The 111,237-nt window shown below is 38.9% G+C and overlaps 4 protein-coding genes and 2 pseudogenes across 11 annotated transcripts; 4 read left to right on the top strand and 2 right to left on the bottom strand.

The window, feature by feature from the left end:
• The first annotated feature begins 224 nt into the window (after positions 1–224).
• On the top strand, positions 225–17,856 carry LOC105048515 (protein CASP-like). Of its 2 annotated transcripts, none has more exons than XM_073260791.1 (19): positions 225–499; positions 3,954–4,064; positions 4,221–4,399; positions 4,669–4,818; positions 6,819–6,907; positions 7,060–7,169; positions 7,307–7,401; positions 8,729–8,781; positions 9,055–9,220; positions 10,131–10,223; positions 11,111–11,239; positions 11,479–11,598; positions 11,839–11,919; positions 13,575–13,679; positions 13,768–13,911; positions 13,998–14,099; positions 14,992–15,071; positions 17,434–17,528; positions 17,631–17,856. In XM_073260791.1, the coding sequence occupies exons 1-19, from the start codon at positions 418–420 to the stop codon at positions 17,735–17,737; spliced, it is 2,091 nt and encodes a 696-aa protein (XP_073116892.1). In that variant the 5' UTR covers positions 225–417; the 3' UTR covers positions 17,738–17,856. The 2 variants fall into 2 exon arrangements, with proteins under 2 accessions (XP_073116892.1, XP_010926138.1); XM_010927836.4 differs by having other exon boundaries at positions 17,624–17,856.
• A 5,920-nt stretch (positions 17,857–23,776) lies between these two features.
• LOC105048513 (uncharacterized) lies at positions 23,777–31,883 on the top strand. The gene is made up of 7 exons (XM_010927834.2): positions 23,777–24,029; positions 27,945–28,103; positions 28,253–28,319; positions 28,400–28,480; positions 28,622–28,740; positions 30,623–30,702; positions 30,841–31,883. Exons 1-7 carry the CDS (start codon positions 23,803–23,805, stop codon positions 31,602–31,604), a joined length of 1,497 nt encoding a protein of 498 aa, XP_010926136.1. The 5' UTR covers positions 23,777–23,802; the 3' UTR covers positions 31,605–31,883.
• A 9,624-nt stretch (positions 31,884–41,507) lies between these two features.
• On the bottom strand, positions 41,508–60,666 carry LOC105048512 (ubiquitin receptor RAD23d). Of its 2 annotated transcripts, none has more exons than XM_010927832.3 (12): positions 60,485–60,666; positions 57,625–57,786; positions 55,568–55,621; positions 51,702–51,784; positions 51,488–51,550; positions 50,845–51,016; positions 47,109–47,276; positions 46,955–47,023; positions 46,830–46,877; positions 46,642–46,751; positions 46,471–46,549; positions 41,508–41,898 (listed from the first exon to the last, which is right to left on the bottom strand). In XM_010927832.3, the coding sequence occupies exons 1-12, from the start codon at positions 60,548–60,550 to the stop codon at positions 41,782–41,784; spliced, it is 1,191 nt and encodes a 396-aa protein (XP_010926134.1). In that variant the 5' UTR covers positions 60,551–60,666; the 3' UTR covers positions 41,508–41,781. The 2 variants fall into 2 exon arrangements, with proteins under 2 accessions (XP_010926134.1, XP_010926135.1); XM_010927833.3 differs by having other exon boundaries at positions 46,955–47,020; positions 60,485–60,664.
• Positions 60,667–64,189: 3,523 nt separating this feature from the next.
• On the top strand, positions 64,190–70,512 carry LOC105048510 (large ribosomal subunit protein uL15c). 6 transcript variants are annotated; one of them, XM_073260191.1, is made up of 5 exons: positions 64,190–64,439; positions 64,508–64,868; positions 66,383–66,534; positions 67,858–67,996; positions 69,870–70,156. In XM_073260191.1, the coding sequence occupies exons 1-4, from the start codon at positions 64,362–64,364 to the stop codon at positions 67,981–67,983; spliced, it is 717 nt and encodes a 238-aa protein (XP_073116292.1). In that variant the 5' UTR covers positions 64,190–64,361; the 3' UTR covers positions 67,984–67,996; positions 69,870–70,156. The 6 variants fall into 6 exon arrangements, with proteins under 6 accessions (XP_073116292.1, XP_010926129.1, XP_073116294.1 ...); XM_010927827.3 differs by having other exon boundaries at positions 69,817–70,156; XM_073260193.1 differs by having other exon boundaries at positions 64,191–64,439; positions 67,913–67,996.
• Positions 70,513–86,815: 16,303 nt separating this feature from the next.
• On the bottom strand, positions 86,816–88,650 carry LOC105048509 (zinc finger protein CONSTANS-LIKE 16-like; annotated as a pseudogene).
• A 63-nt stretch (positions 88,651–88,713) lies between these two features.
• Positions 88,714–110,320, top strand: LOC140859360 (uncharacterized; annotated as a pseudogene).
• The last annotated feature ends 917 nt before the right edge of the window (positions 110,321–111,237 follow it).

The raw sequence follows: 111,237 nt of genomic DNA, 5'->3' as shown, positions 1-111,237 counted from the left end.
TATTTTTAAAGATGTCATATTATTTGATGATTTTTTTTTTGACGTTGTCTAAGTGAAAAATGAGGATGACGTAGTGATGATAAAATATCATTCAAAATGATATTTTATTATTTTTATGTCAATCTTCTAAATAAGCTGAAAATTTGATTATTTATGTAAATATATATATTTTTTTTACATTGATTAGGAAAAGGACTCGATCCGGTGGCACGTCTGGCATCAAGACTGCTCTGCTTATCGGGGCGCGATCTTGGGCGAAACCATTCCTCCGCGGAAAAAAAAAAACAAAGAAAATAAAACGGAATAATCTTCCCTTCTTCTCCCGTTATAACGGTCTCGGCCAACCAACAAAGCTAATCAAAGGAAAGAAGCGAGAGAGCGGGAAAGCGAGTCGCAGATCGCATTCTTGCCCCATCCATGGAGGCGAACCAGCCGGGATCCGAGAGAGACAAAGGGAGCTTGCCGTCCCCCATCGCCGTCGTCTGTAGCTTCTGGAGAGGTATTTCTATCGCCTTCCCTCCTTCGATCTCGTTCTTTCTCGTTATTTGTTTTCTCGGATCTTTAGCGGCGATGTGTTGCTGAGAGGGCCTTCTTGGAATCGAAGGAGAGTCGGAATGTGGGACGATTTCAATTAGAACTGTAAATTTCGCTAATTAAACGCATTTATTGCGAGGCAGGGTATGGAATGAATCTAACTTCGAGATAGGATTCAGGACAATTCTCCTGGTTCGTTTCTTGGCCCTTGAATTGGGGTGTCGGAGTCTTTTGAGGTCTTGTAATTGTCAGGGTTCTGGATCTTGTTTTTAGGAGGAAAACTATCAGGGATTACCTATTAGACAACCGAAGTTATGTACTCCCTTAGTTTGAGTATAAACTTGAAATCTTTCTTGGATCCGGGTGATTGTAATTGTATTTTACTGATGCAACGATGGGCTCTGTTGAACGGCCTTGTTGTGATCCAATGATCGCCACTGCTGAGGTTTATCTCATGGCTACAGCCAGTGCAGCACTACAATTTTGTTTCAAGAGCTACAAAGTCCTGTCGCACAATTTGAAGTAGAAGAGACTGAAAAGTGTATTGAAAATTTGTTTGTGCTTTGTGCTTTCATGGAAACTTTTTTATCTTTATCTTTCTTCTTTATTTTTTCTCAATTTATAAGCTTCAACCGCGAGTGCTTCAATGTCTACTCTGTTGAAAGGTACTCCAAACCTTGATATTGATTTCACATGGGAAATAACATTGCCACCAGTCCCCTTTCATATACTAGGAGAATTCTTCAGTGTCGGACCCCTAAGTGGGTATTAAGAAAGCCTGTAATATCATGCATGCATGTGTGCTTACCTGTATGAGCATATTTATGTGGTGGTGGTTATCATTGTATTATGTTTAAACTTTCATGTATGATTTTGACGTACATATTGTCTTTTTGTTGTTTCTTGCTTTCTACATCATGAACCAGACAACTTTGTTTAATTGGTTGAGTTAATTATCTTTCTGTTATGGCAAGTTATATGGGCGTATGCCTTTTTTCTATGTGACCATTCATAAACAAATGCAAAAGTTGTAGTGCAGTTTTTTTTCCCTCTTAATTGTTTAGTAAAAGCTAAAAGAGGGCATCTTTTTATTCCCAAAGATCTTTTTGGAGATATTTTTTTCATTGTGTAAGTGCACGGACAGAGCTAGGATCGTTCTTGTGGGAGACCAGGAAACATGAGACATTCATATGATGGGTTTCTAGCAAGGTGAAATCTTGCATGTTGGCATACTAGATCTCAAAGGTTCATGTTCATATTTTACTAGCTCTAGATGTTTGGACCTGACTTATTTCTTCTGGCACATCACTTCTCTTTTCTCTAGTCTAATCCTTCAATGTATTAGGAGCTTACCATTCCATAGTATCAATAGCAAAGCATCAACTCATACTAAAGATGTGGTGAAGGAAAAAGGGAAGTCAATAAGGTTTGCCATGGTTGTTTCTGAATACTGCAACAATGGAGAAATTTATGAATTGTCAATAAGATTGAGACATATATGGCCCTTACCAAATACCATATTTCATTGTTGAATGAAAATTTGCAGACACTAAATCATATCCATCACATGTAGGAAAATTTAAGAAAAGGTAATCTCTCTCTCCTTTTAAAAAGGTATATTCTGTGTTGACCCTTAGTCCAGCTAGTAGAAGAGATACTGTTGTTTCAAATCTTTGGGAAATGGGAGCATTTTCCTTTATGGAGGTATTTTTTATATTATTTTAGTTAGTAGGTTACAACTTACAAGACTTTCCTTGATGGTATTACTTACCATGTATAGTGGGATTTGAGGATGATATGAAAAATGTTGACAAGGTGATTGATTATATTGTGAAAACTAGCATCTGTGCGTTATTTTAAGGAGGGTGCCATATTTCCAGGTAAGGCTCTTGCTATTTAGCCTTAGCAAGATCAAAGACTTTAGAAATTTGCAATGGGAACTTAGCTATTGTAACCAAGAAATATGGCATTACATAATTAGGATGATTATTTAATCATTAAGGTCGTGGGCATGTATCAAAAATTACTTATTTTGTCAATTTTATTTAATTTGGACCTAGGCTACTATGTGCATGATTGCATTCAAAATTGAATAAACAGATACCAAATTCAGGTCGAGAGTAGTTTACACACCTCTAAACAACATTCTGATTTTACAATTATTTTTAAATTTTATTTTATTTTTTTAATTTTTAATCCAAAAATATATTTTTAATTTAAAAAACTATAGATTTAACAAAAATTAAAGATTCTAGTCTTATTGTGTAGATCATCCATAGATCTATAACATAGCATGAAATTATACCAAAATCAAAAATTTTGGCATGATCTTCTCTTATTTTTAATTTTTCGGAAAAAGAGGAGGAATGGAGGTGGGGGAGAGGCATGTTGCCTTGTTTTGAGTTGGATCCACCTTTAATCGTCAAATCTCCGGCATTTTTTGGCAAAAGGGGGGGCGGAAGGGGGGGGGGGATTGTGAAGAGAAACAGAAGAATGGCACCGAACCAAACCAATGTGAACCGGGTGTTTCGCACTGGTTCAGCTCTGAACCATCTGGTTTTGAGTGGTTTGAGTCCCATTTTGAAAAACTAGGCCAAACCGTCTCTGCCCTGCATTGGTTCGCTTCGGTGTGGGGTGAACTTGGCGGTTCGGCCTAGTTCGGCATACCATCATATCCAATCGTCAAACTCCTAGCTTCTTATATCACTGCTTTTGCCAAATAAGCACTAAAACATTGGCATGTGGTTATGCCCTCTATGCTTGCTCCACATTTATATCTCTTCATGGTGATCTGTGCAACTTTGCTAAATTTTGTGCTGTCCTGCAAGGTTCCTTGTTCGTGTAGTTCTTGCAATGCACATGGCATATATGTTTAAAATCCATTTGTAACCATGCTGCATTTCTCATATCCTCTATTAATATGATATTTTGGCATGTGGGGCTTGTTGGGTGTTACACATCATTGAAATGAGCAGTATCTGCATCAAAATGCACTGCATATGGTAACAGAATCACTGCAAAGATCTGACGGTATAGATGCCACTGTAACAGATTTTTCATTGCTACTGTCGAAGTTGTTGGATGTCCAATATAATAATCTAAAATAGTTCAGAACTATATATATGCTGTCAGTTCCTCATTTACTATTTATGCTCATTATATCCACAAACCAGTGTGAATGGCATATGTTTTGTTCATGTTTGAGGCATGCGACTAGTAATGATGTGAAGATGACATTCTTTCGCTTGCACTAACTTTTTCTTTAAAATGCTTTCTCCTTATTCCCTATAGACAGCTGAATGCCAAGTTTCCTTTACCTATTGCATTCATAGTCCATGATTGTTAAAGTGATGAAGGTGCTGTCATTATATGACCAAGTTTTCTTTACCCTTTTTTTTTCCCTAATAATGTGGTAACAGATTTTGATTTAGAAAAGGAAAGAAGTGGGCTTGATGAACAGGGACTAAAAATTGCTGAAAATCAGGAAATTAGTCAGAAGAACAGGAGGAAGCTAGCAGAGAGTACTCGGGGTATGCTACATGTCTTTCCAGCTGCTTAGTACTATTTGCTAGTACTTTTTTTTGTTCTTACACCGGCAAGTTCTCAGCTAAACCAGCATCTAAAAGTTTACCAGTGGAACTTTGTTTCTGTCATTTTCTGAGGCATGCATGTAAATTACTGCACAGATTTCAAGAAAGCATCAGCAGATGAGAAGCTAAATTTGTTTAACTCCTTGCTTAAGAATTATCAAGAAGAAGTTGATAATCTTACAAAGAGAGCAAAATTTGGAGAAAATGCATTTCTTCACATCTACCAACAGCTTTATGAAGCTCCAGATCCTTATCCAGTTCTTGCCTCAATTGCTGTAAGTTTATTCTGAATTAAATCGGTATTTTTCCTTCAGATATTATTGCAGTTCTCTGCATTTTCTCCCTGTTATTATTTGCTTTGCACTTATGAAGCTTTTAATCCTTGTGGTTCTCTGCTGATATAAATTTTGTAGTTAGATTATCGTGTCCACATTTCCTAAATTTCATCTCTCCCCTGTCCTGGATTACATGTTTTGATGTGGCTTTGTGTAGTTCTTCTAGAAGCGTTGCTTTTTGAATGGCTATCCTGCATTCTCTATTTTAGGAGCAAGATCAAAAATTTTCTGAACTTGGATCTGAGAATCGAAAAATGAAGCTTGAGCTTGAAGAGTACCGGACGGAAGCTACTCATCTAAAGAACCAGCAGGCTACTATTAGAAGACTTGAAGAGAGGAACCGCCAGCTTGAGCAACAGGTTAGCATCAATGGTAGAATCGTATTATTGACAGTACTAACTTTTGCTTTCCCCTAAAATTCGGCTGTCTGTGATTCATGTCAAGGCACAAGGTTTGTTGTAAATTAGTCATTTTCTCTGCATTTCCTCTATCTCTGATATGCTAGATGGTGGGAATTACATTTGACTTTCCTTGCTCAGTTACCTTCATGTGGAAAATTCAATTGCCTTTCTGCCTCTGCCTTTTTTGTCCTCATACAGGAAATGAGATATTTCTTGTTCTCTTTTGCTTTCAGGATTGTCTGGATGCTCATAGATCATCAATTTGTTAATGTTTAGTCCTGTTTCCTGATAGTCACTCTTTATATGATATCCCACTAGATTTGTGGTTGACTTCAAAGAACCAAATAACGGACCACCTTTACTGAAATCTAGATGTCATGATATGCATAAAAACGCATCTGCAACAGCTTCTGTGCTGGTTGAGTGAAGCACTTAAACATTTTTGGCCCATGTGCTCATAATGAGGACTTCATGGACAAAATAGAAACTTTTCATTTTTCATTTTTTTTTTTTCATTTTTTTTTTTTGAGAGAAAACTTTCCATGAACATTCTTGCCTTATGACACACTGAGATTTATCCTATTTTGGTTTGTTGCAATTAAGGAAAGAAACTAACAACATAGTTGGAGGGATGGCGATAGATCTGTGCAATGCTATTTGCAAATATAAGTGATTAGGATGCCAGGCAGAATTAAGATATCAGGAAGGTGGAATTTAGATCAATCCATGGGAGCTCCTCTATAATTTAGGGATGTAAATTTTGGATTTGTGTATGATAGATGAACATCTTGATCCAATTTCATTTCTTAATCTGTCGGGATTTGAAAATTGTGTCAACTGACTGGCTTCAACTCAGATTCCAATCTGTTATCCAAATTCAAATAGCTCTACAAATGATATTTGAAAAAATTTTCTTTTAATAATTTTTCTTCCATGTGTTCGTTGCCTTATCTTAGGATTTCTTTCAACATAAATATTGTTATGCAGTGGTGGAATTATCTAGGAAATGTAATACTGATGCCTCTGTGTGACTGTCTACAGCAATGTCGATGGGGTGTGGGGTGAAACAAGTTTGTTAAATGCATTTGTTATATCAGTATATGTACTCTTTCTTTGGTCTTTCTCTAGGTTATGTTGAAGAAAGAAAATTATGAAAAAATGGGAGTGTGTATCAGATGAATAAAAAAAATATAAAACATATTTATCAAAACAGTTAACTACTTGACACAATCACCACCATCCTTAAGATGTTTCCTTGTGGGTATCCACTTCCATGATGTTTACTAACTTCCACTGAAATCATAATCTACGTTAGTAATAATTATTTTCCCCCATTCTTCTTCTGATTTTGAGTATTTCTAAGTTGCAGACAAGTTATTGTTTATTGATAAAGTTAAAGTCAGCTACTGGGTTTCCAGGCACTACTTGTAACCTTATATACAATGTTGGGAATTAGTATCCTAGGATATTTAGCTTTGAAACTGGCTACCCTTTTATAGATGTTCGTTGCATTTGCATCTACATGCATCTGGCTGGAAGCCCCTTAAAGAAGCCTTTTTTTTTTTTAAAGTTGAGAAAATATTGTAATTTAAAACAGGTCAGGAACCTGTCTATAACATTAAAAAAGCGAATAATTTATAAAATTAACCCACACTTTTATGACAGTGATTATAATTAAACAGTAATTTGTTAAAATCAAAATGAGATTGTAGAAAGGGATAATAAGATATAGTAAAATGTGGTACTGAAACATCAAGTAGTCATGTGCTAATGTCATAGGCTTGTAGTATGTATGTTTATACCATCTCTACTGAATTCACATTTCTTTTTGTCTCTCCATCATAAATGTTAGCCATTGAGTTGCTATGTAGACTAAAACATGTGTCATGTAATAGAATGTCCATCCAAACTTACAGTCTTTATTTAGTTGATGCATACTTATTTTTATTGAGCTTCAGATGGAGGAAAAAGTGAGAGAAACTGTGGAAATGAAGCAACGTAGCCTGGCTGAAGAAAACCAGAAAACTCTTGAGGTCCTGAAAGAGAGGTAATCCGATTCAGTTTATAACTTTGATAATTGATTGCTCTTGTATTTTTCTAATGATAAATGTCTGAGACTTCAGACACCATCATCATAGCCATGTGTAACTGAATTTCACACTGAAATTTGTAACTTATGCCATGCTGGTACGGTGGCAGGGAACTTCTATTGCAGGATCAACTATGGCAAGCCAAGGAAAGTGTGTCAAATATGCACAAACTACATGAGTCTGCTCAAAGCCAGTTGCTTGAACTTCGTACTCAATCAGGTACAATGCTCACTCTGAACAAAATGAAAATGAGGTCTTCCTTTCTGTCCTACCATGGTATGAGACATTAGTTGCCTTGCAATGTTCCATAAGAACTAAAATGGTGTATTTTGGTGCATTTTTTTAAATAATTTCAGAGGAAGAAAGAGCAGCAAAGGAATCTGAGGTCAATCTTCTAATGGATGAGGTTGAACGAGCTCAAGCACGTCTACTGAGTCTTGAGAGGGAAAAGGTACGTCTTTAATTTGTGTCTAAATTTAGGAAGTTTATATTAGTTTCCAATTTATTATGTGTGATGTTGGCTTCCTCCTCTATCTTTTGATTCAGATTCATCTGTATCTGAATGAACTGTGAAATTTTTCATTGCTTTTTATTATGCTTCCATTACTTGAACATGTGACCTTATACTCTGTGAAGTTCATGGTCTTCATCATTTTGCTTATAGATTTTAAGAGATCTTCTCATTGACTTTCACATGTTATATGACATGTCTTGATTTGCAGCTAATAGATGACCAGATTTTAACTGAACCTAGGTTATATAAGCAGGCTATCAACAATAGTCTAAATCTTGCCTTCTTACCCTTTTGTTGATATCCTAAACTAATTGTTCCAAATAACCCATCTGGGGAAATATTGGTGTCATTATAGTATCAGATCAAATCCTTCCTAGGATATGGTTCTTTCCCACGGCTGAAAGAGATTGCTATCCTCATCAGAGCCACGCAACTAGGCCCACAGCCCAAGTGAGCTTAGCATCAAGCTACCCAAAAAACCTTGAGCACCACAATGACATATTTAGACATGTATCAGAAAAAAAAAAGTCCTCTGCCTTAGAACCAACGGGAACCCACAAGTTTAAATTCTTCATTTATCAAAAAGTCAAAGAAGAAGAGATGGTATACAAGCCAATATTGATTCATGAGATGATGAGAATACCCTCTGACTGATCTGATTGTATAGGAGCAGACAATCGAGATAAGGTCATCTAATGGCATATAATATGGTTAATTGCAAAATTGGATTGTTGAGTTGATGAAGATCATGTTCAAGAGAATTTAGTTAGATGGTTCCTTCACCTTTGATTCGACTTCGTTTGATATATCAAGACACATGGGTTTCTTTTTTGTATTTAGTAAAATGTTTTTGGGAAGCCTTCATTGAAGTAGGTGTTTAAAGATACATGTTACAAAAGAGGGTTATCTATATTAGGAACGGATTCAAATAGAATATTAGCAAACAGGTCTTACATAATGCAAGTTTCAGTTTCTAGGATTTTTGTGTATGAGGTTGCGATTGATCTTTGGAGAGTGTAAGGCAGACCAATAGTTAATTTCTGATCATAAATTTATTTGGAAAAAGGAGAAATAGGAAAGCTATTATAATGAGGAGAGAAGATGATGTTTTATGGTTGTGGTGTTATGAAGTTTTATGTTTCCAAATTGAAGTCATGACTTTATGTATTTTCATCATTAATGCCTCTTGTTATTGTGCTAATTTTTTTTCTTTCCTTCAATTTGCTTGTGGACTATTAACATTTCCATTAATAATCCCATGCAGGGAATTTTGCATTCTCAGCTGCAGTCGACAAATCAAAAAAATGAAAATACAAGGTCTGATTGTGAGGATTTTACCATATCTTCCTAGGGTTTTGTGCATCATCTTTTCTCCTATGTTTTTGAATCCTTTTTTAACTCATCAAGGTTGTCAAGTTCACTAAATGGTTTCTAAGTTCTTTGTTATCACTTATCAGATCGCATGCAGAAATAACTGGGAACTAATGCATTGAGTTGCTAACAGTAATTTTAGTAGATTTTATTTCACTAGGTTGAGTATTTGTGCTCTTCAGTTGGTTTTTTCTTGATCTTACAAAGCGCTTGTTCCAGTGACTATTTGGAGTCGAGCAATATCCTTGAGAGTTCCTTGAATGCGAAGGAGAAGATAATCTCTGAGTTAAACATGGGACTCCATGATATGGAAACTGCTTTATCTAAGGAGAGGGAGCAGCACATGAATGAGATCAAGAAGTTGAATGCATTGCTCAATGAAAAGGTTTTGAACTACTACTGATTCTATTTTTCATCATACCTTGAGTTTTGCAACTCTTGTTTAGGTTTGTTAGTCCTGAGTAGTTCTAGTGTCCTTAATACAGAACCAGTCTATTATGTTATTATACATGCATTTGATAAAGATTATGTTGTTGGGGTAAAGACAGAACTGTAAGATTTTTGATATACCCATGCGTAACCTCCAGAAAGTTCTAAGTAGAAGACCAACTGCTGATTACTACTTATTAAGTGATAACTTAAGCTGATTGCATTTGGTGCAGGTTAAAGGAGGGTTAAAGTTTTGATTCTTGAGTAACTTGTTTTGGCAGCCTCACCTTTTGGTTCCATGAATTGTATGTCCACATAAAACATAGATCAGAAATATACAAAACATATACTGCCTCATTTTTAGCCTTTAGTCAGTAGATCTTGATAAATGTTCTAGATTCTCAATAAGGTCCACTTGAATCCCACATAGGATTGTACCCTGAACATGTTACACATGTATGTATCTAAGAGGAATTTTGCACCAAAAGGTTTCGAGCTGAAATCTAGTTAGTACATTGTAGTTGATCCCTCCCTTACCTCCTCTCTCTTTACAAAAACATGGCCATCTCCCAACATATGTACACTTGTCTGCACATTCATTTGCGTGATTTCTAGTCTGAATATGAGTGAGCATGGAGAATTCTTAACTGTACATAAACACGCTACATGTATGTTATTTTCATTATAATATATGATGACAATGAAAACATTCCCATGCAATCGCAAACTGAACTTTAACACAGTCTCTGCTGTTTCATGTGTGCATTTTAAGTTGTCAAGAAATCAGTTGGAACCTTCAACAGCCAGTGTTTAAAAACTTGAAGTTCTCTTTAATTTTTTATTTTCATTTTCTCATTCATTGACAGGAGACTGCTCTTACAGAGATGAGAAAAGAACTTCAAGAAAGACCTACTGCGAAACTAGTGGATGATCTGCGTAAAAAAATCAAAATTTTGCAGGTGCTTATACTAGGTTGATATATCATCATATGTGTTGCATCTTATAATGGATCATATTTGGAAGCTGTAGATTGGTTAGAATTTGTGGAGACTTTAGTTTGTGCTCAGTTCTTGCTGCTGCCTTCTGACCAATCCATTAATAGTGATGGCATGAACCATATACCAGGTTACATGTAATGCTAATTAAATGATGCCTCATGTTAGAGAACTGCATGGAGTAGGCATAATTATGTGAGTTTATGATATGCTGCTTAAAGAACAGAAAATAGAACTTTCTTTGTACTGTGTGAGCTCTGTTCAATATGTAGTTGAATTTATCCGTCATGTATAAACCCTTTTTTTTTTTAAAAAAAAAAGATGTTTCATGTATTTACTATGATCCAATTGGTTCTGATATTGTTACATTATTTTTTTCAAGTTGTTCTTTGAATATATTCCATGTTTTATGCCCATTTTAATTATTTATTAGAAACTTTTGCACAATCATTATTCTGAAATTCTTATTCCTCTTTCTCCTGATAATAATTTTCTACATTTAGGATAACATATTGAAAACATAATGGTTGTGTTCTTGAAGGAAAATGGGAGAGGATTAAAAGTGTAAAAGGTATATATCATTATGTAGATAACTGTAGACTTTTCGAAAGGTGTTTAAATTTTGATCATTGGGCTTATATTAGCAGATAGATCTTTTTATGTGGTGTTACGTCACTGACAAATTACCTATTTATTCTTTAAGAAATTATATGATGCCAATCTGATGCAGCTGATTTATGTTATTTCTGAAGAAGAAAAACTTATAAGAAAAGAAAGAAAATAAGCTTGAAAGAAGAAGAAGGAGAAGCAGTTATAAACACTTACTAATCTTCCAGTTCCCCATTTTGTAGGCAGTTGGTTACAACTCAGTTGAGGCTGAAGACTGGGAACTGGCTTCCAATGGGGAAGAGATGAGCAAGTTGGAGTCCCTTTTACTTGACAAGAACCGAAAAATGGATCATGAATTGACACAATTGAAGGTCTGAATTTAGCTTTGATACATGAATGTCCCCATCCTTTTTTCCTCAAATTTTTGTAAGACCGATAGAAATACCTGAATTTAATATGCTGAGCTAGTTGCATATGAATTCTTATATGTTCCAATGCTTTAGATATGTAATAGCAATCCTTTCAGTTGCTGGTTGAAGGTTGCTTCTCTTCACCATAATCAGTTTGTAACTGCTTGCTCCATTTTAACACTTTTTACCTTATTATCAAGGTTCAAATTTTAGAGAAAATAAATTTGCTGGAAGCAGCTGAAGCGAAGATTATGGAACTAACTGCAAAGGTGGATGAACAACAGAAGTTAATTACAAAACTAGAAGATGACATACTAAAGGTTTTTTTCTTTGTCCATTTGCGGCTACAATCACTTATAAAGTTGCTTACATATCTTTCCTCTTTTTTGCAATGTATACCTCATCTTGACTTTGCTAATGTATTTCATCTAACTTTTTGACAAAATCTGGACATATGCATGGATACAATTGAAATTATACATCCAACAAGTAATTCAAAGATTCTATTTCATTCTTAATTACTATCCTTGAGTATTACCTTTTCTCCTTTTCTGATACAGGGTTGCAGCTCCACTGAACGGAAGGGCTCACTTTTGAATGTTTGGGACTTTCAGGAGATGGGGACAAGTGAAATTTCTGAGGTACTAGTTGTTAGCTTAAATTTAAATTGTTCTTAGCATGGTTTTTCAGACAAATTCTAGCTCTGATACACTGTTAATTTCCTTTTTTCTGCATTCATGTTTTTCTTATTTACTTTTTTAATTATATATCTTCCTTAAGCCAATGACATTTGAACACAACGTTCGAATATATGTATTCTGTTTCTGAATACTGTTGCGTCATCATAAGACATTAATACGACATAAAGGAGTTATCAATATTGGCATTAGCAAAAAATTTTACTATTATTTCTGCATATAAGGAAGGAATCATTTAGTTTTTGAGCATGTAAATGATTGGGATCGGGGTTCCAAGCTCTTCTATATGTCCTTCTTAAGGAAAATAACAAAAGATGGCGGACCAGTTCTTTCACAATCCGAAAATTTCTGTGTGTCTCTCAAGCATAATGGTGAATCCATTTTTGGCATATCTTGGTTCCTCTTAAATTTGGCATCAGGTCCTCCCCATGATGTTTCTTTCTGGGTATGTGCTCTCTCTCTCTCTCTCTCATGATCCGCCGTTCCTTTATAAGAACTCACATGGGTTAAAAGACGTAGTTTTAGATAGACTGTTGGACATTCAGGAGGAAAATTGGGTTATAAGATTGATATAGGTAAATGTTGTACTTTTTATATAATTTAATAAATGTCCAATGCTGTTTATGATATCTTCATGTGATTGTTTGATGATGCTAAATAAAATATATGACGTGCTAGTACATTAATCAACAAGTCAGGGCATGTATTTATTCTATTATGTGGAGCTTGATTAAAATAGAGCTATTGTTGATAAATGATGCACTAATGCATGAATTACAGTTTGGAGTATCTACTTGCTTCATTTTGTGCAACATGCAGTTTTATCTAAACATTAGTGTGTGAAATTCATAGGGATGATTTACCATGTTGAGCAAACTATCGGTTATTCGGTTGCACAGGAGTTGCCTCCTGCAAAGCCGAGTTAGCTACATGTAGAGGTTGGAAATCAGATCCATTTTGCTGAGCTAACTTGAAGTTGACAATTTGAAGATAAAGACTCTGACCCTTTCTATATATGCATATCAGTGTCCATCTGTGCCTCAAAACCAAGAACAAACCTCCTGTAAAAGTGAAATAGCCCAGTAAGTCACCGTTAACTGCTTTGCTACTGAAATTGAAACATGAAAACTGAAATTAGTGGATGCTAATAAAGTTGAAACATGAAAACTGAAATTGCTTCTCTTGTAAAATGATTGCTGTAAGTAATGATATTTATGGTTAGTCTAGATTTATCTAATAAAGTTTGAAGCCAACTCTCCCATGATAATCATTGCTACATCGTGTGAAGAGCGAACATCCCTTGGCTGGTCTTGGATGCATGCTAACTCTAGTCCTGGAAAACTACAGCCATTAGGAATATTTAATACTCATTTTCTAGTAGTATGTTTGCAATATTGAACATCATCTAATGAATTCGTTCCCATAAAATGCATCTGCTTATTTACCAAAAAGAAACCGCATATGCTTGCTTAGCAGTGCATCTATGTTACATTTTTTGTGTTTTTTCTGAGCGGGCAATTAGAATAACAAAATTATTGTTGTTTCATTTGCAGTCTTCTGTTTTATCATTTCAGTTTTCTCTGTTTATTACACAACAGGGTACAGATCAAAGGCATACTTCAGATCAAGATCAAAGTTCAATGCTAAAAGTAATTTGCAATCAGCGTGATCGTTTTCGAATGCGCTTACGAGAAACAGAGGAGGTATGATTCTGATAATATACCAACTGCAACTATCCATTTAATTTTCTCCAGTCTGTTTTCATCCTGTTCTTAAGGCCATATATTGTAGGAAATGAGGCAATTGAAGGAGAAGATGGGGATGCTAGCTGTAGAACTGGAGAATACTAAGGCTGATAATGTGAAACTCTATGGGAAGATCCGTTATGTCCAAGATTATAATCTTAAGAGGCTCGTCTCTAGAGGGCCAAAGAAGGTTGCTTGCAGAATTTTATGATGTATATGTTTTTTGTGTTGTGATATTTTCTTGTGTTAACCTTTTTGTTCTATTATCCTTTCCAGCATGCAGAAGATATTGAAAGTGGTTTCAGTTCGGATGTTGAGTCCAAGTACAAGAAGATGTATGAGGATGACATAAATCCCTTTGCTGCTTTCTCAAAGAAGGTAGGCAATTGCTTCTTTTTTTCTTTAAGTTCATGTCTGTAGGCCATATTTGATAGAAAGGCAAGCTACCGTTTTTATTAGAACCATCAAGCATTGTCCCAATTATTTGGAGACTTAAGGCCAGCATTATGAATCCTCATTTGCCAGTCATTCGTATTAAGGGCTACCTCTGATGTTATTGCAGATATTTCCAAACCCTTGTTGGACTATGATGCAAGCTAGTGTCAGCTTCTTCAAAATTGCCAACCATTAGAATTTGCCAAAAGAATTTCAAACTCTTTGTTGGCACAATTATCCAAATGTCTTTTGCTCTCATGCTCATTAGAGGATTATTAGAATCTTGCCTTTCCCTTCCATTGGAACATAAGGATGACTTATAACGTAATTCGTTACTGTCATGCCTCTATTATCATCCTTAGATGTCATTTTAGTTTGACTTGTTACAAAACAGTTCAATCCTAAGGTATCCTCCATTTTATTGAGCTTAAATATTTCTCTAGAAACTTAATTCGAAAATTAAGATTGTCCTAATATTTATGTGCGTATCGTGTTCTTGGTTTATAACAGATATTATTAGTTCTTGAAGACTTGTTCCTAGTCCAAAGCTTATTGGCAATATGAAACAGTAGAGACCATATTGGTTTGGCATGTAAGAGATCATCTAGTTCATTGATTTCATATGAAGCATACAAATCATGTTTCATATTCTGTTTATTTCTATTGTTTATACCTTAGAATTGCACCTTACTGATTCTAAGTTCCTAATGTACAAAAATGATGGAAGTTGGTCCAGAGTATAGAACATTCTTCCATTTATTTATATCATTGTTTTTGTTTCACTATTTTTGTTCCATGTATCTTCTGATACACCAACTATACATAATTGATTCAGGAAAGGGACCAAAGGTACAAGGAACTTGGTTTAAGAGATAAAATTACACTGAGCAGCAGCCGTTTTCTTCTTGGCAACAAGTATGCTTTTAACATACTCTTTTACGTGTAAATTTATTTTGATGTTTGCTCATGTTCTCTATGCTTTGTATCTTATACTTTTCCAGAGTTTCTAGTTTGATTGACTTTGCTGTTGGATTAGACTTCAGGTTGTTAACTCTACTCCATGCCAACTCCATGCCCACATGGAAAGATGATGTCTCCATCATATTTCATTCACTGTTTTTTCAGCATCTAATCCACCTTTGACATCTTCTTTCTTGAATATCTTCTTACACAATTCTGGAAAATCATAAAAAAGAAAAATATCTAAATTAATTTAATATAGTAGGTGAACCAAGTTTGCATAAGGGTATGACAAGTACTTTGTCTACGGATGTATATACACTAATATATGTCCAATATTTATATCATGATCTAGAAATAGCCCGTGTAGGGCTGAAATCGGATCAGATACCAGTATATCCATATCCATATTTATTTTGTCTAATAAATATAAATACGGATATGGATATTATTCGGATGCAAAAATTCATATCCATATTTGTTTTAAATAGATGCGGATACAATTCGGATACTAAAAGTATAGATATAATTACGGATAAGTTGGATAATTAAACTTCATGACTATAAAATCAAAGATATTACTATATAGGTGATAAATCAAGTTAATAGTATATTTATAATTTTATATAGTTGTATATTTTTTTAAAAATTAAATAATGCTATATAAAATTATATAAAATTATAGATAGATTCGGATATTCAGATACGGATTGGATAGTTGTCTATCCATATCCATATCCTTTTTTTTTTTACGGACCTAGATACGGATGTAGATATTAGTTGGATCCTTAAATTTCTATCCATATCCGGATTGATTCGGATATGAAAATGGATCCAGATGGATATTATCCATACCCATTTCACCCCTAAGCCCATGTCATCATGCCATCATAGCAGCCATTTTTTCATTCAACTAGATTCGATTTTTTAAATTACATTCTTGAAAATGACCTTGCACCAGCGTTATTGGGTGAATTGATTGTATGGGTGCTTATTAAGAATAAAGGACTCTGGGACATATTATGATTTGTATACTAGACCAGTAAAGAAATTATTAGTAGCAATATTGCTGTCTTAGCTCAATTGTAGAGATTGTTAAGCTTCGCTTAATGGTCCAACTTCCAAAGCCTAGACCTCTGGTCTGCGGAACAAGTGCCTTTTGTGTTCACTCATTTAGTAATTGTCGTTAATTTAGTACTTCTGATATATCTGTGGGTTTGTGGGTGCTATATTTCAGTCCTTTCTAGCATTTGTGCATCACTTAAGAAACAAAGCTATGGTAAAATACTTTGCACATGCACATGTGATGTACACAAAGTACTGCTCAGAGCTTCATTACGTTCCTAGGATTTTGGCTTGTATGATATGTGAAAAGATCATAGCTTATTCTAGTTATACGTATGGGGCTAACTGTCTCCAAGGGTTTTTGTTAATAGTACTCTTGCACTACATCCTACTTTACACAACTTTCATTCACTACTTGGAGCAAACTAATGACATGCTTCCTTTATTATTTTTTCCTATATTTATGCGGACATAGATAATTCTGGAAAAAGAATTTTTTACTAGCTTTAGAGCAATTATATGTAATCGAATGCCTGTTAGCTGGATCTAATCCAGTCATTTTATAGTTCAGGTTGGTCAAGGGTTCTACGTATGGTATGTTCGAACTGATTACCTGAACTAACTTATTTTTAGGTCTCATCAAGTGGTCATATCTGATCAGGTCGATTTGACAAATTCATATTGGATCCAGTTGTAGTCTTGGTCTCAATTATAGACTCATGTCTACTGCAAGTCTAGACAGGTTAAAACTTAAGTTGGGTAGGGAGCTGGATCCTATTACCCACTCGCAACCCTAATTATATGCATTACTTCTCGAGTCATAGACCTTAATTCTGTAATAAAGACTAGTTTTGCTTTGGACTACATTCAGAGGGAAGGCATGACCCAGGAAAATGTAGAGTTAAAATTCATAACATTTCCCTTTCAGATTTTTCAATGTTTTATTGATTTCTTCATGTCATGGCTTAAGACAAAGAGGTCATCTTGTTATTACATATATTTTGAATATGGTTTAGCCTGACAGAGGATGATCCTGTACTGCAAGTTGTGAAACCACCACGCTTTGTACCTTCTGTAATGGTTTTTTCTCTCTGTATCTGTGTTGTTTTTGAGATTACATGAAATGCTCATGAAAATTGCAAGTTACATGCCTATTATCTTTCTTTCTTTTTTTCGGTTCATGAATGTTATGATATCTTTTCTATTATTGATTAAGATGTCAAAATCAACTATTGTCTCTCTGATCTCACAGGTATGCTCGAATATTCTTATTCTTTTACTCTATTGGGTTGCATCTCCTTGTATTTACATGTCTTTACAGAATGTCAACCTTAAGCCATCTCTCAGGTAATTCGAGCTAACTATGAATCGACTTATAATTTATCTTAGCCTCACTGATCCATTAAAATTTAAGGAAAAACAAATTTGAATTTCGTGTCTAGAGTGCAGCACCAGTCATGGCCATGACGAAGTTATTCTTGATGCTGGGAATCATACGCTATCTCACGCACTCTAAGCAACTAATCGGACGGTGCACCTGTATTTTACGAGTTTAGGTTTTTCATGTAAGAAGCGCCATTCTTGGCTCCTTTGTTAAAGGGGCAGCCAATGTACATAAGATCAGAACAGCATTCTGATTTTGTTTGTATCCAAGTAATATGCAGCAGTTCACTTACAGGCATAGATGAGAAAGGCACGTGCGGAACATGCGCGTGAATTGGAAATTCCATTCCGTGCACTGATTTCGCGTGCAGCAGCCCAAAGTTTTTGTTTTGTTTTTTCGCTTTTGTTTCTGTTTTTGCTTTGTGTGTGCGTGTGTGTGTTTTGCGAGCGGGGTTGGGAGTGTAGCTGTTCAAACGACTACTCCCTCCTGCCAGTCCGCGACTGCTGATATTTTGTTTTGAGAAACAAATATAAGCCCTCTGAGCAAGCACAGCGACATCACTCAGATGTTGGAGAAGACCGCAGACTGAAAGTTCCGGTTGCTGCCGGGTTAAATGTTCGGTCGATCTTAAGAATTTTAAAAAGACTTTTGGTATGGAGAATGTCGAGATTTCAACTTGGAAAGCGAATACGTTGTATATTGGCGTCGAAGGCAGAAAGAAATTAAAATAGATTCATGATGACCCTGGAATGTTGCCTAAAAAATGTGATTAAGGCCGTCTTATACGTAAAAAAATTCCTTATTAGCACTAGTTTCCCTTCATCGTTGATTCCTTTCTTTTTGCTTCTCGTATCCTATTAGGCTTTCTGTCTATCTTTGCTTGTACGTTAGGAAAAACCCTCTAAACTTGCTCATCAAAGGTGGCATTGGAGAATCAGACGACTACAATGTCGACGGATAGAGGTGGTGAAAATAATGGAGATGAAGGTGCTTTGAAATCCGGTATATGGCAATGTTGCGGCCAATCCCCTCGTCGTCTGGTCGTCGAGAACGAACGCCTGCAAAAGAAAGTCCGCACTGATCGGAGGCGGCTCCGGCGGAGACTCTCCGACGGTCAAGTCAGAGAGGAGACTGGGCAACAGTGAAAAGAAGACAGAGAGCTCAATCGAGAGAGGGAAAGAGAGAGAGAGCAAGCCTGGGAGTTTTTTCCTCGGAGCCCCTAGCACTGTTGCCTTCCCCGATTATATAGTGGAGCGCGGTATGGCGCCGTCATTAATGGCGCGGACAATTGAAGAATTGTCAATTCACCGTAGACTGTCAGAGTCGCCGTAAAGGTATCAAATCGCCGTGAGGCTGTCAAATCGCTAGAGTTGACCCATACTCTAGGTGGGATAATGCCCCTAGGCGGCAGTGTCGCATGCTGTTGTCAGGACCGACAGTCTCTGACAGTAGTACGGCGATCGGAGGAGTCGACCGATCTTAGGTCGGTGGCCAGCTGAGGGGCGTCGGGTAGAGATTCGGACCCTCCGACGGTCAGTCGGGCGGGTCGTGGGAGTTGGGCATCGGACCTCCTGGTACAGTCGGTCGGGAGGGCAGAAAGGGTCTGCCCGACCGACGTACCTTCGGTTGGTCGGCCGGTTTCAGTCAGTCGGTCGATCGGAAGGTCGGCCGGTCGGTCGGTCGATCGGTCGGTCGGCCGGTCAGTCGGTATATCCCAACAGGCAATATTAAGAAGCCTTACCATTCCAGCTGGATACGGTGGCACTATAAGAGTTTTCTTTATCATGTATTTGTTGAGGTCATCAGAGAGTGGATGGATGATGTTGGAAAGATGGATGGTCTTCATCCATTATTTGATTCAAAAAATTGTAGAAATAATGGATGAAAAAAAAAAATTATCCATTCATGTTGGCATATCAATTTGCATATCCCAAATCAGAAGGATGTAAGGAAGAATGGATGGAGCATTGATGAGTGAATTTTTGTATTAACAAAATTAATCCTCATTATTTTTTTGATAAAATTATAATATATTTTTTTTATTTTTACAATCATATTATTTATATATATTTTTATATATACTATTAATCATATATTATTAAATTTTATTACTCATTATTTTAATTGTAATACATAATTTTGATAATTATAATTAAATAATTAAAATTATAAATTATATTCTATTTCTCTATCTTTATTTATTATTTTTATTAACTATTTATATAATATTAACTAACTATTTAAATTAAATTATAAATTAATTAGTTATTTATATAATTAATATATAGATAATTAGTTTGTTAATATTAAATTTATAAAATTATTTATAAAATTAAATTAAAATTAAATATTTGTATAATTTTTTATATTATTATAGATTATAATGATTATAAGTTTATATATTATTTACTTTTTTTTTTAGTATAAAATAAGTGTTATAAATTGATAATAATAATATTTTTATTAAAAGATAGCTTAATAAAAATATTATATAAATATCATTTATCCTTTCTTTCATTCTTCTCGTACCAAATAGAAGATAAGATTATTTCCATTCATCCTTTCATATTTAATTAAACATATGAAAGAATTGATAAAAAATCCATCTATTCTCTCCTCCATTCATTTTTCTTTCAATTTATCCTTCATATCAAATAGAAGATTAGAATATCTAATATAGAGATCCCTCAATTTGTATCAGTGAAAGATGATACACCGATATTTTATAAATATCCTATCAGAAGGCATCTGATAACCGATATTCCAGCAGAGATGAGGTTCAGCCTTCCACTGCCTCGTAAGGGCTACTTTCATGCTGATGCCCTCAGTTTCTCAGCCCCCCAACCCTACACTCGGTTACTCTCAGTGCACATCTAACAACTAGTGTTAGAGTACTTGTCTCGCCAAAACCTTGTCAATGTATCATGTACGTATGTTTAAACGTATCAGAGATTGAAAAAATATAAACCATTAGATGTACTTTACAAGGTCTAAAATCGCGTCAAATAGTCTATATTTGCATTTTGAACCCTCGACATTTAGTTTTCTACCAGGTGTAGAGTCTTTTCTTTACACTGAAGTGATATGTCAAGATATTACGTGTGGCAAAGACCCGCTAGCCCGTCCAAACCATCCTAAATAAATAGATTTGGATAAGGTTAACGATTTTTAGGGTTGGGTTTGATTTACCGTAGATCAACTTGTGCATAAATGGGTCAAGTATGGCTTTGCTATCTTATTTGAATGAGCATGGATTGACAAATCTCTAAATTTATTTACAAAGTTCTAGGATAGTGGTGTTGGGGAATACCCACCGACCGACCGACCGATGGCCGGAGGGACCGACCGACCGATTGACAGTCGGACCGACCGACCGACTTACGGCCGGAGGGACCGACCGACCGATTGACAGTCGGACAGACCGACTGACGCCATCACCGGCCCATCATCGACTTACGACCGACTGAGGATATGTCGGGCGCACCTTTCCCGACCGACTGAACCGGAAGGTCTGATGGCCGACTTACGTAAAACTCGCCAACCAACGGAGGAGCCCGACGCCGCTCAGCTGGCCACCGACTTAGGGTCGGTCGACTCCTCCAATCGCCGTGCAGCCGCCAGACCTTGTCGGTTCTGACAGCAACATGCGGCACGGCCGTCTAGGGGCATTGTCCCGCCGAGAGCATTGTCAATCCTGGTGATTTGACAGCCCCACGGCGACATGACACTTTCACGGCGACTCTGACAGTCTACAGTGAGTTGACAGTTCCTCACTTGTCTGCGCCATTAATGACGGCGCCATACCGTGCTCCACTATATAAATCGGGGAAGGCAACAGTGCAAGGGATCTCCATTCTCACCTTCGAAACCACAGGCTTGCTCCTCCCTCTCCCTCTCTCTCTCGATCGAGCTCTCTGTCTTCATTTCACTGTTGTCCAGTCACCTCTCTGACTTGACCGTCGGAGGGTCTCTGCCGGAGCCGTCTCCGATCAGTGTGGACTTCTCGTTTTTGCAGGTGCTCGTTCCCCGGCGATCGGACGACGAGGCGATTGGCCACAACAAGTGGCATTGTGTAACAGACCATGGCTTGGTCAATGATTTGTTTGCATGATTAGACATGCTATGCAATTAATGGTCAAAAGAATGAATAAAATATAATGTTGAGAAAAGGTGGAGGCCATGTGTATTTATGATTTATCATGTTTTATTCTTCATTAGAAATTTTCTCTTTAGATGCCCAATTCAAAATCTTATGTTTTGAACGTCATTTATTTGATTCTGTGAAGGTACGTAATTGATAAGTAAAGTGTTATTTAGTGGGTGATTGATATGTAATTGTTTATTTTAACTGGACTATTAATGGTGTAGGTATGGCTTTTTTTTTTTTTTTTTGGACTTAATCCAGATTTTATTGGCCTTAGTTGCCACCCTTATGCTAGACCAAGTATAATATGAATCTTGCCAAAATTTTCTAGAGCACATTTAATATATTTTCATGTATCACAAAATTTATTCATGCAGCCTATCACAGCATATAAAAATATAATATTTACATCGTACAATGTGTGCATTAAGTGATTTTATTGTTCTTGTGTTGCTTTTCTATAAAATGAGCTCCTTTCCTATCCCATACTGTTCAAGTTTTCTACTGTGATATTCCATGACACTACGATGGATACTATAGTTTTTTTAAGGTCTCTCATTCGAAATTATAAATTATTTTACTTTCACCGGCTCTAATCCATTTAAGAAGGCAAGCATTTGGAATGGATTGTGCTAGAAATACAGTATTCTTAAGTACATTGATAACATGTGTTTTTATTGCAGTACTAAAATTAAAACCATATCCAATGTGCTTCCTGAGAAGGGTGAAGTACTTTTTATCTTCGGTAGATTTCGTGTTTGATATAAAGCATTAGTTGAAATCGAAACTTATTAATATATCCAAATCCGTTCAACTTAATTATAAATGGTTGGGCATGATTTTGGCTCTCAAATCCCTTTTTAATATTTTTGGTAGAACCTCTCTAACTCAATTATAGTTTTATCCTCCGCATAGCTTGCAAATTTATTTGGTCCACTGAGTGAACCAATACAAATTTGATTTGACTTAGTTATTTAGCCTTAAGATTAGGCCCAATGAAAAATATCTTTTTTATTTTAATCATCCAACTCTATATGAATCCGCTTGTATTTTCTTCCCATTCCCCTTCTCGTGCCCAAACCCTATGCAAGAAGACACTATTAATTGGATCTGGTTCAAAATGGACCATGGGTAATTTATTAGTTAGAAGAAGATAAAAAAATTAAATACATGATGAGATGTATTGTTACTAAAAAAACTTATATATATATATATATATATATGATAGCGTGTATTGTTATGTTATATAAATTAAAAAGGGTTGTCTTTAGGATAGATTGTCATCATTAAATTGTCAATAATGTTGGTTACTATATTTGATATATACAGATAATATTATAATAAATTTATTAAAAATTTTGATTGGCATGTTTGATATGACAATCAAATTATCGATAATGTGAAATTAAATTTTTAAAATATTTTTAATAATTTTATCATAATATTTTTTTTTTCTGATGAGAAGTAACCAAAGTGATGTGAATGTGATAATGATGCGGAGAAGTGACGGATCAAAAAATGTAATGAATCACAAGCACTGAGAGGGTAGGCGTGTGTGGAGCCATGGAGGTGACAGGGATGAAGGTGGAGGAGTCAAAGAAAGTGGTGGGAGACGAGCAAAAAAATTACGGACAAACAAAGAGAGATGGAGGAGCAGTGGATCAGAAATGCATATGGAGAGAGATTGGGGAGCAAAAAAAGATTGGATAATGAATTTTATGTAATTTTTTTAAAAATTAATTTTATTTAAATTTTTTTATAATATTATAAAAAAATATGCTGAATTTTCATCAAAAAAAAATATATCACAGTGACCCAGATTATCCATTAAATTGCCAGCTACCAAAGCAACCTAGGTTATTCTTGGTTTAGTGTGAACGAGGTCAACCAATAGGTTTCCATGCAACCTTCTTCCGATGACGTCGTGCCAGGCCGTTACGCTTCCCAACCGGTCAGCTGGTTGCCACGTGGCGTCTCAAATGCCGTTGGATGTCACAACCCTCGCCCATCTTCCTTGCCAACGAGACCTTCCGGTGTTTTCCTTTTTTTTTCTCTCTCCACGCCAGCGGAGCCTAAACAAAGAAAGGGGCGCAATGAGAACTCTCTCGCCCTTTTCCTTCGCTCTCTCGCTCTCCCTCGCTTTCGAACTCCTCTCCTCTGCCAAACCTTCAAGAAGAGGGTTCGCCATGGATTCGGGAACAACAGAATTGAAGGACGGGGAGGTCGACATCTACTCCCTCTTCTGCCACTACAACACTCTCTACTTCGACGAAGCCCTCGGCCCCTGCCTCGTCTCCTGGATCGACTCACGCTCGAACAAGTCCGCCCCCCTCTCTCTCTCCTATCTCTCTTTTTAATGCTTTTGTTCTTGTTTTATTTTATTATGCCAATGTCATCCGTGTTCGTTTTATCATACGCGCAAACTACTGTCTTCACTGCCCCAATTTATTTATGCACTAATGGATGCCATTACCTTTCTTCCCTTCAATGCCCACCTGAACGATGACAATATGTGTTGGGCATTAAAATTCATCCCTACGATGAACAAGTGACGTGCATTGCAATCTCAAACATTCTAGGGTTCTTGTTGTATTCTAATTCCTTGCAGCATCGCCGTTGGGATCTGGCACCTAGCCTACCACAATTTCCCAAATAATTCCCAACATATATTTATTAGGTATCCGCAATTCTCCATCCTTTATCTTTACTTTTCCTGTTACACACCTTAACTTAATCTTTTACTTGGAACTTTGAAGATCCCCCTGTTAAGGTTCGTACCGAGGTGCATTGAGCGATCAACCCTTATGTTTGATGGCCGCCCGACAATGTAGGAAGGCAATAGGTGCATAGAAAATCATGCTGCAGTGAGCTTAGTATCCAATGCAAGATTAGTAACACTAGAATCGACCTGACAATGTCCCCCTGTAGCATCGCCTTGCCATCATATGCTAGATCATGATGACAGGCTGATGTCAACAGGCTGGTTCATCAGCCAAGTTTGGATCAGGTTTGGGCCAACATAGTGCAACTTGAACTCTGTCCAGATCATCCAATGCATGCTAAGTTGTGTCGGATGCCTATGCAAGCATGGTGTCAGTAGAAGATTTCCAAGTCAGTTGGGGGTTGAGTTTGAGTGTGAATGAGTGATTTAATGCTCAACCGAACAATATGAGTTGTGCACCAATTTTACCTAAATTTGATTTACCAAAGAGGGTCAGAATCTGTGGATCTAAAACAAACTGCTCTTCATTTAATGCATCCAAATGTGATCAGTTCAATGTATTTTTATGTATCGGTGCCAAATACAACATATGCTTATCGGTCCATGCCAAGTTTTTTTGGGTCTGATCTCCTAGTTGTTTTTGTTTCCTTTGATCAATCTCTAAATGCCATGCATGAATCCTAGCCAATAAAATGGACCCAAGGGCCTACCGAGGATTTAAGCTGATAATATGCTGGATGCAGCATTGCTTGGTACGTGCCATGCCAAAACTCAGCAGGCACTAGCACAACAACGTCCCAAGTATTGGCATGCACTAGGCACCATGCCAGTGCCAGTGTTCTGGTACGGTATATGTACTATGCATGGCATGTTGTGCTGATCAGTACTTAAAACCATGGAGCCTACAAATAAAACCCCTCGCTTCCCTTTTTTCAAAATTGAAAATTTGGTTCTATGGAGTCTTTGAGCTCTTTCTTCACTAGTAAAGTTTTCATTCATCGACAATCATATAGTACTAATTCATTAAGCATTATAAGATGTCTTCAAAAGCTGATGGGCAAACCCTCCACCAGCCATAGTATGATTTCGCATGCTCGAAAGTGTCTTGGTGGCATCATAATATCATTGGTTATCCTCTCTATTGCTTCTCTTACTTTAATTCTTTGTAGTTTGTATGCTTCTGCATCTTTCTCTCTATCGCTTTCTCTTCCACTTAGGTCCTAGTTTCTGCGATGCTACCCTCTGTTCAATGTGACTTGTAAACCTTATTGTGCCATGCCATATCTACAACATGATAACTTCATTCTGATTTTATTTTTCTGTGCAATTAATTCACTTATACATGCATTATGTGTATGTTTGCATGTAAATATGCCTGCATTGTTCACCAATCTACAGCTGAAAGCGAAATCTTAAAGAGAGGCATGTAGCAAATATGGAGAATCTTAAGAATAACTTTAAACAAGGTACAATTCTGCCAAATGACAAGAATGTCCTTTTATTTCTTGCTAAATCATGGTCAAATTGTTCAGTTGGAACATTTTAGTCCTTGTCCTATTGATGCATTATGACTACTTTCAATACTAAAAGTCAGAGCAGTTAACCACATAAAAGCAGCTTTAGCATTTATTAAAATGTTAGAAGTCTTATTGCTTGTTTGGGACCAGCAGTGCAATGCTTACTTTCCTATTGTACAACTTGCAAAAACAAATTTCCTTGGTCTTCAGTACCTTACTAAATTTTTTGAAATCCTCATTAACGATATGGTCCTTAAAATCTCCAAAAGAGACTGTTAGGCTCTTTTTGTTGGGTATTAAAAGTGAGTATTGAAATGCAAGTTTGCATCCATTCTAGCTATTATTTCCAGAAAAGAGAAGCATTGGGAAGGTTGATAGGCTAGCCCTTTCTCCTCTGGATTAGCTAAAGAGAGAAAGTAGAATATCATCCCTATTTCAAAATTCAGAAGGAGACTATCAATATTTCTTACCCGTATACCAGTTATTCTTGTTCAATTTAAAAGTAAAGCTATTATTCACTATAGTTTCTTTTTCTATCCCTCAAAAATTTCCTTCATGACCTTTTCTGCCCAAACTCCTTTACACAATTAGCTGCAAAACCACAAGGTATAGTGGAATGATGAGTTATTGGTCTGTAGCTGACAGTTTTGTCTACTACGATGCGGATATAAGACAGAGCAATTTTAATGCTGTATGCAATGCCTTCTAAAAATCAATCAGCAACTAGAATATGTAAATTTTGATTTTGCACACAGAGGGGGAGGATTTCTTTTTTCTTTTTCTTTTTTCTCTTTGGTGCTTTAGAAGGCTACGCACTAGCACTTATTTATGTTCCACTACCATTCTATTTTCTTTTGTGAGTCAATTAATCATCACTCAGTTTTTCATTTGTCTTTGATATTTAGTAAAATTAGCTATATACTTTCTTCCTATCACAAAGTAAAATTTATTTTTTCTTTACAGCAATCTACAATCAGATTTATCTAAAGCTTTGGTTGTTTCGCCCTTTTCACAGTAATACTTATATCTCTTGATCAGTCTTGGCTCCAGCCAAATGGTTTGACTTTTCAGTACAAATTTCCTAATCGGCCATTATCAATTTGCCCATGTCATCTCTTATAATCTTTCCTAGCTATTGCTATCTAGCCATGTAGATCCATTGATGTTGAGTTTGCGTATCTAACACCTGTAGCATCTATATATGTTGCTTGGGATGAAATTTGCAGTCCATAGAATGGAGCGACAGGTTGACTGCTCATTGTAGGAAAAGCCAGAACTATAAAATAAGTTATAATTGACTTTTATTGATGCCTTCTAAATCTCTCCCAGGTATTTGGAAGGGGCTCTGGATATGGAATCTAGTTTTTCACTTGTCAACAATGTATTAGTGCAATCTTTGATATTTTTAACATCTTTTATTTTGTGCTCTTAGGTGATATTGTGATGTATTGTAGGTTTTTAAGACAGTGCTGCCTTTATCATCACTTATATATATTTTTTCTATTAATTTAGCAATACAGTTATATCACTTTTTTCTTCATATATAAATGATGATGATTGGGCATTAATTATTCTGTTGTACTGCCATGCAATTCTTACATAAATTATTCTTATGTGCTTCCTTTCATTTATAACAGGTCCATATTTCCTTTATGACCATGCATTCAATATTTATCCTCATATCTTCTACTATCTTATGTGAAATATGAGAGATGGTAATCTTGATATTTGACAGTTGTATAACCATGCTGTTGGATAACAAGGCATGCATTCCTTAACAAAAGGTTTGGTTGATTGTTTCCTTATCATATGTGAATTGATATTAGTAACATATCAAACTTTCTATGTATATTTATTGTATGCAACTAGAGTACATCAATTTGTATGATCGTATATATATATATATATATATATATATATATATATATGAAGTTTAAGATGCTTATATTTGAGAAGAATGTTGGGTTGGTTCTGATCTTATGTTGGCTCAATGCAGCCACACCAGTTCTTGCCTTTATTCTTCAGATGGTAGCTGTGAAATACTCCTCAACAAACTCTTGTTGAAATCTTGGCCAACTGCTGATCTCAAGAATGCTTTACTACATGAGATGATTCATGCATTCTTGTGGATTAAGAACAAAAAAAATGAGCACAGGTAATTCATAAATGGTATCATGTCAGGAGATACATATATAGCAGGATATTTGATAACTTGCTACCTTGTGATATTTGGCAACTTGCTACCACTGTGTTATTTGATAACCTTCTCCCATTGTACCTAAAATTCATGTCGTGATTAAGCAGTGTGCATGATCCAAATTTCCGGGAAATGATGGATTCAATTAATGCCAGCTCGCTGACAGATCATCAGGTTAGTCAACAGCAGACATCATAAGGAATAATATTTATATTGTAGGCTGGTCTAATTATTTTATTTTTTACCTACTTCAGAGGCCATCTGGTGGCTACAACATTACCATTTACCATGAATTACGGGAGGAAGCTGACACCTGCAGAACTGGCAACTGGATTGTAATACAGATCTCTCACTTTTTAGAACACACCCTAAACTTTCCTTCTGAAGTTCAAGTCGAGTCTCTGAGGCTCTGAGCTGTTGAACACTTGAAATTTAGATTTTTCTGTACTAATGTCTTTGTCATAATTTTTCTGCAGTGTGAAGCATGTGGGAATTTGATCAAACCAGGCACGAAAAAAGATCCTTCAGCTGGTGACTGCATTGAGAATGTAGGCCCTGAAGGGTGTTGTGATAACCCATCATGTCAATGGCATAGGTAAGACTCCACATTAGGAATGCAGATTCTTAGATGTTTGTCTGTCAGCCATACCGACTGATATGCTTGGTGCTGATATATGCTGAATTATCTTCGAATGTTTCTGAGGCATGTATTTATTCAAATATAGAAATATAGACCAATTCTATTGTTAGTTATGTCTTGCTTTCTTTTCTACATAAAGGCTTAATTGAGTTCAAAATGTACCTTAACTTATGATGTCTGCATTCAGATTGCCTCTTTATCCCTCGCCTCACCCTTCTGGACCCAGATCTTGCTTACAATCCTTTATTCTGTTTCTTGTTTGCTGCCCACCTCCTATGCCCTGACATCTTCCATTCATCCTTTATTAGAAGGAATAGTGCTTGGGACGGAAGGGACAATAAGATGGCAGAGTTGAAAGAGGTGTTTGAAGTTGGAGGAAGTCAGTGACTGGAGATAATGAGGTTCTCGAAGAAGAGGTGGGTAGATGGTGTAACAGGAGTGCACATAATGTATTAGATGGACACAGAAATGCAGAAGTAGAAAACAAATTATGATATGTGCTGAAGATTATGATTTCATCTAGCAGAGGAAATTAAGATTTGGGTACTCATCCATGCATAAAAGATTAGAATATTTGATGCTTGTGTATATGTATGACATTATTGTGATTTATAATAAGGTAAAGCATCGATATTATGGATTGTCTATGGAGTTATTTAATGGTGTGTTTCAGAGCATGTGTGAAGCCTCCATCAACAGATTCTTTTTGCTGCTGTCCTTTTGTTTGTTTATGTTGCTGTAGCTAGCTCCCTTCTTAGTGCTTGTACATACCAATAATTTGATTGTAATTATACACCTTTCCAGTAGTTTCTCCTGTTTAAGAATTTTCAAGAGCTCCTGACACAGTTTTCTATATATCTGCTCAATTTTCCAAATTTTTGCAATACCTAACTCGTGACATGGGAGGAGTGGAAGAGATGCGCGGGACAACACTATACTGTGCTTCTCGTTTATATCGTTTCAACAAGAAACTATATGGTTATTATAGACTTTATAGTGTGCACTAGTGCTTGATTCACCAGTCCATGTGATGTTACACATGGGTGGGAAGGGCTAGGGAGAAGAGGCAAGTAGAGAGGAAAAACTGGGGGAGGGGAAGACTATGGTTCCTCCAATTCCCTGATTTTAGGTGTCCAGAATCGGTGATTTCCAGTAAAGGCGTGTGAACTGCAGGAGCAATGGCCTCCCATGATTTGTCAACTCTCTCTCTCTCTCTCTCTCTCTCTCTCGCTTGCTCTCTTGTCCCCCCCCACCCACCCCCTCCTCTCCCACCAACCCAACCCAAACCCCCCAAAAAAAAGGGAGGGGGGGGCCATTTTCCTCCTTGCCTCCTCCTCAAGCACTTCCCATCTGTTTAAGACTCTCTTTCTTCAACCCCCACAAACCCACACAACTCCCCCCCCCACACACACTTCTACCTATTCTCCTCACCTCCTCTCTAAGCACTTCCCATCCATTTGAGAGAGGTCACATGGACATACTAGTTGTGTCAAAAGTGCATAAATTTGGAGGTACCTCTTACCAACTTAACAACAGATCCAAACTAATGATGGTACCTCTAACTGGTTCGTTCTATCATTGACAATCTGCATGAAGATAGTCATTTCCCAGTTGCATGTTATATGAAATTGTGCAATTGAATGACATTTTATAGGGCATTATGTCAATTTCAGGCATGTGCTCATATTAGGTTGTAACTATTGCACCATATGATTCTTGTTTCACACCCTGGCTTGTAAATAATATCTTATTCATTTGTCACCTAATTACAAGCAACTGTGGATGGTTTCATGGCATGTCAAACTTGCTCTTCGTGTGTTCCCTCTTGCTTTTGCAGCAATAATAAGTTATGCTCTGGAAGATGCGTTGAGATACAAGAACCAACCGAATGTGATAACCACAAAATGAGTTTGAAAGGTGAGACATTCAAACTACATAAAAAACTAAATTCAATACTGTGAATGCCATTGTAAGATTCTGGCCTGCAAGAACCTCCCCTTGAGAGTACCCTGTGATTTAATTTCATATTTAAAAATTTTCTTATTTGTTTTTCAGATGATGAGGAGCTTCACGAGGGCAGGTATAAAGGTTTTCACTATATGACTAGACAAAGAAAACGCAAATTATGTGAACCAGGAACAAAGGATGATTTGAATGGCACAAAGAAGGTGGCACTCAAAGCTGGAGGACCGGAGGATAATTTGGATGGCAAGAAGGTAATAAGTGAAGCAGGAGCAAAGGACAGTCTACGTGAAGTAGGAGCAAAGGACGGTCGAGATGGCAAGAAGGTGACATTCAGAGATGTAGGCACAGAGGATTATTTGGATGGCAAGAATGAGGGAACATTTGGAGGTGGAGGGACAAAGGGTCGTTTGGATGGTAAGGCGGCAATATCAGGCTACTTTGCATCCGTGGGTGCACCAGCTGGGAACTTTGACAAGCTGAAGGGCGTTGAGTCAAAAACTAGGAGCTGTGCGGCAGCTCCAGAACCCTCTAAACGTGCAAGAACTCCAACACTCAAGAAGCAGCAAGCATGCACTGGCCAGAAAAGAAGAAAACTAGGAAGACGCAAGAATGATTACACGGTTGCAAGTGAATGGTTGGATTATTTTGCATATGAGGAGTCTGATGAAAATGTTGAACCTCTAGTAAATAAAAGAACGGAGCAGAGGAAAAAGCAAAAACTGCTCAGAAGTCCGAATGGAGGCGGCCCCAGCCTTGTTGTGGGCAATGAGCAACAGTCTGAGAACATTCAAGCACATGGAGTAGGCAAAAACACCAGTACTGCCATGACCGTCGTAGAAATCCCAGATGACTAATTGAACTGGTTTTAGATTTGCCTTATCTGAGATATCATGGCTGGGGTACTGGATGATTGTCTTTTTTTGTTTCTTGGTTTTTTTTTTTGGGGGGTTTGTCTGGTTTTGACATTATAGAGGCCATGCTATACCGTGGCAGATAGGAATGTGATACAATAGCAATAGCATCAAGGAGAAATATCAAGCAAAAATACTTGTACAGTGGAAACAGTGAAAGATAATTTAAGAGATGCATACTGGGTGTCCTCCACCGTTCTGGGGAGTGTCTTTGTAGCATAAGTTTTATCTTTGGTGAATGTGACTGACCAATGAAGCGGACCCATAAGTTGGTCAGGTGATGACGTTTTGATTTTTAGACGTGGATAAAGGGAAAATGAAAGTGCCTGGTTGCGGGAAGTGAATCTTTGAAGGAAGCGGTCTTTTCAGATGTGATTTAAGAAAATTAATAAAAAATTTTGATTGTAAATAATATTGTAAATAACTTACAAAAAATTAAGAATAAAAAGTAATGATTAATCAAATCGAAAGTGTGCGATGCATTATTTTAAGGTGTATTTTCGTTCCTCATGTAGGAATATTCAAAAAAATTATCTCAAAATACGATCGGTATCCTTCATCTGCAAGCACGATCATAAGGAAGATTGGTGAAGATTTTTTTAATATTTAAGAAAAAAATTATAATATAAAATAGAATTGAAGGAAACTTGGGAAGAAGAATAGCTTGAAGAAAGGCTTTTGGATTGCATTTGGCATTAGAACCCAAAAGAGCCTTTTATATAGCGAACCAGTATGATCGTTTGTGATTATTTGGATTTTTATTAATTTATTAATATCTTAATAAGAAATCCAACGGTCATAATTTTTAATACAAAATTCAATTTTCATAAAATAAAAATGAGATTAAATACACATAACCATTATTAATTAGGAACCCAATGGTCAGAAATTAAAATTATAATAATAAAAATATTAATATATTTAAATAATAAAATTTTAAAATTAAAATATTTAGAGAAAATTTTAGAAAAATTTTGAGTTTTTCTTTTTGAATTCCCTCTGACAATTCCCCATAAAACTCAATTTTTTTTAAAAAAATTATAAAATAAAATAACATAAATTTCTGAATGCTTATATTATGCAATGAGTAAGATAACTTAATCTTACTTAATGTGAATAGTTTCTATCTGAAAAAAATAGAGTAAACCAGATCTTGAACTACGTTCCTTTGATCCAAACTTCAACTACCACATATATAGTACAGAGCTCTTTATCGCAAGTCTGTGCGCATTAGTGGTCCTGCACATTTATCTTAATTTTTCATGAGAGTCGCTAGAAATAGTCCAAATCTTATATTCATGATCATGTACGAATATTCTCATATAGATGAGCCCTTCCAAGGATGTGTGTAGTGTCACATCTTGAGCAATACCGCTCAAATCTTATTCAAAGATAAACTCTTTTTAACCACTATATAGGAGCACTAATCACCATAAGAATGGGATCGAGCCTATGAATTCTATATCAAATAGACCATATGTGCTTCCTAACCAATCAATTAGCTTGTTATTATTATATTGAACCTCCTTCCAGTGATCTCTTATTACAAAGATTGGGTTTCCACTATTGGAAGGTCCATTATGGGCAAAGCTCCATCTCTCTTGATAACTCTAGGATCTTAGTCCTATTTAAATATTTTGTAAGGCATATATCTCAAAGATGATGGATAAATAGATAATAATAAATATAGCATAATATAATCCAAATAAGAAATATTGCATGAATATTCAAACTTTGCATCCAAGGGTCAAGAGGGGGTGCCTTCTCTTCTACAAGTATTATCCCAAAATTTGCCTCTCAGTTCACGTCTTGTGCTTTGTATGATTATCCTCATTATTTGGTCTTCCAACTAAAATCTGATTCCAATTTATGTTTTTGACATACTCACAATGTTAAAGTCTTAGGACACGTCAGGTTCTCTATGACACACGTTGCATTCTTATGATATACCTGAACTTATATTTTAAATTTTACTTTAGGCATTCTTTGCATCATGAAAAATTATTTTTCCTGCTCCATTGATAATGGTGATCTATGTAATTATAGTTTGACTCCTAGAGTTGAAACAACAAAAATTGACACTTTACCCAAAATCTGAATTTAGGGTTAAAATTTCAGATGTGATCAATCCTGATTCTAAATATATTGAATAGGGCTGAATAGGTATAGCATGTGGATTAGATATTTCATGTCCATATGTTTTTGGTGGATATGAATATGAAAATGGATATCAAACAAATATTAGTATTAGTATTTACAATATTTGTAGACATATAAAGTTACTAATTAGATATCAAATATATCTATATTTACTCTAAACAAAAATAAATACAAGCTAGATATTAGTCATATTCATATTGTTCTATTCAAATATGGATATAAGTCAAAATATTATTTCTAATGCAAGTCAGATTTTTAGTAGATTTCGATAATAAGAATTATTATCAACGACAAATCATAAAGGATAGAGATAGGACCTACCATCTATAATGCATGCTAAGCATAGCTAACCAGATACAAATCAAATTATGATTATTAAAATGGCATAGATCAATTTGGTCAAGTGTCCAACTCTCAAGGTCACTAATTTGATTATTGGGTCAATTGGTAACCCCAAATTTTAATTAAAAATATGTTAAATAAATTAAATTTTATTTTGAAAAAATATACTATAAAATACTAGTAAAATTTTTATATTAAATACCTTCCTCTAAATTACATGGATTAATATTTTACAACACCTTTTAATTGGAGCATAAATAGAAAACAATCATGAATTATTTATTTTTACTATATATATATATATATATCATGAATATGTAGAAATTATCGACATATATTATCTATTTGAAATATTAAATTTTTAAAAATATTATAAAGAATAAAGTGAAGTATATTCATTTTTCTAGTTCCTACCAAAATTGGTAAAGAATCCAACCGTAAAGAAAGAAGCAATTCTTTCAATCCTTTTAAGTCAAATCTTTTGAAAAATATAGAAAAGTTAGAAAATTGGAGACAATAGAGTCTAGGTCTTAGGGATGGCCCATTTTGTCAATTTGCTGAGTACCCAATCCAACCCGATCCAAATGTGGCAGGTTTTACTTGACCTGATTAAAATTCAGGATGGGTATGGATTTCAAAAAAAAAAAATCTAAAATAGATTCAGATCGGGTACAATTAACAATATATCCCACTCCGAATCCAATTCGATTCTATTTTTGTATATAAAGCCCAACACAAAATCCTAGCCATCATATTCCTTTCCCATTCGACCGCTAAGACCTACTAACCCAAAACCCTAGCCATTATAACTTGTAAGCTTCCCTATCCGGCTACTAAGACACAAAACCTGAGCCATCGTAAGCTTCCTGCTTCTCTATATGGCTGCTCTGACCTCCCACCTGATTAAGCTTCCCTATTCGGCCGCTCCAAGCCTCCTGCCCAATTGAGACTCTTGAGGATGGAAAAAATAAAGAAAAGATGGAGACATGCAATGGCAGGGTCATCGATGGAGCAAGATGAGCGACGGGCATGGAGACACAAGCGGCAGTGGTTACCTTCACGGGTCCCACAACTAGGTGGTGGCAGAGGAGGAGAGAGCTCTAATAGGTGGCAAAAACCTACCCATCATCTAAGCTTCCCTATTCAGCTGTCGAAAAAAAAAATAAAAGGTAAGGCTTCTTCCCACATAGATTAATTTTCTTTTTTGGGTTTTCACTGTCTTTTCTTTTTCATTTCATTCTCTTTTTCAGAGATCTATGGGGAAGAAAAAAACCCTAGGAGATTGGAGGCATTTCGGCCAATGGGTTTGTAAATTTTTTATCGAAACTTCGAAGCGCTAAAGCGGGTATATCTGATTCGATCCAACTAATCTAGACCCTCTATTTTATCTGATCTAATCCGATCTGAGATAGATTCGAGGTGGGTTTGGGTTTGGATGCTTTTCTAATGGGGTGGGTATGAGTATTGGTCAATCCGAGCAATATCCAACCCATTGCCACCCCTGCTAAGTCTCCTATTCTATTTTCATTAATGTCATAAAACTAAGTTGCAATGTTTCCATTTCTACTAGTAAGGTATGTCCTTACATAATTTGGATCAAATTTTTTTCTAATTAAAAAAAGATATAGCTTTTCTAAAATAGATGTAACTAGTAAAAAATAATTATGAAAAGCTGAAATCTTATAGAAAGTATATCTTGACTCTTATATCAATTTTACTTCAAGCCATTTCACTAAATTTTTCTTGGATTGAGATATATGCTAAGTCAAAATCTTTTTTAGAAAAAAAAATTATATTAATCAGCTCATTTTGAAGCCCAAAAGGTAGAATTTGGCCCCGATCTTTGAGTGCATCATACTCTTAAAGGATGGATCTATGTTGTAAAGCTTAAGGAGTTATTCCATTCACAAAAGGAACTCTTGAAAATTGATATGAAAAAAGCTTTTGATAGATTTTAATGAGGTTGTCTAACCCAGTTTTTTCATACTTTTAATTTTAATGATAAGTTCATTTCCTAGGTTTTTGCTTGTATTTTTCATCTTCAATTTACTTTGCTTATAAATGGATCTCTTGGATTGGTTTCCAAATTTTGTGAATTGCATCAAGGATGCCCTCTATCTCCATACTTATTTATTCTTGATTCTGAATTACTTACCACTTATCTTCATGGTGCTATTCAACCGAAGATTCTTTGAGCTTGCAAACCTAGTCCATAGGATCTTATTATCTCTCATATTCTTTATGCGGATGACTGTCTTGTGGTTGCTTGTATTACTGTTTGTGGTGCTTTAATGTTAAAATCTATTCTCAAAACTTATTGTGATACCACTAGATAAGCTATTAATTATGCTAAGTCACATATAATCTTTAGTCCTAATATTGCTTCTTCTATTAAGGAGCAGATTCAGTATATCCTTCAAATTCTAATTAAATGAGGCATCTAGGATTACTTGAGCATTCCATTATCTACTACTGCTTTAGCTACATGTCATTTTAGTCATCTCATACCCAAGCTAGATAATAAAATTAAAGGGTGGAAGTGGAAGGCTCTTTTATTTACTGGAAAGACAATCCTTTTGCAATCAGTTCTTGCGTCAATTCCTCTTTACACCATGCATTCTATCCACTTACTTGTTTCAATTCTTAATTTTATAAAAAAAAAAATTGAGCCTTTTTATAGGATCATCCTTCAACTCAAAAAGGTCTTCATATACATGCTTGGTCCAAAATCTGTAAGCCAAAAAATCATGGTGGCCTTGGCTTGCAAACCTTGAGAAATAGGCAGTTTATAAATCCTATTTTGCATCCTTCTTTCTTATGGGCTCTACTGGTTCAGGCTAAATATAAATTCAGAGCCTCTTGGAATGGTATCGTAGACCCCGTAAATGCTCTATCATTGGGAATAAAATCAGTACCATTGTATATAGTTGCAAAAATTTTTAATTTGAATAATTGGTTCTAGCAGCTCTATGAATACCTATCTCGATCCTTGAATTTTTAATGTGCCGTTATCCAGGATGCCTATCTTTATCAACTCAAATATTGATCTAGCTTCTTTTAATGTTGCTGATTTTATAACTAGGGATGGGCAATGGAATTTGCAAGCTCTTCATTCATGTTTTAATAATGATTTAATTCATACTATTGCTAAGATTTCTATTCTTTTGAATCCATGGCCAAATAGACTCTACTGGTTTAATTGATATGCCCTAATGTTTCAGCTTCTGACATTATATCGGTCCTTCCTTCTTCAGACATGGAGTCTTATACTCCTCAATGCAATTAGATTTGGGCTCTTCCTTTGCCTTTGAAGGTTAAATGCTTCCCACGGAAGCTTGTGTGGAACTATTTACCTTGTAAATCTTTCTTAAATCGATGTGGTATAATTTTTAACATTTCTACTTACTGTGACCTCTGTGCTGGTACTATTGAAGATGTAGAATATATTATTGTAAATTGTTCATATGCTAAATAATGTTGGACTATCCTTTCCATGATTTCTGAGCTTAACTCCCTTTTTGCTTTTTTACCAACACTGTTTGATTTGCTAGCAAATGCTCCGATAGAGGACAAGTTAAAAGCAATGATGGGTAATATGGCATGGTTGATTCGAAATTGTCATAATGCTAGGATTTTTCAGCATCAGTTTATTTCCTATTCACAATTGCTTAGACATTTATTTTCGTATATACAAGGTATCAATGAAGCTTTTTTAGCTAATCTTCAATCAAAGTCCTGGGGTAGCTTTCATGTGCTATGGCATATTTTCTCTCCTAATTTCTTAACCTGACTATCTCTATCCTTTGGAGAGTTAAAACTAAATTTTGATACTGTAATCCAATCTTAAACTGCTGGGGCAACCTTTATTATCTGAGATGCTTGTGAAACTCTTATTTTAGCTCAAAGTATTAGCATTTTCTCCTGCTCGATTCCTTACGCAGAACTCTTGGCAGTATGGTATGGACTCAAAATTGCTTTTCAATGATTTGAAAATAATATTTTATATGTTCAAGCTGATTTTTCTATAGTAATTCAGTGGCTTACGCATAAATCCTCTTGTAAGATAGTTGATCTTTCCATTTTTCAGAATATATTGAACATCATAAATAGTTTTCCTTCTTGCATTTTTTTCTCAAATTTATCATGAATAGAATCAAGCTACTAATTGGCTCTCCAAACAAGCACTTTTAGGCAATTGTTCTTTCTCTCAAGAAAATATGTTGCCTCCATAATTTGCTAGGATGTTGCAGCATGATCTTATGCACAATGAGGAAATCAGGAATGAAGTCTACCTATTACAGACTTTTTTATAGATTATTATCTTCTTTCATGCAGCTCACTGGTTGGATGGTTTTAGGCTCTTATGGCACACTACTTTTTGTTCTTTTTCTGCTATGCTACTTGCTGCACATAGTGGCTCCCACTGTTGGTTCTCTATGTTGGCTTATTAAGTCTATATCTTTTGTTGTCTCTATTATTTTTACAATCTTTGTTTATGTTTTATTTAGAAATAACCATCAAAGTCTCTATTGCTTTATCAATTATCTTTACACTTTGAGGTGCCCCTCTAAACTGTTGCTTAAAGCAGGATATGTTTTGAGCAATTTGCATCAGCTTTTTTTGACTACACTGCAAGCTACTGTTTAGTTTGGTTGTCAAGATATTATTGTTCACATTGGATGACTGCAGTTAATCTTCATTTTCAGTTATCTTTGAAGCTGCTGATTCTCATATAGTGCATGTGCAGCATTTGGCTTCTAAGTACCTTCACCTCGTTGATTTTTGGCTCTACTTCAAATCTCTCATTCAGTTACTATAGAGCTCCTGCAATGGATGTTCAATTGGTCTCTCTGGTACTTTGTTGTTTGTTGGTTCTTACGGTACTATTCTTAGATATCTAGAGTGACTTTTACTTATCATCAAGTTGATTTATGTTCCACTTCTTCATAATATCTCTTCTAGACTCCTTGCTATATTTTTCTTCTTTCGGTTCTTTATGTCCAACTTTTTTATTCCTTTATATTTCCTACTTATCTAATAGTATTTGATAGTTTGCATCTTTTCTTGTGATGGTCTAATCAATTACTTTTATTATGTATTTGTTCCTATCTTTTCAGCCATTGTATCTTTTTTCTACTTCTGAGCTTGTCTTCTTGTTACCTTTTGCTTAATGTTAGCAATAGAGAAGACCATTTTGGATTGTATTAGTGTTATGTATTAGTGAACTTCTTTTTACTAAAAAAAAAAAAAGAACTCCTCAATCAAACATCATATGGGCAAATTAGGGCCTCCAAAAATTTGGTATGTGATTCAACTTCTCGATATAGCAAATTTCGTTCTTGGACTCTATCCAATCCTTAGCATAGTAAACATCTCTCTATATTAGCTATAGATATCTATATCAAGTCTGCGGATCCTTTTGGATGGCTAGATTAGGCTCCCCTATATAAAGGACTTAGCTTCTGATGAAAAAAAGGCTTATTTCCCATCTCGTGCTTAAAGTACTTAGTTTTGCTAGGAAACAGATCTTTCCAGCCAATACTTTCTGCCTCTCAACAATATAATCATATAGACTTTCCTTTTCCACTCATGACTGCTCAATAATGGCAGCACTAGTTTATGATCTTGGTCTTTTTTACTGCCGAATCTCTGTGACCCACTTGTACTTCCACTTCTGGACCTTGTGGTAGGGCTTCTCTTTACCATCTTTCATAATTGATGATGATAATAGCAACTCCTCCCCACCCACAAGTCGCTTGACTTGGGAAGCAGTCACAAGATTATATTTTCTTGCTTTTTAGAGGTATTAGTCATAAACTTCTTCTCATGTTTTCCTCCGATACTCATAAAAATCTACATTCCTTAAGAACTCCCAAGGATGATCGGTAAACATTTAAAAGAACTACTTCACATGTTATCTCGTCAATGTAAAATTTAGTTATTGCAAATTTAGAAATATACTACCTAATGATTTTCAACTGAATGTGCTTCCCAAATCCAACCAAGAAGATAAAGATGCGAATGAAGCTTAATATGAAATCTCAGTTTTTGAATCAAACTTTCAAAGTCGATTTTTTTTTTTTTGTTTTCTTTTTCTTTCTTGGCTCCTTGGCTCCAAGACTTCAACACCTGTACCTCCACCATTAGTTCATCATCATTCCTCTAAGCTATCGCGTTGCCATTGCTCGTCCACCACCTCCCAATCAACTACATTTTTCGGCCTTCACATTCAGGGTGTCATCTAGAATAGCACCACGGACGATGACGGTGGATTGTGTCTCAATCCACCGTCATCTCTGCCCGGCCTCGTGATACCAAGATACATTTCAGTCTGCCCCCAGCGACGGTGGTCCTTGTCGACCACAAGTCTACTCTACATCTTCTTACCCTGCATCGAGAATGAGATCGACGGAAACCAGCCCGATAATGCACAGCGCGCCGGTGATCGAGCTAGTCTTGGGCCTTCAAAGGCTTGTCCTTGCCGTACTAGTGGCCGACGATATATATTTAAGGGAATTATAAAGCTAATGCCAGCGTTGCTGTCGACAAAAAAAAAAAAAAAAAAAAAAAAACGTACCATGAAATTTCGCTCTCGTGCTCAATATATGGAAATACAATTTACGGCTTAGGATAACTTGCCATGAAACAAGAAGGAAACAAGAATTCTAGACCTACAAACCACCACTGAAAGGAAAAACAAAATCATGAAATTTGACTTCCGACAATTTAAGGATCCGTACCCTTAAATTTCACTCTTTTATTCGTCCAATGACGGGAATGACCTCTAGGACGTATCATTAAGTTCTATTTTCTAGTTTCATACGGTGACCATAAAATGAATACAGTCCCTTGTGGTTAGAGAACTATGAAAGGACTCGAATTGTGATTTTATTTCACAACCATAAAAAGGAGAAACAAAATTTGAACATTTGACATAATTGATGAATCAAAGAATCGATTACCGGATTCCATTTCCAAAATTTCATCCAGTAACCGCAGAATAGTTGCATCCCCATACAAAAACATGAAATTAAGGGAAAAAAACAAAAAGTCCTTGAAAAAGAGCCCAGATGCCTTGACACCAATGACCACACCGCAACACCAAAGATCTCTAACCACCCAGGGTCAGAGAGAGCTTAAAGATGCAAGATCACCACTTTCCAGTGGCCAGAAAATCATATTACGATATACAATATCTTCAGCATTTTACAAGCTTCTGTTTCTCCATTTCTTGATCGGCATCATGAATAAAATAAGAAACTCTACGATCACCGAACGTAAATAAAAAATTATTTTATCATGAAAGTAAATAAGAAACTGCATTCATGTGCTATGCTGCTGATATGGTCCCAAAATAAAATCATTATACACAAATTGCATTCTCATGATACTTTACTCTGCATGGAGATTATGTCTTCATGAAAGAAGCAAGATATAAAGAGGAAAAAACATATAAAAAGCTCTGATTGACCAAACATTCTTTGTCCACTACGAACAGTAATGCACAACCACACAATTCCTGTGAACCGAGAGTTGCATGCACATACTACACAATTCTTGTGAACAGGGAGTAGCATGCACTCAGTAAAGCTGCAGGTCAAGCTTTTACCTACTTCAATCAGTCTTCAAATTCATGCATGTGGTCCAAAAGATAGTTCGCAGCTAACTCCTCATTCTTGTTGCAGGCAAAGAAGACCTCCAACACAAGAGCCCGGTCAAAGCCCATCGCCTCGAGCTGACACAATGGAATGAAAATAAAAACATTATAATTGTATTTCCAAATCTTGCGCCAAAGAATGTGGATTTCGTGGATTTCAACATGCCCAAATTTAAAATCCAATACAAATATAGTATAGGGACAATTATCACCATTTATGAAAATTTTATATATTAAAAAAAAAAAGATTGTTCAAAATATATTGTTTGAAAAGTTAAATAAATATACCTACCATATGGGGCCATTTTCCTTTATGGTTGTATCCACGAGAACAGTTTAATGAATAGTTTAAATAGCTAATCGCCTAATCCTACAGGTCTAGCACCCAGTAACTGCACCCTTCTCCAATGTTCACATAAATTCCCCCCACGCTATCTTGGAGGCATCTGGACCACTTTCCTCAAAACCTTGCCATACATGCCCTGACAATTTAAACAGGCTTCAATTATTTCATTAGCATTTTACACCACGCAACATTGAGCACTTGACTTTGGACCCATAATTTCCCGTAACTTCCTAAAGCACGAGATGACAAATTCGGGAAAAATTTCTCCCATCTGTCCTACCTGTCTATTTCTGCAAGATGTTAAGATGCATGTCTCTCGCATTACTCCGCAATGCATAATACATATAGGAGAATGAATAAAACAGAGCAGTAGATTTTGATGATGAGAGCCTCATTTCATGATTGTTCCCACTAGAATTTCGTGATCACTAATAAACACAACTTCAGTTTTTGGCATCCATTTCAGGTCAATTTTGTGAACGCTCTTCCAGATGGTGCCAAGTAGCCAGGTAGCCAACTCGCCTTACAGGCAAGAAAATGCAGCCTTATAAAACTAGTTAGTCTTGGAAACTTGCACCACCTTTTTACTTCTAATAGTCCATAAAATATCTTTAAAAAAGAAAAAGGATATCACCCGAGATGTGCACACCCTCTCTGTGATTTTTAGGCTGCTAAGTTTTAATTTCAACAATTTCGCATCAAGCTTTGGCCATAACCAAAATGTCTGTCAGAGTGTTCTTTGTTCAACTGAAACTTGAAACGGCCTACTGACACCCCAACCTCTTCGCCTACACTTCCCATTCACAAGCAAAAAGTGTCTAACAAACAATCTTCTCCAAGTATCTTTTCCACAAGTCCAGTCCCTATTTTGTATGTTTTGCCATCCACTTCTTCCACTCTCAAAATTGAGATCATCTATTAACTGGTGCATCTTGTAAGATTCTATTGTACCATTTAACCTCCATGTCCTGCTCTTAGTATCTAGCGTTCTACATGACAAATTTTATCACACAAGCTCGTTGCCAAGTGCATACCTCAACATTCACCTGCAATCCCTCTTATATAAGGGTTGTATGTTTTTTGCCTACTTCCCAATTTGCGTGGCATTGTCTCCTCTTAGGCCCTGTTTGTGTCCAGGCTAATCCCCTGGTTAATTGCTAGTTATCCAAGTCACCAGCCAAACACCTCTTTTTGGGTGGTTAAGTTAGCCACCCAATGTCAATTTTACCCACTTAACCTGGTTAAAAATATTTCAAAGGTCTGGTTAGGACCATCCAACTAAGCCCTCCTCTCATTTATTTTTGCTCTGTTTGTCCCTTCTCCCCTCACCTTTTACCCTTCTTCACTGCTGCCATTTTTTGTCCCCAACCCAAAAGGCAGCATTTAACCGCTTAACCCATGTCCTTCTCAACCAAACAGCATTTGCCAATATTGGTAAAACAAGGCTGGTCAAGCGAGCAGCAACCAGACAGCAACTTTTTCAGCTTCATGGTTAACTGGTCAAGCAGGTGATACCGATGGTTATGGTTATTTCAACCCCAAGTTATCCATCCAACAACCAAAAGCAGACTAAAAGAATTTGCTTTATAAAAGCAAGATGTCATAATTTCAGGCCAATAGTGAGCAAAGCGATGTCAATTTATATTAATTAAAGAATGCATTACGACATAAAATCCTCAATTGAATTTAAAAATGTAGGCCTACACTGTAAGCTAGATCTGTAGACTAGTTTCCCAGAATATTAAAAATCATTTCACTCAACAAAAGAATGGGCAAAGTACTGAAGATCTTGCAAATCTGGAGAACATGATATGAGCTAGTTGCATCAACAAATGTGCATCCTGCAAATTCTTGGATTTGCCTAACTAATTTAGCTATAGACACCTTGTTCAAATGAAATGCAGGTCCTGGTCCCAGTAAGAATCTATTATTTGTTTAATAACGAAAGTTCTTGAAGTTTTCTGGATGGTGCTTTCAGCATTATCTGCAAATTAAGGCATCTTGAACATCAAAGCCTCCCATGATATTGCAGGGGATTAAAGTGATTACACAAATCCCAATAGGACCGATGTTTGTTTAATACAACTAAAGGATATGGTTTCTGGAATAGTCTAATCTAGATCATATTTGACAAAGACGAGAACAAAGAGGATAAGGATTTTGATGAACTACACCAACAAAAGTAAAAAATGTAACATTGAAATCAACAGGTTCTCTTACACTGTATGTGTATGTATGCATGAATAATTTAATATCTGAAAACTTCCTTTGAGTATCAGCCATGATGAAATCTTTTCATTCCTTTCCTAAGGAGTTCCAGTTCTTTACAGGCCCCACCAACAAAAAGAAATTGAAGGAAAGGAAGACTTATTGGCAATCTAGAATGTTCTTCCTATACAAATAAAATTGAAATTAAAGCAACATATTCAGCTCCTTTATGGATAATCAACAAGAGATTTTTAAATATAACCCAAATTAACCACTTTGAAAGTTGAAACCAAACTCATAGTTCTTAGCTAAACAGATGCATCTAGACATAAACCAAAAACAACCACGCATAAATTAACAAATTTATAGTTTCTTTTATTGATATCCAAGGGACTTTATGGTTTTAAGGTTTTACCCAAATGGACTCAAATTGAACCCACAACAGATAAATTTTCTCAACGTACTTATTTGGTTGATGTTCATAAAATCTGTTTTAGAGATGCTGACAGATCAAAAAACCAACAAAACAAATTTTAAGAAAAACAGGTTCCCTGATTCATTCCTTTCTAGTTTCTTCAGCAGTTCTAGTTCTTTACAGGCCCCCAACTAAAAGAAACTGAAAGGAAAGAAAGACTGAGGCCCTGTTTGGATGCCGGCAAGATCATACCATTCTGATAAGATCTTCCCAGCAGGTTCGCAGTGAAGTTCTGTATTGGGACTACCACTGGAGGGGAGTGGTACAAGGTAATGGGGTTTGTCAGTGACAAAACCAATCCCTAGATTTTAGGAATAAGTCACCTTAGAAAGAAGATTTGCTATCCTGAAAACATAACAATTAGTTGTTGACCAGCAGTCCCATTCTCCCAGGATCCAAATAGGCCCTTGAAGGCAACCTAGAATGTGCTTCACTTCTTCCTATACAAAATAAACTGAAACTAGAGCAACCTATTCTTCTCCTTAATGGATAATCAAAAAGACAAAATTTTGAAATATGATCTAAGTTAACTATCATCTTGACTCTTTCCTCAAAGTTGAAACCAAACTCCTAATTCCTAAACAAATAAACATGCCTACAGATAAACCAAAAAAACAATGGAATGTCATTTTAAAACTATAGATAAATACATTGATGCCCCATCTAAAATTCTAGTTACATTACGGGACTTCATGATCTTCAGGTTTTACCACAATGGATTGCACCAAACATAAAATAAGTTTTTTCCCCTCAAAGCACCTGTTTGGTTGATGTTCATAAAACCTGTTTGAGAGATACCGCCAGATCATATAACCAACAAAATGAGTTTTGTGGAAAACAGGGCTCCCCTATTCTTCATATAACTTTATTTACATAAAATCTGCATATAAGTTTTTTCCCCCCCTCAAAACACTTGTTTGGTTGATGTTCATGAAACCTGTTTTAGCGATACCGTCAGATCATATAACCAACAAAAAGGGTTTTGTGAACAATATGTCTCCCCTGTTCCTCATAAAAATTTATTCACACAGAATCTGCTTTTATCATTTTATGATCATCTATTTTTATAAAATTCACAAATGAGACGCTCCTAAACTTGCTGTCTCTATGGGTTTCATACTGAGATTGCACTAACGATCTTCACGCCCAACAGTGGATCTCCAAGATCTGATGGAAATCAATCTGATTGCACTAAGAAGATGTAATGTGACATCGTAGGCATAACTAGTCGGGCCATCAATCATGTCATTACCCAGCTAAACATTTATTCATTCTAAGCTGATTAGAAACTACCCTCCTGACCTTCTATGCAACCTCACTGCCCCAGATTATTGTAACATATCATTTTTGCAAACATTTAATCTTACTGCCAACTTAGTTTCTGATCGATTTTCAAAAATTCAACAATAGATGTCACCGAAGTTTATAGGAATTCTGTTGAATCTTGTGCTCATACTCACTTGTTATTTTTAAACATCAGTACTAATTTGACAACTTAAGATCAACACTGTCCCAAATCCCAATCCATAATTTATCAATTTAAAGGCGCGCTGCTCAGCAATGAACCTGCCTAGACTGTATTGCATACAAAACTCAACACACAAGGGTATGAACAACTTACGCGCTCAATGGCCTCGCGTTCCTCAGGAGTAACTGTTAATGCTTGTGGCATTGCACCCGCTAATTGTCCTAGTAGGTTGCTGGAGTCACAAAAATTAGAAAAATAAGAAGCCTCACATATTCAATAATACCATAAATAGATGAGATATACAATAGCACAACAGCTCCAAACCTCTCTGCCCCTTCAGCTGGTTCATTAAGTAAACGAAGAAATTCAGCTTGATGCTCCTGAATAAGCCTCATAACCTGAGGGTTTTGTTTTCCTAGCTCTTGAAGCATTGGCTGTGAAAAAAAAATTGAGAATAGTGTTAAAGAAAAGTATAATAAGAACATTTTGTGAGGTAAGGAATGAGAAGCGACCTGTAGTATTTGAGGGTTTGCCTGCACCAAAGTCTGCAAGGCTCGGAACTGCACCAGGAAAATGAGATAATCATAAATTATGGTTAGGCACTTCAGTCCTTATCTCCTATAGAAATTTATGGTACCTGTGGACTGTTGCGAAGAAAATCAAGGCTGCCTGCACTAGCATTGGAGCCCATGCTGGGGAGACCCTGCTGGAAACAACAGGTAATGAGAATAGCATAAAAAGCTGCACCAAAATCTCTAGCAAGGATAAGCCAGTAATTTTCATTTTTCAACCTGGGGAAAGAGGTCCAAAGGATTAGCATTTGGCCCACTTGAAGGAACTGCTGGCTGGGCTGGTTGGGGAGCCTGGGCTGGCTGGGGAGCCTGGACTGGTGGGTTAGCCATCTGCCCACTTGCTGGGGCTTGGGCCACAGGTGGTGCTTCTGCTTGCTCAGGAATCCCCTGGTAGCATGTTAACATAAGAACATACAGTGTGAAATGAAAATCTGGAGATGCATGCAGCCAAGCTAGTGCATGCCGAGCACCAGCACTCCATGATATGGCATGGTAACTATGCTGGTGCCAGCCAGCATTCAACATACTAGTCCATGTAGAATAAACTACATTAAAAAGGTATAATAAGGAAAAGCCTATCTAGATGAATTACGCTTCTCAGATATGCAATGCCTGCATTTTTTCATTCTGACCATACTTGGTGCTCCTTCATTTAAAAAAAGTTTGGAAAACGGACCACACTGGAGTATATATGGTGGTGAATCACCCTGTATTGGCGAGAAACCATAAAGTATATACAAAAGTGTACCATGGTATGTACCATACTGATATATGGCCAGTACACCCCCTTACCGCAGCATTTCTTTTTTCCCTGAATAAAACCATACTGCAGTATTTCAAACCTAGTGGTTAACCATTATTGAATTAATGGTACAGAAGGATGACAGGAAATGGAGCATCCCCACCCCAAAAGGCAAAAAAAAAAAAGGAAATAAAAAAAGATTCAACCCAAAGCAGCTGGTTTAATCAATCTTGGGTCCAACATATCTATCCGTTACAGAAAATATCCTACACAATTCAAACCGACACATACTACAAGCAGCATCAGCCAAAGTTTACTTGGAATCGGACCTTGACACAACATAGATCATCAAATCTCTCTCTCTCTCTCTCTCTCTCTCTCACTGGCTCTTCGACTCTTCATTCCTAAGCACCTTAGACGTTTCGCCATGCCCCCTTAACCAGCAGATCCTTCTACAGCCCTATCCACCCCCATCTCAGTGCAGGGAGAGTCCATGAATTGCAAGTGTATGTCACATGCAACTAGCAACACAACAACAGTGCAACCCAGCACTATTAACAGGTTGTATGACCTTATTAGAAAGACTTCTTTAGCACAAAACTATGTGGGACCAGCTACAGCTCAGACTGGTATAGGAAATTTGTTAGGGGAACAACAAAGTAAAAGCAATAAACAAAGAAAATAAGAAGGGAGGTAATACCAAATCTACAAGAGGATTAGTGTAATCACCATGAGAGAAAGAAATAGAGTAATTGAAAGTGCTATCAGATTCCTCTAGTTCCTGCCTGCTCATGGCTAACCATTGAACTGCCCTATTGTTTTTAGTGGGTAAATATGCTATTTTTAATGACAGCCATCCAAGACAATTACTCAATTCAACTCTGACAAATTTTCACATTTAGATCCAAGGCCATATAAAATTGGATCCAAGTTCATAAGACAGCTCCAGAAACCTACAAACAAGATTCGATTCATTTAGGTCCAAATGTCGACAATAATAATAAGATGGCCAATATTTTCACTTTCTACATGTCTAAGTAGAGAGAGAGAGAGAGAGAGAGAGAGAGAGAGAGATCCAAACTTAGGTAACTGAGGTCCTTGCAGCATCTGGATTTGGAACCTAATCTGAACTTCACAACTCATACGTTGACTAGGTCTAAATCTGGATATAGATTTGGACACACCAATTCTAGCAACCTTTGGATTCATCCATATAGAATATTGACCTCAAGATTGGCAATTGTCATTCGCATATTCTCAAAAAGGCACAAATGGACAGGAATGACATTGAAGGAATATTATAAGATATAGCAGTTTTCATATATATCTGCAATGACTTTTAACAGAACACATATCATCATCACCACAGATGAAGATTTCATCAAAACATGATGCTCTAAAATTATCTCATGTCTTCACATCCATCCCAGCTAAGCTATTGTCTAATCTAGCCACTCAAAATTCAGGATTTGCAGCAGAAACATTCTTCCATTTATTTTTCAATTCACAAAGATATGAAATAATATTAAATAAATCAAGAAACATGATACTATCAAATAACAAAATTGATCTAAAGACAATGTTTTGAATTCTTGATCTCCATGAAGGAACTTTCATCCTTTTAAATCCATCATCTTATTTGGTTCATCACACATACAGCAATTATAGGAATAAAATTCTTTTGCAAATATCATCATACAGACCGATTGGACCAATAAAGAAAAATTTGCAAATTACTAGCACACGGCTCCCTCCCAGAAGGAATAATTTTTCTCCTGTCTATCAGATTGTAGCATTCTTAGAAATATCTGATGAAAATATGATTTATATTTATCGCCATTGGTAAATTCTGCCACTTTTGAGGTCAACAGCTGGTCAAATTTCGCAGTAGTGATTTAGTTACCGATCCTTAGTACATCAGCTGTAACAATCTGTTGTAATGTATTATGACAGTTTTAATATAAGAAAACATGGAAAATCATTCTCAAGTATGACCGCTTTGTAAGTGCGTGAGTGAGAGGAAGAAGGGTGTGGGTAGATTGCGAATATTTGCGCCTGTAACCCTAAACTCCCAACCCCGGAAAAAAAATCCAGAAAAAAGGACCCTTTCCCCTGAGGTTTTCCTTTCCTTTTCTTTTCTTTTTTTTTTTTTTTGATTGAGGGGGTGGGGGGGGAGAGAGAAGAAATATTCAGAAAATCATTTTAAATGCAACAGAATGTCGAGACATAGGAACCAGGCCTCATTCATGATATAGTTTGCAAATCTTGCCAAGAAATTGCCACTGAATCCAAATACACTCACGTCAGTTATTGGGTAGAAAGTAGAAACTATATGTACACCCCCTCCCAACCAACCAAAATAAATAAATAAATAAAGATCGCTGGGCATAATATGGACTGCAAATTAACAAGGTTTCGCTAGTTAATCACACCAGCTTAACATATGTCGTCCCTCCATTCTGCATCAGACATTTTGGGACAGATATATAATCATATTTTACCCCAACCTGCTGATTTGTTGCAACCTACACACCCAGAAACCAGTCTGTATGACAATTGACAAAGTATTATAAAGACAGAAACCCTACAGTACACAGCATACACCGGCATCCTACAATTGTCATAACAGCATAAAGTAAAAGTTGATTCAGAAAAATAATCATAAAAAGGACATAGTCGAGCTAATTTTCAAGCTTCCATATTAAAACAAGTCTCGTGCTACATGTAGACCAAAGCCTTCTGATGTTCCATTACCTTTTGGATAGATACAGCCAAAATGCATAAAAATCAATGGAAACAGAGGAAGCCATCACGACTGATAGAATATAATGGCCGCATCTGATACTTTAACTGGTCTTCCATCATCAAATAACAAAATCAAAACTAATAGTATAATCACAATGAATAATGGTTCACAATTAACATCAGTTATCAGTTATCAAAGTCTTTAATATCACTGATCACTCAGGTATATAATGTATTTGAACATCAATTTTCTGACATCAGGGTCAGATCAAGATGAAGCATAACATCTCTAGTGAAGTATTTCCATTAAGACAACTTCATATCATCATTTCATGGTACCGTGGGATACAAGGGCCTACTAAAAATTATGCAAGAGCCTATTCAAACTTATGCTATGCCATAAACAGAAGACAGCATTCACAAAACAGTGGCATAAATAATATTAAATTTTAAGCAAGTGAAGCTTACTGAATATAAGTATTCAACAGCTCTCTCAGGGTTGTTATATGCAGCACGTAAAGCACGAACAACAGTGTCCCTGTCCCAAGTGCCTCCACCCATGTCAAGAATATGTTGGATGGTTTGCTCAAGGGCATTGCCTGCAACAAGATTGGATGCTGCTTGACCATAAGCATCGGCACTGCTTAAAAATAAAAGTAAAAATACAGGTCAATAAAATAAATAATCACAGGTTTGCAGAATTTTATATATATATATATATATATATATAATAAATTAAATATTATTGACAATAAAGCATGAAAATTTAAGAATAAGAAAATGCTAGTTTATGCTCTCAAAAGAAAAAAGCTAGTTTAACTTGCTTATTATCATAATTTTTTATACTTATCACTTGCCTCATTACCTTCTACCAATCAAGTTGTGACGTAAAAGTCATATGAAAATAACAAAAGATGGACCGAATAATTAAACAATGCCAAAATAAAGCTTGAGGGTGAGCTATATATGCTGAAGAAACAATGACAGAAAGGATATATATACAATGAAAGACCAATAAATGGCAAAAAAAAAAAAAACTTTTGAAGTTTTCTTAAATGGCAAAAAAAAAAATGCAGATAGCATTGGTTACAAAGTGACAAAAGTAGCTTACGGTGCAGTAACTGCAGAAGCTGGTGCAGTTGTGGCACTTGGAGTAGGTGTAGTTGCAGGGACCCTGTTCAATGGTTACAGTTTCAACCAGGTAACAGAACTCACTTGCATAAAGGTATATGTATATGTCTTAGTAAAGGTATAACAAAAAAAGGAGCATTATGATGGTTCTATGGGCTGTGGGGGGAAGGTTGTTGGGGGGGCGGGAGACTTACGGGGCCAAGGTTGCTGGGGGTGCTGCAGCTGGTGTGGGTGCTGGGGCTGAAACACTAGGAGTCACAGTGCTAGGAGGCAAGGCCTGCAAAGAACAGCAACTACTATGATGCACTAAAAATAACAATTGATCCTATGCACATTACCAATTAAAAATAAATGCATCTAAAAACTAATTCAACTTGAGAACATTGCTGAATAGGCACCCAGGTCAGTTTGAATAAAAGCAGAAACAAATTCATACAATGCACATGATTCTAATATTAAAACAATTTTACAAGTTAAGCATCTGCCCTTTTTCTTTACAGACTATTGTGGAAGACAACGGGTTAGGGAATCAGGGCTGGAATTTGTACATACAACCATTTTGTATCAGTTTTGGACATTTTTAGTAAACAAACATCCAACTATTGGAACCGAAAATAGATATATGCATGATTCAAATGGAATCCATAGCTACTTAAATTATGTTGTGCTTTCCTCCATTTTCACAAGCATGTTTCTTTATCTAATATAGGTACACTTATAAAAGGGAAAATATGCCAGGATACTTATCACGAAATACTAAATTTCTTAGCTATTGCTTTAGAAACAGCTTCTATAACAGGTAATCTAACAGGCACTATTAGGGTACTTAAACGAACAAAATAAGAGCAGACAAACAGTTTTTGCAAACTCCCCATCTGTTTGATATCTCAAGAGGATAACAAGCGGAACATTTCTTCCCATTTTACATGCTTCAGTCTTGATGCATTCATAACAGGCATGTACTTTGGATCGACCTACATTTACCAATACATCCACACTTTGCATATCAAGTAATTATACTTAAATAGTTATAAGATGCATCATTAAAATACTTAGAAAAAAAAAACATCAATTCTTGTTACAAACAGGACAAAAAGTTTACAAATAATTCACATATTCCATCTTTTTTAAGATGACTGAGATCATAAATAGCTTCGGACAGATAAAGTTGCTTGTGCAGTATTAATGTCATGTTTTTGCACAAATTTATATGTATTGACACCAAATTCCTTTATCCATGACTAGACAATGGGTGAAAGAATCTCCAAGCAAAAAGGTTATGTTTCCATAACCAAATAAAAAAAACCTTATCCCAACTAGTTTGCTATGAACGATTTACCACCGTCCTCCTCATAAGGCTGCATCACTGATGTTGCCAACATTTTTGCATCCCTCCATAACAATAACCCATGCTATCTTAGGTCTCTCCCTCCTTCTGGCTAAGCTTCATGACAATTCCAAGGCCAGATTTTCCTAAGACTGCGTTCTGGCATCCATCCAGTTCTTAGTTTCTAGTTTCTTCAAAACCAAACCAGTTTTTGTTTTTTTTCTGAAAACTGAAAACCTAAGACCTCCTTGGTAGTCAGTTGGATTGCATTTGGTGGCAGCTAGGGGATGATGGTGGCGGCGGCGGAGGTGGTGGTGCTGGCCAGCAGGGATGGCAGCAGCCAGAACAGGGGTAGCAGTGGCAACAAAGGAGGAGGAGGAGGTGGTGGTGGTGGTGGTCAAAGACAGTTTTAGTTTTCAAAAATTTTAGAAATCAGATTTTTCAGCTTCCACAATTTCTAAAACTAGGATAGATCTTTTGAAGGAACCAATTCCTGCTTTGATTCCATGATTTCGGGAAAAAAAATGAAAACAAGAACCTATAAGTGATGGCAGAATACCTTCACTAGTATCATCACTGTTTTAAAAAGCGTATTTGCAGCTCATTGCACATCACAGCTAGAGGCAAACTCTCCAGGAACATTGTTAGAAAAGGGTTTGACTGCCAAAATATGCTTGTCTTTTCAGTCTCCTGTAATAGGACAGCAAGGAAATTTATTGAACTGAACTATAGTTTTCATATCCCCATTGGGTTTACCCACCCATATACAGACCATTCCCCATTAATCATACATCATCAATCCAATCAAAAAACTGGCCCAACTTGTAGTATAGACTTCTGATCAAGATCCTATTACATATCTCCAAACTGATCAAGATCCTATTGCGTATCCCCAAATTGACCTAACCTAATCACTCTTATATTTTTTATTGAAAATATTTTGATTGGGTTTAGTTTTCTTTGGATGGTCGAGTTCCTTCTCATTTCAAGTAGGGTCCGGATCAGATATTCTCTTGGCAGGGTTCAGGCCAGATTGGTTCTTAACCTGATCCAAGCTGGCAAATTGCACCCTAATCTCAGCTTCTGCACTCTAAACTCGATGTTGGGCTATCATCCAATAGCCATATATCACCAGGACATGAAAGAGAAGAAGTGGCAAGATAAGCATTAAGCATGATATTTGCTCATTAAAAATAATAATAATAACAAAATCTCTAGGATTTCATGCTCTCAGCCACATATCACACATGAAGAAGTTCAGACTCTAGCCTCTAAACATATATGAGGATCTTCTATCAGCAACGAAAGAATAGAAATTTATTTTACAAAGGAAAAAAGAACTATGCCACCCCCAATGCATCTAGTGTTAAAACCTCACCATATTGCAATGCTATCAAGCAACACAAGAACATTGGTGAACCCTCAAAGTTTGGGTCTCTAATTTTCCTCAAGTATTGATAGAGGAGCTTGAAATCACTTGACATAAAAACAGTCCACCACTAATGCAGTAACAAATAGCCCAAGGATTAACCGTAATGTTATGTAGAAGATCACTCCCACCTCACTATTATTTATCAGAAAGAGCAAGGTAGATCCTTAACAAGATACATATGCAAAAATACTTAAAGAACCTCTGTAAGTTTTCATAATTTCTTTTCATGATATAAGGTAGAAATAGAAAGCAGCCTGTCATCTATACTCCATCCCCATGATACAAATTCATATCTTACATATTCCACAGTTAACAGCTGCCACAATTAGATGCCCTCAATCCCTATCTTACTGCAACACCCATCAATGACCTTTGATTTTGTCTGAGTCAAGCTTCATGCAAAATCTACAAATCGTAGGGTCTTTCGAGGATCTAATAGTGTCCAGACCCAGAACATCACTAGCATTCACCTTTCGTTGGTATCCATCACTTGATCCCTTCAGATAACAACTACTTTCCATGGTGCTAAGAATCATCATCTATCGCATTCTTAATTTGTTCCAGAAGCATCACCCAAACCATAACCATACAAACCTATCATAATGTTTAAGAACTATTGATTCTGCAAAAGAGAATAGATAAAAAAGTTCAAATTAATTGGGTGAAAGACAGAAAAATTTAGGTGATATCCTACGTCATATGTAATGCTCCGTGACCTTAACTGAACATTTGCATTAGGTATCCAATATTGGACTCAAATCACAAAATATGAGATATGGACATATGCATGCATCTCCATCCTTGTTTTGCACCTGCATGCCATTAATATATAGCAGTATCTACATTTAACATTTATAACTTCAGTATCACTGTACATCTCCTGATGTAGTTCAGCAAGTTCTTGTCATAACAACAATAAACATAGAATACAATTAAGATGTTACAGTGAGTGCCCCTGAAAACAAAAAAGCAGCCCCTACATTATAAGCTTTTTATGCTATAAGATTATATCACCGACTAGTTTCTCATTAAGGGTTCAAGATAAACAGTTGCAACCATTAAGTTTAAAATTCAAGGGCTCGTTATGCCTATCCACAGTTTCTTAACTTGCATGTCAAAATTTTTGTAACAAAACTCAGATATTTATGGATAATGTTAACTAGACTGCAATAACATTTCACTTAACTATAGTTTCAAGTTTATATAACAACAGCAAACAAGAGAAATATGGGGAAAAATTAGGAAACAAAAAGATAATGGAAAACAACTATCGCATATATCTTATTAAATTGCCTTCTTACCTGACTCGCTGGTGTTGTGCTCGCTGTTGAAGCTCCACTTGATGAACCTTTAGTCTAAAAAGATTACACGACATCAAATAAATCAAACTTATGCATATCTAAAAATTATACAAAATTATGGCTAACTTTGCACATACCATACCATTCAGAGTTTATCATTATACTTTATACATATTTTCCCACTCAAATACAAAACCTTGAAAATAAAACATAGAGAAAAAAGTATTGAACTAAAAATCCTCACTGGATATATTCATTTTCCTGGAGAAACAAATAAGATATCCAGGCACAGTGGTATTTTGATACCTCTAGAGAGAAAAATTCTAAGAAATCAAAAAATTTGAAAAATTGGATCTATGTCCAATGGATCACAATCACCAAGAAAAAGTATTTTGTTTTAGTCCAGTCTATAGTCACATATGAAATAGCAGATGCCATAAGTTTGGCAGCACTTTTCCCTCGGTATCTCTTGCAAGAAAGGGATAATCTCCAACTTAGAGTTGTCAATCATACCCTTCATGAAATTGGCAAGTCAATTCGAGGAATTTATCACATGTATTCAATTAGTTCAGACTGACTGAGTATTGAATTGGGACTAAGAAAAAATGGCTCTATTGAAGCGGTTCATGCTTCCTTTGTTGAGGTAAGAACAAATGATCTCATTCGCGACCAAAGCCTTTCATCATAACTTCTGCCTGTTGTATACCCTAATCAACAACTGTATGAATAGCATTAACTGCTGCAGCTTAAGCAGCATAGAGTCTACCTCTTCATGTGCAATGGGAGAGATTGATAATGATAAATGATAAATCAACCAACAAGAAAAGTTTATAGCAAAGGGACACATTGACAATGTTGAAGTTGGATGGATGAAGTATAGATATGCTTGTGTGTGTGCATGCTTTTGGGGCTCATGTATTTTTTTATAAGAAAATAATACAGCACACATACTTGTATTATAAAAATGTTGAGCAACAATGTTGAAGCACATGAGCATAACTGACAAAGTTCAAAATGATTCATGGTAGAACAAGGTGATAAAGTGAGATATGACTACGTATACACAGAAAACCAACTGTGATGATATGGGCATATGCATCAAAGATTAGAGAAGGCCAGAGAGGCTCTTTTGCGTGTTCAGGACAAGTGGGCATAAGAAAACTGGATGGAAGCAAATAGAAGAAATTGGAGAAAGAGATGATGGCACAATAAATATAACTCCTAATAGATTGAACAGATAAGTAGTCACAATGTGAACCCCAAATGATGCAGATAAGGCTTGTTTACTTATGTCTATGATAATACAAAGTTATTATATATACAGAAGAGAATTGCCTAAAATACCGTCATGTTTAAAGAATTAAAAGATATGCTTGAAAACGTAGAATAGCTAACTTACTAATTTTTATAAGAACAATGTCACAGCAAAAACCAAACCACCAACACTGAAACATTACATGTGTGTATATGCAGCTAGTTTTGTGTAGCCTGACTCAAGGGAAAAATTCTCAATAACACTCAACAGGTGAAATAATGGTGTTAAGCAAATGATCTTCTAACATGAAGCGATAGATCACTTGATCTTTCAAGGCTTCAAGTGGAAGAAGTTTGTTTAGTTGCGGTCAAGCTTGCCAATTGACACAAACTAAGATGGTCTATGCATACAGGAACAGCATACCCTTTTTTCCTGTGCACCCTCAGACATGAGATAGCATGCTATTGGCACTGCATGGCATGGAACAGCAATACAGAGCATGCTGTGCCAGCCCTTGATTAGAAATACCTTAAACCTTGACTAAAACTAAACAAACCTTCCAGCCATATGGTACACATTGCCATGAGCTCTAAACAGAAGAATTACTTTACATCTCTAACAATAGTATGGTTTTACGTATGTCACAAAATACATTAAGTTAGCAGTCAAACAGAATATAAGTGGGATATTGATAATAAAGTAGAACAGCAAGGGTAACATTTTGACAGTATTCACATGTACATAGGGCAGCAAAAAAATAGGCACCAAGGATACATTCCATCAAGGACAACAACAGCCATACCTTAGACAACATTATAACGATAAAACTGTTCTCAGCAACTTTATTATCCTGCAAAGTTGTATCATCTTTAAGAATTTTCCCTTGATGTATCAGCATCTGTTGTTCAGCTGGGTAAACACCTTTCCCTTGAATAGCCTCAATATTCTTTTTGACATCAGTGACCTGCCGGAAAAAAAAAAAAAAAAAATCTGTAAGTTGATGTTGTTTGCACACCCCAGCATTAGGAAAAAGGAAAAAAAACAAAGAGAACAAAAAGATAAGTCTGAAAATTGTGAAAATTGCATTAACCCTGACATTTAAGATCAGCACATGAGATGTGAAGTTAGACTAGAAAGAAGCTTATGATCAAGGTTTGCCATACCTGTCGGTACTGTACCATACCATACCAGACATACTGTACTATACCAATCTTGAACCAGTATACAATCTCAAACCATACCGGCACTCATTCCATCTTGTACCGTACTATATATTGACACTATAATAGATGGTACCAGTGTGAGGTCCAGTGCCAAAGCAATGAACCTTGCTTATGATACCCCATTAGTTATGTTTTTCAAATGATTTGGAAAATTATATTGAGCTTGATATAGTCTTACATCAGCCCAGAAAAAAATCAAAATACTAAACAGCTATCTTCTGAAAGTGCCGACAATGAGAATCACATAAGCTTAGATGTGATGAATATGATTAAGAAAAGCACAGTTCATCGCATGATCTACTGGTATATAAAATTTCATACTTCAACAATACTTTCATTAAAAAAAATTCTAATTATTAATCATACATGCATGCCATCTACAATGTTTTCCAGCCACCGGCACCACCTTTCCTCAACCAAAGATCAGTCTTCAGCATGCTGTTGTTCTCTTCTTAAAGATTCTAAACCTCAGACTAAGGCTCCTCACAATTATAAGTTACGCTCAAGGGCAAGAGGAACTTGTTGACTCGATATTGAGTCATGCTGGAGGCACGATAAGCAAGGATCATCTCTCCCAAATATCTTTTAAAAATTCACTGCTACACTAAATCTTCATAATATGCGCATCAGGAACTTGGGCACATATAATTTTTTTGGAGTTCTGAATGGCACAACCACCAGTCAGAAACAGCTGAAACATATATCAAAATCTAAGATGATAAGTAGATTTTGTCCTTGACACTTAATAGAGTCCAAGTTGGTTGGGGGTGATCTTATGCATCGAAGATCCATGTCCAACCAAGTGAAGGGGTAAAGGCATCAGACCCTCTGTGGGAACTATCTGAAACAAGTAGCATCCTTGATAATATTGAAATCCCAGATGTCTTCACAATGGTTTCAACTTGTGGTATCTATGGTACTGAGTAACCACCAGTCCACAACAGAGCACCACAATGAAAAGTCAAAGCCCTACACAACAGAGTAGACAACTTGTCTTCTATGGCCCTAGACACCACTCTGAAGAAAAATGACACCTAGTATTTGGATCAGCATTCAAGGGAATAGGAGATAAGGTTAATACTAGGAAATTAACACATGCAGACATATGGTCGTATATATACATTAATAGCTCATAAATCTACATCTGATCAAACATCTATCCGTCAAAAGAGACTTCAATGTAAACCTTCACGAACTTGGTTGGTTGCATATCAACAAGATCATTAGCTACAATCATGTATACCTGAAAGTGCAGAAAAAATAAAGCAATTTCTTGATAGGACATGGCATAAACCAGGCATGCAAAAAATCGAGGCAAGAAACATCATAGTATTGATCCTATGTATCTGATTGCAACTCGTTCTAATATAAAAATTATTTAAAAAGTGTGGATTGCCCTTCGATACCACAGTTTCTAATACCTATCCGGTTCCATGGTTAACAGCAACAGTGACTATATCTACCAACTAATTCAGATTTAAGAAATTCCACATTGTAGTCCAATTCACGCTGCTGCAGGATGTCTTTTCACTTGTACAAGAGGAGGTAAAATCTAGAATTACCCTTGCTTCCATGTAACAAAACAAAAGCAAGAACTTTATAGCAGTTGAAACATTAACAAGGTCCTCAACTGCTCTATGAAACAGCATAACACGGTCCACAGTCGTATAAGCTTTCTTGAACATCACGCAAGGACTCTTAATCTAAAGCAGGATGAGCAGAAAACATACAATTCCCTTTGAAATCACAACATCTCATATCATAATAAACAAAAAAAAAAAATCCAAATGGGAAAAGGATCCAGAATTCAGGCTAGTCCAAGTCCCGCTAAGAATTGAAAAAAAATCCCACTTTTAGTCTAATAATAACAAGAAGATACCGATCAATTTCACTGTCATATCACACTAAACAACAACATAAACAACATAACATCGTTCCCAACCCTACAAGCTTTCTTGAAGGTCGCGTGATGACTCCTAATCTGAAGCTGGACATGCAGAGAGCCAGCGATTATTCATGAAATCACGCAAATTCATTACGAAATTGTATCCCAGACGACAGCAAACAAAAAGAATCCAAATTGAATAGAACCCAGAATTCAGATTAGTCCCCACGCCACTAAACCCTAAAATTGAGGGGAAAAGGCCCACTTTTAGGGTAATGTTGACAAGAAAATAACCGCCAATTTTACTAAAAATATCACCCTAAACATCGAATTCGCTATGATCGAACTACGCTGCATCTCAAGAAAAAGGGGAACTTCTCAAGATCAAGAAACGGCTTCAGATATAGACGCACCAAAAGCATCCATCTGCTCTAAGATTAGGCACAATCGATCGCTAGAAGCCCAGCCCTAATCGCCCAAGAAAGAGGTAAATAATAGTAAACGTCGAGAAAAACAAGAAATCCCGCGAAGAAAGAGGGGGGATTGAATAGTACGGTGTCTTCGGGCTTCACTTCGATCTCGAAGTGGCTGCCCTTGAGAGTCTTCACGAAGATCTTCATCTCTCCCCTCTCCACAGCAGCGGCGGCGACGACGAACCTACGGTTCTTCCTGCCCTCTTCTCTCCAGGTGGTTCGAGAATAGGGCGACGATGGGGAGGAGCAAAAAAACAAAAAAAAAACCCAGTAATTATCGGAACGACACTCGGTATTTAACTCCGAGCATTGCCGACTCCACTGCCTCCAACCTGGACACAGCTTTCTTGGCGAATAAGATACTGACACGTATAATCAGTTCTTCGCCTGGGACACGTGGGCGGAGAAGTCGACAGCCCGCTACTCGTGCACTCGCAGCCTTTCATGGAGAGCCAAAAAGTGAGAAAAGGGAATTGGAAAACCAAAAGAAAAGAAAAAGGGGGAAAACCCGACGGCAAGTAAAGCAAGAGCAACTCTCTTTCGTCTACGTCCCGGCAGCCTTCTCTAAAAATATATGATGGTAAATACGAGTGCAAGAAAACTAGAAAAAGTCATTACTAATCCTGTTGTGTATCACATGCAAAGGTATCAATGGGATGGCAAATTAGAAAGTTTGATTGAAAAGAAATGTTTCAGAGAGGAAAAAGGTCTCATAGTTACAAACGTCGACAGCTTTGATTTATGAAGGACTGGGTTCTTCTCTACTGATGTTGGGACTCAATTTTTTACTGTAGTTCAATGTCCACCATTAAAATTAAAGTTGTCTCTCTCATGTCGTCCACCTTTCCATCAATGCAGTCCCACTAAGCCACCACCTATCATTCGCCTCCCTTTCGGATCACCTCATCGATGACCTACCGCAATTTAGCGCACACTGTTCGTCACCTGCACTAAAACCCCAGCTCTGCTTCTATATTCTAAACTAAGGTCGGAATGCAGCGATGGTCCGAAGTTTTTGGGTCAGCCTTGGGGTAACTTCAATTCAACACGAAATTATCGGTCGAGAAGTTTTGCAACCCCGGCACGTACGTAAGTTCCTTGTTTTCCCTCGATGCTTCAAAGGCAACCGGGAATCGACAAGAACCTCTTGTATCGAGCAACGAGAGGCAAAAATACTAGATGCATCGGGTTGGATGTAGTGATGTTAGTTTAGTACGAGTGGGAGTAGATAAAGATAGCAACAATGATGATGATAAAAGCTGGTTAATGTTTTTCTCTAGTTCAAGGTCGAGCTGGAAAGGTCTGGTCTTTGCATTATAATCTTCATGTATTGCACGATAACTATGATTGATTGGATTCTACAAAGTTTATGTAACGCACTGTGTTTTATGTGGAACTCAATTAATTCTAATTGTCATGCAATACATAAACGGACATGATTGGAAGATTGCATCTGTCCACTTTTTTAAAACCAAGGCTAAAAACTCTCAATCAAAAATTGGGATGAGAATGGGACTTGTTGATACATATAATTCAATCTCATCACCTGATCTTTTTTTAAAATATAATGCTTATCTAGCTTACTGCCGATTTACGATGAACTACGTCGGTCTTTAGCCGATATGATTAGAAGACACTGAGGGCATTTGATACTCAGCCAATTACTGATCTAAGGTGAGTCACATCAATCATATATCGATGTAAATCTTGGAATACATACGATTATTTTGCATTTGTCGTTCAGTTCAGCATCAACAGTCTTCCAACTATATTACAGCCAATCACGATTTTTATACAGCTGGCCGTTCTGTTATAACAAACTAACGGTCTAACAAATTCTCTTGATGGCCTAACAATTTGAGCAAATCTCCTCTATATAAAGGCTACTCTCCGAGAAGTAAGTAAGTAAGGACTCATAGAGTTGAGACTCTGCTTAATCATTTTTAGCCCCTCCATTGAGAGGAACAAGAGTCTTTTCTCTACTTGTTTACAATCTCTTTTCTCATCTTTCTACTCAACTCTGCTTAATCATTTTCAGCCCCCTATTGAAGGAAACAAGAATCCTTTTTTCTACTTATCTACAATCTTTTTTCTCATCCTTCTACTCTTTCATTTTCACTATCTATTCTCAAAGCCTCCAACTGACTTAAGCATCGGAGAGTTTTAAATCGAAGGATACGCCACTATGTTCAGAACTTTTTTTTATAGGATTTATTGTGGACTTCATCGAATTCACCAAGGAATAGTTCATTTCAACCCAAAACCGATATTATCATCTACCTTCTGAAGCGTTGCAGCAACAGGACTCGAGTCCAAGTCTTTCATATCCTCAAAAGCTTCACCAACCATGCTGCTTGACATCTACATTGAACATTTCCAATTCAATATCAAGTCTGTTCTGAATCAAATGCTTGAATACAGATCAAGGGAAGAATTAGCTTTTTTGTATTGTTTTTTTCAAGACCCACATGTGATGGATTATAACATGAGGAAAAATCTCTTTAAAAAAAAAACCTTCACACTCAAGCCCCGGTGAAAGATATAGTGGAACTTTGATATCTAGTGCAATGATTAAAAATTTAACCAACTCATCAGCATGCATTTTCCTTTTGTTTTGTTTTGTTTTTTCTTTTTTTAAGCTACTAGAGATCACCATGTTATAAGTGAGGAAAGGAATAGTGGGCAGCTTCAACATTGTTGGGAAGGGTTGGCTCAACCAAAAAATTAGATAGCCAAAGGATGGAGTTCATATATGTCAATGCAAATTTAGTGAGGAAGGTTAATCCCCAAATTTAGCATTTAACTTTGCCCAGGGCTTGGTATGCCCCCGTTTTTTTAAAGAAAAGGGCATTATGCTATAATTGACTTCACAAGTCAGTCGTCTTTATCTTTATTAAAAAAAAAAAAAGACTTCCTAATTCACAAGTAATCTAGTCATTTTCCTTTTATTTTTTTGATTCTTTTCAGATTACCCTCTGATAACTTCTTAAGTCACCTGTCTCTCATTTCTTTAAAACTATACGGTAGTTCCTAAAATCTCAACCACCATATTTATTGGTGTTTGTAGCTGCCTACATCGATTGAATTGCACAATGATTTATATGACTCGGTCTACTCTTAAAGAGAGAGAGAAAGCGCTATAGACTTTGAGTTTTTCAAACTTCGGGTATTTGATAGCTCAATCAATTATTTTTTAAATCACCACTGATAAACATTTTAATAAAAAGAGATACAATATTTGATGCGTGGTTTAGGGGATATAAAACTTAAATTTCCAGTTAGTTAACTATAAAACCACAAGTTCTAAGAGATGCAGGAGATCTTGTCAAAAAGATGAATCAGTTTTTCTTTCCAATCATCATTGGCTTAAAATCAATAAATAATATGTGCAATAATTACATATTCGAAGGATTAATATAAATTTTAAAAAATAAGTTATCCCTACGTAAACACAAAACCAAAAAATTTATGTACAAAAGATCATATTATGCAAGGTAAGATACCCTAGTTATTCTTTTGTTGACAAAAGCTTAATTTATCAAGAAAATGAGAATACAAAATTGAGTTGACATCAGCTCTACACAGGTCTGATGCAACCTACAGGAATATTAGAGGCACATTGCTTAGAAATTAGATAAGACTGTTTAGAGAGTCAATGAGTGGGGTAGCTGGCCTCTTTTTTTTTTTTTTTTTTTTGGTTGTTGTGGACTAACCGGCCAGTCTGGCCTCTCAAAAAAAGGGGAACCCTGTATTAGACTAATTAAGCTTAGCGCCGCAGATCAAATCGTTTAAGATGAGAAGACTTCAGTTAAAAGAAGAAGAAGAAGAAGAATAAAACGCTTCCGCTTGATGGAGCCAGGCACGGACCGGACCGACATCAGAAGGTTTCCCCATCCAAAATCCAAATTCCTTTATCCACCCTCGGCGTCGACAGTTTCTTTCACTTCACCGGGCGCAAATGGCCGCCCTCCTCTCCCTCTCTACACGGCCCACTCCCACTCCCCGACTCCTCCGCCTGCCCGCTTCTCCCTTTAAGGTTCCATTCTTCTCCCCATTCCTTAATCGCCCCTTTTCTCTCTTAAATCCTTTTTTCTCTTCTCACAGGGCAACGTGAGGAGTCTCAGACTTACCACCACTTCTCCATTCCCATCCCTATCAGTACCCAGGTCTCGCCTCGTCGGAAGGCAAGCAGAGAAGGCATCCTCCTCGATGCCTGCAGTTGTATGCCTAGCGGCTGCTCTTGCTCCAACCGAGCGTTTCCGGCTCAACAACCTGGCCCCCCAGCCCGGCTCGAGGAAGAGGAACAAGCGGAAGGGGCGGGGAATCGCGGCCGGCCAGGGCAACAGCTGTGGGTTTGGTATGAGGGGCCAGAAGTCGACGTCCGGGCCCGGCGTCCGTAAGGGCTTCGAGTGTGGACGGATGCCCCTCTACCGTCGAATCCCCAATCTCCGTGGAATTGCTGGACGTATCATTTTTTCTTCTTCTTCATCATTTTTTTAAAAAAAAAAAAGAATTTTTAATTGGTTCTTCCGTATGCTTTTCCCCCCTCCCCTTCACCTGCTCGAGAACGTCAATTGTTTGAAAAGTAAATAGTGGAGAAAGGTTACTTCAATTTATATTTGATATCCTTGTCCAACTTTCGATGATAGCTAAAGATCTGATGGGCATACTTTAAGAGCTGAAATTTTCATAGTTAAGTCAGGCTCCAAATTGATATGAAATCGGTGGCTTTTTTTTTTTCCAGATGGAATAGGGACAGGACCTGAAGTGCGATTTTCTTTTATTGGAGCAAATCTATGTCCTCAAGAATGTCCTTGTCATCAATTTAAAATGCCAACAGCTTCACAAGGACTTTGTAGCTTGCGCTCCCAATACATATGAAGCATAATTGTATGTGTAGGTGTGTGGTGATAATTGTGAATGGAGCAATTATACTTGCCCCGGATAAGGGGTCATAGTGGAAAGAATATTAGCTAGAGTATATCTAAAGGGTGGATGAACATGTTAGGCTCAGCCAAAGGTTGCTGCTGATGATAAACCTGGATAATAGGAATGGAAGGATGCTCACTGGAGATGAAAGGAAGGATATTAACAAGAGTTAAAATTGGGCAAAATAGGAAGGTGATGGTGACGATGATCTAGATGATGACTGGCTAACAGGTGATGGCTGGGGCCGTCATATGCCCTTGGTAAATCATAGATGGGTATTGTCTGTCATGAAAATGTTCTGGAATTGAAAGTAAAAAATAAAAAAATAAGAGTAACTCGGGCATGTATATACAGCACAATTATATTTAACCGGGGCCACGTTCAAAAAGAAAAAGAAAAGAAAGAAGAGAATGAAAGGTGACGGAATGGTGATTATATTTAACCCAGTTTCAAATTTTAATACATTTTTTCCACGTTAGTGCAATTATTGTACCTCTTTATTACATTCCATAGTTGTGTCAGTTAATTCTTAAAAAGAAAAAAAAGTGACTCGGGCATCTATATACAGCACAATTATATTTAAGTGGGGCCAAGTTCAAAAAGAAAAGGAAAAGAAAGAAGAGAATGAAAGGTGACGGGATGGTGATTGTATTTAACCCACTTTTGAATTTTAATGCGCTTTTTTCCACATTACTGCAACTATTGTACCTCTTTATTACATTCCATAGTTGTGTCAATTAATTCTCATAGATCTATCTTCCTATGCTTGAGAATATTTCAAAAATGACTCTACTGTAGGAATTGATTGCTCTGTTTCTCAAATGCATTATGCTTAAACCACGGTTTATAGTATTCCATGCTTTATATAATACTGTTTGATTTTTTTTTTCCTTTTCTTTTATAAATTTCTTTCTATCTCAATATTTGTGCATGTAAAGTGCATTATATGTTGGATATTTGAATTGCTACATTGCTCTTTTGTAGAGAGACCAAATTTTTGTCTTGTTAACTTACTACTAGTAACAATTTTTATTTTTTGTTTCTTGCCAGGCATGCATGCAGGGCTACCGAAGTTTGTTCCTGTCAACTTAAAAGACATTGAGGCTGCTGGATTCCAAGAAGGTGATGAAATATCATTGGAATCTTTGAAACCAAAGGGTTTGATTAACCCATCTGGCAGAGACAGAAGACTACCACTAAAGGTATTGAGACTGTTTTTGAGTTTTTTTTTTTTCCTCAACCAATTTTGGGATACCCTGCAGAATAAAATTAATTTACCCAATCCATTACTACATTAGAAATATTACATGAATTGTGGAGTTTTAAAAAATATTCTTGATATTATCTTAAAGCTGGGCATATTTAACACAGATAAGAATATGCTATGGGGTATGAAATGTGGTGCATTTAGGTGTAACTTTTTACCTTCTCCTGCTGAATATTAGTCATGCTGTGTTTCTGTACCCACTCACCCAAACATGCCCTGTCGCCCATATGAGATTCTGGAATTGCTTTGCTATTAAGACATGAAACTGATTCGAGCTAAAGCTTCAAGTATAACCACTACAAGATGAAAATATGACAGTAGATATTCTGCAGATTTAGCCTACCTCTAATTAAATTATGTCCAGATCATGTAAGGTGCTGATCTAGTTAAAATGTTCGAGCATAACCAGGCAGTTCTTTAGGGTTTAGCCTTTTCTAATTGCAGATGTGACCTTATAGTATCAGCATACATCAGGTTTCAATCTGCCATAGGTCTATTTGTTGTAGCTTCTTGGCTTTGGATGAGCCTTATTTATCTAACACTTCATTGTTGATTTGTTGATGAGCTGCAAGGCAACCAATTTGGTATGAGATGCCCTGACATTGAGATTCAGAATTTCCATCTTATGCCTGATTTCTAGCAATTGGCATGGTTTATTCAATAGCTTAGTTGCAGCATGTCAGAAACTTGTGGTACCAAACCTGCATATCAAACAATTTTTTTTGTTCGTGTTCCCTGGTATTTTGAAGGTCACTGACAATGGAATCATATCTACCCTATCTCCGTACCTAATTTCATGATATTGGTTAGTGTTAGATCAGATGCAGCTGAACAGGATCTTTAAAAATGTTCTTTTGCTGATGTGAACATCTGTATAACATCATATGACACTATGTATATTATCTGTGATTACATCAGAAGGGTCTAGAATTTATACTAGCATATAGGTGAATGCTGGCACAAAGAAAGCCTGGTGAGATGTTGAAGCAGACAGCTTTCCTCATTCTATTTTTATCTTTGTTTTTATTTTTTATAACTAAAATAAGCTGAACACAAACATAGAAGTGAGATTTCCATCAACATAAAATTGAACTATGTGTGCATTAATCATTATCTGTGTTTTGTAACACTTGAATGAAGCTGGCTATGGAGCAGGATTTTAAGTTGAGAAGGCTTCAGTAAAGGATTGAACAAAGTTTTACGGTTACCTGTCTACTTGATGTCAACATCTAATAGATGGTACTAAATTCCTTAATAGGAAAGCTTTGGGTATTGGTGGGTATTGTGTTGGGAGACTGACATTATTCTTGCAGTCCAAATTCCTACAGTCAACCCTCCAAACTTATGTAGACTTTGGAAGAGTCTACATGAAGAGAGAAGATGACAGTTCGTTATAGGTAAGCATGCTCTTTTTTTGTTTTGTTTTGTTTTTTTTTCTTTTTTAAAGTACATTTTTATAGAAACACAGCACGTCCACAACTGCATTGCTATCAAATTTAATTACACAACTTTTCATAAGTTGTTGCTATTAATATTCTTCCGAACTGAAATTCATATAAATGCAAGCTAAAAGCAGAGCATCTTGTCATGGATTCTTAGTCTTACTAAGATATTTAAGATTGTTCTATATTTGTTATTTACCTATCTAGATTCCCTTGGAATGAATATCGCATGTTTAGCTATCCATGGAAATGTTTTGGAGGGTCATTATCTAAACATTCCAGTTCCATTGGCTTATCTGACATTGTTTCTTGGAATTGATATACAATTTGTTCCCGTATTAAGTTTATTGGGAATCACTGCTGGAGAGCCCAGTCATAGCCTTCCTCTAAATACATGAGTCTCTTCAACATTGTACCTTTTACATAGAGCTCTTTCTCTTAAGTCAATTGTTACATGGATTTTGGTACACGAAATCCTATATAAAGTGCAGTAATAAAATAAATACCCAAGAAGGAACAGATAACAGACGTTGACAAAGTTGAGAGTTGACAAAGCTTAGAGAAGTGTACTAAGTTCGCATGAGGTAACAAAGCAATAAGCTATCCTATCAGGTAGAGAGAGGCAAGCTGGTGCTTGCTATATCTGGACCCGCCATTGCCCCTGGTAGGGCAGGAATAGTTGGAAGGTAGAAAGATGCTGGGAAAGTCAAGAATCTGTAGCAAGAAATGCATTCAAATAAGTAGGAGAATCTTGACAACAGTCATTTTTGATTAAGTGGATGTGCTTGGCAATGTGGTGCCTAAATATATGGATCTTAGTGGTATATCGATTGCTTGATGTTGACAATTGGAATGCTTGAGCAGGTTTTATATTATGTGATGCAAAGAGGTATCCAATAAATGAGCATGCCTGCCTTATTTCGAGTGGCTTTGTGGCGAATGAGAATGCTGCAGCCTTGTTGTGGGCCTTCAGCTTTTTGCAGAATGTAAGTATTTAACTTGAAGGTTCTGTGGCTTGTAATCCTACTCAATATCCAGGCAGTTTTAGGAGATTTCAGGAGAAATGAATTTAAACCAGTTTATGTAGACAAAGGTGGAATCACTGCACCTGATAAGTTGGCTCATACTGTCTGGTCTCAGCAGATCATGTCATTGCAGAGAGATTGTGACCTGGCACCGCAATGGATTACTTGAGATAAAATATTTTATATTTTATATTTGTTTATGGTTCATAATACAAAAGAAAATCAGCTATTGTGTCAGTTTACACCTCGTATACATTGCTTGTAATGCTTTGATAACTAGCATTAAGATTGTGAAACTGGAGAATTGATTAGTTTAGTGAGTTTTTTGGGATTGTCAGAATCATTGTTCTATCAGTTTGACTTGTTTATGAAACATATGATAAATAACTGAGAAGTATGAATGTTCATATTACATTACATTATATTGTTAGGCCTTATTATTGTAGAGGATGATAACCTTGTTGTCAGACACACATTATCTGACTGATATTATAGTGCTCTCTAGTTGATAAATTGTTGATATTTTTAGTGTTCTATCAGTTTGTAGTGCTCTCTAGTTGATAGATTTATTTGTTTTCTTTAGGACTTGACTTTAGGCATATCCTATGCTTGCTGGCATTGTTAGGATATAAATATTCCGTAAATGGTTCTTATGGGCTGATTTATTTTGGCCAAAATGGTTCTTGTTGTTTTGGCTCGGCCATACATTTTTGTGTCTCACTGAATTCAGCTTATTTGGAAAATGTGCAGTGTTTATGTTATTCGAGGATTAGGTCCCTGTTGCTAATAACTATATCTAACAGTGGTCTGTCAATTTATTGAGGAAAATCTGACTCGAGACATGCAGAAAACCGCAAGCTTGAAACAACTGAAGAGTTGGCAATTTTATTTGCAAGATGTAACCTTATTATCTGGTCTTTTAAAAGCAGCCAGTTATGCTATCTGTTATTTGCTTCGCTTGAACTGAGGTTTCCTCCTACTATTGCTAGAGCCAAACCATTTTCATGTGTTCAGGGTGCACTTCTATATCGGTATGAATAGTTTGACATTTAAAAATTCTGGCATAAATACAGCATTTCAGTTAGATTTTTATGCTCATCCAAACTTTTAACTGCTGCTACATTTTGGGAGATGGGGATTTGTCTGTTAAGTTGAACACAAAGGCACGGGCATTTTCAGCAGCAGCAAAAGAGAAGCTTGAGGCTGCTGGCTGCACTCTCACTATATTGTCTGGTCGGAAGAAGTGGGTAATGCCATCAGTTGCAAAGAATCTTGCTCGAGCAGAGGAATATTTTGCCAAGAAAAGGGCAGCAGCAGCAACTGGTGGTGGTGGTGCTGAATCAGTCATCATGTGAGTTACGTCGCCTGTTATATTCTCCCAAGTTCTTGTACCAAAAAATGCCTTCTGATTAGAAATTCTTTTAAAATGTTTTGTCATTTCCTTTTTGTTTGTGCTATCGTATTTGGTTCAAATTTAGTGATACTTGATCTGGTGAGGCTTACATTTGCATGTTTTCTGAAAACGAAATTATGGGCATCAGAAAAGGTTTTTAAGGCAGTTGCAGATCAATCAGTACTCTACAGCCAAATACTCGCTTAAGAGGGTCTTCTGCTCATGTGGGATCCCCTACTAGTGATTTCCAAGTTCTGTGCAAGAAAGTTGGAGGAACTACAATGTACTAACAGAATGATTCAAGACAACGATCAATTAAAATAGAAGTTTGGATAGGATCATATTGAATATAAGATGATGCTAAGAAAGGACATGATAGTTATGTAACCCCCTTCAGTCAAAAATAAGTACCATAGCAAAATGCAACCTGCCAAATGGGAAGTAATCTTTCGCTTGATGTGATCTTTGTGCTCTAGAATTTGCCCTAGCGTACAGCTGGCATCTTCCTGTCCTGTTCCCTTCTCTTTTCTGCGGGGGAGTGCGCTTAATATATATATATATATATATATAGTTATATTTTTATTTCTCATGATGATATTTAGAACCGGAAACTAGAAAAAAAAATATCGATCCCATGAGATACAACGATATCTCGCAATGGACATTTTGATCATTGCTTGTCAATGTCCCTTCGCCGAAGCAACAACGGTTGCTAACTGCAACACTCTATCCTTGTTCTCGATATCTAATCCTGATTCTCTACGAGGAGTGCCGGTACCTCGCTGGGTGTATCCAGAAGACGGCAAGGTCCCGACAATAGCAATTCTGGCTTCTTGTTTGTAGTTTAAATTCATGCAATTAGGAGGCGACTCTCTAAAATTTCAACGGACCTGCAAAAAAGTTGAAAGGAATACACAGGAAGGATGATGAGGTTTGACATAAGGAGCTATCTTAATTTGCAGGGCACAGCTTATAAGCCATATGGTCAGATTGAAACGTGATACCATTTCTCTTCCCATCTCTGAAAATATTTACATGTAACTGTTCTAATAGAGTGGCCCAATAGAGTTACTTAGTTTGCCTCATTCTATGCAACATTGAGAAATTCTCTGTGCACCGCGGACGGTGCAGAACGTGCGCACCCCCGCGATGATTGACTCACACATGGAGCCGAGGCACGGTGTGTGAAAACTTTTTTTTTTTCTTTTCAGATCTGCACGTGAGCCAATCACCCCGCACTCCGTGTGTGGTTTTGCACCATCTGCGGTGCACAAAAAATTTCTCATGCAACGTGAGAATCTAAAGCAACCTGAAAGTACTCAGGAAGTCAACCAATCTGGGCCATAACCAGCAAGGCATAACTTGTGCTAAAAACAAGACAATGCTTACACCTCAGCATGATGAGTAATCAAAAGTTATGTGGAACATTATCACCTTGCTGGTTTGTTTTCTTCTTCTTCATCATCATCATCTTCTTCTCCTTCTCCTTCTCCTTCTTCTTTTGTGGAACCTAATAAGCAACTTCATAACTTCCTCTCATGGCTGCTACCCAATTGTTATTTTACATTTTTCTTAATGTGAAAATATGCAACTTCATTACCTCCCTTGGTTATTCAGAAATATAGTTTCTCAAAGGACTTATATAAAGAACTTTCAAGGCATACATACTAGCTATGCAGATTGAATGAATATTTTCAAAATTATGCTCTTTGTTTGTAAATGCACTTCTAATCATGCCCTTGTTTCTTCCTGGTCTTTTGCTGCCTTGCTTTCTTGTATTTCCCCCATTCTATAACTAAATCCCAATGAGGTTATGTATTAATCAGTTAGGGTAGAAGGCAACAAGAATTATGTGAGCGGTTGTATTAGCATTACCCACTTGCTCCACTTGGTTTCTAATTATGATGGATTGGACATTCTGTGATAGCCCAACCAAGCCCAGCCCAGCCAGTCGATCAAAGCCCAAAAAAAAAAAACAGAGCAACCGGAAAGAAGACTCCCAGTAGGAGTCTTCTTCTCCGGCGATTCCCGGGCAAATTAGGACTCCTAGGACCCCTCGGAGTCCTAGGGTCCTCTATAAGAAGATCCTCTCCCTCTTGAGACCGATCATTGGCTTCCTCCCTCTCTCTTTCTCTCCGATTTCCTCGAATTAGATGCGCGGACACCGTTCGATTCTCGCCGCAATTGCTCGCCGGCGAGGTCTCCGGAGGCTGAGGTAAGTCTCCTTCTTCTTCCCTTCCTTCTTCCCCTTCCTCTCATGCTTCTGTGCGCGGCTGCCAGCGACGAGAGTCGCCGATTTCCGAACGGGAAAGAGACCCTGTTTTTGAGTTGTTTTCTTTGGATTTTTCGGCGCCGGCGATCGGAATTGATCGCCGGCCACGCCCCTCCGTAACCGGGGGAGTGGCCCCCGTCGGCCGCCGGCCTCCGCCGCGGCGGCCGTGGCCTGAACGGCCCGGCAAAACATGGGCCACGCCGGTCCTCTGTTCCGGCGTGGGAAGAACCAGGAAAAAAAAAAAAAAGAAGAAAAGAAGAAAAAGAAGAAAAAGAAAAAGAAGAAAAAGAAAAGAGAAAGAAGGAAAAAAAAAGAAAAAGAAAATGGAAAAAGAAAAAAAAATTGAAATTGATGAGAGAGAGAGTTTCTCTCTCTTCACTTCAGTCTGAACCCTGACTTTCTCTCTTTAGAATTAGACTTTCTCTCTCTACTTTCTCTCTCTAGAATTCTCTCTCTAGATTATTTCTCTCTCCTAAGATTTCTAGAATTTAGAGAAGAATGATGATGAGTTTAAATGATCCTCGTGATGGATTTTTGATCCGTGATCGTCGGACGGTACACCGACATCCACTTTGATCAGTCAAGTATTTTTAGATTTTATTTCTCATGATCTTATTGAATTGTCCACATGATAATCTTAGCATGATTTGATCTGATCGATCGAATTTGTTGAATCATATTGTCTGAAAAATTCAAGATGAGTTTTCTCTCTCTAGAATTTTCTCTCTCTAAAATATTCTCTCTCTTGATTGATTCTCTCTCTAAAAAAAAGGTTAGTGAATGAAGAAATTTCTTTTAATAAATCTGATCTGATTCTAATGAAGAATCCTGATCCATGATTGTCAGACAACGTACTGGCACCCACTCTAATCAGACCATGAATCTTTAGATTTGATCATCCATGATTCCGATCTAGCCATGACTTGATTTGATCACATTGATTTCACCAATCGAGATATTGGACCCATCGTAATGTTGGATTATGTCACCTGATCAATTCGAATTGTACCTCATGAATTCTCTCTCCTCTGATTTTCTCTCTCCACTTGATTTTATGAAATCGATGAAGAAACCTTGGTCCTATCACTTCGAATCCGATTTGATCTGATAGTCAAACTTTGGATCGTTTAGGTCCTAATTAGATTTTGATTAGATGAAATTAGATGATCGGACCCAATCTAAACCGTTGAAATATAGAATTCGTATTCTTTCTAATTATTCAAATTGATTCTGTATAGGATTGTGGATGTTTGATCATGGGATATCGCGATATGATCTACGAACAGAATTTTTGGAAGAAAATTTATAGAATTTTATGGATTTATTGGAATGCGTTCGAGGTAAGTAGTGTTTACTTTTACTGAATTTATCTGGTAAAATTTTGAATTAAATGAATTTATGCATGTTTGTGATTGAAATTATTTATTGAAATAATTGTTGAAATTATTTATGATTAAAGTTAATTGTAGAAATTATTTATGATTAAAGTTATTTGTTGAATAATTATTATGATGATGTATGATCACAAAGAATGACATGGTTGATTTGACTCGAATATCATTTATTTATATTATTTTGAAAATAATATACGAATTGAAAGACAATATGAAATTGACAATCTGACTGTGTTGAGGACCCCGCCAACGGGGGCATATACGTTGGCAATTGACTGTCCTGAGGATTTACGTCGCCAGTAAGACCAGCGACATGTCGCCAGATAGACCAGCGACAAAACCGCCAGTTAGACCAGCGGTTCCAAAGGACTTGGCTGCCAGATGATTCGCAGCCCACCGCAAGCAGATACGCGGTATTATGACCCTGCCACAGGGATAATGTGGTCATAGTCATGGTTGGTAAGAAGAATTTAAGAAATTGATGAATTTAAGAAGAAAAGCATAATTGAAAATTATGATGAATTGACTTTTATATATGATTTACAGTACGAATATAATTTCATGAAATTACATATTGATTTGTTATGCATAGTATTATTTGCCTGATTACTCAGTTAAAGGTATACACTGCTTACTGGGCTATTTAGCTCATGATAAGTTTTATGTTTTTCTTACAGATCCAGAAAATTAGCATGATGCGGGATTTCGGTTGGGAGAGCGATTAGAGATGGAGTTAACTCATTGATTTAGGATTTTCTCAGAATTGATTCAAGACTTTTAGTTTTGCTTTTAGTATTGACATTGTCAGACAGTTACTTTCTTTTGAACACTTAGTTTTGATTTGTTATTTGAACCAAGGTTTGATTATTGAAAGAAGAAAAATTTATTTAACTGTTTGTGAAGATATCATGATGAGATGCCTTGCATGCTTATGGAAAAAGTATTCTATAAGTATGCGGCGGTTGCCATGACCCTCGATTCAAATCTCGGATCGGGGGCGTGACAATTAATATGGTATCAGAGCATAAGTGGATGAATTATGAAACATAGAATCAGATATAGAAAGGGTGTAAGTGGATGGACACCAGGGACATTATAGTATAGATCTTTGATGATTGTAGTGAGAGAAATATTTATAAATTTTGATTAAACATTAAGATTATGTATAAAAGGATCGCAAGAGATTATGACATATGAAGTTTGAAATATGATGGATTATTTATAGATCATGATATGATTAGTTAGATTTTGATAGAAAGTAATTACAAAAGGATTGACATAAAATTTTATTATGCATTGTGGTTATTAAATTGATCATTGGTTATTCAAGTGAATCGTAAGTTCAAATTCGATGTGAGAATAACACTATGATATTACTTCTAGTTGAGAAGTTGACTATTATTGGCAAGATAAAGATTTGATAATAAAATATTGTTCCAGAATGAGCGAAGAAGGTTTTTTTTTTTTTGATGCTTGATTGGAATATTTATCAAAATTAAATTTGGTACGTGGATTATCTATATATAAAGTGATATATTAGGATGAATGCATATTTGAGGATATTGCAAAGAAACCTATTTCTTATTGATGAAATCGACTATGAGATTGTAGAATATTCATCGTACTGGAATCTTTAATCATCATCCTTAGATCTAGATAATAAATCTTATTATGTCTCTTAGAGACTACATGAAGTGTATGAAATTTCAATTTAAAGATTTCGTATCTAAGTTGATCAAGAGATTTTCTAATATTATTGTTGAGGTTGTTAATGAAAAATTGATATCTTCAGATTAAGATAAAAGATCTGATTTATATTTATTTCAGACTAAGGGATCCATGTGAATTTACAATTTAGAAATTTGGGATTTAGGAATTGATATTGAGTTCCTTTGCTTTTGTTAACGAGGTCCCTAATTGAATCTACTATTAAATGGAGATTTGATTTTTGAAATTTGTATGATTATTATGAAAGGATATTTGATAGATATTGAAGATCCTGATGATAGAAATTTTAGAAAAAAAAATAATGATTTGAAGTTCTTATATATTAAGATTATGTCCAAATTTGGTGGAGCATCGAAGTATTTTTTTTTCTTCATTAATTTGACTTATAAGGATTTTTGGTTTGAAAATTTTCGAATTGAATTGATATGAGAATTGAGATTTGATTCATATTGATTATAGTAAATCTATATGATGGTTTAAATATGATATTGGACTCAAGGGTTAATCAAGATTATTGTACACCAGTAAAGGTATGAATGAGAATCGAAAGTTAATCTTTGACTTCAATTGAAATTTAAAATTTTAGATCTTTTCTATTGATAAGATAAAGAAATAATTTGATCAAAATTTTTTTGGTGAACCTAAGAAATTTTGATTGTTAGATCAGAGTGCACAGCGGAAGCATGGTAATCTGGATTACTTTGAGTAAGTCAGGAATGTTGGTTCTTTGAGTTAAAGAATTATGATAGATGATATGGTTTGATACAAGAAATTTATTGACATTAGAAAGAATAATATTTTAAAAATTTTGAATCATTTTAGATATCCTAATGTGACTTTTAAAAGTAGTGCTTCCACCTACTATGCTACAAAAATAATTAGCATCCTAATTCTAGGATGAGTGGACCTTTGATTTTTAATTTTAGATTTAGAATATTTAGAGATAAATTTTCTCTATTCTAGAATTAAATTTTATAATTCTTTATTTATTAAGAAGAATTTGAGATTGTTTATCGAATGATGATTTTGATCTTAGATTAGTATACTCAAATAATTATCTCCAGAGTATAATGAAATTTAAAGTTTGAACTCTTTTGATTATTATTATTTCTCTGACTGAATGAAAAAGATTAAGGTTATCTATTGATATTGACGATTGTTCTACAAAAGATGGATTGGAGTTATTCATAATTTGATAATGAATCGATTAATTAAGAGATGTTAATATTTAGATAAAGAAAATTGATATACTTAGAATATTTAAGAGTTTGAGGGTTTGAGTAAGAAAATTTCGATGACTAGAAATAGTGATATTGATTCAATCAACAATGATGATATTGATCTTTATGAAATGACTTAATGATGAAGTTGCATCGAGAAATAAAATATCAAAAGTTCGAGAATGAGATTGAAATGATAAATCTTAAACCTTTGAAAGTATGAATAAGAGAAATATTTTTGAATTTTGATATCATCAAATGATTCACATAAGTATGTTTTTCCTATCTTATGATGGGTTGAAATTAAGAGTGGTAAATATTTTGAAATAAATATAAAAAAAAAATGAATGATGATGATGAATGAAGTTCTTATGCAAGAATAGAGACATTGATCCTCTTCTATTCACAAGAGATAGATTTGATTTTAATTTGAGTCATGAGATATTGAATGTTAATTTTTACAGAAAATAAGATCATAATTTCGAAATCTTGAAACATTGAAAATCTTTGAGACGTGGATCTTGATAAATAAGAAAATGAATGGTTCCGTTTCAAATAGATATTTGATGTACCGACTTTTTCTTATGAAATGATTTAAGAATGAATTTATATCAAGAATTAGAATATTTGTGGATGAGATTCAAGTAAGAAAGTATGAAGACTCAAGTAAGAAAAATTTCGAGGACGAAATTTCTTTTTAGGGGTGAAGAATGTGATAGCCCAACCAAGTCCAACCCAGCCAGTCGATCAAAGCCCAAAAAAAAAAAAAAAAAAAACAGAGCAACCGGGAAGAAGACTCCCTGTAGGAGTCTTCTTCTCCGGCGATTCCCGGGCAAATTAGGACTCCTAGGACCCCTCGGAGTCCTAGGGTCCTCTATAAGAAGATCCTCTCCCTCTTGAGACCGATCATTGGCTTCCTCCCTCTCTCTTTCTCTCCGATTTCCTCGAATTAGAGCCGCGGACACCGTTCGATTCTCGCCGTAATTGCTCGCCGGCGAGGTCTCCGGAGGCTGAGGTAAGTCTCCTTCTTCTTCCCTTCCTTCTTCCCCTTCCTCCCATGCTTCTGTGCGCGGCTGCCGGCGACGAGAGTCGCCGATTTCCGAACGGGAAAGAGACCCTGTTTTTGAGTTTTTTTCTTTGGATTTTCCGGCGCCGGCGATCGGAATTGATCGCCGGCCACGCCCCTCCGTAACCGGGGGAGTGGCCCCCGTCGGCCGCCGGCCTCCGCCGCGGCGGCCGTGGCCTGAACGGCCCGGCAAAACATGGGCCACGCCGGTCCTCTGTTCCGGCGTGGGAAGAACCAGGAAAAAAAAAAAAGAAGAAAAGAAGAAAAAGAAGAAAAAGAAGAAAAAGAAAAGAGAAAGAAGGAAAAAAGAAAAGAAAAAGAAAATGGAAAAAGAAAAAAAAATTGAAATTGATGAGAGAGAGAGTTTCTCTCTCTTCACTTCAGTCTGAACCCTGACTTTCTTTCTTTAGAATTAGACTTTCTCTCTCTACTTTCTCTCTCTAAAATTCTCTCTCTAGATTATTTCTCTCTCCTAAGATTTCTAAAATTTTGAGAAGAATGACGATGAGTTTAAATGATCCTCGTGATGGATTTTTGATCCGTGATCGTCGGACGGTACACCGACATCCACTTTGATCAGTCAAGTATTTTTAGATTTTATTTCTCATGATCTTATTGAATTGTCCACATGATAATCTTAGCATGATTTGATCTGATCGATCGAATTTGTTGAATCATATTGTCTGATAAATTCAAGATGAGTTTTCTCTCTCTAGAATTTTCTCTCTCTAAAATATTCTCTCTCTTGATTGATTCTCTCTCTAAAAAAAAGGTTAGTGAATGAAGAAATTTCTTTTAATAAATCTGATCTGATTCTAATGAAGAATCCTGATCCATGATTGTCAGACAACGTACTGGCACCCACTCTAATCAGACCATGAATCTTTAGATTTGATCATCCATGATTCCGATCTAGCCATGACTTGATTTGATCACATTGATTTCACCAATCGAGATATTGGACCCATCGTAATGTTGGATTATGTCACCTGATCAATTCGAATTGTACCTCATGAATTCTCTCTCCTCTGATTTTCTCTCTCCACTTGATTTTATGAAATCGATGAAGAAACCTTGGTCCTATCACTTCGAATCCGATTTGATCTGATAGTCAAACTTTGGATCGTTTAGGTCCTAATTAGATTTTGATTAGATGAAATTAGATGATCGGACCCAATCTAAACCGTTGAAATATAGAATTCGTATTCTTTCTAATTATTCAAATTGATTCTGTATAGGATTGTGGATGTTTGATCATGGGATATCGCGATATGATCTACGAACAGAATTTTTGGAAGAAAATTTATAGAATTTTATGGATTTATTGGAATGCGTTCGAGGTAAGTAGTGTTTACTTTTACTGAATTTATCTGGTAAAATTTTGAATTAAATGAATTTATGCATGTTTGTGATTGAAATTATTTATTGAAATAATTGTTGAAATTATTTATGATTAAAGTTAATTGTAGAAATTATTTATGATTAAAGTTATTTGTTGAATAATTATTATGATGATGTATGATCACAAAGAATGACATGGTTGATTTGACTCGAATATCATTTATTTATATTATTTTGAAAATAATATATGAATTGAAAGACAATATGAAATTGACAATCTGACTGTGTTGAGGACCCCGCCAACGGGGGCATATACGTTGGCAATTGACTGTCCTGAGGATTTACGTCGCCAGTAAGACCAGCGACATGTCGTCAGATAGACCAGCGACAAAACCGCCAGTTAGACCAGCGGTTCCAAAGGACTTGGCTGCCAGATGATTCGCAGCCCACCGCAAGCAGATACGCGGTATTATGACCCTGTCACAGGGATAATGTGGTCATAGTCATGGTTGGTAAGAAGAATTTAAGAAATTGATGAATTTAAGAAGAAAAGCATAATTGAAAATTATGATGAATTGACTTTTATATATGATTTACAGTACGAATATAATTTCATGAAATTACATATTGATTTGTTATGCATAGTATTATTTGCCTGATTACTCAGTTAAAAGTATACACTGCTTACTGGGCTATTTAGCTCATGATAAGTTTTATGTTTTTCTTACAGATCCAGAAAATTAGCATGATGCAGGATTTCGGTTGGGAGAGCGATTAGAGATGGAGTTAACTCATTGATTTAGGATTTTCTCAGAATTGATTCAAGACTTTTAGTTTTGCTTTTAGTATTGACATTGTCAGACAGTTACTTTCTTTTGAACACTTAGTTTTGATTTGTTATTTGAACCAAGGTTTGATTATTGAAAGAAGAAAAATTTATTTAACTGTTTGTGAAGATATCATGATGAGATGCCTTGCATGCTTATGGAAAAAGTATTCTATAAGTATGCGGCGGTTGCCATGACCCTCGATTCAAATCTCGGGTCGGGGGCGTGACAATTAATATGGTATCAGAGCATAAGTGGATGAATTATGAAACATAGAATCAGATATAGAATGGGTGTAAGTGGATGGACACCAGGGACATTATAGTATAGATCTTTGATGATTGTAGTGAGAGAAATATTTATAAATTTTGATTAAACATTAAGATTATGTATAAAAGGATCGCAAGAGATTATGACATATGAAGTTTGAAATATGATGGATTATTTATAGATCATGATATGATTAGTTAGATTTTGATAGAAAGTAATTACAAAAGGATTGACATAAAATTTTATTATGCATTGTGGTTATTAAATTGATCATTGGTTATTCAAGTGAATCGTAAGTTCAAATTCGATGTGAGAATAACACTATGATATTACTTCTAGTTGAGAAGTTGACTATTATTGGCAAGATAAAGATTTGATAATAAAATATTGTTCCAGAATGAGCTAAGAAAGTTTTTTTTTTTTATGCTTGATTGGAATATTTATCAAAATTAAATTTGGTACGTGGATTATCTATATATAAAGTGATATATTAGGATGAATGCATATTTGAGGATATTGCAAAGAAACCTATTTCTTATTGATGAAATCGACTATGAGATTGTAGAATATTCATCGTACTGGAATCTTTAATCATCATCCTTAGATCTAGATAATAAATCTTATTATGTCTCTTAGAGACTACATGAAGTGTATGAAATTTCAATTTAAAGATTTCGTATCTAAGTTGATCAAGAGATTTTCTAATATTATTGTTGAGGTTGTTAATGAAAAATTGATATCTTCAGATTAAGATAAAAGATCTGATTTATATTTATTTCAGACTAAGGGATCCATGTGAATTTACAATTTAGAAATTTGGGATTTAGGAATTGATATTGAGTTCCTTTGCTTTTGTTAACGAGGTCCCTAATTGAATCTACTATTAAATGGAGATTTGATTTTTGAAATTTGTATGATTATTATGAAAGGATATTTGATAGATATTGAAGATCCTGATGATAGAAATTTTAGAAAAAAAAATAATGATTTGAAGTTCTTATATATTAAGATTATGTCCAAATTTGGTGGAGCATCGAAGTATTTTTTTTTCTTCATTAATTTGACTTATAAGGATTTTTGGTTTGAAAATTTTCGAATTGAATTGATATGAGAATTGAGATTTGATTCATATTGATTATAGTAAATCTATATGATGGTTTAAATATGATATTGGACTCAAGGGTTAATCAAGATTATTGTACACCAGTAAAGGTATGAATGAGAATCGAAAGTTAATCTTTGACTTCAATTGAAATTTAAAATTTTAGATCTTTTCTATTGATAAGATAAAAAATAATTTGATCAAAATTTTTTTGGTGAACCTAAGAAATTTTGATTGTTAGATCAGAGTGCGCAGCGGAAGCATGGTAATCTGGATTACTTTGAGTAAGTCAGGAATGTTGGTTCTTTGAGTTAAAGAATTATGATAGATGATATGGTTTGATACAAGAAATTTATTGACATTAGAAAGAATAATATTTTAAAAATTTTGAATCATTTTAGATATCCTAATGTGACTTTTAAAAGTAGTGCTTCCACCTACTATGCTACAAAAATAATTAGCATCCTAATTCTAGGATGAGTGGACTTTTGATTTTTGATTTTAGATTTAGAATATTTAGAGATAAATTTTCTCTATTCTAGAATTAAATTTTATAATTCTTTATTTATTAAGAAGAATTTGAGATTGTTTATCGAATGATGATTTTGATCTTAGATTAGTATACTCAAATTATTATCTCCAGAGTATAATGAAATTTGAAGTTTGAACTCTTTTGATTATTATTATTTCTCCGACTGAATGAAAAAGATTAAGGTTATCTATTGATATTGACGATTGTTCTACAAAAGATGGATTGGAGTTATTCATAATTTGATAATGAATCGATTAATTAAGAGATGTTAATATTTAGATAAAGAAAATTGATATACTTAGAATATTTAAGAGTTTGAGGGTTTGAGTAAAAAAATTTCGATGACTAGAAATAGTGATATTGATTCAATCAACAATGATGATATTGATCTTTATGAAATGACTTAATGATGAAGTTGCATCGAGAAATAAAATATCAAAAGTTCGAGAATGAGATTGAAATGATAAATCTTAAACCTTTGAAAGTATGAATAAGAGAAATATTTTTGAATTTTGATATCATCAAATGATTCACATAAGTATGTTTTTCCTATCTTATGATGGGTTGAAATTAAGAGTGGTAAATATTTTGAAATAAATATAAAAAAAAAAATGAATGATGATGATGAATGAAGTTCTTATGCAAGAATAGAGACATTGATCCTCTTCTATTCACAAGAGATAGATTTGATTTTAATTTGAGTCATGAGATATTGAATGTTAATTTTTACAGAAAATAAGATCATAATTTCGAAATCTTGAAACATTGAAAATCTTTGAGACGTGGATCTTGATAAATAAGAAAATGAATGGTTCCGTTTCAAATAGATATTTGATGTACCGACTTTTTCTTATGAAATGATTTAAGAATGAATTTATATCAAGAATTAGAATATTTGTGGATGAGATTCAAGTAAGAAAGTATGAAGACTCAAGTAAGAAAAATTTCGAGGACGAAATTTCTTTTTAGGGGTGAAGAATGTGATAGCCCAACCAAGTCCAGCCCAGCCAGTCGATCAAAGCCCAAAAAAAAAAAAAAAAAAAACAGAGCAACCGGGAAGAAGACTCCCGGTAGGAGTCTTCTTCTCCGGCGATTCCCGGGCAAATTAGGACTCCTAGGACCCCTCGGAGTCCTAGGGTCCTCTATAAGAAGATCCTCTCCCTCTTGAGATCGATCATTGGCTTCCTCCCTCTCTCTTTCTCTCCGATTTCCTCGAATTAGAGCCGCGGACACCGTTCGATTCTCGCCGTAATTGCTCGCCGGCGAGGTCTCCGGAGGCTGAGGTAAGTCTCCTTCTTCTTCCCTTCCTTCTTCCCCTTCCTCCCATGCTTCTGTGCGCGGCTGCCGGCGACGAGAGTCGCCGATTTCCGAACGGGAAAGAGACCCTGTTTTTGAGTTTTTTTCTTTGGATTTTCCGACGCCGGCGATCGGAATTGATCGCCGGCCACGCCCCTCCGTAACCGGGGGAGTGGCCCCCGTCGGCCGTCGGCCTCCGCCGCGGCGGCCGTGGCCTGAACGGCCCGGCAAAACATGGGCCACGCCGGTCCTCTGTTCTGGCGTGGGAAGAACCAGGAAAAAAAAAAAAGAAAAGAAGAAAAAGAAGAAAAAGAAAAAGAAGAAAAAGAAAAGAGAAAGAAGGAAAAAAGAAAAGAAAAAGAAAAAGGAAAAGGAAAAAAAAATTGAAATTGATGAGAGAGAGAGTTTCTCTCTCTTCACTTCAGTCTGAACCCTGACTTTCTCTCTTTAGAATTAGACTTTCTCTCTCTACTTTCTCTCTCTAAAATTCTCTCTCTAGATTATTTCTCTCTCCTAAGATTTCTAGAATTTTGAAAAGAATGACGATGAGTTTAAATGATCCTCGTGATGGATTTTTGATCCGTGATCGTCGGACGGTACACCGACATCCACTTTGATCAGATCAAGTATTTTTAGATTTTATTTCTCATGATCTTATTGAATTGTCCACATGATAATCTTAGCATGATTTGATCTGATCGATCGAATTTATTGAATTATATTGTCTGAAGAATTCAAGATGAGTTTTCTCTCTCTAGAATTTTCTCTCTCTAAAATATTCTTTCTCTTGATTGATTCTCTCTCTAAAAAAAAGGTTAGTGAATGAAGAAATTTCTTTTAATAAGTCTGATCTGATTCTAATAAAGAACCCTGATCCATGATTGTCAGACAACGTACTGGCACCCACTCTAATCAGACCATGAATCTTTAGATTTGATCATCCATGATTCCGATCTAGCCATGACTTGATTTGATCACATTGATTTCACCAATCGAGATATTGGACCCATCGTAATGTTGGATTGTGTCACCTGATCAATTCGAATTGTACCTCATGAATTATCTCTCCTCTGATTTTCTCTCTCCACTTGATTTTATGAAATCGATGAAGAAACCTTGGTCCTATCACTTCGAATCCGATTTGATCTGATAGTCAAACTTTGGATCGTTTAGGTCCTAATTAGATTTTGATTAGATGAAATTAGATGATCGGACCCAATCTAAACCGTTGAAATATAGAATTCGTATTCTTTCTAATTATTCAAATTGATTCTGTATAGGATTGTGGATGTTTGATCATGGGATATCGCGATATGATCTACGAACAGAATTTTTGGAAGAAAATTTATAGAATTTTATGGATTTATTGGAATGCGTTCGAGGTAAGTAGTGTTTATTTTTACTGAATTTATCTGATAAAATTTTGAATTAAATGAATTTATGCATGTTTGTGATTGAAATTATTTATTGAAATAATTGTTGAAATTATTTATGATTAAAGTTAATTGTAAAAATTATTTATGATTAAAGTTATTTGTTGAATAATTATTATGATGATGTATGATCACAAAGAATGACATGGTTGATTTGACTCGAATATCATTTATTTATATTATTTTAAAAATAATATATGAATTGAAAGACAATATGAAATTGACAATCTGACTGTGTTGAGGACCCCGCCAACGGGGGCATATACGTTGGCAATTGACTGTCCTGAGCATTTACGTCGCCAGTAAGACCAGCGACATGTCGCCAGATAGACCAGCGACAAAACCGCCAGTTAGACCAGCAGTTCCAAAGGACTTGGCTGCCAGATGATTCGCAGCCCACCGCAAGCAGATACGCGGTATTATGACCCTGCCACAGGGATAATGTGGTCATAGTCATGGTTGGTAAGAAGAATTTAAGAAATTGATGAATTTAAGAAGAAAAGCATAATTGAAAATTATGATGAATTGACTTTTATATATGATTTACAGTACGAATATAATTTCATGAAATTACATATTGATTTGTTATGCATAGTATTATTTGCCTGATTACTCAGTTAAAGGTATACACTGCTTACTGGGCTATTTAGCTCATGATAAGTTTTATGTTTTTCTTACAGATCCAGATAATTAGTATGATGCAGAATTTCGGTTGGGAGAGCGATTAGAGATGGAGTTAACTCATTGATTTAGGATTTTCTCAGAATTGATTCAAGACTTTTAGTTTTGCTTTTAGTATTGACATTGTCAGACAGTTACTTTCTTTTGAACACTTAGTTTTGATTTGTTATTTGAACCAAGGTTTGATTATTGAAAGAAGAAAAATTTATTTAACTGTTTGTGAAGATATCATGATGAGATGCCTTGCATGCTTATGAAAAAAATATTCTATAAGTATGCGGCGGTTGTCATGACCCTCGATTCAAATCTCGGATCGGGGGTGTGACATATTCAGACTCTCCATTTTCAATCTATAGCGAAATCCTCGTAAGGTTATGCATTAATCAATTAGAGTAGAAGGCCACAAGAATCGTACAAGCAGTTATATTAGCATTCCCGCTTGCTCACCTTGTTTTCCAATTGCTGGATTGCTTGAAAACAGTAATGCAGGTGTACGCATATAGTTACTATTTATTGCATTTTCGGACTCTCCATTATATGTTATTATTACTGTCTATTCAAGTTTCGTACAACTAGAGTATGATGCAAGAGATCTTTAACCTTTAATCTGGGAAAAAAAAGAAAAAGAAAAAGGAAGAACGAACAACCGTATCACCGGAATGGACTCTTGAATATACTAGTTTCATCAATGACCAATGATTCACATGCATGCCTCTGAGAAATTTAACTCCAGAATAATATCTTGTTTGCTTCCATGCACACAAATAAGCAAAACACCAAGTCATCAAACCCATGCATTGCACACTTCTTTTGGTATGATCTCCATCATCAATTTACCAGGTTCCTGAGAAGAATGAGTGAAGAACCAAAATTAAATAGTAATTAGACGGTCCCAAAATTCTCTCCTTCCATCATATACCTTACTATTGCGTGATGCCAAGTTAAATATAGAAAAGAAAACATAGTCTCAATCTTGATTTATTATAACTCAATTTCCATCTGTTATTTAGATCATCTTTACACTGATATATCATGACATGAAACTGGCATCAACTGTGCTTCCAGCAAAAAGCTAGACATGGTCAGCCGCATCTGACCAAGGTTTAGACGCATATATAAATAGGCCCACATATTTTACAGAATTAAAAATTATAAAAACAGTAAATTTGAAAAGAAAGTGAATAAAAAGCGTACTGAATGAAAGCAGTGTCTGCTCAGCTTATTTTTTGAGAGGCAAATTACATCGCTGATTGAATCATCTCGTATGTGATCGAGTACATTGATGATCGGATTTGACTTCAGGATCAGAATTATTCATAAATTTTATTAGATGTTTTATTTTTTGATCTCTTGAGAATATTTTCGTATTAAATTGATGTGAGCACCTGCTTGTATCGAAATAAAAAAAATAAAAAGGACGATATTTCCAGAGTTTTACTGTGGGAATAGCGAGGCACTGCTACGAGTACTGCATTGCCACTCCTTTGCAAGCGTTTTGCTCCCCAGAGTCGTTGTCAAAAAGTGAAGGGAGCTGCCGCAGGCCTCGCGGCCGGGAACGCCGCGCGCTTCACGAAGCGGCCCTTCATCCGTGGCCGCTTCTCCGCATTGAGCTTCCGCACCTCGTACCGGATCTTCTTCGAGAACAGCCTCGTCCTCCGCTTCTCCCGGTACCTCGTCACCCTCGCCTCCCTCCCTCCGTTTCCCGCCGCCATCCCCACCTCTCCGTACACCGGCGCCACCTTCCAACCACCCCCTTCTCGAACACTGCCGCCGCTCCACATCATCATCTATACATTCACAACAACAACAAATCAATAATCACTAAATTTAAGATGTTTAAATATTCTACAAGTACTAGTAGTGGAAGTTGTTATTGTTCTTGTTTGGATAAGGAAGCGTACCATGAAGTCGTCCAGGTTGAATTGAGGCCGCTCCCCGTCGGTCCATGGCGAGCAGCCGTTACAAGACCAGGCGGCGATGACCGCCTCATAGTCCAGCCTCAGCATCATCCCCCTCCCTGCCGCTGCTCTCTCCACTCCGCCACCACCTCCTGATGCCATGGCTGCCTCTTCTGCAACTTTCTGCTCTTCATGTTCCTCCCCTCGCAACCGGCGGCCGAAGTCGATGTCGAGCGTCTCCGTAGAAAGATCGATCTCCATATCTGTGTTGCAGGCCACGACGTCGCTCCCGCCACCCGCATCGATGTCTAGCTCCACCTTCACTCGGCCTTTGTCGTCATCCTTTGCTGAATCTATGAGGCCCAACGCGTCTATGCAGAACGTGCCGTCATCGAGCCCTCGACCGAGGAGCGTCTCGACGTTGGCTGCAAACTCGTCGAGGTCCAGGTCGGATGGCTGAAACCCAGCGAGACTGCCAGCAGCAGCAGCCGGTGCAGGAACGTGTGCATGCTCTGGTAGCTGCGCCACCGGCTTTGCCTCGTCGGTGAGAGTGTCGGCGTCATTGATTGCCGGTGGGGAGAAGAATTCGGCGAGGACGGGGTCGAAGATGGGCACGCGGTGGAGAAGGTGCTCCTCCTCAGCATAAAGCTTCTCATCTGCCTCGAGGTCCGGCACAAGTGGCTCTAACTTCGGGGGTCCGGCCGGCGATGGCTTGACGCGTGGCGTGCGGGCCCTGCGCTTGAAGCCGTGGAGCCAAGGCGGGAGTGCATCGTCGAAATTAGAGGATAAAGGAGGAGAGGAGGAGGAGGTTTGGAGGCGGAGGCGGTGGTGGCGGAGGGCGAGGGTGTTGGCGGAGTGGACGGAGGCATCGCAGGCCATGCAGAGGAAGGCGTCGTCGGCAGCGCAGTACCACCGGGCTCGGCGACGGAGGCAGCCGTCGCAGGCGTGGGCCGTCTTCCCTCCGAGGGCGCCGGGTGAGCGCAGCTCGTCGGAGTGGTGGCTCATGGGCTTGGCCAACGGATGGCAGACTTTTTTTTTTCCTACTAAAATTATGCTACGCCAAAAGTGAGTGAAAAAGAAAACAATTTAGCATGGGAAATATCCGGGAGTTCGTTATATTTAGGAAGAAGAGGGGGAGAGAATGGTGGGGGGGGGGGCGGGTGGTCCACCGGTGCGCTTTTGGGGTCGTGGCGAATGGGAAGCATGGGAGGAGGGCTTCTGGGCCCCACGGAGGGGCCTTATCTCGAACGTGATTGGGCAGGCGGGAAAAGCCATCCGTTACTCTGGAACGCCATTGGCTGGGGTCATGTGATGGGATTTCTTGTGGACCCCGCGAGGAAGTAGGGGACCGGCCCAGGGCTTTCGCCCGTCGCCGTCCTGTCCTTCTGGTTTCTACTTCTCAGCTCGCGGTCCCCCGGCCAACTCTCTGGATGTGGCGTGTGGGTTGGGACCAGGATCTGTGGCAACATCTGTTCACGGGCCTGAAATGGAGGAAAGAATGTTTCTTCGTGGGGTTGGAGTGATTTATCTTTTTGTGGGACACCAATCAATAGATTGTGCAATAGCCGTATCAAGATCTATATAATCGGATAAAAAAAATATTTAGAGTGCTTTAGGAGCTATACAATATATAATCCAACAGCCGACATCGTGAAAGAAGGCTGTATCATATAAAAGGTACAATTTGTACCAGATCATTAGGACCACATCTAGATGCACAGCAACGCCTTATCCTGGATGTAATGACGTAGGAATTCTTCATCTCCTTCGATGGACTAACAACAATTCTTTTTTTAGGTAGAGTAAGGCCATGCACTCCCTCTCTATGCATGCATGTACATGAACAATTTTCTAGGTTTTTGTTACTAAGTTGCCAAATCCATAATCGTAGGCTCGATAAACAAAGGGTACGTTGATGCATTGTTCCCTTTATATATATGTTACATGTGACAAGTTGATGTTAGTTATCTATCATAGATCATGTCAACCCCGATTGTTGACGCATGTCCCTTATAATGCAAAAGAGAAGCATTTGCCTCCTTGAGTTTCAAGGAGATAAATGTTCTGATTAGCAGTGAGTAGCAATAAATGTGTTGTTATCTTGGTTGGAGCTAAATTCCTTTCTTTCTAATATCATACAGAATGGAATTATTGATTTATCACCTTTATGAAAATGAAAATGTAAGTTTGATAACAAAAGGACCTGGGTGAAACAACTAAAGTTTGGGATTTTCCAAATATTCCAAAACATTTGGTAATAGCTTGCAATTTATTCCTTTCTAATTATGTGGACTCGTGTCTACATTAGCTAGTTTCCATTTTCTCCTTAATATGGTCGCCCCATACATTCAGTTACTACATTAGTTTCTCTATTTATAAGAAATTCATGACATAATTTAACTTTAGAAAATTATAATGAAGTACATGAAAAAATCTTAAATAACTGGGGCAGTGCATCTCTAGTGGCTGCCTAGATGGCAAGTGCTCCTACAAGCAAAAGTTTAGGGTGCTACCCTAACTCTTCATAATTATTGATCTTTTTCATTGACAGTAGCAGTTCACTTTGTTTTCCTATCATACCTAAAAAAAATTCAAAAATAGTTGATTTTTATGTAAGAGTTGATTTTTTATCTTTTTCCATCATACTTTCACATGGGGAAAAAGAAAAAGAGGCAGCAACAAGAAGAAGTGCTTATTCCTGCCCCTTTGATGTAGCAAAAAGAAAACTAGATTAATTCCTAACTGCAATATCAGCTTGCCATAATCTTGAAAATAACAAAGTTACCTGCATTTATCTCCTTCTGCCATCCCCCAAACCAACAAGGGAGTATCTTATTTCATTGTCCTTGGAAAATAAAATATTTTCATTAAGAACCCCAAACATTTCTTTAGAAAATAAAATATGTTCATACAGAATCCCAAACAGGTCTAGTAAGAAAACAAAAAACGGTAGAGTCTGTTTGCTTCCACCAAAAAGGAGGAAAACGCACACTCAGTATGCTCTTTCAAGCACCCTTTCAACAAATTTTTTTCTTGTAAGTATTCTGTTATGAATTTTTAACCATTATAATATCCTGACTTGAAGAGGTTCCTCAAGGCCGGCAAGTAGTTTTTAGATTGTGAAAGAAAATATCTATATTGTGGAACTTCCTCAAAGAATCAGTGGTATTTGCCTCCCTATCATCTTGTTTTTCTTATCTCTAACTATACGTACTCCTGAGTTTAGTTTAGACCTGGCAACTCATGTGCCAAAGATAATCCTCAATTCTTATTCTAAAATTCGGACTCAAGTGTTGTAGATGATTTACGCTTTGGGTGAGAACTAGGTCTCGATTGTAGGTTCAGGTGCAACGCATGATAGGATTTTGTATTTGTTTCTAGTCAATTAAGTAGGAAAGGGTTCCCTTGGACCGTGCATAAACTCCAAGTTCACCATGTGTTGCACCAGGTTTTTGATTGAAAGAAAGTTTTTCCAGCATGATAGATCCGTGCCTATATGTAGTTGAGTTACAAGTTTTTAAAATCTGGGGTTGTACTTGTATCTTTTGTGTGAAGGATTTACGTTCCTTTGCGTGAGTACATTGTTCAACAATTGACATTGTGATCGACCACTTCTGCAAGGTAGATATGTCATCGGTCCATAACTAGATGTACTTTTGTTAAACCCTCACAATAATTTTTATCGCATAATAAGAGCGCGTTTGGATATTCTCATAAGATTGGACTAAAAATCTGTAGGATCTGTAAATAGGACCATTCATTTAAGCATGATCCTATATCAATCAAACATCAACTAGCCTAAATCTTATGGGAAGAGAAAAAAGATCTTCATGGGCTTTTTTTTTTCTCTAGATAGTCCAAAAGCTAAGATTTGGACTAGATTTGGATAAGCTCTTAGAAAATTTAAGCTAGACAAACCAACAGACTCTATTTCTATATGATATTCCATCTAATTTTGTAGGGTTATCCAAACCCTAAAGATCACCACGTAACTAGATGACCAAATGGACTTGTCTTTGATTTGATAGCCGAATACTTGACAACAATCTTAACATCACCTGTCTTCGTCTTGACAGACGTTAGCATTCGGATGTCCTAATCAACTAAAAGAGTCCACATGGAGAACAAGGCTTGTAGCAGACCACGTAGCCTTGAGAAGCTAGTGGACACCCTGAACCCGCCACCATTCTCGGTCCGAAGCCTTAGGTGTTAGCAAATAATTTTTCATCAGAACTCTTGATAACAACTTTTTCTTGAAAGAAAAAAATGTGGTGGGCAAGCAACCATCTGATACCAAACCTGGAATTTTTCCTGGTGCATGGATTGAGGAAAGGGATGTCAACCCATGAACCCAACAGCAAAAGAGAAGCAAGCTGTTGAAAGTGCTACACTTCTGGCAGATTTGTTCATACTAAGAGGCTGATTGTGTGACCCATCTTTATCTTAGATGGCAGTGGTGGTGCCAACCAGATGGACAGATGCATCTAAGAAAATGAAGCTATAAAATGTCTAGTAACATGGATTAGCTCTTGGAGTTGCTTTTCCAGTTTAATGCTGTCAGGATTTTACGTCGGGTTCGGAAAACCATCTAACATCTGAATCAAAAGAACGTACGGGCATTCTATCTGTAAGACCTCATCCTCATCATAAAAATAATAGCTTCTTTATCAAGATATTTGGAAAATTGGGAACCATGTTCCCATGTGCAGGCATTTATCTTGTTGCAATTTGAATTGGAAGAAAAGGTTTTAGAAACAACAATTATAAAAATATTTAGAAGTTCAGCTCAGCTGAAAATTAAGCTGAATCAAGTCGGAAGACTCTACAAAGTTTCAAATAATTAAGATTTTAAAGTCTATAAAATAATAAATTACAAATAAAAAATTGCAAAATTTATATTATACACAGTGACAGGCAAGCATAACATTATAAAGGTAAGCCTCTGTCTACAGAAACGACCGAAAACCAATGCCCATGTATATATGATGGTTGCCAATGGTAAGATCAAGCAGCAGTTGGGATTCAAGATACGCCGGAGTCAACAAACATGATATATAAAGAATTCTTGGTTATTGAAAAGACAACAAATAACCTGAGTTAGATTCATATATATAATAGAAATAAATTTTATTACATTTGGAAAGGGATTTGTTGAAGGAATTTAAGTGAGATTGCGGAGCACAAAGGTGTTGATAGGGTTCTGCCATGGTACTTCTTTATATTTTTTTGTCGAAAAGGTGGTGACTCATCCTAACCGTTGGTTATTAATTACCGGGTGCCCAAGAAATTTATCTTAACCTATTTCCAACAGAGTTTGAACGTAAAATATTAACTAGTCTAATGATGCGAACGCAGTCCAAACGTAAAATAGTAACTAAACGTTGGCCAACCTTGTGATGAAAGGCTGATAATTTATGTTTTAAATTCTACTGGACGGAATTAGACTTGGGCACTAGGCCGTGCAGCTCGGCCAAAGCCTATCGACCCACGAACCAAACTGGTCGTGTCGGACATAGCCCGATAATATCGAACCTCGGCCTGATGGGCTGTGCCATACATGATCCATGACTCGTCAGGCCCACGGGACTGGTGGCCCAATTTTTTTATTTTTTTATTTTTTAAAAAAAAAATCAGTCCAAACGGATCGTGCCCCGTTATGGGACGTGCTTGACACTAGCCATTCAAGGCCGTTATGGGCCGTACCTGGCATGGCCCGTTTAAGACCGTTACGAGCCAGGCCTAGTCCGTAATAACTAAAATATTTTTTTTTTAATTTTTTCGGATTACAACGGTTATATTTGAAAAATGACCATTTTGACCTCTCCAACGGTCAAAAAAACGGCTAAATTGAGGGGTATTTTGAAAAAATAAAAATTTTGAGGTTTTTATAAATAGGGACCTCCTCTTTTATTCTCACCATACCAATTCATCAAACCAATCCTCTCCCTATCTAATCTCTCTATTCCTATTTATTCTTTCTTCAGCAATTTTACTCTCTTCCATTCAATATTTAATAAATAATAATTATAGTTTAGTAATTCTAGAGTTATACAAGAAGAGGAAGCATCTCTTTTTGAAGGTCGAAGTTCAAGAGATAGCTTTTTTGGCTCTACTCTGTCGGCTCTACTCTCTTCTTCCGGCTTGGCTCTCTTCTTTTGGTTCTCCAACTCTCCACTCTACCTTTTCTTCTTCTTCAGCTCTACTCAATTTTTTTTATTGGTTACGGATTAGTTTTTATTTTTTTGCATTCACTCAATTTAGATGGTAAATTATGATAATGAAAGTATTACCGCTGTGCAATCCGATTTTCCTCCTATTTCTAAGGAGGAAGAAATTCTTCCTACTCCCTCTGAAGTCTTTTCTGTTGAAGCTGGATTCTCTTTTCGAGATAGGATCAGTATTGTATGGAATGATTTTGATAGAGTTTTAGATGATGAAGTCTATAAGACAAAATATAAAAAATATGTCAAATTATATAATTGTGCCAGTTCTGGAGGAACTGATCATTTGAAGAGACATCAAGAGTCTCATAAGGTAAATAATTCTCGTCTTCGAAACACCCTTAATTCATTATAAGGTGATTTTTACTTTTATTTAAAAAAAAATTAATATCTTCTATTGTTTTATTTTTCCTTCAAGTCCTCAACCTGTTTTATTTTATAAAAATTATTTTTTAAAATAAAAACTTTAAAAATATCCTATACCAAATGGACCATACCAGGGCTCATATGGGCCGTGCCTTGGCAAGGCCTATATGGGCTGGCATGCGGACCGTGCCAAGATACAGCCCATATGGGCTGGCACGTGGGCCGTGCCGGACCTAGGCACATGTCGTGTCATATTTGGCACGGCGGGCTGTGCCAGCTTACGCCCTGAAGGGCCGTGCTGGATCTGGACCGTGGGCCACCAAACCCCCAACCCAGCCTGGCCCCTAGTATTGGGCCATGCCTTAGCACGGCATGCTACAGTACTTGGTGGGCCATGCCAGTTCATCCCAATGTCCACCTCTAGATGGGATTTTCGTTGGCTAGGGTCAACTATTATTTTTGGCATCCGAGGAAGATGGATTGCGATCCTCTACGGTGTAAAGAAAGCATCACAAAAAGTAGTGCTGATGTCAGAGTGCCTAGGGTGCACATGCTGGCATATAGGGATGGCAATGGATTGGATATAAATCGAATCAGCTAATATTTTGTATCCATTTCATAATTAAAAATCTTATATCTATATTCATCGTGTATTCATCTCAGATTAGATCAAGAAGAGGTGGGGGCAAAGATCAGATCTGGTAGATAAGAGTGAGTTGGATTGGAAACTCATCATATAAATATTATAAAATAATTATAATTTTGAAAAAAAAATTTATATTAAAATTATATCGAATCAAATTTGGAGCAGGGAATATCATTATCTATGTCTAACCCAAATCTGCTTCGAATATTTTTGTTAGAATTCATATCTATTCTGAGTTCTAATTAGGTTGAATAAAATCCATTCCATTTGATTCGGATCAGATTGATTACATGACAAGTCAATTAAAATTGCTCTCTCTACTAGCATAATGATCATGGGTCCCAACCATACAGGTTGCGAGTCTTGACCGCACTGGTCCCAGAATCTAACATGAGTTTAGTCCTATCAGGTTCAATAAAAAAAAAAAAAAGTTTTGTCTTATTAGAAAGGTTTGACTTTAGTTTTGATTTTTATAATTTTTTTATTATTAAAAAAATTAATAGTTAAAAAATTTGAATTAGAATAGAACTTGAAATTTTAGTGTGAAGATAGGAAGAAAAAAATCCTCTTATACTACTTATAATCATCTTCGTTAGGACCCCTCTTGTAATCAGGCCGAAAATTTTGAAATTATTGATTAATAAGAATTTTTCTGTAGAAATTGTTCTTGCTTTCTCTCTATTCTCACGTGGATATTTTAGATTTGTGAGCCAGCGTATTAAAGTCATGTCCTGAGAGTGGTTAGCTAAGGTGATATTTTGGATCTTGGAAGTCTTTGTGTTGTACAAATCATAGCAGGATTTCTATCTTACCACAATTCTTCACGGGAATGTACTCTTTCTTTTTCAAGTTTGCAGCCAAAGTTCAACCCTTTTTGGACATTGAGTGCACTAATGAATGCATGCCACGTCACATAACTCAGATCAGAAGATCTCCAAAATTTGATGTAATTGGATAAGAATGAATATTAAGACTAATAAAATATGATCCGATCTATCAATCTGATCCGTGTTCGATCCACCATAAATAAATTTGAATTTAAATTAAACAGATGTGGATCATAAACGGATCGATCCGTTTAATCCGTTTAATAGTTGAGTCGAATATGAGTTTTAGATATCTGATCCGTTTAATCCGTTTAATCTGTTTAATATTTAGATTGGGTTGAGTCAGATAATCTATTTAACTTGTTTAACTTATTTCTGACCTATTTAACCATTTAACCTGTTTAACCCATTTAAGATCTGTTAAATCTGTTTAACATATTTAAGATTTATTTAACCTATTTTTGATCTATTTAACTTGATCTGTTTAACCTGTTTAATCCGTTTAACCTGTTTAACCCGTTTAACCTAATTTGATCTATTTAATAAATAGATTAAATAAATCGGATCGAATTATTTATTTAATAAACAGATTAAATTCAAATTTAAATTTTTAATTTATTTAATAAATAAATTGAATTTAAATTAATTATTTTTTAATTTAATTTATTTATGACCCGATCTATTTTATGACCGATCCGTTTGCCACCCCTAATAAATATAAAACAAAACATAACAACAGTCCATTGTTTCTACGAAAAAAAGAGAGCGAAAAGGAGGAAAGAATCTTATTTTTGTCGCATCCTCCATCCCCCATCATGCTCCTTTCCCTCCTATCCCGCCACCTACTTCCTCTTTATCTGGAAAAGGAAGAAAAAAATATGCTCTGTTTCTCACTCTCAATCCTATTTTTATCTAAAACCTTTCTTTGCCAGGAGCCTCAACTTTAGATACGTCATGATGGAAATTGTCAAGGAACCGGCTATTTGCCTCTCTACAGATTTTTTTTTCTCTTTTTTTCAAACTTTTATTTTCCTATTCAGTCATTGATGAGCAAATCAGTTATTAAATATCTAAGACATAATTTGTTTGGAGGATTTGGACTCTAGAAAGAAAATGAGAATAAATGACTTCTCTTTGAGCTATTTGGGTGAGAGGTTAATTCCATTTCTATTTTCATTCGGAAGGAATGAAAATGTCAGTCTCTCCGGATACAATTCTTATTTTTTCCTTGCATTCAAGCTCCATTTTAATTTCAATTTTGATTCCGATGATTACAAATCAAATATTTTGGAGAATGTATTAACTACGATTTTTATTCTTGTTGGGGGATACCCACCGACCGACCGACCGACTATCGGAGGGCCCGACCGGCTAGCGGCCCGACCGACTAACCGACGGCCCGACGAACGACTCTGACTGGCCGATCGTAAGTCGGGCGGCAGGCCAACGGACGCCATCAGCGGCTAACCACGGCCATTCCACGATCTATTCCCGACCGACTGAACCCAGAGGTCCGGTCGCCGACCCACTTGAAGCTCGCCGACCGACGGAGGAGCCCGATGCCACTCTGTTGGCCACCGACCTTGGGTCGGCCGACTCCACCAACCGCCGTACGGCCGCCAGACGTTGTCAGCTCTGACACGGACACGCGGCACAGTTACCTAGGGGTATTGTCCCGCCGAGAGCCGGGTCAACCCTGGTGATTAGACGGCTACACGGCGACATGATGTTTTCACGGCGGCTCTGACAGCCTACAGTGAGTTGACAGTTCCTCACTTGTCCGCGCCATTAATGACGGCGCCATACCGTGCTCCACTATATATACCGGGGAAGGCAACAGTGCAAAGGGTCGATCCGTCCGTCTCTCCCACATACGCAGGCTCGCTCCTCTCTCTTTCTCCCTCTCAGAGCTCTCTGTCTGCATTTTACTGTTGCCCAGTCACCTCTCTGACTTGACCGTCGGAGGGTCCCCGCCGGAGCCGCCTCCGGTCAGTGCGGACTTCCTTTTGCAGGTGCACGCTCCCCGGCGATCGGACGACGAGGCGATTGGCCGCAACAGATTGGCGCGCCAGGTAGGGGACAGCATGACAAAGACAAGAGCTCAACGATCGAGAATCACTGGGTCGGCAAGGCGTTCTTCCCGCCGGGAAGAGGCCTCTCCACCATCACCGGCGGCGGAGCCTAGCTCTCCGCGCCCTGCAGTGACTACGGAGGCGCAGATTGCGGCCATTGTACGGCAGATGACCGTACTGACCGACGCAGTCAAAAGCCTCCAGCAACAACCGGCGGCCCGACCTATGCCTTCCAGGAGCAGCCGCCGACGGTCGCGCCGACCCCTGCCGCCTCCAGGCGAGCACTCCCAACAGCGCTCCCACGGGGAGGAGGAGGGTCGACCTCGGCGCGACGACCGACGGTCCCAGCGGCCCTCTCCTTCCCCGTTGGAACGGGCGAGGAAGGAAAAGCGGCCGCGCACACCGTCGGCCTCTCCTTCAGAGTCTTCCAGAGGCTCCACTCCTGGGGTCTCCCAGCATCGACGAGCGGACGACTACGAGCGACGGTTCGAGGAGATCGACCGCCGGCTCGCCCAACTGCAAATGGACGGCCAGAAGTCTTCGAACGACGTCGACTTCCAGACCGCCCAGCCTCTCTCTCGACTGGTCCTCGATGAGCCGATTCCCAGTCGGTTCAAAATGCCGAACGTAGAGCCATACGACGGCTCTGCCGACCCAGTCGACCATCTCGAGAGCTACAAAGCTCTCATGACGATTCAAGGGGCAACCGACGCTCTGTTTTGCATCGGCTTCCCCGCCACACTTCGCAAGGCTGTCAGGGCTTGGTACTCCGGTCTTCGATCGGGCAGTATCCATTCCTTCGCGCAGCTCGAGCACTCGTTCGTGGCCCATTTCAGCACTAGCCGAAAGCCGCCGCGAACGTCGGATAGCCTTTTCTCCCTCAAGCAGGGGGAAAACGAGGCGCTCCGGCACTTCGTGGCGCGATTCAACGCGGCCACGCTCGAGGTCCGGGACCTCAACGAAGACATGGCGGTTTCAGCCATGAAGCGGGGCCTGAGGTCGTCCCGATTTACTTATTCTCTGGACAAGACCCTCCCCCGAACATACGCCGAGCTACTGGAGCGCGCATACAAGTATATGCGCGCGGACGAAGGAGCGTCCGACCGACGCCTGGTCGAGCCCAGGGGTCCGAAGGAGAAGCGAAGAAAAGGTCGGGAGCCCGCCGAACCCAGCAGGCCCCCGGCCGGTAGTCGGCTTTCTCCACCCCGACAAATCCAAAAATCACCCCGCCGACAGACTCCGAGGTCGGTGCGTCCCAGGTATGACTCCTACACTCCTCTCTCCGCTCCCCGTGCGCAGATCTTGATGGAGATCGAAGGGAAAGAATACCTGCGACGGCCTCCGCCTCTGAAGGCAAAGGGCCTCGACCATCGGAAGTACTGCCGGTTCCATCGGAGCCACGGTCACGACACCGAGCGATGCATCCAGTTGAAGGATGAGATCGAAAATCTCATCCGCCGAGGGTATCTCGGCAAGTTTCGAAAGGGTCCGCCGACCCGACCGACTGCCGATCGACGCCCCCAGCCGACTGAAGAGGCACCGACTAACCAGCCGACGGCTGGAGTCATCAACATGATCTCCAAGCGGCTGGGCCCGGGGACGTCTGCAGGAGGAGAGCCGACGAAAAAGCCGCGCCCGGACGACGTGATTACCTTTTCGGAAGACGACGTTCAGGGCATCCGGACTCCCCACGACGACGCTGTTGTTGTGTCGGCGACAATAGCCAATTATGATGTAAAACGAATTTTTGTTGATAATGGAAGTTCGACAAATGTTTTGTTTTACTCGACCTTCTCCCGAATGCGACTACCGACTGATCGACTCAGTAGGGTTTCCACGCCCTTGATCGGCTTTGCCGGAGACACCGTCACGACAGAAGGAGAAATCACCCTGCCTGTGACGGTCGGTACCGAACCACGGCAAAGAACGGCCTCCCTCATTTTCGCGGTCGTCCAAGTTCCTTCGGCCTACAACGCCATACTCGGGCGACCCGGACTGAACGCCTTCGGGGCGATCGTCTCGACGTACCATCTCCTTGTTCGATTCCCGACTAAAAACGGAGTCGGGGAGATGCGCGGAGATCAACAGCTCGCCCGACGATGCTTTCAAATCTCCGCCCAAAGCGACGAGACAAAGGGTCCCCTGACAATTGACAAATTGGATCAACGGGAGGAGGAAGAGCGGGGTTCGCCGGCCGAGCGGCTCGAGGCGATCCCGGTGGGAGAAAATCCCGACAGAAAAGTTTGGATCGGGTCTCAATTGCCCGACGCCGAACGCCACCGACTGGCGGAGCTGCTGACGGCCAACGCCGACGTATTCGCATGGTCGGCAGCAGATATGTCGGGCATCCCTCCGGAAACAATGACTCACCGACTCAACATCGACCCGACAATGAAGCCGGTGAGGCAGAAGAAAAGGTCCTTCGCCCCAGAGAGGCAGAAGGCCATTGACGAAGAAGTGGACAAACTGCTCGAGGTGGGCTTCATTCGGGAATCCACGTATCCCGATTGGCTCGCCAATGTCGTCATGGTCAAGAAAGCCAACGGGAAATGGAGGATCTGCATCGATTATACCGACCTCAACCGAGCATGCCCGAAGGATAGCTTTCCACTCCCGAAGATCGACCAGCTGGTGGATGCGACGTCCGGATTTTGACTGCTCAACTTCATGGACGCCTTCGCCGGGTACAATCAGATCCGGATGGCGCCTGAAGACGAGGAGCACACCGCGTTCGTGACCCCCAAGGGCCTCTACTGCTATCGGGTGATGCCCTTTGGATTGAAGAATGCCGGCGCCACCTACCAGCGACTCGTCAACAAGGTCTTCAAAGACCAGATCGGGCGTAACATGGAGGTATACGTGGACGACATGCTGGTAAAGAGCACGCGGATCCCGGGCCATGTTCAGGATCTCGAGGAGACCTTCCGCACCCTTCGGCGACACCGAATGAAGCTCAACCCGACCAAATGCGCCTTCGGGGTGACCTCGGGGAAGTTCCTCGGATTCCTCATTTCTCAGAGAGGGATCGAGGCAAACCCTGAGAAGATAAAGGCGATCCTCGACATGCGTCATCCGAACACCAAGAAGGAGGTCCAACAACTGAACGGGAGAATCGTCGCTCTTAGCCGATTCATTTCCCGATCAGCTGAAAGGTGCCTCCCGTTCTTCAAAACCCTGCGCCAGGCGAACGGTTTCTCTTGGTCGGATGAATGCGAACAGGCCTTTGAAGACCTGAAGAGGTACTTGGCTTCCCCGCCGCTGCTCGTAAAGCCGCAGATCGGGGAGACCTTGTATCTCTACTTGGCTACATCTTCTGAGGCGATCAGTTCGGTGCTCGTTCGGAAAAACGAGTGCCGAACCCATCAGCCCATCTACTACATCAGCAAAGTGCTCCACGACGCCGAAGCCAGATACTCGGAGACGGAAAGGATGGTCTTCGCCCTGACCGTATCCGCGCAACGGCTCCGACCATACTTCCAGGCCCACGCCATCGTGGTACTCACCAACCAGCCCCTGAGGGCCGTACTGCGCCGACCCGACACATCCGGACGGCTCGCTAAGTGGGCAATGAAGCTTAGCGAGTTCGACATTCAGTACCGACCGAGGCCTGCCTTGAAGGCTCAGGTCTTGGCCGACTTCATCGCCGAATGCCCGACGACCGACCAGAGGTCGGGAGCTGAAGGCCCGGGACGAGATTCGGTCTCTAAGCCGGACCCGATCTCCACCTGGGTACTTCACATCGACGGAGCCTCCAACGCTCAGGGAAGCGGGGCCGGGCTCCTGCTCACGAATTCGGATGGGGTAGTCACCGAATACGCCCTCCGGTTCGACTTCAAGGCCTCCAACAATCAAGCCGAATACGAGGCACTCCTCGCGGGCTTGAGGATGGCGAAGGAATTGGGCGTCGACAGCCTTCGGGCATTCTCCGACTCTCAGCTGATCGTGGGGCAGGTCAAGGGCGACTTCGAGGCGCGAGATCCGACCATGATCAAGTATCTTCAGAAGGTAAAGGATCTCGTGGCCCGCCTCGAGTATTTCGAGATCTCCCACATCCCCAGGATGGAGAACGCCCGTGCCGATGCTCTCTCCAGATTGGCAACGTCGGCCTATGATTCTTTGGGTCGGACGTTCGTCGAAAATCTCCAACAGCCGAGCATTGATCGGGTCGAAGAAATGCAGCAGCTAACGTCCGAACCAAGTTGGATGGACCCGATCGTCCGGTACCTGTCCGACGGGACCAGTCCCGAAGATCCCGCGGAGGCCAAGCGACTCCGATGGTCGGCGTCGCAATATGTGATCATGGACGGCCGACTCTACAAGAGGTCGTTCTCCCTCCCTCTGCTCAGGTGCTTGGGACCGACCGACGCTGACTACGCCCTCCGAGAGGTTCACGAAGGAATTTGTGGGAATCACTTGGGGGGCAAGTCCTTAGCCTTCAAGGTCTTGCGACAGGGCTACTACTGGCCGACCATGAGGAAGGATGCGGCAGAGTTGGTCCGAAGGTGTGAGCCATGCCAGAAGTATGCCAATATTCAACGCCAACCGGCCAGCCAAATCGCTCCCATTGTCGCTCCATGGCCCTTCGCTCAGTGGGGAGTCGATATTCTCGGCCCCTTCCCACCGGCGTCGGGCCAAAGGAAGTTCATCGTTGTCGCCATCGACTACTTCACGAAGTGGGTCGAGGCCGAGCCCTTGGCGCAGATCACCGAGCGGAAGATGGAGGACTTTGTCCAAAAGTCCATCATCTTCAGGTTCGGATTGCCGCACACCATCATCACCGACAACGGACGGCAATTCGACAACCAAGACTTCAAGGACTTCTGCGCCAGGTTCCACATCCGTCATCGACTAACTTCAGTCGGGCACCCACAATCCAACGGCGAGGTTGAGGTGACGAACCGAACCCTGCTCCATGGACTCAAGACCCGACTGAACGAAGCCAAAGGCCTTTGGGTCGACGAGCTGGGCTCCGTCCTGTGGGCTTACCGAACGACCCCCCGCGTCCCAACCGGAGAGTCGCCGTTCAGTATGGCCTACGGGACAGAAGCCATGATCCCGCTCGAGATTGGCCTGCCATCTTCGAGGGTCGAGCAGTACCGCGAGCCGGACAACTCCGAAAGCCGGAGAGCCGACCTAGATCTTCTCCCCGAACTGCGAGATAAGGCTCAAATTCGAATGGCCTCCTACCGACAGAGGGTTGCCCGGTACTACAACGCCAAGGTCAGACCAAAGATCTTTAAACCTGGCGACCTAGTCTTGAGGAAAGCGGAGGTGTCGAAGCCCTTGGACCAAGGGAAGTTGGCTCCCAACTGGGAAGGGCCCTACAAGGTTGCTGACACCTTCGGGCCGAGGGCTTACCGGCTGGAGACCCTTGAGGGGAAGCCCATTCCCCGGACTTGGAACGCCGACAACTTGAAGCTGTATTACCAGTGAATTCTGTAATTCAATCGTTGGAATACAAGTTCAGTTCGAAAAATCGGAGTTCTAACTCTTTGACTACCGATCAACGCTCAGCCCCGACGCATCGACGCGGATCTGGCACCGACGACACATCGGCCGCTTACACGGACCGATGCATCCGCGATGACGGGAGTTTATACTCCTTCTACGGCCGAATTTTCGGGCAGAATCCATCGGCCGCCTGGCCGATCGGGCCCCGACCGAAGAAAGGCTAAAAGCCCACGCGGCTATTGCCGCGACTTCCGACCAGGCTACGGCCGGTCGAGGGATATTCGGCTTACCACCGTCTATCACATGATGCGACCTCAGTCGCACCCACTACTCGCCGACCGACCTACGGCCGGCTGAACGACACTCGGCTTGCCACCGTCTATCGAAAGACACGAAACCCGACGCAAGAGCATGGGGACCCGACTTACTATCCTGCCCCGACACTACGCCGGATGATGGCCGACTAAGTGCGTCTACGGAGGTCCGGCCGCCGAACCTTTGCCAGGTTCGGTCGGCTCCCGGCTTAACAGACGCGCCCGAGTGGCGACTACAATTATTGGAAACCGACCTAAAGTCGGGATACAAGCTACTTCGGAACTGTGCAAGCCGTTTAGGTCTTACCGACTTACCCGAGTTGACGACTTCTCTAAGTTGGTGACTAGGGTTCGACATTACAGCGATAAGAAACATTACAAACAAGAAGGAAAAGAGAAGACAATTTCATTCATTGATTAAAAGAAGTTACAAAGTCGGGCCGAAGCCGATTACATGTATTTTCAAGAAGAAATAAAAGGAGGACAATCGGCTGGACCGATCATTCGTCCTGGATAGTCTCTTCGGCCGACGGAGGATCGGGAAGGATCGGCGTCTCGACCATGGGCGGCGCTGGGTCGACGCAGAAGGATGTCCTTCAGTCGGCGAAGGACCTCCGGTCGGCTCCGGCTCTGGGACGGCTTCCTCCAATGGGATGACGCCTCCCGACAGATGGTCGGCCTCCTCTTCGGTTCCCTCCTCTTCGGCGAGTAGCGGCGCGACTCGGCTGACGTCCACCTCCGGGTACAAGGCATGGACGGCATCCCGACCGTCCTCAAACCCGACCCGGTAGGAGGCGAAGCCCGACTCGAGCATCTCCTCCTTTACCGGTCGGAGGCCCGGAAGTCTTCAACCGCACGATCGGCCGACTCCCTCGCCGACCGTACTTCGTCCTCAGTATGGGCCAGCTCCTCCCTCGCCAACTCCGCCTCGGCCCTGGCAATTTCGGCGTCGATTTGGGCGATGGACAAGTCCTCTTCGGTTTCCGCGAGCTTCCCCAGGCTGGCCCGAAGTTGCTCGCGCTCCCCTTGGAGTTCGGAGGTGGCACCGTCCCGTTCGCGCCGAAGACGACGCACGACCCGACCTTTGTGCTTGGCCTCCTTCTTGGCCGACTTTAGTTCGGCCATGAGCCGGGAGACCTCGTCCGTCAACTTGGCCTCCCGATCGACCGACTCCTGCAGTTGGTCGACCAGTCTCCCTCTCTCGGCCTCGGCCGCTGCCGACCTTTCCTTGAAGGCTGCCCGAACGTCGCCGAACCTTCGGTATCCGGCCTCCAGCTCGGACATGGTGAAGATCAACTGCCGACAGAAAGAAGCCTTGTCAGAATTATGTGGCAAACGAAAATTCTTCTAAAGGTGATGCGAAGCTTACCTCCACCATCGACGGGTAGAACGCGATAACATTTCGGTCACTTGCCGAGACCGCAACGACTGAACGTCGGTAGGGAGGAGGATCCCCTGGCACAACCTCCTCGCAAGGTTGTGGTCGGCCAAGGCCGACGCACCCTCAGGGTAGTATGCACTGGGGGGCATTGATCTCTCCTCCTCCGAGGGCTCCATCGGGGCTTTCCCCCGATCGGCTGCCCCGACCAACGGGGCTGGCAGCGATGGGACGCTGGAGTTCGACCCGGCGCCCCCGTTGCGCCAGCGGACGCCTCCGGACGATGTTCGGCTTCCCGAACGACATCCGGCTCCACCCGCGGCGGCGAAACCGCCGACACCCCTTCGGCCACTTCCTCGGTCGGCCTCTCCTCGACTCGGACGGTCGAGCCGCAAGGGCTATGATTGGCTCCGACCCCTCGGTCGCCGACGCTTCCACGGTCGGCTGGACTGGAGCTGGTCTCTTGGAAGGACGCGAAGGGCCAGCCCCCGACGCTGGCCTCTTCCTCGCGGCGGCAAAATGATGAATTTCGGCGTCGGTCGGCCTCATCCTCGGCGGTGTCCCTGCAAAACCTACCAATGTCAGAGGCCGGACCAGAACTACCTAAAGCCGAATAAAAAGAAAAAGCTGGGGAATCGGACGATACCTATTCGGGGATCAGACTCAGGCCGCATCATAGAGAGCTTGCTCGGTGACAAGCTCCCTCTGCTTCGGGACCGACATATCTTTGAGTCGGTGGAAGTCCTCCCGGTCGTCCACGTCGACCCGACTGTTGTCGTTGGCCTCAGTTCGGGGTACACCCCAGCGAGAAGGAAAGCCCCAAGAGGAGGAAGAGGAAACAAAGAAAAACTGGTTCTTCCATCCATGAATGGACGATGGAAGACCGGTTATGAAGCAAGACCCTTCCGGGGTTGAAGAGCCACCACCCTCGGGCTTTAGGGTGGGGTCGGAGCACAAAGAAGCCCGGAAGAGGGAAACGCGAGGGTTGGTCGGCAAGAGCTGACACAACAGCGCGAAAGAAATGATTAGCCGGACAGAGTTCGGCGCCAGTTGCGCCGGACAGAGTCCGTAGTAATCAAGCAGATTCCGGACGAACTCCGGAATCGGGAGCGAAGACCCGCCGAAGGTCTCAACATACACGCCAGGTCGCCAGGCGGAGGTTGTTGACCCGACCGCCGGCCCCTGGAGCAAGAGCCGAAACTGCTCCGGATGCGATAGTGCTCCCGAAGCTGATCGACGTTCGGCCCGAAAGCGAGGAGGCCTCATCTTCGGAGCCGATCGGGTGTCGTCGGTCGGGTTCCCCGACCGAGCTCCTGAGTCGGTTTCCTGGTCATTGTGCAGGAACCGAAAGAGGAGAAAGGAAGGAAGAAGGGGAAGGAGGACCACGAACCCGATGGACCCTCGGAGGTAGAGAAGAGCTCTGCCCGCGAACGATCGAGAAATCGCCCGGACAGAGTTTCCCCCAGCAAATGGCAAAGTGGGTCAGGGTCCGGGAGGTCCTATATATATAGGGCCGACCGACGGCCGAGATGCTCCCGCGCGACCAAAGTCCTCCAGATGCGCGACGCGTGGCGCCCGCGTTGGCTGAGATTCGGCGCGCTTCGTCCCGGACGCCCGCACCGCCCGCATTAAATGCCGGAGCGGGCGCGGCCAACCACCTTGACACGCGGCGGCGGGGGTTGGCTCCGCAGTCGGCCGCCGCGCCGGTCCGCGTTCCCGATGGGACGCCTCACCCCGATCGGCGCCGAATATCCGATCGACTGACGTCCGTATCGTCCGCACCCGATCTTCTGACACCGACGTGACGCTGGCGACGACAAGACGGCGTCTGACACCGGACGCCGGCGCGACTTCTGCATCGACTAGACGTTCGGATCTTGGGATTCGTGAGGTGTCTGACAACGGATCAGCCGGCGGTACGGTCGGATCTGCACATGCGACAAATCCACTCCCAGTCGTCCGGTCTTGCTACCCGAATGAAGGCATCGGCCAGCTCTCCACCCGACTTAGGAGTGGAGGGGGGCAACTGTTGGGGATACCCACCGACGACCGACCGACATCGGAGGCCCGACCGGCTGGCGGCCGACCACCACCGACTATCGGAGGGCCGACCGGCTGGCGGCCACCGACCGACGACTATCGGAGGACCCGACCGGCTGGCAGCCGACCGACTACCAACGGCCCGACGGACGACTCTGACTGGCCGATCGTAGTCGGGCGACAGGCCGACGGACGCCATCAGCGGCTAACTGCGGCCATTCCACGGTCCATTTCCGACCGACTAAACCAGAGGTCCGGTAGCCGACCCACATGAAGCTCGCCGACCGACGGAGGAGTCCGACGCCACTCTGCTGGCCACCGACCTTGGGTCGGCCGACTCCACCAACCACCGTACGGCCGCCAGACGTTGTCAGTCTGACACGGACATGCGGCACAGTTACCTAGGGGCATTGTCCCGCCGAGAGCGGGTCAACCCTGGTGATTAGACGGCTACACGGCGACATGACTTTTCACGGCGGCTCTGACAGCCTACAGTGAGTTGACAGTTCCTCACTTGTCCGCGCCATTAATGACGGCGCCATACCGTGCTCCACTATATATACCGGGGAAGGCAACAGTGCAAGGGTCGATCCGCCCGTCTCTCCCACATACGCAGGCTCGCTCCTCTCTCCTCTCTCTCTCTTCCCAGAGCTCTCTGTCTGCATTTCACTGTTGCCAGTCACCTCTCTGACTTGACCGTCGGAGGGTCCCCGCCGGAGCCGCCTCCGGTCAGTGCGGACTTCCTTTTGCAGGTGCACGCTTCCCCGGGATCGGCGACGAGGCGATTGGCCGCAACACTTTTAAAGATTTTAAACAACTGCCTGGTAAAAGTTGTAAATGTTATTCCCTGCTTGACCAACTATGCTAATCCGACCTGACACTGTGGTGGCCAGGAGTTTGCAAATGTTATTTCGTTGATTTCACTTCCTCAAACCTGATCCACTCCGACTTCTATGACAAAAATTTCCAAGCAGTCTAACAGTGTTGCGTATGGATGCATGCTTTGTGAGGATAATTATTTGTTGCATTTCTTCTTCAATTTTTTCATGGTGCAAGCAGTCAATAGATGCTCCTCGTCCAAGTACTGTTCAGCATCTTACTTGAGCTTCATATTTCTCATGGCATTCCCTTGAATTCTGATGGTTGGTTTTGCATGACCTGGTAACAAGAGAAAATGGGACAAAAGAGTCGGTAAAAAACAGAAAAATGGCTGGTCTGCCAGATACTAGCATGCTGGAACATACATTGGAGTCATGTTTGAATTTGCCATGCATTGATTATTCTCTTCGCATACCTGCCTGCAACTAACTAGCACAAATGGGTAGAACAACCATCATTCCAATATAAAAGTCGTGCTATAATGTGTGATGCACCTTGTTCTTCATAAGGTAAGGATAGATTTGCTTCTTTTAAAGAAATAGTTCTGTTATTTGCCATTTTGGTAAGATTTTTACTTCTTAATTTTTTTTGGATTTGTTCGTAATCTCTAATGTAAAATTTTGGGGTACATGCATGTGACAAACAATATCATTTTCGTATGGTTCTTAAAAATGAATCCAATTCTTCTGCCACCCCTCCCATCCTCTCCTCCCTTCCATACCAACATCATATTATTATAATTTTTGTAAGGATTTGTACAGATGTATATATTACATCGGTTATTTATTAAAAAAATTTTATATAAGAGATTGAGTGTGGCAAAGGGTGCAGGTAGGAGAGAGAGGGGGGGGGGGTGGGGGTTTGAGAGATGCATGCTGCCAACATTTTTTATTATAATTTGGTTGTGTAATGAGACTATCAATTATTGCTTGCAATATGCACTGTCTGTCTGTGTATATATATATATAATAATATTATATATATTATATATATATATATATATATATATATATAATATATATATATATATTATGTATGTATGTATGTATATATGTATATGGTCTTTCAGTTCAAATCTTTTCATCAGTTCAAAATTTAATATCCCCATCCAATAAAAAAATTAATTATATAATAAGCCAATTGTCATTGCTAATAACCAAACAATTCTTGCACCAATTATCTTAATTTGCAAATAATTCTATTCTAAATAGATTTGACAAACGGTGAATATTCCAGACGGCTGTTTGTTCTCAGTTATCACAGAATACTAAGTACCGTGTTTCAGAAAGAAGCATGCCTGCAGAGTCATCAAATGTTCCTTCTTGGAGCTCGGCTCGTCTTTGTCTCTCCTCATTATTCTTTGCTTTGCTCTTGCTCGACGCCGATCCTCGCTCCCCTGTGACAAAATCGAAGTATCTCTGGAACCTACTCGCAGGCAAGAACGGTTCCAGCCTTCTAAGTGACTCGGACGGTAGTTCCCTTCTCAAGCCAAACTTGTTCTTTTCTTTTGTCCTGAGTATTCTTTTGCTTTGCTCTTTCTTATTACAGAGCTACGCGATGCCCAAAGATGCCCACCGAAAGCCCGTTAAAATCGGCATCCCTCCTCCTCCCCTCTGAAGTAATAATGCTCTCCATAAGTACCCCAGCAATGGAGAAAACTCCGAGCCCCATCAAACGCCAACCTCCTCCCCCACAACGGCCTCCAAGCTGAAGCTAAAGCTTCTGGTAGACCAGCATTCCAACCACGTCCTCTTCGCCGAGGCCGGCAAGGACGTGGTCGACTTCCTCTTCGGCCTCCTCAACCTCCCCCTCAGCTCAGTCGCCTGCCTCCTCTCCAAATACCGCATACTCGGCCATTGACATGCTTCGCGACAGCGTCCGATCCCTCGACGATGCCTACTTCATCGACCCCACCGAAGATCGCCTTGCCCTCCTTAATCCCAAATCTTCTCGTCCACTCTCTCCCTCACCCCTCTCCTCCTCGAAAACGCGAAGTCCTTGGCCCGACCGGCTAAGAAGCATTATCGTTGCACAGGAATTGACAGCAGGAGCGCCTTCTACGGCCAGACTTGTTGCGGTGGGAATTTGGCCACGTGACGGATGTTTGTGGGACGCTGTGTCGGCTTGCCGTCAGGGGATGACGGTGGAGATGCAGTTCGTGGCTGGGAGGCAGCCTCGAAGGTGGAGGCGGCGAGGGCGAGGCTGGAGGTGGGTACGTGAAGGAGGTGTGACTTACATGGTGATGGATGACTTGTCCGTGATGCCCATGTCCACCACCTCTGCTATTACTCTGCTTGATAAGTTGCACATTAAGACGTGTCCTCACTCTATGAATGACCGTGGAATTGGGCATGAAGAGGTTAGCTAGCTTTTTTCTTTTTTATATTTTTTTTTCTCTTCTTTTGAGGTTTAAACACTTCGATAGGATTCAGGATTTGTGGATAGTTGACAGGGATATTAATTGTTGTTGTGCTAATTCCCTTATATTGGGTGGTTTTTAATTTTTAGGGGCTGGAGCTGCTGAAGGCGTCGCTGCGGTCGACGACGGTGCTGACGGACGTATTCCGTTGGAAGTCCAAAGTTGGTGTGCCCGTGGATTGCCCGTGAAAATATGATGATTAAAAAAAAGATATAATAAAGCCATGTACAAGGGATGCGCAAGAAGTATTACTATCAATAAAGGTTCCTTCGATTAACCTATCCATATATGTTACCATCTCCTCTTAAACTCGATCAATGGTACAACAGATGCCAACTTGAATTTGGAAATCAGATCTCGAAAGCGGCCATTGTGGATGTCTTTGGGGCTGGAGAGTATAAAATAATAGCACAATTGAAGGATTGATCTACTTACGAATGAGACTAAACAATGGGACCGGGAGTGATGATAAAGTTGGGGGGAATCCTTGCAACCATTTGAAACCCAGTTGATGCTAGAATATATGGAACGTGCTTTGGGAAAATTCAACGCTTGATTACGTGCAACAAAGGATTTGTAGGTCCTGTAGACACACCACCAAACCATTGTGCAATCTTGGATCTTAGATCCGTTTTTCTAGTAAAGGATCTTGATCGATGATGGTTAGGAGCAATTAAATGTACCTGATAGAATGAATATTGATGCACGATAAGTACCTCCAAATGGAGTTGCACACATTGCACTTGTCATATATAGGCTCCCTGGGATATCCATCGCAGCCCAACTCACCTGCAGTCCCGCCACCGCGAGGCACGGTTGGGCAACTTTAATTTACTGAAAACTTCTTAGACTAATGGGCCATTTGAGCTACGTTGGGTCAAACATGACATCCAACCAACTCAACACATTCTAGTCCAAATTGGGTCAGATTTATGTAAGGTTCAATGCAAGATTAAAGAAAGTACACATTCTAGTTAATTGATCAATTTACCTGCAAATAATACCATGAGCACCCAATTTTTATAAATATAGACATTCAACAAATTAAATGATGAAGGGGATAGAGATTTGAAAGTCATTGATTCCTGGGTCAAGTCCAATCCAG

This window comes from Elaeis guineensis, chromosome 7 (assembly GCF_000442705.2).
Source record: "Elaeis guineensis isolate ETL-2024a chromosome 7, EG11, whole genome shotgun sequence".
Classification (NCBI taxonomy): Eukaryota; Viridiplantae; Streptophyta; class Magnoliopsida; order Arecales; family Arecaceae; genus Elaeis; species Elaeis guineensis.
Note: the sequence above shows the minus strand (reverse complement) of the source record. Positions and strands in the feature narration are given on the sequence as shown.

Excerpts from the sequence above, each read along its gene's own strand:
- LOC105048515 (XM_073260791.1), top strand. The coding sequence starts at position 418 with ATGGAGGCGAACCAGCCGGGATCCGAGAGAGACAAAGGGAGCTTGCCG. Across the intron at positions 13,680-13,767 it reads GCTTACGAGAAACAGAGGAG|GAAATGAGGCAATTGAAGGA; the intron begins GTATGATTCTGA and ends CATATATTGTAG. Across the intron at positions 17,529-17,630 it reads AACCTTAAGCCATCTCTCAG|CACCAGTCATGGCCATGACG; the intron begins GTAATTCGAGCT and ends TCTAGAGTGCAG.
- LOC105048513 (XM_010927834.2), top strand. The coding sequence starts at position 23,803 with ATGAGAACTCTCTCGCCCTTTTCCTTCGCTCTCTCGCTCTCCCTCGCT. Across the intron at positions 24,030-27,944 it reads ATCGACTCACGCTCGAACAA|CCACACCAGTTCTTGCCTTT; the intron begins GTCCGCCCCCCT and ends GGCTCAATGCAG. Across the intron at positions 30,703-30,840 it reads CCACAAAATGAGTTTGAAAG|ATGATGAGGAGCTTCACGAG; the intron begins GTGAGACATTCA and ends TTTGTTTTTCAG.
- LOC105048512 (XM_010927832.3), bottom strand. The coding sequence starts at position 60,550 with ATGAAGATCTTCGTGAAGACTCTCAAGGGCAGCCACTTCGAGATCGAA. Across the intron at positions 51,551-51,701 it reads CCCCCAGCAACCTTGGCCCC|GGTCCCTGCAACTACACCTA; the intron begins GTAAGTCTCCCG and ends ACCATTGAACAG. Across the intron at positions 46,550-46,641 it reads CCAGCTGAAGGGGCAGAGAG|CAACCTACTAGGACAATTAG; the intron begins GTTTGGAGCTGT and ends TTGTGACTCCAG.
- LOC105048510 (XM_073260194.1), top strand. The coding sequence starts at position 64,362 with ATGGCCGCCCTCCTCTCCCTCTCTACACGGCCCACTCCCACTCCCCGA. Across the intron at positions 64,869-66,382 it reads TCTCCGTGGAATTGCTGGAC|GCATGCATGCAGGGCTACCG; the intron begins GTATCATTTTTT and ends GTTTCTTGCCAG. Across the intron at positions 66,535-70,187 it reads ACAGAAGACTACCACTAAAG|ATTTTGGGAGATGGGGATTT; the intron begins GTATTGAGACTG and ends AACTGCTGCTAC.